Below are 144,179 nucleotides of genomic sequence, written 5' to 3'. Positions count from 1 at the left end.
CGCGGCTGATCATATTAAACTGAGTTAAAACCATAGCTCTTCTGGCTTGATTAAAAAGAGATGAACTGTCTTGCCCTAATGGAAGATCTAAAGATTATTATTTTTTTTGCATCTGTGAATTTGTGAATTGGCAGGCTATGTGCTTCCTGGTGCCTCTATATTCATGCACATGCATTGCCGTTAGAATAAATCATGGTTAATATCTATATGTAGTTTTACAGAACCGCATACATGAAACAATGGGATTTAATTTAATCATCACTAAAGCATCTCTTTTTCAGTGACACCACTGCCAAAAAATGTCTCAGATCAAGTCCAGCCTCACCCACCTTTCCCACATCCCCCGAGTTAATTCAGAAAGAAGATACATCCTAAAGCATAGTAAGTACAGCAAGTGGCTAGAAAACTACTCTCCAAATTACAAAGAAGAGCACTAATTAGCCAGCAATTATTACCATAAAATAGTAAGCATCCCTGATAAACAGGTGTTGTTGGAGCAAATATTGCTACAATAAACCAGAGAAATGCTACCGGAATCGGATGACTTCAATGTTCAAGGATGCCTTAAAGTATTAAATGATTCCAAAGAAATATATCGGAATTGATCTATTCAATTTCTGCAGGTTATGAAAAATAGACCTAGGAATGAAGTTGGCAAAATTATGAAGGAAAGAGGAACTAAGAGCTGTCTTTTCTTACATCATGTTTAGGTTGGTCTTGAAATACTAATTCAAAGTATTCATTGCTTGTAAGTAGATTCTAAATGTAACATGCATTTTTAGCAAGCAGCTACTAGATTATGTTTCAAATTTTATTTCAGTCTGGAGTTTTTATTTTCCTTAATGGAGTCTTAAATGGAAAGGGTGAAAACCCTTTTCATGAAGGCATGCTTAAAAACAAAAGAAGCCAATAATGTGGTTCTATATGGAATTATTGGACCTACTAAATGCTGTTGGATTTTGTGACAGTTGAAAAATCAACTTGTTTAACAGAAAATAAATTTTTAAAATGATCATATGCTTTTATGTGGTTTTAAAGAGATTCTTTCCAATGACAAACCTGATGCAAAAAAATTAAAAGAAAACATGAAAACAAGATGTACTGTTCCTTTGTAAAAAAATAAAAAGACTGAATTGGAAGCATTTGTTAAATGAAATCAATGTGCTGTTTCCAATGAATCCAGACAACAAGTGTAGTTATCTCTATTTGGGTTCACACAATACCTTAAATCATAAATTAACCTAATTGGATGGGTTCTCACCAGAGGTGGTTTTCTGCTGGTTCGTCCCGGATCGGGCGAACTGGTAGTGGCAGCAGCAGGAGGCTCTGTCCACCTGCCCAGATGCTTCTGTTCGTGTGCAGAAGCATTGCACGCACACGTGTGCATGAGCGAACCAGTAGTAAAATAAATTGAAACCCACCACTGGTTCTCACATCAGGGTAAGCTACAACAAAATCCTAATTGACACTAGATTTCACCAATAGACTAAGGATGTTGGTTCTTGGTCTCCTTGGTTTTCTTCTCCTGGAGATTCTGACTCAGACAAAAAAAGAAGCTATTGGATCCATCTTATAGTTCCTAAACGTGGAGGAAGTTTTAACAGGCTTTGATGTCCTGAAAACAATTGCTTCAACATGTACTGAATGGGTGTCAAAATAATTTCCACCACATTTCAGAGAACACCATTAATCATCTCCGGCATTCAGTCTGGAACAAATAACCATATGAGAGGAACACTATTAAAGTTGTATTCCTCCCCTACCCCTCCTTTACTGGAACATCAGAAGACAGATTTTCTTGTTCAAATGAATGTGTGTTGTTTAAAGGTGCAAGTTGCTGCTGTAACACTTCACTCCACACACACACATTTGTTCTATCAAGATCAAACATTTATAAAGGGCATCTATCTTCACCTTAGGTTCATCCATTTTTATTTCTCCTCTACAAAAAATGAAAAAAAAATATGTTTCATTTGAAATGAGCTATGGTTTCATATGGCAGGATCCTTGCTTGCCTGAAATTATTCTTTTTGTGCAGAACAGAAATATGTTTGGGCAGCTAAGATGGAAGGATTCACACCATTAACAACATCATGAGCAATACCTAGTTAAAAATGGACAATGCATTAAAAGCACCTCTTCAGTGACTTTCACAGTGAAACACACATCCTATTTTTATGAATATTTTGCTATATTGCCTCACTTTTTATATATGCATTTGCTAAAATACCAATATACCGCTCAAAAGACTCCATTCTCCTCATATTAATCAGAGAAATGTTCTGATTAATGTGCTATAATATAAATGCAGAGGTTTCAGTTGTCTAAAATAATCAAGGCTAACTTGAATCCACATCTGTTTGCAAATAAGATTCAAAGAATCTTACAGTCTTCTCCAAGGGGTATGCCATATTTGGCCTGAAGGGCAAACCAGAGACCAATTCAAGAAATGGTATGGATAGTGTGGAAGGAATAAAAATTAAATTAATATTTGATTACTATGAAACATAGTTAAGATTATTATTCTTTGGTACTAAACATAACTAAATGATTCATCTTTAAAATGAAGCTTCAGCTTAGATTTGTTGAGAGTAATGCGGGGATGAGGTTTTTTTCCTATCTAATCTTCCCTCCAATTTTCATGGAGGATCCATTTAAATTCAATTCCTCCTTTCCTAAAATATATACTTAAGACTGTTTCTCCCTTTTCTCACATGAGAAATGATAACCTGATAACAACTTTTTGAGTTCTTGGATAGCTGCATCCAAGTGTTTTGGTAGTGTGTCTTTGCCCTATACGGTGGGGCCAACCCACTCATGAGAATGTTTAATCCATTTCCACCTTAGTGATACTCCTTGATGTCTACTGTGCACAGAAAATGATTTATTGAGGAAGGAGATTGTTTTTGAAATTTCCTAATTCCAAGGGTCACTTAAAATTTCCTGGTGGAGCCATATTCACAACTTCTGTGGTTTGCTGCAACCAGAGTGGGATGTACTGCATGTCTATTTTAAGGGGGAAGGTTAGCAAGCAATTTTGTTTTACTTCTTCCCATTACTGATAAAAAATATTATCTGCACCAACTCCAGACTAGTGTAGTCTCAGTGGTTTTATTTATGTGTCTGGGGAACAATCAGATTTTGGAACTAGTGTTTGGATGTTACCATTCTTCTTTCGTCCTGAGGCTGAATATTACAGAGAAACATCCACATATTTGTATCAGTGCACTTCTGGCATAAAAGTATGGATCTCCCTGTCTATGCCATAGAGACAAGTATGCTCTTTGGTTGCCCTCCAAGTAACATATGATTGTTCCCCAGCACAAATATTCCTAATCAGTCTATAGTAAATTAATTGTTTTAAGTCTTCACAATTGATGGATTATAACTGTAATTCACCTCAATAAATTTATAAATTAGAAATTCTTCAGATTATAGAACATCATTAGTATTATTTGGTATTTGGTACAAATAAATATACAGAAGGTTAAGAACTATAGAAACATTGTTTAATTTTACCCTTTGATCAAAAATATTTCCTCTCCCAAGTATCCTATTTTTCTAATAATTTCCATGCCATATTGAATTGCAGTCTCTGAACTGAACTATCTGCAAGTAGAGCTGAAGGTTATTGAGCTTTGCCCATGCATCCAGCAGTTCTTCTGGGTACAAGAGGGAGGATTATTTTACACATTACTTAGGAGGGTAAGGAATTAGTGAGAAAAAAACAAGACATAATAGAAGCAGAAAAAATTTACAGTCTAGGAAAGTCATTTCCCTAATGCCTAAATAAAATAAAACTAAGTCTGCCAAATATGTGTGTATGGATGTGAGTACACACCCACATGCATCGTTCATGATTCTGTACATAACACTAGCATTTATCTTTAAATGGTTAGTTACCAGATCCTTTCATTGCAATAGTAATGCCAGTGAACATGGACATATTATTATTTCTGATCTGGAAGTTAGACACCTTTGTGCCTTTGGAACAATTTATTGTTCTTGTTAATGGCTAATTTATGAAAAGACAACTTCTTGAAAGTACTTTTACTTCAAACAACTCATTGATTCAAGTACTTTTCTTTCCAAATTGCTATTAATAAAACAGTTTTCACCAATTTTCCCATGGCTTAGGGGCATGAAATCTGGTACAGTTAGAAGACGACATTGGCATGACTGCTCCAGAATAAGGATTCCTTCACATGACCACACACTTGCCTTTCAGTTTCTCTTTCCTTTTCTGCTGCTTGCTTTTCTTGCCATCAATTTGTAAGCTCACAGTCCTACGTTTCTCCAAATTCAGCAGCTCTTGGAACAACTCTTTGACATTGTGGTTCGTTTTAGCTGAGGTCTCCATGAAGGCACACTTCCATTTTTTGGCCATGGCTTCACCATCAGTGGTTTGTACCTCTCGGTTGTGGTCCTCGTCGTTCTTGTTTCCCACCAGCATGATTGGAATGCTCTCTGTATCCCCTTTGATCTGACATATCTGCTCATAAATGGGTTTGAGTTCCTCCAAAGACTGCCGGCTGGTGACCGAAAAGACCAAAATAAATGCGTGTCCTTTGGAAATAGACAAGCGCTGCATGGCAGGAAATTGATGACTCCCTGTTGTGTCGGTAATCTGCAAAGTGCATATGCTCTTATCACAGCTGATCACCTGCCGGTAAGTGTCTTCAATTGTAGGGATGTAACTGTCTCTGAAGGTCCCTTTAACAAATCTCAGGACCAGTGAACTTTTGCCAACTCCTCCTGCTCCAAACACCACCACCCTGTAATCATTACTTTGCTCTGGCATGTTTTCTGATTTTTTTTCAACCAGGAAAGAAAGCCTGCAGTGATAAAAAATATATATTAAAAAAGTTATTAATAATCTATTTTTCAATAGTTCATCAGAAATCTCAATGCAAAGTCATGAAACTTCACGGTGTGAGAGTCTCTTTCATCTGACTTGGAACTTGCAATACAGATCAGATTAGTGAATGAATAGTAATCGATGCATTGAAATTGTTATGATTACTTGATTTCAGGATGCAAACAGAAATGTTCATTTATAATCAGATTCACATTAACTTCTGAATGTTAGGCATAATGATGAAAGATTTTATGGATCTACCAAAGCTAATCCATTGCTATGATTATACCAAGGGTAACAGCCATATTTCTAAATCTAATTATTTTCTTGGTTTCTGATTAAATGGAACTCATTAGGAGATGCTAAAAATGAAAGATTATTTGGATTTTGCCTTGCTAAAACAAGATTGCAAGATAAGACTTTCTTTAGCAGCCCCGTCTTAGAATCTTGTCTCTCTCCCAAAAGCAAGAAGAGGCTTCTTCACTTTGGTTATAGTATCCTGTTTCCCTGAAAATAAGCCTTTCCCGGATAATAAGCCCAATCAGGCTTTTGAGCGCATGTGCTAAAATAAGCCCTCCCCACAAAATAACCCATCCCTGAAAATATTGTAACATAGCAGCAGCCATGAGGTGACCATGCTCACTTTCTCCTGCACCTCAAAAATAATAACACGCAGAAGCTTCTCTCAAATTTGCAAATGATAGAGGAGATAAGAGGCTTGTGAAAGCTTCAAAATGCACCTAAATCAAATACATTAAATCAAAGTGATGCAAACTGCTTCATTGTCACAAATTACATTATCATTTTTTTCTTGATAAAGAGAATAATGTCACTGCCTTGAACAGGCTAAGCATTCATTACTCTTACCTTTGCTACTGTCTTAATTTCAAATGTATTTTATAATAAATGCTGGTAAATTCAACATGATTGCTGAAAGCCAAGAGTGATTACTGGTAGTTAAAATTAGCCTTGGAATTATGAACTTCACTGGCCTACTTTAGGGCAATTTTCTTTATAAGTAACTAATTTTATATAGTATATCAATTCAAAAAACTTGCAATGCAATATGGAGAGGATATGATATTATTTTAGATTTTAGAAAATTTCAAGAACTTTTCAAGAAGATTTTTTTAAAAAATTTTCTCAAATCGAGGGAAGTATGAATTTCTTGATTTTGAAGTGAAATTGGTACATCAATAATCCTATATAAATCTCTGTTTTATTTTTGATCTGCAGAAGGGGCAGCCCTATAAATTTTTAATATGTTCAGTCCCTAAATTTTCCTCCATACATTTCCATGTAAAACTCTGTGTTAAGAAACCATTGCAATCTTGTGGAGTCATGTGCATTCATGAAACAATGACAAGATTTGTGTTTGTATTGCTCTGGTAATCATAAAACTACATGTGAATGTCAGCAAAATATCACATTGAAAGGAAATAAATGGATAAATTGCACATATGTTTTTTAGAGTTTACACATGCATGTTCACACTGTTGGTTATACAAGACGAGGGTCTATCAAGGAGAAGAGGAAGCTGAAGAAATGGAATGCTGCATAGGATGCAAAACCTCCCAAGCAGTGAGAGCCAAAGTAAGTCAATGGACCATTAAAGAATAGAATAGAAGGAAATCCTTTCATATATATCCTTTCATTCGGATAAAGATAAGAACTTTCTGTCTCTGCACAGCCTTCCTTAGGGCACTTCCATGTGCTGATTTTCTTCTGTTATTTCTCTTTGGCAGCTGAGATGATTTATTACAACCCAGCTGAAGTACAAGAACCAACATTACAAGTTTCCAGCAGAAAATATTGGCGCTTTGTCCTCCATATGGCTTGGAGGGGGATCATTGTTTCCCCCCTTGAAATTGTACCTGAACTTCATTCACCTTAATAATCTTACAAGGGAAATGTTGGCTTTGAATCAATCTCCTAGTAGAGATGATGGCAATTATGAGTTGTTTACAAAATGTGTTTGATGGAGTGGAGAGTGAAAATAGCGATTATATTATGGAAGTGTTCTAAGGGGGGGGGACCCCAAAGCATTCTGAGGCTGATGCAAAACTGTAGTAAAAGTAATAAACTGCTTACTTGAGCCATTCAAATGGAAACTCTTAACCATTTTTGCTTCAATTGCATAATGCATTTACCACTCTAAAAACGCTGGGAAAGCATTTAGAGGAGTGCAGCATACATTTAGCTGTTATCCTAAAAGTTAGATGGGTATGTGATTGGGGCTACAAAGATCTTTCGAGAGACAGTGAACTGCCATTTTCAGTTTGCATAGTTTCTCTCATCAGCCTTTGAATGTGTGTAGGAATTGACATGAATTCACGTAACACTGCAGCTTCGTCATGTGGATGCAAATTGAAACTGGAAAAATGCATACACTTAAACCAATTTAACAAAATTCAAATTTAAGTTTTCTTTTTTAAAAAAATTGAAGCAAAAAACAAGCAAAGATTGCTCTGAGATGTGCAGATCACATTCTGTACATGCTGTCACATTTATTAGCACCGTATTTAAATTGCCTTTATGAGCTCTGATTCTGAAGCTTTTAGAGGCACTCTAATTGCTAAATATGGCTGGAAAAGATAAGTCTAATATTACAATTCTCATTAGTGAGCGCAAGTAATTATTAAAGAATCTCTCTAATGAACATTTTAATTACAGGCTCTAAACAGGCTGATTTCAGAAGATTTTTTTTATGCTCCTTTCCTGTGTTTGTGAGAAGAAGGAGTTCCACAGAATAGGAATAGGAATAGGAATAAGTTTATTTATAGGCCGCCCTTTTCCCTGAGGGCGGCTAACAACTTATAGGGAGGGGATACAAACAGTAACATATAGCATATACATAATTAAAAAATAAACAACATTCATTCAGCATTCGGATGGGGGCGAATCAAATCTTTACCCCCAGGCCTGACGGGATAGCCAGTTCTTGAGGGCTGCGCGGAAGGTCTGAAGGGTGGTGAGGGTACAAATCTCCACGGGGAGATCGTTCCAGAGGGTCGGAGCTGCTACTGAAAAGGCTCTCCTCCGCGTAGTGGCCAGCCGGCACTACACAGAATATATAAAGGGTGGTCCATTGAAGGGTTTTAATAAAATTAAAATCAGAATATTCTAAAAGGGCTGTTTCCATCATTATCATCCCAAACTGGTGTTCTCCAGATGTGTCTCACCACAGTTCTCATCATTCCAAGCAAATCCAATGGGAAACAAACCATCAAAAATAAAAATGTTTTCAACACAATATTTCTCAGGCAGGAGTGAAATTTAGCAGGTTCTGACAGGTTCTGGAGAACCGGTAGCAGAAATTTGGAGTAGTTCAGATAACTGGCATACACCACATCTGGCTGGCCCCAGAGTGGGGTGGGAATGGAGATTTTGCAGTATCCTTCCCCTGCCACTCCCACCAAGCCACACCCACAAAACTGGTAGTAAAAAAACTGAATTTCACCACTGTTTCTCAGGTAATAAATTTCTTGCTGCTTATTATTGTCGCATTTGTAGTTTTTTTCTACTATCTTTATGTTAATAGTAATATTATCAGTGAGTGTATTAATCAAGTTTACTATGTGTTGATAAATAGGAGGGCCCACACAGTTCATTCCAAGTGCAATAAATCTTCCCATATAGAAATTTTTCTCCTTCTGAATGAGCTTTACTTTTTAATTATTTTAATATGTAAACAATTTTGTATATACTGTTATGGTTATGCATTATTTTTTATAAACATGTTATACATATTTAATAAACAAAATAGTTAAAATTGCATATCATGCTAAGCCAAAATGGTTAAGATGAATAAATCCTGAATATGCCCACTTGATCCTTTTTTGAGATCTATGGGTACAAAACTCCCATATCATGCAACCATAAGGCATCAATTTGCCTTCAGCCATGAAATACATTTAATGAAGAGACAATCCTATCTTATGGTACCCATCATGTGAATGTAATCACAACATTATTTCAACATTCAAGATGTGTCTTTTAGCCACAGAAGAACTTCCACCCCTGACTGGGGATGTTGGTTTTGTAAGCATCTTAAATTGCTATTTGTTGTCTTCAACATCTGATATTGAAGAAATGCTTTTACTGTTTTGGGGTTTTAATTATTGTTGTAAACCATCCAGGTTTTTGTCTTGTAAGATAGACAGTCATGTGGGTTGAATGAATGGATGGATGGATGGATGGATGGATAAATTTCTTGGAAATTTAAGTTGATTTTCCAAATGTTACAAAATGCCAATAAGATTTCAATGCCATGTTTATAAATATAACAAAACCTGGGGAGGTGTTGTACATCAGTACATGTCTCAGTTGCCCATCTTGAGAGTAAGTGGCTTAGGCTGCAAGTGCATACTTACCTGAGATTAAACCCCACCAAACTGGAGTCTATCTTTGATTAGACAAAATAGGATTGCATCATTAGAAACCAATCAAAGCATAGCTTTTGTGCTGTGCATATGCAAAATCTCACTGGTGGGTCTGTTCCATTTTTACTGTCCTACAAAAGAACTGCTTTTTAAGCAGAATACTAATCAGAAGAATTAATGATTTCAAAAAAAAGTTTCCTGAATCAATTTAATATAGTTTATGAGACTAGCCAAGTCATACTAAATTTAGCTAAGAAGCAAAAATGTCAGATTTAATGAAATATAATTAGAATTCTTCAGAGTTTTTTTTTCCTGAGCAAACAAATATTGCAATACTGCAGGTTCTTTAATAAGATCCCTATAGTGCAATTCTTTTTGTCCTTGAATGCTGTCCCACAAAGATTAGAGCAGACTGAATTGCCTCTCCATTATATTAAAAAAAAGGTTATGATAGTTTGTACACAGCATGCCCCCAATTCCATGGGGATAAAATTAGAGGCTAGCAGCAATCACATTTATATCCACTGGGAGGGGGGAATGAGATAGAATGGGGTGGCTGTAAATTTGCCCTTCTATTCTTCCTGGAGCTCCAGAATCCTATTGTCTCAAAACCTGTATGGAAAATTGAATTCCAGTTGGAATGAATGACTGGAGAAACAGAGAAATGTTAGGAAAGAGAATCCAAAGGTTAAATCCCTCTTTCTACCTTGTCCCCACTCCCCGCCATATAGGGAAAAACTTCATTTCCAACTAATCTTCCCTGTTTAAACGTGCTCTGAATAAAACAACCAATACTCCAGAATCAGGAATATTATTTACATTAGGTAACAACTGATAACGAAGATAATGCTGACTGCACAGATTTCCGCAAGAGAAGGACCATGACATGTCAAGGAATAGGTTCCCAATTATTGCAAGCTAAAGCCAACTCTTGTTAATTTTCAAAGGTAGAACCAGACCAATTTAGGGATTGGACAAAATCAAGCAAAGTCAAATGACAGCAGTTATTACATCTATAATCTCAGTGCATATATCTTAAATATCAACTGCTAGGAAAAAAACAATTGAAGAGGCATATTTGCTTCCTATAAATGTTTGTAAACTTAGCTATCGATTTGCAGAATATCCTAGTCTGGTGTTCTCTAGATTGTAACTCCAAGAATTCTGAAAAGTGAAATTCTAAGCATTGCAATTCAATAATTTGGAAATTGCTAAATCAAAAATGTTAATTCAGAGCCAAAATGAGTTTATATCGTGTTTTTATACAGGAATATCTATAGTGACTTATCGGTCTTCAAAATACTGAATACAATAGAACAATAAAAAAAATCCCAACCTTTTAAACATGCATTGCATACATAGTCCATGTGTAAAAAGGGGCACAGTTTCAACCAGTCACACTTGCAGTTTTCAAGCTAGGGAATGTCTTGCCACTCTTGTCTCGATAAACATGTGGTGGGCATGTCTATCACTGATTGGCCACTAGGTGTAATTTCCAAATATACAAATTTATTCATTTTGCTCTTTTGAAAATAATCAAAATAATTTTTGGATTTCACTGAGCTTAGTTTAATTATAGAAAAAAAAAAGCATTTACATCTCCTATTTTAAAAACCATATTGAAATCATATATATTTCTCAAGGATATGTAATACCTTAGGCCAGAGGTAACAAAATCATGTCATCACAGTGGTGTCACATGACGTATCGTGACTTTCCCCCCTTCATTAAACCAGGTGTGGGCATGGCCAGCATGTGACATATCCGGCCCATGGACCACAAATTCAACAGCCTTAGGCTATTATCCAATATACATTTATTGGGGTACATTTCCAGGTAATAAAAATATAGGATTGTGCTCTTGGTAAATATGTAATTACAAGAAAACAGGAAGTTTTGAACCTTCAATATCAAAGAAAGCCTAGACAGTACTGCCTACCAGTGATGACTATACTAGAATGGAGGGATTAAAACTATGTTTCAAGTTAAAGCATTTTCCTTGTTTGCCACATTCAATCTTCTTAGCTTCCCTGCATTGAAATAGTTTAAAAAGGAAGCAGAGGCCAGCAAATCATTTCTATGTTGGTTTTTGTCCATTCCAGACATCTGAACTATCTTGAAATATATTAATAGCATTGGGAATAAGAATGGCAAATTATCATGCAAATTTCTTCCTTCATCATGAAAAACAACCTCAGGGAGTGACTGGAATCCACTGCAATTTATTTATTTATTCTTTCTTTCTTTCAATTTAAATAGCTGCCCATCTCACAAAAAAAAGTCACCCTGGGCATCTTACAATAAAAATATAAAATGGAGTTCACAATTTCCTTGTAAACCAGGAAGAAGTATTATTCTAACAGAAATGCCTTTGTGTAAATGTATATTCATGCATGAAAGGGGACTTTAATGCAGAAATATGAACCTAAAGAAAAGGAGACTAGGATAGCAGAGATATTTGTAATTTATAAAACTTGAGCTAAAAGGTAAGCTTAGTTAATATGGCATGTTGGTTTAATCTTTGATCCAATATTAAATTATTAGGGGCATAAGAAATGTGAGGGGGTCCAGAATACTTTCATAGAGAGATCAATTTGTGTTTAGAAAATACCATCTATATATGTCAAACACAGAAGTTGCTCATAGTTGGAAAATTACGGTATACAGCACTACTAATATTGACTATTGTCTGTTATATAAACTTAATGGCAACAAAGGAGACCAGAAAAATTTGTATCAGAAGCATGGATCTAGTCTTAGCAACAGAACCAGCAGTAGGCAGGGCAAACTGTATGTAGCTAATGCTACTAGTACAGTAGGAAGTATGCTTTGGGTTGAACGTACAGGGAAATTATCATAACATGGCTAAAGTGTCCAAACCTATATAAACAAGTCCTATTCATAAGTATCAAAGAGCATGAATCTGTGAAGGTAATTTCTTCATAGCCTAAACAAGGTAGACACAAAGAGATATAAAAGTGAAAATAGAATCTCCATAGCTTATAAAATGGATAGTGGTGTGTAATGGTTATCTAATTGCTGAAACTGCGTATAACAAATTAATCTTTAAACTAGACCCTTATTGAATATCCATTAGCCCCAAGTTATATGCCAGGGAATTTTGCTATTTTGCAAACTTATCATCTAGCACTGGATCTCTGCAAATGACAAGGACCCAACACTCTTTACATAGAATGTTGTGCAGCATCTGTTTCCCCCAAACCTAGTGTAATTGCCTGACTAATTCAGAATACTGAATATGCATATGAATAGCACAGAAAAGAGCCAATCTTGAACCATCACATATACCAAATTTAGGGTATGGTGGTAATTCATGTATTATAGGTAAAGGTTCCCCTCGCACATATGTGCTAGCTGTTCCTGACTCTAGGGGACGGTGCTCATCTCTGTTTCAAAGCTGAAGAGCCAGCACTGTCCGAAAATATCTCTGTGGTCATGTGGTCAGGCAAAGGCACATGGAACACTGTTACCTTCCCACCAAGGTGGTTCCTATTTTTCTACTTGCATTTTAACGTGCTTTTGAACTGCTAGATTAGCAGAAGCTGGGACAAATAACGGGAGCTCACTCCGTTACACGGCACAAGGGATTCAAACTGCCAAATTGCCAATCTTTTTGATCAACAAGCTCAGCATCTTAGCCACTGACCCACCGCGTCCCTTTATGTATTATATTATAGTCCAAAAATGGTTTCCAGTTTAAGTTGAATTCTGTATCAGGTTTACTTTTAAGGTATAAAGTTATCACTGGCACTTCAGTGGTATGACGTTAACTTGACTTTCAAACAAGGCAAAGATTTAATGAAGGCAGATGAGATTTTGAGCATACTATATTTCACAGATCAATTATCAAAAGGAACTATGATTATAAAATACAGGTGAATGGCACAGAAAAGAGCCGTTCTTCAACCATTACATAGGCCAACAAATAACAGAGGCCACTAAAGCAGATGACGTTCTTAAGGGATTTAAGGTAATCTTAGCATTTACACAGAAGCATGCAATAGGCATCTCTATGGTGGTTTTTTAATATATATTTGACGTTCAAATTCAGTATTTTAGGCGAAATTTTTCATTTGATTTATTTAATTTCACGTACAACTTTATAGAGCATATTGACTTTTGCCTAACTTTAAAATGTCTTTCTTATCCCAAACCTTGAAGGTGATGGTGATCAAGTTCCACAGGTAAAAAATATTTTTTTAAAAAAGATAGAATTTTAGTATATGCTAAATGTATTGTATTAATGTGACAGCTTCAACTTTGAAATTTATTTGATATGATTCCTAAATTACTATTATATGTAATCAGTTTATAGCCCACTATAAAAGCTGAAATAATACTTCCTTCCTCTTATTGTATAACCCAAAGGCAATGAGAAAGATAGCTGATTCTTAACTTTAAACCTGCTGATTGCCTTCTTCCTGAGATTGTTCTGCACTCAGTATCTGCTATCAAAAGTAGTTGCCTCAATTTGCCTCATGGAAATGTAGAGGATTACAGAGATGATGTTGAAGAACATATACAACAGCTTTTTTTAAAAAAAAAACATCAATTTAGTCTGGAAAGATAGGAGTGGGCAAGGAAGAAACTCAAAACCGACCCATCTTGATTCTTTTTTGTATAAGGGGGGAAGGGGGGGAAAGAAATTCTGTCTAACTTTCAAAATTCTGTTACTATGACATGTATCAATTAAGCAAAGTTCCTATGTTTCTTTATGTCCAATCTGGCTTGATAACAAGTATGGCTTCTTCTAGAGTGCCTTATGCAAAATTGCTAGGTGTATTTCTATTTTTATTAAATAGTTAATATGATTAACTATTTAAGAAAATATCTGCAATAATTTAATAATAAGTAAAGGTAAAATAATTATCTAATCATAATTTCTAGCTTTTTATTCTAGTAGTGATCATGCAATTCTACTTAAAGTCTACTCTAGTGTAGCATCAGATCAGTACTCATAAATTGATATAAACATGGACCATCTTCTTATGATCATTTCATTGCGTCTACCAGAGAAGAACATAAAAACATAAGAAGAGTTCTACTGAAAGAAACACAGGCCAATGCCATTATCTAATCTATCATTTTCTGATAACGTGATCAACCAAATAGATCTGAGGAAATTCACAAGCCAGACATGAAAGCAATCACTCTATCTAGTCACGCAAAGTGTTAATTTTTTTTTAAAAAAATTGAACTTCAAAGAAAATATATAAGCAAGAAAAAATGTTGGAAAAAGAATAAGACAATATAAGTGAATTAATCACAGATTTAAAAATGTTTTAGAGAATATATCCTTCTAACATGCTGCTAATTAGTTAAGTATATTTTATATAACATTTAAAATGCAAACAATTGCACTAAATTAAAAATGAATATCAAGAATCATGTTTAATGTAATAAGTTCAACAAATCATACATCATAATACATTCAATTCACATTAGTAAGAGTATAACGTCCCTTCTGAACTTGGAATATATAGATAAACACAAATTTAAGGTATGGTGGCAATCCATGTATTATATTAAGACTGGTTTCCAGTTTAAGTTGAATTTTGTGTCAGGTTTACTTTTAAAGTTCAAAGTTCTGAACATTGAACCATGCCGCCGCAACTTCTTAGTCATTCTTTCATTGAAGGGCCAGATATAACCCTCACAGCTTCAACCTTAAACTGTCTAGTGTGGACCTCACCCATTCCTAAGAGGTCCTTAAAGGGGGTGTGCATCAGCTTGCCTACCATCCTGTCTTACTGTCCTCATTTATCTGTATTGACTTACTTTGTTTATGCTTTCTTACTTATACTTGTTACCTTGTACATGTTTGACAAATAAATAAATAAAAGATAAATAAAAATAAATACCTTTCAGTAAGAAATATATGGTACCCCTGCAGTAGTTATCACATCTAAGATTAATTCAGGATCCCATGAAGGTTCGGTAAGGTTCAATAAGAATATTATAGGTGGAAGGGAGAATTCAGCTTGTAATATTTATTTCATTTTAACATGGTAGCATTTACAAAATTGCTACCAAAAACAAGTAATCCAACTTGGTCATAAAATGTCAGCAATTTACTTTGAACTTTAGATTGAAAGAAAATTGGTATAAGATGTTTTGATTGCTAAAATAACCATTTAAAATGCAAAGCTGCTAATAATTATAGAATACCACCTTAGATTCTGAGGACTAGTAACCATTCATAACCCATTCCTCTACAATGTTTTCCAATCCTCTTTTAGAACCAGCTATATTTACTGTCACATTTCCTAGCACCAAAGCCCATACTTAATCTGTCATGTAAACAAATGCTTCTACACTTTCGGAAAGTCTCTAATTTATAAACGTTAATTTTTAGAAAAATTTAAAATGGATTGAATTCATTCATATAACTTTTTTGACTTGCAATAATTTCACAATGGTTTACCAAACAATTTCAAAATTTAAAATTCTGTATTGAGCTTTGAATGTAATTCATATTTTAATAATTAATAAGTTGATGATTTAAAGCAGAACTTCGGGCACTTTGAAAAAAGAAAACAGATTATTAAAATAAATCATTTCAAAAGGATAAATATAAAAAATTATTTTAGGTCTGCAATATTAGGATCACTTGTGAAATGTAATAGTTTTGGTTATAGGGTTGGTTATGACGTCAATAATGGAAAGGACAGTATATTTTTAAAATAAAATCTGATGAGATCTTTTTTTAAAAAAATAATTGGAATGAGGGTAATTTTTTCAGGACCACTAGAAATCTACATTAAGGAGGAAAAATAAATAATTATGCAATCCCATTACTCCGCACTACTGATTTTTAGTGTGAGTTGTTGAGAATTTGAGGAAGGAACTTGAAGAAAACTGGAACTTTTATCTCAGTTCCTATGCTTTGGAAAACATTTTAGAAAGAGGAAAAGGTTCTAACATTGTAGTAGCAGCTAATCCACTCTATTTCAACAGTCTATGCAAAGTTTTTTTAATATACATTTTTATCGCTTTTTAAAATAATAAAAAAAGAAAAAAATGAAAGGTACAAGACACAAAATTATTTGTACTATATATTTTGCTTTTTTCTGTTTTATTTTGACACTTATTTTTAACAACTTATGTATTTTTTTCATTACAACCTTAATGCAAAGTTTACTCTATTAGGAAAAACCATAAAGAATACACTGACAAGCCTCTCAGAAAAGAAATTTAAAAAGAGTCAAGAAATTTAGTGGATGGTTCCTCGAATCTTTTCCCCACATTTTGGAAATGCTTGATATGCTTAGCTTTTCCCTTTGATCTAGATGCTGACTGCAGCAGAGATTGAAAAGATGAATTATCATTTTTTGTTTAATTTCAGATTGTAATAGCTATAGATATGGTTATAAATGCAATTATTTGTGTTTTTTAACAAGCTAGACAGACAGACAGACGGTAGATAGAGAGAACAATGGCTCAGTTTAGGATAATTATCCAGTAGTTTTTATGCATTGTTTATAACAATCAGGATAGAAGCATCACAGCTGCCTGATTATCTCCATAGGAAACCATATGGTAGCGCAAAGAAAAACCGAATATTAGTCTGAATCTTGAAAAATGAGAATTGCAAGATTCATTATGGAGCTGGCTGAATTTGTGGTTTTAAAAGTTTGAGCAGTAAAAGACATAGACTTGTCTACCAATACAGATAGTCCTTGATGTACATCAGTTCACTTAGTGATTGTTCAAAGTTACAATGGCACTTTTAAAAAAGTGATTTATGACCATTTTTAACGCAACCATTGGAGCATCTCCATGGTCACATGATCAAAATTCAAACACCTGGAAACTGACTCATATTTATGACAGTTGCAGGCTCCTGGGGCCTTGTGATTACTTGTATAACTCTCTGACAAGCAAAGTCAATATGGAAAACAGATTCATGTAATAGCTATGTTACTAATTTAATAACTACAGTGATTCTCTTAACAACTACGGGAGGAGACATCATAAAATGGGGCAAAATCCACTTAACAAATGTCTCATTTAGCAACAAAAATTTTGGGCTGGATTGTGGTCATAAATTGAGAACTACCTGTAATTGCTTTTCCCACTGGAGCTATTCTTCAACATCTGGCACATTTTATTAAGCACGTAACACTAATTTCTTTCAATGGATCTCCCAAAAGTCAACAAATATACTGTGGGCCCTCAGAAGCTTTTGGGCTGCAATTCTCCTCCATGCTGTTTAGGTTAGAGTATAATTTTTTTTTAAATTATTTTTATTTTTTATTACACAAACTACAATGGGAAAGGGAGAGGATGGGAAAAAAAAAGAAAAGGAAAGGAAAAAGGGGGGGGAGGGAAAACCCATCTTCACATATAATATGTCGTTTAATCACAGGTGCATCCCTACTAAGTTTATACATCCCGTATCTCTCTATTGTATATTCGATAAGCACCACAATAAGCTAGGGTTTAGAGTATAATTTGTAGTCCAATGTGTGTGGTACAAATATTATAATCTCCCTAAGCAGGTTTTTTTTTTCAGATTACTCATTGGGATTTTTAAAAAAATTAAATACTCCTGTAATGAAAATCCTCCAGTTTAAAACTGTTTCATTTTATACAATCCATAGTAACATTACAGATTTTAAAAAATGAGAGATTTTGATGATAGTAATACTTCACAACGCTAAAAGAGAGCTTCAGAATCAGCAGATTTGAGGAAGAATAAACCATATGAATAACTATAGTTTCTTGATTAAAAAAATTATGGAAGATTTGGTCACAGAGTAGCATATCCATACTAGATATTTCTTGCAGGCAATACTCTATGGCCATATTGTTTTAATAACCTAGTGTAGAGTTAAAAAGTCTTCCACAAGATTTTGACAGAAGATGCCAGTATGGCTAAATTCAAATGCTTCTGTGTATGCAGCTTTTCACTTGCTGGCTAGGATTAAAATTGAATATTTGTGCATCACTATTGAGCTGTAGTCCTTGCTTAAAAATGATCGGATATAGTAAAATAAAAGCTATATTTTGCAGAATTTCATCAACGGCTATGCCTATATTAATATTATGCTATGACATAGTAATACAGTTGAATATAGTGAAGCTTTCTTCTGAATATATAGATTTGTGTAAATAGTGAAAAATTATCCAGAATTCATATCAATATCAGTCAACATTCAATTTTTTATCAAAAAAGGATGTTTATTACTAAAACTTTTAAAAAGTATGATTATGTGGAACAGAAACATAAATAACTATCAAGATATGCACTTGCATTAAAACATGCAATGCCAGAAATTAAAGATATTATGATTTTTCACATATTCTTTTTGAAAGGGCAAAAATAATGAGGAACAACATAATGATAAAATGCTGATTTTCCATATCTCCTTGATTAAAATTAACTTCGGGAAAATGATTATCTGGATTATTAAGACATGCCTTGGCTTGTAAATAATAGAAAGGCATCTCTAAAGATTACTTGCTGTAAATATACTAGATTTCTTTTTGTTTAAAATAATATCTTGGTATCTGCTTCTTTCAGTTTGAATAAATTCAGACACATTTGCCAAGACATATAAGGCAAAATTCCTGAGCCCGTTGCTAAATATTCAGAACATTTTGAAAGATGCTGAGCTATATAAAGTTCCCTCTTGCAAAGCATCTTTTTGCCTTTCAAAATCTATCTATATATGAACAATCTCTCCCCATATCCTCTCCCCTTCCTTCAAAAAAAAAATCTCCCTTTTTTCCCTATCCTGTTTCTAATGCTTGGACAGAATTAAACATCCATTGCACATTTATTTCCTTGGATAAAAATCTGTAACATTCAGTGAGCATCGTTATGTGTTTCGTATAGAACAGAGATTTGCAAAAGGGTTAAATTTAAAGCAACAACAACAACATAGAAACTTACCTGAGGGAAATAAGTCTGACCTATACCATTCAGTTTTTGTCTGTCATAGTAGTAGAGAGATTTCAGAGAGGGGGAGAGAGGAAGAGAGAGAAATAGAGAGGATCAGATAGAATCTTTTTCTATGACAGATAGCTGGCTGATTTTCTTCTCTCCAGCTGAAATTCAATTCCCTTTTCCTCTTTTATGACCAATCAGCAACTGTTCTGGGGGGCTTTTTGCATTGCTTATGGGGCTTATGGTCTTACCTTCTGCCTTCCGATTTGGATGCTGAGGTTGTGGTTAATGCTACTGCTAGGGAGTGACAAGCTCCTTCCAGTCACACTCCTTCCTCTCGGCGGTGAACCAGCTGTAGCTTTAGCTGCTGCTTCAGCTGCTATTAGTACCTCAATGGCGACAGCAGATCTCATCTAAGCTTTTAACTGCCACCTACTGAATAAATAGGGGATGCACATCTTTTGCAAGGAGCTGCATTCTGCCTTTATATATTTATTTGGTGGCTGATTTCTGGTCACTCCTTTCTGCCATGCAGGGAGTCTTCCAGAGCTATTATTCCATGAACAAGTCTGGATTGGATTGGATTCTCTGGATTCAAATTGTGCCTGGAAAGTAGCTTTCTTCTTCCAACCTCAAAGCTCAGCTGGAAGAAATCGGGATGAGGAACAACAGAATTTCAGCACCAGAAAACCTAAAAAGTTGGCCAGATTCATCGCTTTGATTGGCATAGGGTGTAGACTTGTGGCAGTTTGGAGGTGCAGATCCAATCATAGATGAAAGTTCAGCCTCTGGCAATTTTTGGATGCTCTTCATGGGGAAATTCTATTATGCTAGACCAGGGGTGTCAAACTTGATTTCATTGTGGGCTGCATCAGGGTTGCATTTGAACTTGGGGGGCTGGGGCAGAGGTGGGTTCCTATCAGTTTGGACCAGTTCGGCCAAGTAGATAATAACTCAGCTACCCACACCCCCGAACCGGTTCTATTGGCGGTGCCTCTGCCATCTTGTTTTTTGCTTCTGCGCATGCGCGGAAACAATTTTTCACTACTAGCACATGCGTGCACAACATGCATCAAGCGTGCATGTGCATCAAGGGCACATACGCCTGAAGTGCATCCCTGAGTGAGCCAGCAGTAAAAGAATCCGGAACAAACCCTGGGCTGGGGGGGGCATGGTCAAGGTGGGTGTGGCCACTTTGACTTCTATTTTCGGATATGACAGCCTCCTGCACCCCTCTTCCAATGAAAACGGAGCTTGGTGGCTGCGTGCAGCCCTCCTGAGGTCTGTTTTCACTGGCAGAGACACTATGGGCCAATCTTTCACTGTTTCCATGGCAGCCCTGTGGGCCAGATCTAAGCACCCCACAGAGTTTGACACCCCTTTGCTAGACCCTAATTTCTTCTAAGTTGAGCTGTGGAGGGTTTGTTCGATAGCAGCTACCCATTTGCAAGCAGAGAAGCTTTCTTTCATTGTAATGGATGGGTGGAGCATTTGAGGCAGTAACTAGAGCAGTATAGTAACAATATAGTAACGTGACGACATCTGGTACTTCAACTCCCAGAATTCCCCAGCCACCACTGCTAATAATGCATAATTGGATTGAAAAAGGATGTAGACTAATACAGTAAAAGCAGATCAGCATCATCACAATTATCACAAGACTTCTGAGTATTCTTTTTTTAATAGAGGAAAAAGGGTTGGTTTTTTTTTTTCTCAGTGAGTTGGGCAGGACCAGACATTTTGGTTAGTAAGTAGATAAGGGTTCATTGATTGAGATCTCTCAGCAGGCATCTCTCGAACTTTTTATCGGTTAGCTCTTTACCAGCACTCCAGAACCTCAAACATATCCCTCTATGGTCCTGATATCGTAAAAGAGTCGAAAGAGCCTGATCTCACCTTGTGAAGTAAGAAGACATGGACTACTGGTAGTTCTCATTTTACAACAGCTCATTTAGTAACTGTTCAGAGTTACAACAACACTGAAAAAAGTGATTTATGACTTATTTACAATTACGATCTTTCCAGCATCCCCATGATCAGGTGATCAAAATTCAGATGTTTGGCAACCGGTTCATATTTATGACTGCTGTTGTGTCCCAAGATCATGTGATCGCCCTTTTGCGACCTTCTGGCAAGTAAAGTCAATGGGGAATCCATTACAACTAGGCTACTAATTTACCAACTGCGGTGATTCACTTAACATATGAGGCAAGAAAGGTCGTAAAATGGGGCAAAATTCACTTAACAAACGTCTCATTTAACAATAGAAATTTTGGGCTCAATTGTGGTCGCAAATTGAGGATTACTTGTGTAGAAAGCAGGGGTGGGTTCCAGATCCCGTTGCAACCAGTACGCTGCAATGGGGCCTGGCGTCCACCATGTGAACCTGTGCAGCACGCGCATGCATACTTACCACCCGCAATGCTCCAGCTGCTCGGCAGAGGACCGCGCAGGTGTCGTACACTCCATGTGCGTGCACAAAAGCCCTGATCGGCTCAAATAGTGGTAAGGAGAGTGGGCGGGCTGGTGGGCCCTCCAGAGCACTGTACCAGGACGGTACCTGGTGCTCCCAGCAGGCACCGGTATGCCAGTACCGGGGTGTACCGGTCGTATCTCACCACTGATAGAAAGGTTGCCAGAAAATAACCTGTGGTCAGTTTGGTGCTGAAGGAATTTTGATGTCAAGACTCATTTTCTGCACTTTAAAAAAAAGTGGAAGAAAAAAGGATGCAAATAAGAACAATGAATGTTCTGTGGGTAGAAAGATAAAGAGAAACAATAACAACACTGCCATTGCTATTATAATTTAGTTGCTCAGCTTTGGAAGATGTTGCGTGTAGATGCTGTAGCATTTGGATCTGGAAGTCCATTTTCTCAAATTTTCTCAATTTTTCTCAATCCTAGAAAAATTGAATCTTTGCTTGTTACTCTCAAGAATGTTCCTATTTTAGTTATATATTTTCTGGTATTCAGAATATATGAAAATGGTGCCAATGAATGTGCTATAGAGAGGTAGTGTATAATAACCTCTAAAGCAATGTTTCTTAATCTGGTAGCTTTAAGATATATGGACTTAACAAAATACCAGAGTTGGAAGGGACCTTGGAGGTATTCTAGTCCAATCCACAGTCAAGCAAGAGACTCTTGAAGATAGGTGTGTGTGGGGGGAGGAGTATTCAAACTTGTAACATTCAATTACCATAAATTTATCATAAAGTAGCCTTAGCATTCATAATTCTGCCATCCTTGTCTAGTCTTCTTTAAATGGCTCATAGTAATATATGTCCATCATGAAATGTTTGTCTCACAAAACTGAATTTACCATATTTTTCGGAGTATAAAACGCACCAGAGTATATGACGTGCCAAGATTTTGAATAGGCAAATTTAAAAAAAAGTTTTTGCACTCTGCAGACCTCCCAAAAACAGCCTGTTTTTTTGCAAAAACGGGCCTTTTTGTCAAAAAAAAGGGCATGTATAGCCTTTAGGAGGCTTATAGAGTGCTCCTGGGGACTGATGGGGGGGGGCAGAATTGAGCAAAGGATGGCCCATTTTCCGCTCATTTCTGCCCTCCCCAGTCCCCAGGAGCACCCTGAAAGCCTCCTAAAGGCTATGCACGGCCATCTTGGTGAAAAGGGCGGGGTTTCGGCAGGCTAAAAATGATGTATTCAGTATGTAAAACGCACCCAGATTTTCAGCCTCTTTTTTGAGGGAAAAAAGTGCGTCTTATACTCCGAAAAATATGGTGGTTTAAACATAATGGAAAAAAGTAACCATATCTATAAACAAATTGATTGTCTGTAACATTGGTACCATAACACGCTTGAAGAAAATTTGAAGTTTGAATGCAGTATTTTATAAGAGCTAAAGCAGTCTTGCCCCAGAAGACTAATTGGTTTACAGACATAATCCCTGATTTTCTATTTACCCTGGTCATTATTTAGAATTATGAGATATCAAGTCCATATAGTTGGAAGACTGTCCACTTTTGAAAAGACTAAACCAAGACGTAACTACATAATGCCATTTTAAAATGACTCTTTTGTCTTTGTACATACGATATGAATTGTGCACCTGTGCCAGATATCATGGTAGAATTACATAATTTGTTCAATAGTATCATAATACATGTCATTATCTTGATGCCATCATGGCTTGTTTTGGATACTGCTGCATCCCAGTTATTTTTCAGTCTAACTTCATTGGGATATTTACAAATAGTATACAGTACTTACCTTTTTCTTCATTTTCTTTCTAAGGTTGAATTCAGACAGTACACATCACCGAGTTAATTAAAAACACAGCAGCCTCATTTGCACAATATACTAAACACTCATTTTTAACATTTTTAGTGTATTGTATTCATAATTTAGCATGTTGTGCAAACCAAACATCTTTGGTTTATTTCTCATTCAATGCACTGTGTCGGCCTTGTATGTGGGTGAATTTATTAAATGAATCAAGTGGATTATGTAAACACCGTCTCAGAACGCTTGAGCAGCCTATATAGTCAGTTTGCAGAATGTCACTTCCTATTCATTCATTCTTTTAATTAAAAGAACCTAAGGAAAACAGTAACAGGTGGGACAAAGAGCCAGCAAGTCCCAAAAGAGCCGTCTACCGAGCTGTCGTTGCCTATCCCTGCAGTAAATCTATGACCAATTGCTTCAGAAATGAGAATGTGCTTTCTCTTCTTCAAACATCTGCCCTTTTGTAAAAACGGAGCCAAAAAAGATTTCATGGCGTACACAAATATTAATTCTCCAAGATTAGTTCAGCACCGGTGTAACTAACTAACTGTATTTCTGCCTAAGCTGACTCCTTGCTGACATCTAGACAAAGGATGAAAAATGCCCTCCTGCAATGGAATAAAGAGCTAGCTTCATTTATTTAAGCTTTACTTTAACATTTTGAGAACATTCAAAAATGAGGCAAGTAAGTGTATTCATAAATTAGCAAAACAAAAGGAAAAAAGGCTATTTTTCTGTTTATGGTGCTTTTAATTCAAGAACCCAGATATGAAACCCAACAGTTTAATTGGCTAACCAAGGTTTAAAAAAAATCCATTTACATCCCTGCAATGCTACCAAAGCAGCATCTGTATCCAGGCCCCCAAGGAAAGCTATTGAAAAACTAACGGCTTTATCAAATATAAGTTATGAAATCCACAAGTCCAGAAACACAGATTGAAAAATTATTGACTTTGAGTCCCCCCGGGCACAGCCATTGCCAGATGTATGTATCTCATAAGCGAATTGCTTCCAATTTGAAAATATTAGCTTGGGAGGATAGAAATGATTTTGCATAGGGGGATCACTTCTCCATAATTATCACATACCCCAGGAGCCTATGAGCAATCTCAGGAAAGAGCCTTAGTAAAATAAAAGGCCCAGCTCAGTTATTCGGTTCCAATAACAATAAAAGCCATCTTGGCAGCCAACATTAATGCACATTTCTGGAATCAGCTTGGCTCAAATATATCTTTTTTTTTCTTTTAACTGTTTGGATTTAAGAAGAATCAGATGGGAGGATTGCCATTGAATAATCATTTGGAATTGTAATAATCATTTGGCGCTATTATGGATTGGCCTTTTGGTTTTCCCCAAACATTATTCTTTAGCACAGAATTTAAAATGAGATTCTGTGCTAGTGTCTGACTAGCCAATCAGGTGCCTGCTATTTTCTAGATGCATATGCAGAGTTTCTCCAGTCCTAATTATTTGCTCACATATAACTCATGTTAAAAATGTTTATTTGACGGTTCTCTTTCCCATTTCAGTTAAAAATATTTTTATATATTTATTGTGTTTACTTCATCCTATTCATTACAATGGGTAAACTTTAGAATTTGACAGTGGGAGATGGAGGAAGGAGGGAGGAGGGAAAGGAGAAAGGGAAGAAGAGCAGGGGTGAAATGCTATCGGTTCGGACTGGTTCACCTGAACCGGTAGTAAAGCTGCCAGCTGTTTGCCCAAACCGGCAGTAAAAAAAAAATGCTACCGGTTCAGGCAAACTGGTTTTTCCAACAATCAGCTGTGCTGCGTGATTTATATTAGTTAGAAAGCAGGATTTCCTGCTTTCTAGCTAATCTAAATCGCATGGACAGTGAATTTTCCCCCTCGCTGTTCACTTACTCTACAGGCACTCTTGGTAGAAGGCTCCACCCACCTGTCCTGATGTCATTTTGACACTCTGTGCACGCGTGGAAAAATCCTGTGCATGTGTAGAAATGGTCTGTGAGAGTGAAGCGTGTGTGCAAGCAACGCATGCATGCAAGCAAAGTATGCATGCGAAGTGCGCATGTGCCCGTTCACATTGCTAGCAAACCAGTATCAAAGGTAAGTGGATTTCACCCCTGAAGAAAAGGGAAATGGGAACTTTTAGTCCCAGAATGTAAAGTATGGAATCTATTTTGAGTCACATTTTATTTGAACAAAAACTCACTGAGTCTACCGTCTGGCTTATATCATTTCAGACTTTATTTGGGGGCTCTAAAAAGTCTCCTCATGTAAAAAATTAACAAGTTGGAGGAAAAGATAAGCAGGAACCCAGTGAAAGCTGAACAATGCCACTATGGTTCTGCTTTTACATTTCCTACATACACAAAGTGCTAGAGGGCTGGGAGACCAAGGTTCAAATCCACTATCAATTATGGAAGCTTACGGAGGAGATTCAAATTGATTACTTTCTCTCACTTAACCCGTCTTCTAGCCATTGGGGTTGTGGGTTTAATATCAGAAGAAAGAGATTGCTGATGTACAAAGTGCCTTAAATCTTTAGAGAAAATACAGATTAAATAATAGCAAATAAATAACAAATAAAATAAACAAGATTAAAGTTGTGATTGAAATAGAAACTGTAGGATTAACAAAGACAGATAGACAACATGGTTAACTTTGGAGGGCAACTGGGTTAGGGGCGTTTTGAGCATTATCAGGAAGAGAAATGTAAGCATCCTCATCCCCCACACCTGTCCCCATCTGATTTCATTCCTCCGTTGGCTGAGTAAGCATTCACACCTCCACTCCTACCCTACTTGCAAATGTATGCAGGAACATATATATAAATACATACCCCTATAGATGGAGAAATGTCTCATCGTCACCTAGGCGTCAACATCAGCTGGGTAATCATACAATTCTGAGGGAATTTCAGTCTGGATTCAGTTGAAAATAAGAATCTTCCACACCCAAGTTCCCCCTCCCAACCAAAAAAAAATCCTTTACTATAAACCTAGCTGCTCTTATGAAAAGTAAGGATTCTAAGTTATATCTTGACTATTACATGTTCACTTTGTTAGGAAATGCTCTAATTCTCCTCCACATTATCTACGGGAATGATGTTGAACTGGTCTTTACATAGACTTGTCAGCGAAAAGACTACCTCTCTCTGACCTGACATACCTTCTGAAATGGTGCAGCCCACCCAATTGATAAATATTCTGAAGGGTTACAGTTCAATTGATCTATGACTTATGAGGATTAGATCTAAGACAACTGGGGGAAGGGGGGAGGCAGGGAAACCTGCATTGCTGCAGAGGCAACTTTTCAGATTAATGTCAGGCACTGCCTGTTAATCTTTCTGGCAAGTGCTTTTGGTTTCCTGTGATTGCACAGCTCTTGAAACAAACATCTGTCATATTTAAAAATTAGAGCTCTGTGTTTAAAAACTATCCTAAAAATAACACTGTCCTAGTTTCAAGGCTCATTCTAAAAGCTAAAAGGCAGCACACCCACTATCTGTGTGAAATCTTTAAACAGATTCCTATTCATGTCTTTATTTTAAAAGACAGCTTGGAATTGATAGCCTTGGTACCTGAGATGACTATTTGTGGCAAAAAGCCCAAAACATAAAGAAATATTCTGTTTTGTCAGCATTTTGCTAAAGTAAGAACCATATTTCCCTGAAGTAGAAGGAGAAGAGGCTCAGAATCCTACTTAATGCATTCTCCAAACGTCCATATTTATGTCCTCCTGCCTCACCTAGATAAACAACACAGTAGATATTTTTTCATCTTTTTGAATGCAAAAGGATCCTTAGTATACAATTCCTTCTATAGTCTTTTCACCCCAGAGGCCATGTTTTATCAAGGATGAATCTTCCAAGAGCGCATAGGCATTTGCAATATCAGACAAGGGGAGTCATGCAACAAAAATGTATTATGGTGCAGATTATTTTATAGTTGTTTATAATATATATAATAACAGAGTTGGAAGGGACCTTGGAGTCTTCTAGTCCAACCCCCTGCTTAGACAGGAAACTCTACACCACCTTCAGACAAATGGTTATCCAACATCCTCTTAAAAACTTCCAGTGTTGGAGCATTCACAACTTTTGGAGGCACGTTGTTCCACTGATTAATTATTCTAACTGTCAGGAAATTTCTCCTTAGTTCTAAGTTGCTTCCCTCCTTGATTAGTTTTCACCCATTGCTTATTGTCCTAACCTCAGGTGCTTTGGAGAATAGCTCCACTCCCTCTTGTTTATGGCAGCCCCTGAGATATTGGAACACAACACTGCTATCATGTCTCCCCTAGTTCTTCTTTTCATTAAACTAGACATATCCAGTTCCTGCAACTGTTCTTCATATGTTTTAGCCTCCAGTCCCCTAATCTCTGTTGCTCTTCTCTACACTCTTTCTAGAGTCTCCACATCCTTTTTACATTGTGGCAACCAAAACTGAATGCAGTTATAGGCATTACAAATTGGTGATCTTGATTCTATCCCTGTTTATGCAGCCTAGAACTATGTGGGATTTTTTGGCAGCTGCAGGTATTTAATGCAGGAATGAAAAGGTGAAGCTTTCATTAGGACATCACGGAGCATTCTTCAGTATATTATCATTGTCATGGTAAGGAAGCCTCTATAGGAACAATATGGCAGCAAAGACTGAAGCTAACAAGCTACAATTGCACACAGTTGTATATTGAATGATCTGTCATTCACACATGCAAACACACGTGCTCAACTTCAGTTCAACAACTTTGATTAATTCCACATCTAACTGCTACAAGAAGTTATCTGGAAATCAGGCCTGAGTTGACATTAATATGCAGATAATATTCAGACCTATTAATTCTTTTCTCCAAACCATTAATATTCTGAACCAATTCTTGAGTATAATAAGAACTAGAAGAGGGTCAGTAAATTTTGACTCTGTCAGGACAAAATGGCGAGACTGTCAGCATTAGGAGTGAAAATCTGCTATGGATTTCTATGGCAACAGATTGTAATATCCCCAAATGGATTCTGTAACAATTCAGAAGACTGTACTGAACAGGATATAGTAGCAATTGGCTTTTACTGGTCAATAGCTCACTTCCAAAACATCCAACAACCTGTTGTTTTTAACGAACTAAAGAGGCTGCTATGTTAACTATAAAGGAAAGTACACCTAGAAGAGTTATATTTTAAAACCCTGCACCAGAAAATTGATATAATAAGGAATGACAGTGAGAAATTTGCATTAAATGAAAATTTCAGAAAGAATTGTGTTAACTATGTTAATAATGTTAGGAATTATTATATGCCAAAGCTCCATATGCAAGGAAACATGCAAATATAAACTGACACAAATCTTTTTTTAAATCATTCGGAAAAAAATTAAACCAAAATGCTTCCATGCTAAGCTTTTTAGGAAAAAATGATTGTTATACTTATACTGATCTGCACATCCCAGATGAACAGAGACTAATGGAATTTCGCGGAAATCAGCTTAGCAGAATTCTTGGATACAGCATTAGCTCTAGGGATACAAAAGCCTTAAAGCATTTTTTTCATTTTAGATTGCTTTGCTATATGCAACCTGATTTTGATATAAATAGCCTGGTCATAGGAATTTCTTTGAGAATTTCAGTTGTCCATGACAATCTCTGCCATTATAGTGATTCCGTGATTACAAGGTTGCAGTTTCATTTAATTACAGGAGAGAATTATGCTATATACTTTTCTCACAACTGTATTGTACTACAAAAAAAAGAGGCCAGATGTAGAGATTTGGACAGTTCTTTCTTGTAAAAGAGGAACATATTTCTTTGGAAGTCTGCCTGCTATGACACTTTGAACCCAGATGTTGCAAGAAAGAAAAAGAAAAAGTGACACATTTTTTCCAGATAGAAAAAAAACCCTGAGGTTTAATAAACAGATGTGACCATTTCACATAAATAAACATTTGCTGCCTCAACATCATGTCTTTCCAATATATAAACATGTAATACTGTAATATATATAGAAGTTTGGTATCATGTTTATGTGTAAAATGTAATTTCTGGACAAAACTTAGTATTGCACTTCCATATTTCTGTTTCTATTAGGTCAAAGGCACTATTCCTGTTGACCTGCATTTTTATAATGTGCTTTGCTGAGAAAAGATACATTCTGAGGTGTAAAAATATTTTGTAAGAGCAGTGCTTGCCTAGAAAAATCTCCTTTTGCTTCAGAATCGAATCCCCACCCTATCTAACAAATACGTTTAGGCCACATTTTGGTTCAAACTGATTTTCTTTAAATGAAATGCAATCTGAAATAGCATGGTTTTCTTTTCACAGGAAGATAGCCTCTAAATTGCTCCCAACATTATGTGCTGCTTTTTTTGAGGAACGGGAATCACTTGGTTGTTTTCTTTAAAGCTGAATTTAGCCACCAGGGCTTGAATAATATGCTTTCCCTCCATCCATCTTTATTCAACTTCGGCCTAGTTTTGCATCAAAATGAGAAAGTCACAAGGAAATGTTTCTTTGAAAAATGGACGAAAACCGACCTGAAGGAAGAATTGGAGAGTCCTTCTGCAGAACATCATTTCAGACTTCTGGTAAGAGAACAAACTTTATTATGGCCAGTGCAACATCTGCTAGGAATGATCTGTGTTTCCCTTCCATTAGGCAAGAAAAGGGCAGAAATGAGGACATTGGCCTTTGGCCAATTTAACAATTCACGCATGACCAATACATGCTAAGCAAATGTGGAACTTGATAGGAAAAAACCTATCAACTAATTTAAGTTTTAAAATACATATTGCAAAGGAATGATTATTTTACTTAGGAAGCCTTAGGAAGAGGAAGGAACTATACTCTAGCTTTCTTTACAGCAGAGGTCAATGACACGATATATGCAAGTACTGGGGAATACACTACAATGAAAAGGATCCTTATGGCTCTCAATGAAATTAAAGTTAAAATAATTCTAATATTTTAAATTATTTTTTAAAAATTCTTGAATGCTTTAAAACCTCAGGAGGAGAATATCAACTCGCAAAAGCATTTCTAGTCTGCTCTCAAGTTGCCATGGGCAGCAGAGGGGGGGGGGGCATATGTCACACACACCTTCTTCCAGGGTCAGACCTCAGATTACCAAAGCCAGCTTGTGAGATGTGGACTTCTACAGCCCGAGGGAGTGCCTTGTTGGAGAATGTGATTTATGACACATAAATGTCACATAAATCAAATGAGGAGGGGGAAAACAGGGTCAATGTTGAACCATAAACTACATGAAACAGAGTTGACCTCACTCGAGTAGCTGCCGACATGCTGCTCCTAATAAATAACTGGTTTTTCTTTTGAAACTTGGCTTGAGACTCATGAGTTAATTAGGGAATCTGTCGAAACCTTGACAGAGAGAAGGCTCTAGACTTTTAGTAATATAACAGGGCCTGAAAATGTTGCTGTTTGTCAAAATCATATGTTTTCCCCTCAAAGTCTTCTGAAATGAGAGTGATTCTATTTCTGGGGGCAAAAGAGCCCACTCACCCCATCCTTCACTTAGGTCTATAAGTCTACAATGGTTATAGAAGAAAGCATATAGTTACTGCACTCTCTTTTGCCATTTCAGCCTTCATTGCAAAGCCAGAGAAGAAGTGCTAATGAGCTTTTTAAAAAATCTTCATGGAGAAAGGAGAAGACCAAATGTGTTAAAAGTAAGCTATTCCTGGCACTTCTAAGATATTTCCAGAGTGTTAAGAACATATAATTGTAAAAATGCTAATAAGGGATATGAAAACTGAAAACAAGAAAAAGTTGGCTTGCTTAGTTGTGATTAATGCAAGTTCTCAATTAACCAGCATCTTTGAACCTTCAGCACATTTCCGTGTAGAAAGGACTTCATAATTTCTCTTTGTTTATCTCTATAGATACAACCAGTTCCCTGCTAAGAAAACGTGGCTTACAAATTTCATGGCCAAAAGATGATTTGAAAATAGGCCCAGAAGATTCACCATTCAGTCTCTCTTCTCATTTGACAGCTCAATCCAGCTGCTCCAACCATATCTGAGTGTGGGAAGCCAGTGAACATAGGGTTCGTTATGGAAGAGGAGAAATTGTTGTCTCTGTTGAAAGGATGAGTGATGGTAGCACTATAGAGCTAATGTTACTTGGATAGCCAGAAGCAGTTAAGTTACAAACTGAGTTCATTTCCTTCCATTTGTCATTACTCAAAATGAGGGAAGGAAAGATTCATTTAATCTGGGATAATTTTTTACCAATTTAATCTAATACTTCGTTATACTTGCAATATTTTTTAAGCTCAGAACTGATCTCTGATTGGCAAATAATTCAGTAACAATTTTTCAATATGCATACATCATAATTCCAAGTTATAAATTATCACCATGATTCTTTTGAAGCAGGCAACACAGGAGGATTTATATGTTGCAACTTCATATATGTTGCAACTTTATATGAATTCTTGTGAACTTTAACATCTTCTTTAAATTGTTAAAAGTAACTTAAACAGGGGTGGTGCCCATAACTACACATGGGAGAGCAAGCAGATGTTTCTGGTTCAAGTAAGTTTACAACTTGCTGGTTAGTATGCATGGATGAAGCTTCCTTTTGCAGAAAAATATTTCAATGCTATTTATAACTATTTGTATTGAAGCTTCACATCGCTTGGGCTGCAGATGTAAAAAAGAGAGCTTGTTTTCTTAGAAAAAAACTAGAGGTATTATATACAGCACAATAACTTTAAATTAAATTATTATTGCAAATTCAAAATCATTTAATAATATTACATAAAAAACAATCTAATAACCTAAAAGGATCAGGTTACTAAGAGGGCACTTACACTTGATTTTGGTGGCACTAGAAGATAATTATTTCTTATTCTTCTTCATTTTCCTCCTCCTCCTCCTCTTCCTCCCCTACCACCTCATCCTCCCCTACCACCTCATCCAGTCCCAATTAGACTCATTAAGTGAGGACTACCTATATTCTATGCCCATTCCATCCAAGTTAGTTTAGTTTTCCTTTACATATACAATTAACTTCTATATAAAAAGTAGGCGGCATATTTTATACATAACATTTTACTTATTTTCATCAACATTTATTCCTTGCAACAGAATGCATATTACCCAATATATTTTGGCGCATATTAAACACTCTTCATATTTTCATCTTTTTCAACATTATATTAAGGCACACACATTCATCTATTTACAATAGCTTTTTCCTATTAATATACAACTGGTAATCTTTCACTCCATTTTCACTGTCAAACAAAATTTCTTTAATCTTTGTCACATTAATTTCCAGATCGATGCTCCGGATTGCATTAATCTATCTAACACTGACTGCAAATCATGTAGTTTTCAGGCAAACAGTAAACAGCTCTGCATACAAAAACACATTCAGGAAGTATATGAATGAAGTTCATGCCCATTTTCAGGTTTACACTGTAACAATAAGGAGGCAGAGAGTGCTTACTTCTTCTTAACAGAATAATAGAGTTGGAAGAGACCTTGGAGTTCTTCTAGTCCAACCCCCGTACTTGTTCTGGAGAACCAGCAGCAGAAATCTTGAGTAGCTTGGAGAACTGGCAAATGCCACTTCTGGCCCCAGAGTGGAGAGGTAATGGAAATTTTGCAATATTCTACCCCCAGGAGTGGGGAGGGAATGGAGATTTTGTAGTATCCTTCCCCTGCCATGCCCACCAAGCAGTGGTGGGTTACGGCCAGAACGCCCTGGTATGGGTATACCGGTGGCAACTGGGAGCTGCGACCACTGTACTGGAAGGGTATTTTGGTAGGCCAATACACCCGCCCGCGTTCCTTACCTGCTTTTAAGGCTACTGGGCCATTTGCACATGTGGACATAGCATACGCCACCTGTGCAATGTCTGCCGAGCAGCTGGAACATCGCAGGGCAGTGGGTGCACATGTGTGTACAGCGCGTGTGCCTGAGGTGGATGCCCAGTCCCGTCGTAGTGTATCAGTTACAATGGGATCCGGAACCCACCACTGCTACCAAGCCATGCCCACAGAACTGGTAGTAAAAAAATTGAATTTCACCACAGGGCACCAGGCTGGAAAGTGGAAGACCATGAGTTGTAACCCAGCTTTAGCCACGAAAACCACCTGAGTGACTTTGGACCAGTTACCATCTCTCACAGGGTTGTTGTTGTGGGGAAAATAGGAGGAGGAAGGCATGTTGGATATGTTTGTCACCTTGATCAATTTGTAAAAGAAAAAAGAATAATAGAAGCAGGGTATAAATAAATAAATGGTGTCACAATCATGAGAAGTTATTGTTTCTATAATCCTTACTGATACCTTACATGTGCATCGTATTTTAGGAAGAACATTGCCAAGTGGAATATTGTCAGAGGAGAACAACTGGTATGATGAAGAGCCTGGAAGGAAAGTCGGAAACGTTTATGAAAAATGGTTGTGTGTTTTTGGGGTTGTTTAGTCTAGAGCAGTGATGGCGAACATTTTTTGACTCAGGTGCCACAAGCATGTGTACATGGCCACACCCATAATTTAATGCCCCCCATGCCATGCCTCTGCGCATGCATGTGTGACACTCCCCACTGCCCCGCGCGTAAGTGCAGGCTTTTTTGGAGCCTGGGAAGGGCAAAAATGACTCTCCCACCTCCCCGGAGGCCCTCCAGAGGTCAGAAATGGTCCATGTCCCAACTTCCGGTGCACCTGATGAGCCAATTTTTCACCCTCCCCAGGCTCCAGAGGCTTTCTAGAAGCCTGGGGAGGGTGAAAATGGCTTCCACACTCCTCTGGAGGTCCTCTGGAAGCTGAAAACGCCATCCCAGAGCCTCCACGTGAGCTCTGTACTTACCTGGCAGTGGAGACTCCTGGGAAAGGAAGGGCAGTGTGGGCAGGACAGCCAAAAATCAGCTGGCCAGCGCGCACATGCACGCTGGAGTTGAGCTAGGACAACATCTCACGTGCTCACTGATATGGCTTCGCATGCCACATGTGACACATGTGCCATAGGTTCACTATCACGGGTCTAGAGAAAAGAAGACTTGTGGAGATATAATTTTCCATCTTTAAATGTTTGAAGTATTGTCATGCAGAATACTGTATTAGGCAGGATTGCTAAGGGTTATTTCATAAAACAGGACACAGAACATTACATATGTTTACATTAGTAGGAAGTAAAATTCTTTGGACACCAGGAACAATTTCCTAATGGTAAAAGCTCTTCAGGATAGCCTCAGGAGATGGTGATGCTGTTTAAATAGATGCCGGATGGCTATTGGCTTGGAATACAGAGCCAATATAGGAGCTTCTTGCGTTGGTCAGGGAGTTAGAATAGATTACCTCTGAAGTTTTCATTTTGTGATTCTGTAACTATTGCCTTCAACCCACCAACTAAAAGGTACATGCACTTTACTTGTAATACCTCCCACGTATTTGATAATTCCACATATTTGGTTGCCTCCAATTTCATTTCTACTTGGAAATGCTTCTAGCTCTTGTCTTGAAGCAGAAAAAAATATTAAATTCTAACTTTTGGACTTGCTGTTTAAATATGTTTGTAGTTATACAAATAGCTAGTATATATTAAGCATGCAAAAGTAAAAATCTGTCATGGCCCTTTTCTACTTGAACGTCCATTAGAAATAAAAGTTTTAGTTTTGATATTGATTGTTAAAATCCTTTGTATCACTGTAGAAGCTCCATCATCTTCTCATTTACTTCTTCAGTTTCTACATTCTCCAACTCAGAATCCATCCTGTCCTGTCTGTCATCTCCCATTAGTTTCTAGATTCATAACACTGCAGTACACAGCTGGTATTCATGAGATTCATAAGTCATGTAAAAAAGCTTGATGGAAACAATATAAACAGGATTTGCCTCATCATCTAGGTACCACTCAGTACATCTTAAAGTGGTGTTTCAAGCTATTTTATTTAACCCGTTCTTTGCTCATTCTAAATGACCACCATCTGAGTCCTGGAATTTTCTGGGTGAGCATATTGTACATAGAAGTTGCCCTAGCAACCAGTGGCCCCATGATTGACATGCCAGCTTTTCAAACACATTTCATCTTAATGAATCACCATTTTATATTCCTCCCATTTGTGCTTGTTTTAAATAATTCTTGTGTGTCCTACTCAATTTCAGAGCTGGTGAACATTTTGTAAGTTTGCTATCATTGGCTATTTTCAGTATAGGCCATGCACTTAGCCATAGACTTAAGATGTTGGTATTAGATTTTTCCATCCTAGCCTAGCAACAAGGATAAAGGCTAGAACATGCTGCCTGAATCAATTGTGTTGGCAGAGACATAAAGGCAAAAAGCAGTTTCATTAATTGCTGCCTCTTTCTCATCCTATGAGTAACATGATATCTCAAAATACAACAAATGTGCTGCCTCTTCTCCATTTGTTACAATTTCACAGATGTGTCTAACATGCCCAATCTATTTTGTTAGTGCTGTTATGTGCTTCCTTAAAATCCTTTTTGATATCTCTGAAAATTATGGTGAGATGCAAAAATGTGGGGTGGGGTGGATTTTTCTTGATCTAAAAGTAATGACTAGGAATTATTATTTCTGATTTGCCTAGAATATATTTCACAGGCTTTGCTGGAGGAATAAGGAAAATGTGCAATATCTATGAAATCATAGTTAACAATAAAAAGGGAGACATTGGCTTCAGGGATGGGTATTTTGATAAGATGTTCACTATTTGCTATTTTGACTGCCTTTTCCATCTGTTATATCTTTGGCCATCCATTCAGAAATGCAATAATACCAGAGCACTTTGGTATTGATAATCCTCCATCAGTTTTCAAAAGTAGTAGAAGATGTGAAGCCAAGAGAACACCATGATACCAAATACACCAAAACAAACAAGAAATTGAATAGAAAGCACAACTTAAATTGGAATGTTCCCAGAATGTTCTAGTAAAAAAAAATGCAATAAGAAAACAACAAAAAAGTATTTTCTGTAGGACTTTTTAAAAAGTATTTTATAAGGCAGAAAAAGAAATAAAATAATGAAATACAATTTAGAAATTATAAAAATTATTTAAGTCTTTAATAGAAAGAAGGCAAAAAACAACTCCATCAATTTTTCCCAAATAATACTGAATTAGAGCAAATACAAAGAAAATAATGTGTCAGTTCAGAACTTTACTATTAAAATTAAATCAGAAAAAACATCGCACTCAACACCCCTTCAAATTAATATGGTAGGAAATGGCAAGAATTTCTAAATAAATAAACTGAAGGAGTATTCTATGGCCAATCAGACATTTAAAACACTGGATACTGAATGTTATCTGATGTTATAATATATTGCAGAAAAAACACCTAGCCTTGAAGAATTATTCAGTTTTGACTTCTATATTGCTTCATTTTTTCATCTTCAGAAATTGGCGTATTAAATAATTCTTTTTGCTAATCTATACATTTTATTATGAAAATATTCTATACTCTTTTCCAAACCTGATATTTGTTTATATACTGTATATATTTGGGAATTAATAATAAACTGACTCTTCTTTCTTTTTTTGAAGTTGAAATATACTTTTTGCTGTCCCCAATGAAAGTTTTTTCTATCTCTTGTTCTATTCCCAGTTGATAGGCTCATCTGGTTTGATACCTTTTTTGAAATAATTTTTGCTTAACAAAATTCTAATTTATTTAGATTATTAGAATTAATCCCAAGAATTACATAATACATAAGAAAAAAATTGTATGTCTTCTTTTTTAACTTCATGGATTGAGATATTAATAACTGATTATAAAACTTCTTAAGCTTACTCAAAAGTTAATCACATTGACCAACCAACCTTCAAGGCTAACTGAACAGCCCAGAATGTTCCAAATCTTTGGAAATGCTTTGTCCATTCTGAAAGATCTGTGCAATGGTTGCCCAACTTACACCAACCAATAAAAACCAAGAACCACTTCAAAATGGAGATAAGCACCGCCCCCTCTAGTTGGCTTCTTTACCTTTTATATAACTTCAAAAACAGCCATTAAGTAATTGGAAATGTTTATTCTTCAGTGGAACAAAAGAAGCAACTAAGAAACTAGTAAGCCAGTTTTGGACACACCCACAAAATATATGAATTTGAGTTATTTGTTGGATATTTCTGCTAATAATAAGTCTGGATGGAAAAGAAAAAAAAACAGCATGTGAATGAAAGGTATCTTTAAAATATAATTATTGGGACAATATTTATTTATTTATTTGTTTATTTATTTATTTATTTATTTATTATTAAAATTTATATGCCGCCCAATCCCGAAGGACTCCAGGCAGCTTACAAAAAAGAAAGAAGAGAAAGAAAAAGAAAATAAGAAAAAGGCAGTTTAAAATCACACAACACATGCATTCGTTCTGATTGGGGCTGGACCTCAACAATGAGGTCAACAGCCCCAGGCTGTTTATTATGATTAGAATAAAGTTGGTTGGGGTAACATATTTTAAAAGTCAAATAGTAATTGTGGTAACATATATAATTCCAATGCAGGTGTGTTGCTCTGGGATTCATTGTTCACTTTTGGCACCACAATCACTGGAATATAGAGCCGAGGTGGCACAGTGGTTAGGCCCCTAAAATATGGGGTGCCGCAGGGTTCGGTCTTATCCCCCCTACTATTTAACATCTACATGAAACCGCTGGGAGAGATCATCCGCAGGCACGGGATCAGATACCATCAATACGCGGACGATACTCAATTGTATCTGTCCGCCCCGTGCCAAATCAATGAAGCGGTTGACGTGATGGACCGGGGGCTTGAAGCCGTCATGGACTGGATGAGGATTAACAAGCTTGTGCTCAACCCAAAAAAGACCGAGTGGCTGTTGTGTTTTCCTCCCAAAGATTTGGCCAATAATCCAACACTCAGGCTGGGGGGTCAAATTTTACACCCCTCAGAGAGGGTCCGCAACTTGGGAGTCCTCCTGGATCCACAGCTGTCATTCGACCATCATATAGCGGCTGTGACCAGGGGGGCGTTCGCCCAGGTACGCCTGGTGCGCCAGTTGCGACCCTACCTGAATCGGGAGGCCCTCACAACAGTCACTCGGGCCCTTGTGACCTCTAGGCTGGAATACTGCAACGTGCTCTACATGGGGCTGCCCTTGAGGAGCATCCGGCGACTTCAGCTAGTACAGAACGCAGCCGCGCGAGTGATTGCGGGTGCACCCCGATTCACCCGCATTACACCTATCCTCCGCGAGCTGCGCTGGCTACCTGTCGATCTCCGGATGCGCTTCAAGGTGCTATTGATCACCCATAAAGCCCTACATGGCAGTGGATCTGGATACTTGAGAGACCGCCTTCTGCCAATTACCTCCCTACGACCTATAAGATCCCATAGATTAGGCCTCCTCCGCATCCCATCGGCCAGCCAGTGTCGGCTGGCAACCACAAGGAGGAGGGCCTTCTCAGCAGTGGCCCCGACCCTTTGGAACGAGCTCCCCGTAGAGATTCGTACCCTCTCCACCGTCCAAGCCTTCCGCACAGCCTTGAAGAACTGGCTCGCCCGTCAGGCCTGGGGATAAGGATTCCTACCCCGCCCGAATGTTGTATGCATGTTGTTCATTATTTTATTATGTGTTGTTGTCTCAATGTTGTATTTCCCCCTTCCCTGGTTTTCTGTGAGCCGCCCTGAGTCCCCTCAGGGAAAAGGGCGGCCTACAAATGCAAATAAAACCAAACCAAAAAGTGCAGTACTGCAGCCACTTCAGCTGACTGTTAGCTGCAGTTCGGTGGTTCAAATCTCACCGGGTCAAGGTTGACTCAGCCTTCCATCCTTCCGAGGTGGGTAAAATGAGGACCCAGACTGTAGGGGCAATATGCTGACTCTGTAAACTGCTTAGAGAGGGCTGAAAGCCCTATGAAGCGGTATATAAGTCTAACTGCTATTGCTATTGCTATTGCTAATATAACACTTTCTTATACAAAGTGAGTAGAATATTTTTTATTTGCCAAGGATCGCAATGTTCATATCAACTTAAAGAAATACATTCTCTCTCTGTCAGTCACCAAAAAAAGCCTATTGCTGAAATTTTCTTAAATAAAATTGTTGTCTTCAGATTAATTTAAATTGCTTAATTGAATGCAATTGATGTCTTCAGAATAGCACTTAGCAATAACACTTAGACTTATATATCACTTATGTATCACTTCACAATGCTTTACAACCCTCTCTAAGCAATTTACAGAGTTGGCATATTGCCCACAACAATCTGGGTCCTCGTTTTACCCACCTTGGAAGGATGGAAGGCTGAGTCAACCTTGAGTCTAGTGACATTCGATCTGCCAAACTGCTGGCAGCTGGTGATTAGTAGAAGTAGCCTGCAGTACTGCATTCCAACCACTGCATCACCACAGCGCTTAAACAATAAAGTCAAATGCTTTGTAGATCCTGTATTATTATTGCTACTATTATTATTTCCCCAAATATATCCAGTGCAGCAAAAAAGCCTTTTCACTAAGCATTATGGACCATAATCTACTACACTGATCCAGTGTGAATTGACAGACATATGTCTATAAAGTGATATTAGTGGTCCCAGCATGAATCATCATTATGTTTTATATTTTTTTATAATTCAATCAATTGTAATATATCAGCAGCAGGCTAAATATTGAAAGCAAGCTCAGAAAAATAGCCATGTATACTTCATCTTCTTTAAAATCAACTTTCTGATGTGGGGTAATAGTAGTTCAGTAAGATCAATTTGTCATGGCCAGTTCTTGCGTCCAAAGGTGGATTTACATAAAATGAAATATTTTATTATGGATTTAGCAACTGCATTACCAATAGCGAGAAAACAAAAATGTGAAAATTGCAATTACTGTTTTTGTTAGTTAAATCATCTCTCAAAGACTGGATCTGATGGGCAAAGTGTCATCCTTGAATAGAATGACAAAGTGATGAATGCTAAATTTGGGGCATGAAAAATTAGCACTTTTATAAAGAGTGCCTTTTTTGGAAATGCATAGATATAGACAATGTACAGCTTCTGGCTGCCGAGGTGTCACTTGCAAATATAATAATATCAGCTGGTAAGTATTTCTCTCACAAACCACTTTGGGTTCTATTTTTACAAGAAGTTCAATAGTCATATGTTTTTTTTTAAACAATTTTTATGTTTTTAAACAAAGACAAACAAACAAAAATTAAAAAAAAACATATTCTATTACAAATTGTAGAAAGTGTGTCAGTTGGTTACAGTATTTCCATGCATCTCTTCCATAGTCATCACCTGCTTTTCATATCAAATCGCATATTTTAAATTCACCTATATTCATGTATATCACAATTATTATATCTCAACCTTAATTTGACTATAATTGTTTTTACGTCTTTTTATATATAATATTCAAAATCTAGAATAGGATTATATAATAACATTCCATTAAATCATCCTAAAATCATCCAATAACAATACATCTTTATAACATAGTCTAGATAAAGCTTTTAAACCGCCTCTCATAATCTCCATATATTGTTTATATAAAATTTCATATTATCAAACTGATATATCTATATGTACTGTTATCATTACTAATCATTATTTACCTAAAGCTATTGTCACTTAATTTTATACATATTACTAGTAAACTAAATTTAGCTTAATTTTTATTATACATTTTCATTGCATCAATCTGTATCCCTCCAGCAATAGTACAATCTTATATTTCTTGCCATTTGCAGCATTAATGTTCTAGTTACTTTCTTAATAAATCTTATATAAACCTCCCTGCATGTTCCTTTCGTATCCCACAAAAGCTTGAAACCCAATATCTGCTCTTTCCATCAGTTTATCTTTGGTTATCACTAGTGCTTCTATCAAGATTTCTCTCCTTATCTCTGTCAATTTTTCTCTCTTTTCTTTTTCTGTGCTTTGAAGTCTGGGTAGAGTTCCAATCCATCCATCTCCCCTTTCCATATTCCGTTCTTGCCATTACCAACCACGCTCACTTCGTTGTCAGTATTCACAGTTTTCTTATCTCTTTGTTCATTTTTTCCTTCCATCTTTTGAACTCTGTCCTCCACTTTCTTCATTTGGTAAAAATCCTCAGTTTCTCCATCCGATTTTTCTGTTTTGTATTCCATATTCTCCAAATTCTTTTCAATTCTCTCTGTCACAATTAATAGATTTTGAATTTCAAACATAATCATTTGCAATGTTACAGTTTCTTTTTCCTGCTGGACCATTCTTTCAATTTTGCAGAAACTGCCACTATAGGGTTCAAAGCTATTTAATAAACTTCAAACAGGTTCATTTATTATCTTTCAAGTCAAAATGTTGTCTTATCTCCAAAAGCTAGTGATAGAACTTCCAAAAGGCACCTGTATAAACAACTTGTGCACTTCCTACTATCACTGCCAGTAAACAAGCTGAAAGAACTTTGAATCTCAAGAGATCACAGAGAAAGAAGACAAAACAATGTATCCAGCCTCCAGCCTGTAAGTGGCAATGTAACTGTTTTTCTTCCTGTTGTTACAACCTTCTTTAATCCTTCTTATTTTCTTCTTTATATTCCAAGGTTAAGAAAGAAAAAGACACACCCTTAAATGGAGATCAAAAACAATCAAATCAATCAAATCAAGCATTATAAAAAAAGGAGAATTTTAATCCATAGGTATAAGCAAAAGTGAAAAAAGAAGAAAAAATTAATCTATTCAGTTTAAAAAATAGAGAGCCCGTGCAAAAGTTCCATCTGTGAAAAAAAATTAGAAATTGGATAACACACTAAGTTCAATGCAGATCAATCTTTGCCTTCAATCTTAACTTAACTTAATTTTTTTTCTTGGGTGGTCTCTTCCTCTAATAATAAAATTTCCTCACCAATTCGACACACTTTATCTTTCCTTTTTCTTCCCGTTCCGGAGCTGTCCCAACTTCAGCAGCTTCATTAGCTGCATTTCTGTCGCCGGAAAAGAAGGCTATTCCTGGATCTTTCAGGGACTTTGTGGTGTCCCTGAGCTCAGCACGAGGTGCCCTTCTCAATCACTGTCTCTGCATGATGGTTTAGGTCCAAATGGACCATCCAGTGGCAGGAATTCGACTGCAATCTCGGAGCACCAAGATCACACGTCGTGCCATCGCAACATCTGCTCTCTTCTCACTAGTCATATGTTTAAGTGTGAGAAAAAGGTAATTAGTTTCCCCTTCTTAAAAGCCATGAAAATAATGTTTGCAATGTATATGTGATAGGACAACTTCCCTTAGGACACTGCAACCATTGTAATATGAATTAGTTGCCAAGTGTCAGAATTTTGATCACATGACCATGGGAATGCTGCAGTGCTGGTAAGTGGGAAAATAGGTCATAAGTCACTTTCTTCAGTGCCGGTGTAACTTTGAACGGTCACTAAACAGTTTTAAGTTGAGGTCTACCTGTACATAAATGGGTAACACACTTGTACCTAATTTCCTTTCTTTGTTGTGCAGTGCAAAATAAATGTGTTAACATTGCCATTGGTATGTAGAATATGCTTGAAAAGTCATTGGTGATGCTGTTCAGTTCACATAGCTCTTTAAAGAAAGTAAGCATTTTGTTCCCAGTGCACTGAATTCTCTAGTCCTTTTCATCTATACTCCTATATATGCCTAGCATCAGCTATCCCATTCAGGTTTATTGTTGTTATCCACATCATGACCATATAAAATTTTAAATCAGCTTCTACTTTGAGTTGGAAGCATCTTCCTTTGCACTACTACTTGATAGATTTATTCAAAAATAATTATATTTATGTATTCATGCACAGCTTCAATATAATCCGAGCCATGATTATATCAGAATTGGCCCTTAAAGATCAATAATTAGTAATTACCATTGATAAATAGTGAGATATGGGAATAAGGGTGGTTACAATATAAAAATAAGTTATTTCTCTCTTAATTATATTTCATTTTCAGCATAAAAGATACCGTATTTCCCCGAAAATATGACAGGGTCTTATTTTCTTTTTATTTACAAAATATGGCCTTGGGCTTATTATAGGGGAGGGCTTATTGTTTTGGGGATGCCGGGTGACTGCTCCCTTGCGAACTGGCTCCCAAAAAACCAGCCTGAGGGGCGAAGCAGCCATGAGGTGACCAAGCTCATGAGTAACTGCCCGGAAAACCCCCTCTCCAGCAGGGCAGAGCACCATTCATTGACCTAGGGGGTATCCCTAAGGCCACGTGGTGCTCTGCCCGCTGCTCTGCCCGCTCCCCAGCTCCTGCAGCTTGGCACATTAGGGATAGCCCCTAGGTCAGTGCATGGAGCTCTGCTGGGCTGGAGAAGGGGGTTGCGCAAGTGTCTGTTCCACCCCCAGCAGGCATGCCTCCTACCCTCAACATGTCCGGGCCCAGAGCTCCCTGCAGCAGCTGCTGGGCGCTCCGAGCATAACGTCTTCTCCGGTTTCAAACTCCCAAACTCGGCTGCCGAGTCTTCCAGCAGCAGCTGCTCTAGGAGTGTGCTCTATTGTTGTGGGCTGGCTGCTGGAAGATTCTCTGTCCAGAAGACTCTCTTACACAGTCTTCCAGCAGCCAGCCCACAACCATAGAGTGCACTCCTAGAGCGGCCGCTGCTGGAGACTCGGCAGCCAAGTTTGGGAGTTTGGAACCAGAGAAGACGTTATGCTCAGAGCACGGTGGTGGCAACTGCTGCTGCAGGGAGAGCTGGGCAACTCCCCCCTCTGGCCAGGCAGAACGTCACTCCCCAACCTAGCGGTATCCCGAAGGCGGCAAGCAATGTGAGCGCCTTTCTTCCCGCCTGGCTCCTGGGGCTTGGCGCCTTCAGGATACCGCTATGATGGTGAGCGGTGCTCTTCCTGGCTGGAGGCGGGGGGGTTGTCCAGGGGGTTTATTTTCAGGGATGGGCTTATATTTTTGCCCACGTGAAAAATGTGGCAAGGCTTTAGTTTCAGGACAGGTTGTATTTTCGGGAAAACACGGTAGCACTTAGCAAAAACACTTAGACTTGTATATACTTATATATAAGAGCTGTAGTAGAGCAGTGTTTAGAATGTAGTGCTGCAGACTAACTCACTGCTCACTCCAGGAGTTCGATTCTGAATGGCTCAAGGTTGACCCAGCCTTATATCTTTCTATCCTTGGGGCAGAGGTAGGTCGCTCCCAGTTCAGCCCGGATAGGGGGAACCAGTAGTAGTGGCAGCGGGAGACTTTGCCCACCTGACTAAACACTTCATTGGCAACTCACCTCTGCCTTGGGGACAATATGTTGACTCTGTAAACCGCTTAGAGAGGATTGTAAAACACTATGAAGCCATATATAAGTCTAAATGCTGCTGCTATACTGCTCCACAGTGCTTTACAGCACTCTCCAAACAGTTTACAAAGTCAGAAAGTTGTCTCCAACAATCCACCTACTCATTTTATTGACCTTAGAAGGATGGTAGGCTGAGTCAATCTTGAGCCCATCAGGCTCAAACCCCAGGCTGTGGGCAGAGTTTTCCTGCAATACTTCATTCTAATTTCTGCACCAACAGGGCTGTGATGAAATTCTCTTAAAACTTCACTATTATAATTAGGATGTAATAAAGATACTACCACAGTGAAGTTGCTGTATTTTGCATTTATTTTTTTTTGGTTATTCTACAATATCATCTTCTCAGACAGTTTTATTTTTTACATAAATGATTTGGTGATCTATTTGAATGATTTGGACTTTGGACTCCAAGTTTGTCTAAAAACCTAGATTATTTGTGTTGATGACAGAGTTACCTTTTCTGAGATCCCTACTCTGAGAATGGAGGGTACAGCTATTTTAGGAAGAAGGTGCTGAAAAGAATAGAGTGAATAAAACTGTATGTGTCATAAGGCTTGTCTTTTGTCCCCCCCCCCCCAAAGTTAAGCTGCAATCCCCAAAGTGGGGATTGCAGAGCAATGCCAAGGATTGGAATAATTCTCAATCTGCTCAGATGATACTAAAGAGCCTGTATTAACAAGTCTGGTTTTTTCATCAATAGCAGAATTTGGATTGGATAGGAAGCTCAATAATCATTTGAGCAATCAAGTTAGCTTGAGGCTCATTTATGTAATTCAGCAGTTAAAAAACAGCAGCCTTTTTACTTTTTTGTGTGACTGTTGATAAAAATAGGATCACCAACATGATCGCCAACGTCTGATGACGGATATGAAACAACAACAAGAAGAAGCCTTTACTAATAAGTTATACACACGAATAGAATTTAGACCTTGCACAGCTGAATTTGGAAAAAACTGAGTGAAGTTTCTTTTCTCAAACTTCAGTATACCAACTTAGTACCCCCAACCAGTACATGTTACTGGTCCAGTGGGAATTAAAAATGGTTTCTTAGTCTATTAGAAACAATATAGGGAAATCAATCCTTCTTCTGTACGTGTGTACTCCACTTCCTATAGTATGTCTGTAAGCAGATTTTGAGTTTTAAATAATGTAATATCCTATTTAAATCAGTTCTGAATCACCTGGATTTTATCCAAAGTCACACAGGCTTACTTGTTAATGATTCTAAGCTTTAATTGCAAAGATAATAGTACAAATACCCACTAAAGTTACATAAAACAACTTTTAAAAAAAGCCAGCATTTGCAGCATTTTTTTAGTGCTGTCACAAAAGCCAGAATATTTTTTAATGCAAATAAAAAAGCAGACTTGTTCCTCTTAAAACCATTCAATATATTTTTTTTAAAAATGTAGCTATATTATTGTTCTAAATTCCTGCAATGTATTGTGCCATCTGCTGGAAACAAGAACAAATACAACAGAGAATTTCTGTATCCATTACAGCAGTGTTTTTCAACTTTTTTTGTGCAAAGGCACACTTTTTTCATGAAAAAAATCACGAGGCACACCACCATTAGAAAATGTTAAAAAAAATTAACTCTGTGCCTATATTGACGATATATAAAGTAATTTTCCCACGGCACACCTTACACTATGTCACGGCACACTAGTGTGCCGCGGCACAGTGGTTGAAAAACACTGCATTACAGGAATCCAAAAAATACACTGGAGTACAAATGCCTACAAATAATGTTAATTGTATATTTTCTAGCTATAGAAAAATGAGTATTTCTGTTGTGCACTAAAAAATCTGCATGGGTTCTTAATTGGCTTATGATATTTTTATCCCAGCTAATTATAATTTCCATAGATACATGATGATGAATAGCAGAATTCTAGATCTGGTATCAAACAGCTTTTCTTAAGATGATGCCTTCATCGTGTAACACTTCTACAGAATAGTACACCATTCACTATTCAGGGAGAAAATATAATGATCCTTTGCTAATTGCATGCAGTTCTTATAATTACTGGTGGATTATTCATGAAATAAAAAGTGATAATTAAGGACAAAGCTTCATTTTGCTTAAGGAAGCAAATATGATTTGTACTACATGTAAGTTTTTGAAGGAAGGAAGGCCCTATAAAAATGCAGGTTCAGAATCCAATCCATCCTCTGACAAGGAATTTGAATTTATCCTTGACCAGAGGAAAAATGCTCTTGTGATTTTAATAGCGGTGTGATCTGCAGGATAATAATCAAAACTGGCAACATTTGCAAACCAAGTCTTCTTTTTTTACCAACAACAAAAATAACCTCCAAACGCTATTTGAAAATTTGCAAGTACTTTTGGTCCTCTCTGCAGGTTCTTTAATGCTGCCAAAATCAAAAATACCATTGAATAACATCTTTTTTATATTTGGTAGCATTTTAAATTGACACATCTTACATTTTAAAAATATGTATTTAGCATTTGTTATACATTGACACATTAATGCAATTTAAATAAGATGGTGAGTATGGTACATATTGGCAATAAATAATATGATGGAATTCATTAGATCTTGTTTCCTGGGGGAATTTTTGGAATGATGCAACTCTACAATTTTCTTGACTGCAATAATAACCATATTCATTGAATAAAAATCGACTTTGTGAGACATTCCTCATTAGCGTTCAGTTCTTCAGTACAATAAGTGGAATGCATACCTTTGATTATAGGGGGAAGCTAGATTTATATTTAAGATGAAAATGACACCACTTTCAAATCAAGCCTATTGTTAAATGATTTCATGGCCTTATTCACTAGTTTTCTTGACAACAAGGTATGTTCTTTCACTGTTTTTTCAGCTTCACAATCTATACTACAGCACTGGGATTTTTTGCTAAGAACTACAGCCCTGCCAATCTTTTTGAAATGAGCTAAATGCCTAAATAATTAGAATATGTAACATTGATTTAAAATAATGTTCAGGTTCACAGCAGCTATTTCATTGTTAACATCATCTCTTTCTCTTAGTTTTGTTCCAAAGTTTTTACCTACAGCTGTTTCATTAATCTACTTTTATCTGGATGGTATTAAATATAGTCAGCAACTGGTTTGTCTAAAAATTACAACCTACAGGCATCACTGAATGCCATTCAAGGTGACATCATTTGCAATACTATCTTCAACCTTACAAAGCTTAGTTATGAACTTTTAGAATCTAAATTAACCAATTGACATACTTCCAGATACCCTCATTAACTTTAGGCATGGCTGTTGCTGGAACACCGGATCTCCCTTCAGAACACCTATCTTAGAGTAATAGTCACATTTTTACAGTTCAGGACATCTGGTAAGATAAATGCATTCAGAGAACTGCATGATATGAGTTAATAGATCAAAAAGTTGGAAAGGTACTAGTATCTCCATTATTTATTTTTATACATACACATACACACGTCCACACACATAATTTATATCCTCTTTATTATTGAAAAACATACTCAATTAAGTAACACAGAATGTTCATATAGTGACACTCTAAAACTAATGGAAATGTAGAATATAATTTTCCAAAGCATCCTGTTCTTCCTAACCTTATTGACTTTAGATAAGACAACTAGTTCACCTTTTCATATATCTGGCAAGACATCCATCACTCATTATAATTAGTGTCCTAAGTAGTGAAAGTAATGTAAATACTCTTCATATCATAGGCTACCAACTTGCATTTCCTATCTCAATTCTTCCTCTCACTGGTTGATGGGTAAATTTGGGCTATTTCGGCTCAGTTCTCATCAGGATGTCACAGAGAAGGGAGTAGATAAGTAAGTGAAAGAACGAGGTGGTTGTTCATCTGATAAAATTTTCTATAGGGCCCTGCCCATTTTATTTACAGGATGTAAATTTAACCTGGACATTCGGTAGCCCGCCCACCTTTTTAACCTTCCAAAAAGTGATCAAGATCCAGCCTTTCCCGTAAGTGCCATAATACCGTGAGATTGGTGAGATGAACTTGTTGTGGGCTGCACAAGGAACCAAGAACAACATGCAAAGTTACTCAGAGTAGTTTCTTTATTGCTTTTTGTCTATAACTGGGAATCTTTCCAGGCAAAAGCACAAATCTGCATAATTATTAGATATAACCCGTGAAGGTTTAGGGAAGATCCATCCTGGCTCTCTTCCCACATACTAAGAATTCCAGGCTAATCTGCTTGTTATCTCCTTGGCAAAGACCCTCACCCCCACCCGTTTGTGAGACTGAAACACATTCCACCTCAGTTTAATTAGTGTGCTAGGTCTTTTGTTTGTAATATTTGTGTTGTTAAATAGATGCTGTTTGTCTATACATATGATACTATTATATTCACTCCTTAATTTACAATCCTTCATATGTAGAGACAAAGAGAAATGAAAATAAGAGGGGGAGAAGACATTTACAATGTATGTATTGTATACCAAGGTTGAAATGTTGTACAGAAGGAAATTGCAAAAAAATTTTTTTTTCTTTTTGTCTTTTTTTTTAAACTGTCCAACAATTTTTAAAAAAAGATGTTTTATTTTTGGTGATGACTTACACAGGGTTTAGTACTGGGGTGGGTAGGTTACATAAATGTTTTAAATAAATGTCTCCACCTACCTCAGCTCATGAAACTCGTGAGGCCTCCCCACATCTTTCCCTGGTATCCATCAGGAAGGCAATTTTCTTACTTGAAGCCACCACCTTCATTGTAGACAATGCCCCCATCCTATTTGGGGCACTGAGCACTGGGGGAGAAATGTTCTCTCCCCTTCGGTCAGTGGTCACTGCTCTCCACAGCAATGCTGTCCTGGACAGTTGAGTTGCTGCCCACTTCTGAGGGGACATTGACTAAGACTTTTTCCTCCCCTTTATCAAATTCACTGACAGAACAGTGAAAGTTTAGGGTGCTTTTTTTTCCCTTTCCTTTTTTTAAAAAAAAAATATCCACCTCCAGATGCACCAAGTAGGACAAAGTCAAGTATGAGGAGGGGGCTCACACAAAAACCCTATCAATGGAAACCACGTTGTCAACTCCATCCCCATGGAAAAAAGGTGATGGGTGCTTGCTTTACCATTGCAGATGGGATGTGTAAATCAGTAGCAGAATTCCCCCCCTCAGCTAAACATGGTAAGCATGTTTAAACAAGCCATCCATCTTACTGAAGGCTGGGAAAAGGAATGGGAGCTTTCCATATGTGCACACTGCACACACATACTATTCTTCTGTAAATTAAAGGGATGTTTACTGTTACAATTTTTAGGTAAACAATCTCTTATTTCCAATGTAGATGTGTGGACTTAGCTTAGCAAACTATATATACTTTTATATATAAAGCTCTTTAACTGACCCTTCACTATCTTGCTCCTTTGGTTCCTGATCACACAGGTCTCTAATCACAAGCTGTTATGTTTATTTTGTTAGCTGCCTTTTCATTTCTACTTCTCCACTTACTTTTAGCACAGAAAGTAGAAAGACGGGAAAATAAATGCAATAAATTCAATTCAATTCAATTCAAAAGAATTCTTTCCTGAACGGTTAGGGATTCCATTATTTTCTAGCCTCACTGACAACTGATCTGTCCCTCCCAGCTATAGATTTATTTATTTATTTTGCCACCAGACCAATCTGTTATGCAGACCTCTTCCTCTGATTCCGCTTGCCCTTGCTGGCTGCTCTGCTGCAGATTCCTTCTCCATTTCTGCTCATGTAACACTTTCACAAATATATTTCCTCTGTTGCCTGTGAAGTCCGTCCTTTATATCTTTGCACTAAAACACAGAGGACCTGTTCATATAATATTAGGTAAGAAGCTTCTTTCTTGTGTTGGAAGAAATGTCCATCTGGGTTCAGTTCCAAGTGGTGGTGGGGAGACACTGGAAACATGGAGGCTGTTTAGAAAGATGGTTTAATGGTGGACAAGATCATGTGCCTTGGAACTCCTGGGTGAAAAGAGAAGAGATGCTGAGAGTCCCTGGGTTTTATGCCGTCTCTGAGCTTTGAACTTCCTGGGGCACAGGAAGAGTATCCTGACTGGTTGCTGTCAGAGGTCATAGCTTTGTAGGTTGTCTGTGTCCTAAGTTTGGGTGGTGCAATGAAGGGCAATGAAATGGCTCTGCCTGAAGGGGCTAGATCACCATTAAGAAAGGTGGAGGGGCTGGGTTTCTGCCTCTCTGAGTTTCTACTTCTCTTTTTAGGAGAAATATTCTGCCTTTTTAATATTTCCTAAAATATTTCATTTTCTCGGAGAGGGGTGGGTTTTAACTTCCTATACTTGGTTTCTGTGTGGCACTTTGCATGTCTTTGGCAGGTAGAAAAACAATTATGCTTGCGACCATTTTACAACATTGTCAACCTTGCCATGTTATCACCATGGCCAAAGAGAAGAAAAGAGTTAGAATCCAGAAAGGAATGTCCCAAACCAATTTAATTTCCAGACACTTTACAAATGGAAGACCAAGTAGTTTAAGGCTGCAATGAGGAAAGGCTGAAGTGTTGTTCAGCTGAGCCTTGGCACAGAAGTAATATTGAAGCCTGCAAAAAGAAAATGAGGAAATGAGTGTTCCACTCATTATTAACTAATTTCAGTAAAGGAAAGGGAGGGAGGGAGGGAGGGAGGGAGGGAGGGAGAGCCTTTGGACAAAAAATATGCAAATTTTAGACTGGACACGAAAGAGTCTGAATGATCGGGATTTCACCTTACTAGCAGGCCTTCCACAAATACTGAGACCTGTAAGGAAAGGCTTCTTAGAGGTTTCCTACTTTTTCACTCTCCCTCAAATAGAGGAATTAATATCCTGGACTGGAGGAGTGAGCAGGCTGATATAACTGAGGGAAGACATGTCCACTTCAATTTATGTCTCAAATGATTTAAAGCTTGGGAACTTTGGGAGAGGGAGTCATTAATATTAATCTGGAAATACAGGAATAGCAAAGGCTAATTTTGGAAAGAGGACGAAGCAACACACACAAGAAGCAAGTTGAAGGATTCAAGGAAAGAAATCCATATTATGTAGAGAACAGATTAAAAAAAGCAGCTTCATATTTGTGGCAGGGAGTGCCACTTTTAAAAGAATAGGTTAAAGAATTTCCATTGTGTTCTATTTACTGCTACAATCATTTTTCACCAAGATGTTTGTAGTTATAGGCCAACATAACTGGGGGTCACTAGGTTGGAAGGCTGATAAGTGTTTACTCCATCTGTGAATATTGGGGCAGTTGGTTTCTTCCAATTCCATTAATAGGTTGCCCTCTTGAGAACTGAGTGGGATTAAAATTAAACTATCCCTAATTAAAACAAACACAAGTATAAGAAAGCACAAAAATATCCATGGAGCAAAAACAATACATTTAATTCAAATTTATCCCTTATGTACTCATCCCTGATTATTCATTAAAGATTTATAGGAGTAGCTCTCTCCCCCAAGTTACAAGGAGATGAGCCACATATTTGACAGAAATCCACCTGTCAGAATCCCTTGTTACAGAAAATTGGCAAAATCTGCTAGAGAAGGCTCAATTGATCTGTTTTTAGTACTGTGACTATTGAATTCTACCTAAGGAAATTCTTGTTTAGCAGAATTATATCTTTAAGATTACTTTAAAACATTTGAAGAAACACAGAATTAAATGGTGTGATAGCAAATGGGATCCAAATGTCAGTAAAGGCAATACTCTATGCACATTGAAAGGAACTATTCTAGCAGCATAAGAATTCATCTACACAGAACTGCAGGTCCTCAACTTAGAACAGTTCATTTAGTGACTGTTGTAAATTATAACGGCAATGAAAAAAGTGACCATTTTCACAGTTACAACCTGTTTAGCATCCCCTTGATCACATGATCAAAATTCAGATCCTCAGTAACTGGTTCATACTTACAACCATTGTTGTGTCCTGGGGACATGTGATCCCCTTTTGCGACCTTCTGTCAAGCAAAGTCAATGGGGAAGCCAGATTCATTTACCAACCAGGTTACTAACTTATCAACTGCAGTGATTCACTTAACAACTGTAGCAAGAAAGGTTGTAAAAAGGGGCAAGACTCACTTAACAAATGTCTCACTTAACAACAGAAATTGTGGACTCAATTGTGGTCATAAGTCAAGGACTACATGAACAGAAAGGAATCATCAATATGTAATCAATAAAATATCTGGGTAACACAGAAGAAAGCAAATACTTGTTTTACAAATGATTTATTTTACATAAAGGCTAATACCTTTATTTAATTTAACTTAGCTGTTTAATATCAACATCTGGAACTATTTTTCACTCCAGAAACATGAAACAATAAAAGCAGTGTGTTTTTGTATCTATTTCCAATACATTTATTATCATTATTCCTCTTACTTCTGTTAATACAATATCATATCTGAAAGAAACTGACTTAACCAGCTGGTTGGGAAATTATGAAATGACAGTCATCCAGGTATTGCATAATGTATCTTAACATTTTCCCTATTCACACCTTTGCAAAGGAGTGGCTGCGAATGTCTTGGCATTCTGGGAATTCACTGCAGGCAAAATTAAAAAGAAATGTTCCTAAACACAATTTCAAAATAAACACAATATAAAGCTTTCAATGCACTATGATACTGCTGTATTTGTTAACTGGAATATATGGAATTGAGTGTCAAATATAGACAATACAGATAGTCCTCGACTTATGACTACAATTGAGTCCAACATTTCCATTGCTAACCTGGACAATGCTTAAGTGAGTTTTCTCCCATTTTACGAACTTTCTTGCCACAGGCGTTAAGTGACTCAATGCAGTTGTTAAATTAGTAACACAATTAGTAAGTGAATCTGACTTCTACATTAACTTTGCTTGTCAGAAAAGGGGATATCACATGACCCTGGGACACTGCAACCATCAAATTGCCAAGCATCCAAACATTTTGATCACGTGACCATGGGGAGATCCTGCAATGGTCATGAGTGAAAAATGGCCATAAGTTGCTTTTTTTTTTTTTTTTTTTACTACTGCTGTAACTTTGAACAATCATTAAACTAATGGTTGTAAGTGGAAGACTACCTGTAAAGGCTAAGGACTTTTTTTTAAAAGCCCTGATCTCCCCCCCCCCTCCCTGGGTTCATTTAACATAAACCTAAGCAATTTGATATAGATGGTTCAGGTTCTTTCCAAGATAATAGCTAAATATGTCTAAAATATATTACTGTGTATAATGCAGTAATACAGAACCTGATACAGAACCTCCTCTACCCAACAGTGAAGTTTAATAGACAGACAGTTTAACAGACTGTTGCCTGATTTTCTTTTGTGCCTTTTGTTTTTCTGAATGGCAAAGCAGACAATATTTGGCACATCAGTGTATTGCCTGGAGGAAAAATTCAGGTCTGCAGATGAAAAGGGTGTTTCCATGCTGAATGTACATGCTGAATAATCAAAGGAAAGATTGAGTAGCAAAAGCGTCATTATTATATTCTTTCTTACGCCTTGGAACAGTGCAAACTTTCAGTAAGAACTAAGGGCAGCAGTTGGTCTCTCTTCTTTAGCACACTTATCTACTCCATCCACAATCCCAAAAACAGTGAAAGGAAGCAGTAGCCGCTTCTTCTTTCCATGTTGTACTTTACCTGTCCTCCAAGGAGTAATGGTTGCCATTCACCTGTTTTCTCCTTTAACGTAAAGGTAAAGGTTCTCCTCGCACATATGTGCTAGTCGTTCCCGACTCTAGAGAGCGGTGCTCATCTCCATTTCAAAGCCAAAGAGCCAGCACTGTCCGAAGATGTCTCCGTGATCATGTGGCTGGTATGAGTAAACGCCAAAGGCGCACGGATCAGTTACCTTCCCATCAAAGTGGTCCCTATTTTTCTACTTGCACTTTTACATGTTTTCAAACTGCAGAAGCTGAGACAAGTAACGGGAGCTCACTCGGTTACGCAGCACTAGGGATTCGAACCTCCAAACTGCCGATCTTTCTTCAACAAGCTCAATGTCTTAGCCACTGAGCCACTGCATCCCCGTTTTCTCCTTTACAAAGGTCTATATCAGGAGTAGTCAACCTTTTTATACCTACCACCCACTTTTGTATCTCTGTTAGTAGTAAAAATTTCTAACCGCCCACCAGTTCCACCTTAATGGTGATTTATAAAGTAGGGAAGTAACTTTACTTTATAAAATTTATAAAGCACAGTTACAGCAAACCCCTACCGCCCACCATGAAAGCTGGAACACCCACTAGTGGGTGGTAGCGACCAGGTTGACTATCACTGGTCTATATTCTTGCACTTGCTGTTTCAATTCTCTCATTGGTTGATATGTAAATATGGGCTATTTTGGCTCAGTTCTCATTAGGATGCCATGGAGAGGGAAGAGCACCAGCAAGTGAGTGAATGAGGTGGTTTCTCATCTCTTGATCCATTTTCTAACCCCCCATGGAGTAAGATGAACTGTTTGCGCTCATGTCTCTAGTTAACAATGTGGGCCCTATGATCTGACAATCTTGTCTGAGAGAATAAGCAAGGTGGTACCTTTTCTTGCTTTCTTGCATCTTACAAAATTGTGACAGAAGCAAAAGGAACCCTAGCAGCTGCTTATCTGGGAAGTCTACCCTTAAAACCTTCTTCCTGTACATTAAGTTATGTTGAAAAAGTAAAAGAACAAAGAAGAGTTAGTTTTCCTGTTAGATCACTTGGCATGTCAGATTTTTCTTCTTCATCAGAGTCAGCATAGCAGGCAATCTGAGGAACGAAATCGAACAAATCTTATCAAATCAAGTACCCCCTATTTGTGGTTTTAGGTATCTTGTTTTCAGTTTAAGGGTCTACTGAACAGAACGCTCACATTTATCATCCAGTTAATAAACCTAATAAAACAAGTGGAAGTAATCTACAAAGTCCATGCCAAGCCACATTGGTATTAAAAGAAACCTACAATCAGTCTGTTGTTTTTGTAGTGGCAGACTAACACAGCTACCCTTCTGGAAAGTTTTAAACATAAGCCAAGGTCCTGCGGGTCACCAGTCTTAGAAGCAGGCGGTGGACTGTGACAGCCAATGTTAATTCTGCAAACTTTTCTGCCAGACTCGCAGGCCAAAGCTTGGCGTTTGAAGTCCTGGAAGCGCCCGTTGCCCGATTTGAACAGGTTACTTGCCCATAGCTGGCTCTTTTCCGCTCCTTCCCTAATCCGCCCGAAAGGCTCTTAAGGAAATGAAGACAGCTGCGTTCTTCGTCCGACGAGGAAGTGTTGCTCAGCTGAGCCTCCGCGCTGAGGAAATAGCTGGGGCTGCGAGGGAGAAAATGAGGAAGCGAGCGCTCCACTCATCCTGAACCGACCCGGGGCTTCGGCAGAAGCGCCCAGCAGGCGTGGGCAGAAAAGAGCAGAGGCGTCGGGGGAGAAGCACGCCCATTTGGGAACTGGAGCTGAGGGTGGGAAGTGGGGGGCGAAGCCTCGCCGCCGAGATCCTGAAGGTGCGAACCGACGAGGATTTCACTTGCGAGGGCGTCTCTCCGCAAATTCCCTCCCGTCGCTGCAGAGGCAGGGACTGGTGAGGAGAGGCCCCTGCCGGAGTTTTTCGCCACCGGTCGGTTTCTCAAGTAAGAGGCGTTCCTTCCTTCCCGAATTTCCAGACACGGAGGCGGAGGTGGTGGTGACAAAAAGGGGCTTTGGGATTTCCCCTCTTTTAGATTAATGTCAGCCAAGATATGGAGTTGGGTTACTGCGGGAGACGGACGGATGGACGGAGGAGAAAAAGGGATACCGAGGTCCGACATGAGGTTTCCCTACTTCTTTCAAGGTTAGGGGAGATGAGGGTAACCGGAGGACAATGCCCTCTAAAGCAAGAAATATACCAAAAATAAAAAAGGTCGTTTGGAAGGTAGGACGTGGGGATGCGAGGTCGGCCTCGGCAGAAACAAGGCAGGGAATGATTCATTTCGGGGAAAGAGGCGTGTCCAGTGTGAAAGAGGAGGATGACAAGACAGCAGGTTCGTCGGGGCGAACTCCTTGAAAAACTCTTTGAAAAATCGCGGCTGCGTTAGTTTACAGCAGAGGTCTTCACAAACTTGACAACTTCAAGACTTGTGGACTTCAACTCCCAGAATTCTCCAGCCAGCTATGAATTCTGGGAGTTGAAGTCCATAAGTCTTAAAGTTTGGGGACCCCTGGTTTACAGTTCTCGCTTCTCTTTCAAAATGGTTGGTTCAATGCAACTGGACAAAACGGGTCTAAATGGTTGGTGGTCCAACAAAACTGGAGTTTCACTAGGTTGTGACAGGCTGATGTATGTCTATGGGTAGTTATGGATAATAGTTACCTGGATACACAGATAAACATAATCGGGTTTTGAAGAATTTATTTTTGTTGTTTCATACAAGCATTGACAGAACTGAAGTGAAAGCTGCATTGCTCCTGAAGTCAACTCAAAATTGCTTTTCTTTGTGAAGGATTTCATAACATACAGACTACAAGTGGAAGTAGCTGGTTTTTGACAGGCACACTTTTGTTTCTTGTTGCTTTTTCTTGTCTCGTTATATTAGCGGGCAGATCAATTTGACAAAAGTTGCCCTTATAGGCGTGATTTTATCTGCTTGGCGGAGGAATCTTAACACAGCGAGTTTTGTTGTGCTTCAACAAAAATAAAACCCAATAAAAATGCCTTCAGGTCTACACAAGATAGGGAAGTAAAAGAAGCTGTTTAACAATAAGTGTAAAAATAGGGTGGCTTGATGGAGATTGCAGGAAGGGAAACAAGGACTCAGAATAATGTGTACAGAATTGTTGATAATAAGCCATCTGCCTACAGGAGGAGGGAATGAAATGGGATTGGAAGTTAAGATCCTAACTTCTTAGGATGTGTTTTGGATGTTTTGTGCCTGTGAGTCAGTGTTGACTCCTGGTAACTGCCTGGCTCAGTCCCTGCAGTTTTCTTTGCCACTGCCTCCTTCCTACAATCCAAGGCAGGACTAGAATTCCCGGTTTCTAGCCTGATGTCTTAACTACTACGCCATACTGGCCCTCATATCAACTTAGGAGAAACCTTCCATTTCTATTGCAGTCTGTATATCACTGTTACTTAAGAACAGTTCTTTTTTTTGGTGGTGGGGGGTGTTCTTTGTTTTATGCCCTAAGATTGTTCTGCAGAGAAACACCCTCATGACTTTGAATGGGTACTGCTGACAAATTCTGAAAGTGTGGAACTGGTAGGCTAAGTTACAGGCTAATTTCACTTCTGCATAACTCAGAGATCTGTAGGCCCTATCAAAGTAGGATACAAGATAGAGTTGCCATCTTCACAGGGGGGAGGCAGTACTTCCTGATGCTGCCATGAGGGGAGTGAGTAAAGAGAGAGTATCTTTCTGTCTGTGCCCCCCCCTCCAAACAAGTCCATATCTTTCCCCTTTTCTATAAACTGTCCCCTTTCGCTCTGCAATTGGTGGGCAGCATGTCACCACTGGACCTAAACAAAGGTTGCAAATTCTTCAATTTAGCTGCTGCATTTGAGAGCAGTAATGGTCCTTTCCAAGGACAGGCAGGTAAGAAAAAGAATGAACAGATATGGTAAGGGAGGCTAGGTAGAAAGAATATTAGGGTAGATGTTACTAATGAAAATAGTGACCTTGTACAATGCATTCCAAGTCAATACAGTGTCCTGTTGCCCATAGGGAAAACAAACAACTGGGGTTTTGATCTCTTGGACAGATGGAGGGGAAATATAAACACACAGCCCCATGGCTAGATGGAAGCCATTTATTGATTCAATTACCAATATTTGCCCATCTTAAATATACAATTCTGGGGAGCTCACAACAATGAAAAAAGCAGAACTAAAAACAATAAAAATACAGTATAAAACCACATAAAAGATATAAGACCATATTTTATGCATTAAAATGATTAAATAAAATCAACAGCAGTGTTCCAGAAACATTTCAGCAAAATTCAGTATAGCCATTGGCAGTTTCTGCCACACATCTGGATCCCCAAGTCCAGAGGCAAAGCTGCTTCTTCAAAGCCTTGCAGTCTAATCTCTGGGGGATCCCAAAAACCAGGTGCCACCATAAAGAAGTTCTCTTCCTGGGCCTGAACAGCTTAGTAAATGAGACCTGGAGCATGCCTCTCCTACTGGGCGAAATGGGATAGATAGATACAGTATAACTAGACAGAGGTAATTCATCCATTAATCTGATTTAACTATAACACTGCAGGTTGCTGACCTTCCTTAGAGTTTATTCTGGGGAAAGACTGATTGAATATTAAGGGAGAAAAAAATACAACAGTCCTGAGAAAGTATGAAAAAGAAATTCAAAATAACCCTGCCTTACTATAGGTAACCAGGCAACATGAATGCAGACCATAAATAACCAGGGTTGATTACATGCAAATATTTTGATTACTTCAAATATGCCCGTGTAATGAACATGTTATGGACAATTCTTTTCCATCCCCTTAATATATCCTTTAAACATGATGTTTTTAAATTAATTTAACAACTCTGTTGACACAATTTTGCTGCAAAATGACAAAAGTGTACATTTTTTCCTCAAACTAATTTTATTGAATTTCATAAGACTATCTAATCTTAGTGTGTGAAAACATTGTGTGTGTGTGTGCACCTGCATGCTTTTCAGTCCATCTTGGCTCCTGGAAATTGTCTGGACAAGTCCCTACAGTTTTCTTGCTACCATTTTTGCAAGTGGTTTGCCATTGCTTTTGCCAAAGTCAACCAGCTGGCTTTGTGCTTGACAACAATACTGTATGCAAGTACCTTGGTTATACTGAGATCCAATAATGGGTCTCAAAACAGATATCTATGACTTTTTCAGTAAACAGTGAGAAGAGGGAAGGAGCTTGGACCTAATTCCCAATTCTGCTAATGGGATATAAGACTTCCCCTCCATTTTTCTGTGAGGCCTGAGTTTCAGGCTCCAATCAATGTTTTTCAGGTAATAGTCATGTGGCAAACCTCCTTATCTGGTCTACTCTAAACCCTATAAATATTCATTCATTATATGTTTGGTTGTTTTTCAGACCAGTACAAGAATACATAAGGATGAGAGAACATTTTGTTTAGTTAAGATCTTTCAATGAAAAGTTAGCAAAAATTACAGATTTATTTATATATGTGAGGGACCAAATCTGAGATAAAAAGACTAGCGAAGAAATCAAAACTAACTATCTTATTTATTGGTTTTATTTATTTTGAATCAGTGTGGATTGCATTTTATTGGTCATTACTTGTATGAGCACAGTTTTAAATTACAAACGTTGCTGCTTTGAGCCGCTGCCCGCTACCAGAACTTCTCGCTGATCCTACCCCTGAGACGCCAGTTCTTCTCATTGACTGCTTAGAGACTGGTCCTGTCTCATCTAGTGACGTTTGCCCACCACTCTGCAAAAAACTCCACCATCAAGCAAATTTTGAACTGGGTGTGGAGGGGGTGGCCCAAGGGGCCTATTGGGTCTGAATTCAAAATGTACCAATGTAAGTGTGACGAATTGTCTGTTGTTAATGGCTGTTTGCTGTGGGGGGACTGGGTCGTTGTTCCACCCAAACTGCACATTGCAGTATTAGAGGCATTACACGTAGGGCATCCTGGAATTGTCAAGATGAAGTCTTTGGCCAGGAGTTATGTGTGGTGGCCTAACATGGACAGAGAGATCGAAGAATGGGTGGCTACCTGTACACCATGCCAGGAGTCCAGACCAGCTCCCCCAGAGGTGCCCGCTAAGGAGTGGGAGCGACCTCAAACACCTTGGTCTAGGGTGCACATTGATTTTGCTGGCCCAGTTCATAGCCAGACTTTCCTCATAGTTGTGGACGCCTACTTGAAATGGCTAGAGGTAGTCCTGATGACCTCCACTACGGCAGAAGCGGTCATCAAGATACTACGGAGACTTTTCTCCATGCATGGCCTGCCCGACATCCTGGTTTCTGACAACGGGCCCCAATTCACGGTCATGCAATTCGAGACCTTCTTAGCAGCACAGGGAATCAGACATGCCCTGGTTGCGCCATTCCATCCAGCCTCCAATGGTCAGGCGGAGAGAATCGTGAGATCTGCAAAAGAGGCCCTATCTAGGATGGGACCGGGAGATTGGCAAACACGGGTTGACCACTATTTGCTAATTCAGCACATCACACCCAGTGCCACTACAGGGAGAAGCCCCTCCAAGCTTCTCATGGGTCACCAGCTAAGGTCCCACTTAGACCGGCTACACCCAAACTATTCTGCCGCATCACCCCCTGACTCCACAAGCAAAATTCGGAACTTTAGCATAGTTTATGCCCACAACTATGTCGGGGGAACTCTGTGGATTCCTGCCACAGTGATAGGCATCACCGGGCTTCGCTCTTATCATGTAGAGCTCAAGGACAGCTCTACATTGGAGAGGCACGTTGACCAACTCCGTGGCCGCCTCTCCAACTCCACTCTTAGACAACCAGAGGTAACTCCTGCACGAGTTAGCCAAAGCCCTACCCAAATGGAGCAAGAACTCATTCGATCCACATGCAGCTCAAATCCAAGGGTACCAAGGAACTTATCTGGTTGTGTTGCAGGTCGCAGCGAGCTCCGAGCGAACTGGCTCTAGAAGCAAACAGGTCCGTCTGACATGTCCAAAGAACACCCCTTGACTGAACTGCGCAGGACAGGCAGAGCTACCAAAAAGCCCACCTACCTGCGTGACTAAGTAACCAGTAGGATTACTCCATCTAAGAGGGGAGAGGTGTTAGATATTAGCTTTAGCTAGAATGGTTTCCACCAAGGTCCTCTGTTCCAGCGAGAACAGAGTTTAATCGCATTGATCGAAGGGTCTGACAGCTCCATATAAAAGGGCTGCTGTCAGACTCAACCTTCGCTGGATTGTACATAGTTGCTATTGAGTTAATAAAGAGCTTTTGTTACCGTTAGCCTGTGTGTGCCTTTCCATTACCTGAACAAACACATTGGATATTATGTTGAAAGAAGCCTAAGATGCACTGAAGGACCTCCCCCAAAGTAGTTTGTAATCTATTCCAGTAAAAGTATTAACCCAAAATGAAACCAGACGAAGGGGAAGTATTCAGAAAATATTTGTTTAGGAAGAATTTAAAAAAAAGAAATAAACACTTACTCCTTCCTCAATTTACCCTGCCATCTGGAGACTCTGTACCCTTTAAATTCAGTAATTTTAATTTTCAACCACAGAGATAGTTAAAAATACTGTTCTTGAGAATTATTTATGTGCATAGCCTCAGTTCTAGAGGTGTAGATGGTTCTTGTCCTCAGTCCATGGGTCAGCAAAAATAGATACCCAAGTTATCCAATTGATGAACAGCTTTTAATTTGAAGTTGCAAAATATTTATTATTATTATTATTCTGCATAAACACACACACATGTAGACTGTATAGTAATTCTGTGATAAAATCTCTTCTATTTTTTTTTAACATTGTCTTTCAATTTGGTTTGTTTAACTTTTTTTAAATTGATGTAATATTTTTTGGTGACATTCATTTTGAGTAGAATGCCAGGATTTTGCAACTAATTAGGAGGAGGAAGTATTTGTTAATGTAGCTTGTCTCTTTTTGTAGATTTCTTCATGTGTCCTCTTTGATCTTTTATGTTTGATCAATTCCATGGGAATGTTTCTGAAGGAAACATATGGGTTTTTCAGACCAAGAAATGTGGGAGATTTCAGAGCAATAGAGTGATGCGTAACAAGAATAAATCAAATCCTCTGCAACTTTGCAACATTAAAGTAAGCTCAAAATTCATCATGTGTTGTTGCTGTACATCCATGATTGTGGAGGTTGAAGTGGGTGGACTTTAACTGTTGTGCTATAGTGACTATAGTGACTATATATTGTGCTGTTGTGCTATAGTGACATCCTTAATAGGAATATTTTCACTTACATTGAGGAACATTCAGATCATTACATACATAATTTTAAGATCACTTTGTTCCACTTGATTTTCTTTATTTTCATGGGTAAAGTTTTATTTTTGCTTATTGCTCTATTGGCTCTGACATTAGATATACCTTTTAATGGTCGTGTATTGATTCCCTAGGGTGCTGGCCCTACATTTTTAAATATATGCAAATTATTACACTTTTCTTTCCTTATGCTATGCTTGATGAGTTTTGTTGCTTTTTATCAGTTTGTTCACAGAATTGTCAGATAATTGATATTGTATGTATTGTAAAATTAAAAAGTCCATGTTTTAAGGTTAAGGCTTCACAAAAAATAAAGTCAGTCAGAACCCACCACCCATAATCCCATTTAATTAATGTATATGTCTATGTTGTGTGAATATGACAAATCTGTCATTTGATTACCTTTGAAATCATTATATGAGAACCAGTTAAGGCACCCAGCTAGAAACTAGGAACCCATGAGTTCTAGTTCCAACTTAGACACAAAATCAACTGATTTTCACAGGATGTGTTCAAGCAGAGCCTGGGCAGCCATCTGTCTCTCTCCCCCTTCTCACTCTGCATTCTGCTTTATACATTAAGATATTTGGTAGGCCATTGCTACCTCTCCTCTGCTATACTGTAAAATTCATAAATAACATCTTATTTTCAATATTAAGCATTATCTTCAGGAGAATGAAATGTAGCTAACACGTTTGGGAAAGTATTGCTTTTTCATGTAGTGTTGGATTGCTAGCATTACCAAATTACTTATAAAAATAGATGAAGGCAGATGGGCTATTAAAATTCTCAGGGGATTTTTCTTTTATTTTACTGGTTGACATATTTTGCTAATTGTAACTATAATCCTGACTCTTCAGTCGCTAAAATACTTCTGGTTTTTGTCTGAAAACACTTCTTCCTTTCTAAATTTTCATCTTAAAAAATATTTTAAAAATAGAGGTTTCTTTCTCCTAAAAAAATTAACTGGCTTTCTTAATTTGGTACTTGAAATTTGGCCTCTCTTATTGATGCCAACTTCTATTAAATGTGCATAACTCCCAGTAATTTAAAAAGCGTTATTTATTATTAACAATTATGCATTATTTTAGCTTGTGCAAGATAGGATATTATGTCTATGCAAGAATTTTAATGTAATCATATTTACTTTCAAATGATATGCAATTATTTGCTGAAGAATATTGTCATGTTGCATATTTTCTTTCTCCTTGTATATATCTGGAAATACTTCCAAAACCTGCAGGTAAATTTTTTGAGGAAGATGAAATACATATAGCTGGACTTTAGTACAAAATTGCTAACTGCTCATCTATTCTTCTTGAAAAGATAACATATAGCTTTTAATTAAAAAGGCATACCAGATTTTTGTTGCATTCACCTAAGGATTGATGCATTGTATTAGTTTGGGGAAGTGGTTAAAAATTATAAGAATTGTGGAAAAAATTGTACTAATTGCCTAATTTAGGACAAATCTGTTCCCTGATGTTCACATTTTTAAAAGCACATTTTCATTCTGTCCCATTTCAACTTCAGTTTGTAATTGTCTGCTCATAATTTTGCCTTTTTATACAGTAAATACATTTATAAAATATATCTATAGATTATTTTATTCTATATATATAAAAGCAAAATACCTCTCATGCATCATCACAAAATCTTCAGAACTGTAAAACCTACAAACTTGAAATTTAGCACGTATTTTACTCTTGGCATCTAGGTTGCTAAGAAAGGATTTTTCAAAATGACCATCAGATCATTAGTATTTCTTATATTATTATTAACATGCTTTGATGCTAAGCAGTTAGACGTTCTACTCCCCCTCCCCACCTGAAAAGAACTCTGTTCCAACTGCCACTTGGGCATGGGTATGGCCAGCGTGTGATTCATCAGGCCTGTGGGCTGGAAGTTTAGACATTCTATTCCCCCTCCCCACCTGAAAAATGCTCTGATGCTAAGGAGTTAGATAGGAGAGGATCAATGGGGCCAGCCTGAGAGGGAGAAGGGGAGAGAAGAGGCTGATAGTAACTACTCATTAATTTTCAAGCTGTAAGTGTTGATTTATCTAGCCCGATCACATAGTTTCTTAGCAGAGCATGGGTATCCAGCTAGTGTGTATTTGTATAATTCCTCCCACTCCGTCCTACATCATCCTATCCATGTATACATTTTTATCTTATTTTTCGCTCTCCTCCACCCTACTGCAAATCTCTTAAGAATCATTTTAAAATAATGCTCATCAGTTATTAATATTGTCAGATCACCAGTTAATTTAGAAACTATGAATTTTTAATTTAAAATGAAATTAAACTGAGTAAGGCTGAAATAATTTTAAAAGGATACTCCAGGAGCACTCAGCCCATCTTAGGAAGATGTTTGGCATACAAATTTGATAAAATAAAATAAAAATATATAAGTTTCTAAGGAATAGTCCAAAGATGCAGTCATAACTGCAGAATTCTAAGCAAGCATAGTTTTCTATCATTCAGCAGCTCTTAGAATAAAAGAGCAATTGGTTTTTTAGAATGCTTAGTACATCAATGGTATATATGTCTGAGTTATATGCACCAGTATAGACAAACTGTTTGCTTGTATTCATATGCAAACAATTCACACTTCAGTGAATAAAGCTAAGCTAGGAAATTCTTGATTCAGAACAGATGTGCAGATGTGTACATGTACTTATAAACTTTTAAGGAAGGTGCACTTTTTGACTGTGTATGCAATAGAAGGATGGTGAATTATCTAAATTATTAACATAATTCTCAATAGATAATCATTTTAGCTCAAATGCTTTTTTCACATGAGTTAACTTAGGGTAAGACGAAAATTATTAGGGAAAAATTATTTTTGGATTTTCACTTTATTGGGAATTAATTTGATGATCCATAACATGTCAATAATTTTTAAATTTATTTCCAGTTCAATGGAATGTTGAAAAGAAAAAAACATAAAGGGCTTCATGAAACTTTCAGCTAAATAAATATTTTAAAAAATTGAAGTAAATTACGTGGGCAAAGAAGTTGGCAGAAGAAACATTGAGATAAGAAGTGGGCCAAGGCTAGCCAATAATTTCAGTTAAAAACGAAATTTAGTAATATTTTCTCAGATGCTTTTCCTGAGGAGATAGAAGAGCTGAAGGAAACTTTATGTTATATATTTGAATATATAGTCTAGATACAGCCATTTGAATGATAAGCAAATGATGGAAAAATAATTCAACACACAAATGTTGCAATGTTGCATATTTTTCATCGACTTGACAAAAGTGGAATTCAGTGGGACACTTAAGAATGGAAAAGGTTGTCCTATCTCCTAACCTCCTGTCAGGTTATCCTTAAGTGCTGGAATCAGTTTTTGCTCTTATGTGGGTACTTGTTCTACTATTAGTCCCTTCCCTCTTTTGACCAAGAGTGAAGGTATTATTAAAGGGTTGGAAGGCATTTCAGAAGCCACAGAATCAGTAATGGTTTTCTCTTACCTTCGCTACCGGTTCAGAATACACAGAGCATCCGTGATGACATCTGGGTGGTTGGGCGGAGCCTCCCACCACCATTGCGGTTTGCCCGAACAAGGGCAAACCAGCAGAATACCATCTCTGCACAGAATGCTTTCTCTTTCATGTTCATTTTCTGGCACTACATTGCTTACTCCTGTACCAGAGCTTTATGTTGGCAGTAAAAATATTGTTTCCTTTTGATTTTTATGATTGATTCGTTGATTATCTCTCATCTCATGATCGCATTGTATATATTTCCATCTCCTGGTTTCAATAAGATCATTGAGGTAGCATACAAAATAACATACATCCATACAAAAGTGTCATTAACTTGTTTTTTTTAAAACATCCTTCTAGGTGTAATATAGCCTCAAAAGCAGACAAGCAAAGAGAAGTAGTGGGAGAAAAATGGCAAGTTATGATGCTGTTAGCCACCTATCCTATTTTTTTGGCAACATCACACGTGAAGAAGCTGAAGATTATCTGTTGCAAGGAGGACTAAACAATGGACTGTACTTACTGCGACAGAGCCGAAACTATCTGGGTGGTTTTGCTTTGTCTCTGGCAAACAATGGAAAGGTTTATCATTATACCATTGAGAGGGAAATTAATGGCACTTATGCTATTACTGGAGGGAAATCCCACCGGAGTCCTGTGGAACTCATTGATTACCACTCAGATGAAGTCGATGGTCTCGTGTGTTTACTCAGGAAACCATGTAATCGGCCACCAGGAGTGGGACCAAAAACAAGCCAATTTGAGGACTTGAAGGAAAATCTAATCAAAGAATACGTTAAACAAACCTGGAATTTATATGTAAGAATTTTTTTTTTGTCCTTTTCTGTACATCTATGGAGATTCTCAGTCATGGCTGTCCCAAAGGTGCTTTTTCAAGAGGCAACTGGCATTTCTGGGTTTTCTTTGAAGATGTTTCGCTTCTCATCCAAGAAGTTTCTTTAGCTCTTGGAAGCTTCTTCTTCCTCAGAGCTGAAGAAGCTTCTTGGATGAGAAGTGAAACATCTTCAAAGAAAAAAACAGAAACACCAGTTGCCTCTTGAAAAAGCACCTTTGGGATTCCTTTTCTGTAGTTTTTCCTCTTTTGCTTTTGGGAGGATAGTGGCTATAGTTGGTCAAGTAGCCAAGACCATGTCATATATGTGGACAAAGCTAGGATTTCCAATTTTTCTTCAGTTTTGGAATGGAAATTGAAGTTGGTCCCTATACTGTATTTGTTCAGTATAGACATTCTCAAGTTAAAATCATCCATTTAGCAACCTTTCAAAGTTACAACAGCACTGAAAAAAAGTGACATGACCAATCCTCACAGTAATGACTGTCACAGTATCCCATAATCACATGATCAAAATCCGGACACTTGACAACCAGCATATATTTATGACAATTACAGCATTCCAAGGTCATGTACCGTAATAATCATTTGTGACATTCCTACCCAACTTCTGACAAGCAAGTCATTGATGGACACTGGAGTATTTTAATGATTAAAACCACAACTTGCAATAGCATGCTTGTTGTACTCCCTAATTAACATACTACCATTGCTGGGTGGGATATTTTTTCTTTTAATTTCAGAATGGATTTCAGAATACCTGGAATGTTCCAGTTATACATATATGTAATTCAATTTGTCATTTTGGAAGCATTGACCATGTTATTTCTAGGCAACATTTTTTCATATATTTTTCACTTTCAGCTATATTGTATTATTTTCCATGTTTCAAATTTGTTCTCATAAAAACATTCCTGTTGGAGCCGACTAAGATCCATCTTAGTCCAGCATTTCCTTTTTCACGGTGTCCAACCAAATGCGTCTGGGCTCCTCACAAGATGGAGCCATACTCCTGTCTTACTGGTGTTTCTGTGCAGCTGGTATTTGGGACATGCTAAAATTTGTAACCCTTGTTAGACTCTAATCTTCAGGATGTGCTAGAACATCTTCTGATAATACAGTGTGCTTTGGATGTCCCAATTTCTATCCTGGGAAAGTCAATACAGGTTCAGGTATCAGTCCAACAAGTAGTTCTCAACTTATGACCCCAGTGAGGACCAGAACATTCATCGCTAAGTGATGCAGTTCTTAAGTAAGTCACACCCAATTTTAGAACTTTTTTTGCTGCAGTCTTTAACTGTATCACCACAGTTGTTAAGTGAATCCAAATTCTCCCATTGACTTTGCTTGTTGGATGCCCCCTATGAAGGTTGCAAATGGCGATCATGTGACAATGGGAAATTGCAACTTTCATAAATATATGTCAGTTGCCAAGTGCCTGAATTTTAATCATGTAATTACAGAGGTGCTGCAATGTGATAAATATGAGGACTGGCTGTAATTCAGTTTTTTTCAGCCCATCATAACTTTAAATGATCAATAAATGAATGGTTGTAAATCAAAGAGTATATATCTTCTACAACAGAGTTGTCAAACTTGTGGCATCACATCACCATGTGACTTCCCCCCCCTTTGCTAAACCAGGGGTGGGTGTTGCCAGCCCGGGACACATCCGGCCCTTGGGCCACGAGTTTGACACCCTTGTTCTACAGCAAAGGCAGGTACAAAGTATTAATTCAGTTTTTCTGCAAACTCATATTCTCTAGCATTTATTTCATTGTTTTGCCACCATTGTTTAGGTGATTACCTAAACTGGTAAAGTTGGCTGATATGCAACTTTAAATATGAATTTCAAAATTCTTGTTTAATGATTTTGTAATTCATTTCTCAGTTATTTTAAATTTTATTTGTATTATTTATTATCACTTTACACCATCTCTGTCAGGGTTTATAATATCACAATCATTTCACAGTGCTGCTTGTGCAGGCAGAAGTTAGAAAACAACACTTTTATTAAGGGACAAGAAAAAAAATGGACAGACTGCCCTTGCAGTGAGCCAATGATGGTTGAGAGCAATATCATATTTTCAACTCCTCAGAGAAGGATTAGTGAGCTAAATTTCTCTCAGGGCAAGCCAGACATTCAGATGATCTCTAAAAGTTATGCTAAAAGTTCTACACTCGGAATGTTTATACTTTAAAATCTTAGTAAATTGCTCTGTTTATGTCAAAACCATTTCTACATCAACTTCCCTAATTAACTATATTGTATTCTTACATTCTTTGCCCTCCTGTCAACTATAAAGGGACATGCCCTTGAGCAAGCAATTATTAGTCAGAAACCACAACTGGAGAAACTGATTGCTACAACTGCACACTTGAAAATGCCCTGGTTCCATGGGATGATATCTCGGGGGGATTCAGAGCAACGCCTACTTCTGGGTACAAAGACCAATGGGAAATTTTTGTAAGTATACATTTTTTCCTACATGTTCCATGACAATGCTAAAAAAACAGAAGAAGAGTAGGAAAAATAATCAAAACAATGTTTTTAACCATTCCAACATTTCTTTTTAATGTCAGTCATTGCAGTTCCAATGTTTACTTAAAACAGCATTCATGATTTCTTTACAGTGGCATGATCAGCTCTTTACAGTATAAAGAATGTCATGTCCACTGATTGTGGAGCTGAATTTTTTTTTCATACACTATCACCGTCTCTAAAAATAAAATGGACAAATTAAGGGTAGGTGGTGGTTATAATCTCTGTAGCTAAATAGAAGGTCCATATTTAAGTTAGTTCATAGTTCATTTGGTCATTTAAGTCAGAACCTGGATGAATAACTAGAGAACTAGTTCATGTTCTCCTTTTGTGCATCCAGAGGATTGGTTTGAAAAAGTAGATCCTGAAATAAGTAGACTATGGCCTGCCTTTATTTTTGCATGAAAATTTTGCATTCTTCATTCTGTTCAATGGAAGAAAACATTGTGACATCAAAACTCTTAACAATATTATTTATTGCTGTTAAGAGAAATAAAAATAATAATACTATTTCTCCCTCTGTCACTCATTTTACATTGAAAGATATTGAATTTCACAGATATTTCCATATTCTTTTCTCTAAAACTATAGTTAGTTTGCTATGCTTTCTGACCATGTTTATACCATTTATACAATTTTTAAAAGTAGGTATTGTCCCATACGTTATGATGTACTCTTTAATCTTCTTTTGTTCTGCAGTATTATTTTTAGATTAGCATTACATACTTTGAACTCATATCTAAAAGCATTGTCTTTCTTTTTGCTGCACTGTTTACAAAGTTACTCTAAGCTTGACCTAAGAAAAGTCCTTCTGTGACTAGAATTCTACACTGTTGTTAAAAACTCTTGAAGTCCACAGACATAGAAGCTACCCAGGTTGAAGAAAACGAAAATAGAACCGTTTTCAGGAAAAGAAGAATGAAGACTTGACCCAAAATGCTATAGCACGATCTCCCTTATTAATTATTACCAGTATTCCGGCTTGAAAGAAAAAATAATGAATTACCTAATAACCCTGAAACAAATCTTACTTGCTGAGGATAATCAAGGGAAAAGTTACAGTTCATAGGTTTCATCTACCATTTAGATTGCAGATTGCAGTAGCCCCAAGAGATAGGCAAATACCTACTGTGATCTTAATAAAAGATCTCTAATAATTTACTAAACAAGTAACAGACCAATATAATAAATCAGATGAGCTGCATAATATGTGGTTTTATTACAAAACTCTTTTCTAGTATCATGAAAACCAAACCTGAATTGTGTGAAAGTCTAAATTGTGTAAATACAGAAAAATGCTGTAATTTGCAGATAAAAATATTCTGATCTATTTGTATTTCCTGTCTTTTTTATGAGAACTAATCTATTAATAGGTCAATCAAAAAATACACAGAATGATAATAAATCAGGAACTGGAATATATCAGTCATTCATGGAAGCTTGGAAACAATGTATTAAGATCACATGTTATATTTTTTTACAGATTGTGATCACAGAATGAATATAAATCCGTAGGATTTTTTTTTTTTAAGTAGCCTTCATTTTTCCTTATTTTACAACTTTTAGAACTTTTAACCTTCTCAGAACATGTTTTGGTAATAAGTAAAAATGAATAAGTAAATAAGTAATAAGTAAAAATGAATAAGTAAAAATGAAACCAATTTGGATGGTAGTCCTCCTTATTTGGTGTCATTCGGGTATATTAAAGTGCAATTTTTTCCCAAAGCATTTAGAAGGCATTAGATCGAGGTACAGTGGATTGCTATAAAACATCATGGTGTTACAGTCAGGATAAGACACTTTGTAGATATTAATATCTTTTCTTACGGATATTGTAAAGCTAAATAGATTCATCTTGATAGATATATTCCCTACTGTTTGCCACTTACTCTCTTGTAATCCCTTCTTTTCCAATCTCTCCATTCTGCAAGATGGGGAGAGAGGAACAGATCAGATATGGGAGAGATTGCCTAGAAAAATTATTTGTTATTTTTCCTATTTTATTTTCCCACTCCAAAATAAAACTTTTCATGGTTTCAGTATCTACAAATGAGCAATATAGTCTAGTCATGGAAGACAAACATCAAATTTACTATAAATCATAATACACTAAGAGAAAAATGATATTTTTTATATTAGTTGTGATTTCTAAAATAGGCATACATATTCAGAAAAAATTTGAAAATGTTGGAATGTTTTATTATATCTGATGGTCAATTTTTGTGGGAAATGATCAACTGCAGGATGAACCAAATTATAAATACTGACTTTTGTTTGCTACCAGTTATTTTCCTGTTAGGTATTGCTAAATTTTACATAAACATATAAAATAGATTGAACTGTCTTTATATATGATATTTGCTGCCAGGATATTTTGTAAATCACATTTCATTCTGTTGATAGCTTGCTGCCATATCTGAGATTTGGGTTCTCTTAAAATAAGTGTTCTTTAAAGCAAGATGAGGGACGTGGTGGCTCAGTGGCTAAGACACTGAGCTTGTCAATCAGAAAGGTTGCCAATTTGGCGGTTCGAATCCCTAGTGCTGCGTAATGGAGTGAGCTTCTGTTACTTGTCCCAGCTTCTGCCAACCTAGCAATTCGAAAGCATGTAAAAATGCAAGTAGAAAAATAGGAACCACCTTTGGTGGGAAGATAACAGTGTTCTGTGCGCCTTTGGCATTTAGTCATGCCAGCCACATGACCACGGAGATGTCTTTAGACAGCGCTGGCTCTTCAGCTTTGAAACAGAGATGAGCGCTGCCCCCTAGAGTCTAACCCTAACCTTTATCTTAAACCGATGGTTTATTTTCAGTAGGTAAATCTTTAAAATTTATTTTAAAATTATTTTTAATAATAATTAAACATAACAGTATTAAAACTGCTAAAGTATTAAAATGTCATGAGGATAACATTTGAGATGTTTCTTTCAGTGGAATAAGTTCTGCTTTAATTTTAATTTTATCTCAACATTATTCTACAAACTTTTCCATGTAATTTGCAATTTCCATTTTTTTCTCCTTTTCCTTTTAAAATAAACTATTCATTCTTTTTTTAAAAACCTCAGTCTGAACCACATAATAATAATCATCCTTGTTTACCTACTGATGGCTAGAGCAGTTGTAGTTTGGGCAATGTATTCCAACATGTTTTCCCATGAATATTAAGTTAGATTTTCATAGCCCTTCTCTTTAAATAGATTATAATTTATCTTATTATTATTATTTTACTTTTTAGGATTAGGGAAAGAGATAACAGTGGATCCTATGCACTTTGTTTACTCAATGAAGGCAAGGTAGCACATTATCGCATAGATAAAGACAAGAAAGGAAAACTTTCAATACCAGATGGAAAGAAATTTGATACTTTATGTCAGGTATGTTGACTGGTATTCACTTAACTATTTTACTTGTTTGCTGGTTATATACATATTTATGTTGCTGTAAGTGTCCACAGTTTTAAACAATTTCTGTAATTATTTACAAACTTAGATTTATTTAAGCCTTATATGTGTGTGTTGTGCAGTTGTGTGTATAAAATATGCCATGTTTAATATTGATTAAATTAACCTATCAAATTAGGATAATCCAGCAAGTTTTATGGCAGAGCAAATTCAGAAAGATATTTGTAATAATAGATCTACTACAGAGCTATTATATTTAGATCTATAATGTATCTATTATATTTAGATCTTCATTTACACCTACATGAAAATAGCTATTGAAAAAAATCTAGAAATTCTTTTCAGAATATTTCAAATATTTTAGGTATCTTGAGTGAGATTCTCAAAATGTCTCAAAAGGGAGACTACCTTGGGAAATCGTAATCTTGGAAAAGAGGCAAACTATTGTAATAAACAGATAATTATTTTTCAAAAAAAATTATTTGAAAAATTAGACACGACTACACACAAAACCATGCATAGAAGGAAAAAAACAAAACAAATATATTTAAATTGTCATCCCTCGTAGAATAGTGATAAATGTATTTGAAAGGTAATAATTCTTGCCTTTATCTATTTTTAAGTGTTTTAATTGTTGTGACATTATTTTAATTGTTGGTTGAACTTCACTCATTCAATGAGATGGACATCCCTATCTTATACCCCCTATGTAACGTTGTAGAGCAGGAGTGTCAAACTCAATTTCATTGAGGGCCACATCAGGGTTGTGTTTGACCTTGGAGGGCCAGAGGTAGGCTTGGCCATGAGTGGGCATGCCATGCTAGGCGTGGCCAGCTCAACATCACTCATGTCAGGACATCTGTAGTGGCTAAGTGCTAAGGTAAGACTTCCCTGAGACCCTACCTCACACTCATTATAATCTCCCTTCCTTCCTTCCTTCCTTCCTTCCTTCCTTCCTTCCTTCCTTCCTTCCTTTTCTTCTTTTTCTTCCTTCTCCCTTCTCCTTTCTTCTCCCTTCCCCTCTTTCTTTATTTTTCCTTCCTTGCTCTCTTCCCATCTTTTTCTTTCCTCTTTCCCTTTTCCCTTTCCTGTCCCTTCTTGCATGCTCAAATGCAAAACGGGAAACATTTGGTTTTAGTTTGTTTTGATAGTCCTCTGCCAGCGAAAACGTAGTCCGGGGGGGCATGGGCACTCCACGCACCCAATTTTTGGCCACAACAATCTCCTGCGGTCCTCTGTCAGCAAAAACAGAGCTCCATTTTCATTGGCAGAGGCACTGCAGACTGGTCCTTTGCTGTTTCTAAGCCAACCCTGCAGGCCAGATCTAAGTACCCCGGGGAGACCTTGAGTTTGACAATCCTGTTGTAGAGTGAATTCCTTTTAGTTTGTATACTAAAACTTTACTCCTATTTCTTTTTGATGGAAAAGGACAGTTAAAATTGTTAAAATAAATAAATTGTGCATTGTGACATCACAACACAAACTATGTAGCTTACATACTTGTGCCTAATTTCAGGAAATGTTTGAAAAGTGAGGATTTGTATTCCGACATGATGGACTATTAATCAGTTTTGCATCAACAAAAGTTGTACTGGATTTTTATGAATAATTTTAGAAGTGAGATGAACTATTAATTTTACTGTATTTTGACTGTATGAAAATGAGAATCCTTAATACAGATTTCTCAAATTTTATTTATGACTTTTAATGTTATTTATATACTGATTAAAAAAATCTCTCATACCACCTATATAACATATTTGAATGAATTCCTTTTAGTTTGTATACTAAAACTTTACTCATATTTCTTGTTGATGGAAAAGGACAGTTAAAAAGAGAGAGGCAATTACTTCTAATTGTGCCATAAATGTTGTACAAGTAGTCCTCAACTTATGATCACAACTGAGCCCAAAATTTATGTTGCTAAGTGACAAATTTGTTAAGTGAATTTTGCCCCTAGTACGACTTTTCTTGCCACCTTTGTTAACTGAATCACTGCAGTTGCTAAATTAGTAACATGGCTATTAAGTGAATCAGGTTTCCTCACTGACTTGGCTTATCAGACGGTCGCAAAAAAATGATCACATGACCCAGAACACTGCAACGGTCATAAATGTGAGTCAGTTGTTAAGCAGCTGAATGTAAATCACATGAGCATGGGGATGCTGCAACAGTCATAAGTGTGAAAATGGTCATAAGTCATTTTTTTCAATGTTGTTGTAACTTTGAATGGTCACTAAAGGAACTGTTGTAAGTTGAGGACTACCTGTACTATTATTCTGTCTGCAGAAAACTGGGTTAAAAGAGTAGTAAACAAGCCAAATTGTTACTTTCTCTGGGTGGTTTGTTTTTAAATACATAGTTATTTAATGAGATCAGAAGTTTATTTTGATCGAACATGAAAAATGTACAGCAGTTGGGTCCATACAATCTAATTTTCTAATGCTTATATACTTATATTCTTTTCCCATATGAGATAGTTTGCATATTAGCAAATGAATATGATGTTGCCTCATCATATTTCTAATCTTGGGGTGTACAAGTTTAATGTCTACAGAAATCTATTCAACTCAATGGTTGGAGGAAAAGAGAGACGTATATGTAGCTCAGCAAGGCTATTTAAGTTTTATTATGAGTGTAAATCTCACATACTTTAGAAGAAAACAATCTGATTATCACATAGTTATCAAAACAAGATTGTGGAAATTAGACCTCCTGCTCCAAGAAGAAGCCAAAAAGAATGAACAATATAACATAATACAAAAAAATGGAATAGTTATTCTATAAACGGCCCTTGTACTTGAAATGCTGCAATTTTTTTCATGATAGCTTTCTAATTTTAATAAAATTACTTATCAGAAGTTCTCACCTTTTTATAAAATTGCCAAGTTATTTCCAGTCCTGCTTGTTCCTGCTTGTTATTTATGTGCAGTATTAAGTAGAAATTATAATCCAAAATTTTAGTTGTGGGCTGAAACAAAACATTTAATAGCTTGTACATGCATTTGTTTTTGTTTAATTGCTGCTACTGGTATTTCATTTTATCCAAATGACAGCTAGTGGAACATTATTCCTATAAAGCAGATGGACTTCTAAGAATAATCACAGAGCCCGTTAAAGATCCAGATTTTCAATCAAGAAATAGTAAGTGACTTATATTTTTAAAATATGGAAGTCAAATCCATACACTGTGTGCGTTACTAACATCTGATTGTGCCAAGAAGATGAAAAAAATTCCTAGTAGTGAAATTTAAAGTAGCCTAACAGTGTCATTATTGGCATTATTAACTTAATTTTTCTGAAATACAGTTTCTTAAAAAAACCATAATAAGTATCTCTTGCAGGGGTGTCAAACTATTGCAGAATTTCATTGAGAGCCGCATCAGGGCTGTGGTTGACCTCGCGGGGTGCATGCGTAGCTGACTGGGTGGATGTGGCTGACTGGGTTGGTGTGACCAGCTTGACACCGCTCATTGGGTAGGCATGGACAACTGAGTGGATGTGGCCAGCTTGACCTCATTCACTGCTCATGGCCAACTGGATCGGCGTGACCAACTGGGTGAGTGTGACTAGCTTGACGCCGCTCACTGGGCATGGCTGACTTGGGACGGCTGGGTCAGGACAGAACAAGTCATACCAGGTAACTTGATGTGGGGACAATTTGGCACCCCACAAGTTCCTTGCCTCCCCAAATTGCTAGCAGCCAAGTGCTTGCGCACACATACATACATTCCAAGTTTGGGGACCTTCATCAACATAGGAAGGAGAGGACCTCCCTAAGCCCAGGCATGATTGGCAGTTTATAAGCTCAGATGTGGATAAAAGTCTCCAAGCTTGAAATGATATGTGTGTGTGTGTGTGTATGCGCGCATGCGCACGTGCTTATGCACAGCATGCCAACGGAGATGTTCTTCTCCCAATCCCAGACATCATTGACATTTCCCTGTCTAGTGTACTCTCCCAGCAAAAGAGGAGTCAGAGGATGGTCCTGTTGTGTGTGGAAACATGGAGGATAAACTTTGCAGGAGGCAGTTTCCTCTGAGTCCAACTTCTGCCATGACAGATCTCTGGACAGCAAGAGGCAGCGGCAGGGGAACAGTGCTCCCTGGTCCTGCATGAGGGAGGCTGGCCCTTCCCAAAAGGGAAATCCTGTTTCCAATTTTGTGTAGTAAGGATGCTAGCTTGTTGGGGCAGCCTTCCCTCATGCTGCTTCCCCACCAGCCCCTCCTCCTCTCCAGAGATCTCTCAGGATAGAGTGGAGGTATGCATCAGTGAGAACCATTCTCTGTACGGAGAAAAGTTGCTGACACAGGTATGTAGTTTCAAATATGCATAGCATACGAGCAGCTTTTAGGTGGAGTTGAGAAATCATTTCAGGGATGAACCTGGTGAATTGTGGATAGAGGAAAAAATAAGCAATCCACCATCACTCCAAAGCTGGTCTAATAGCCACAAAGCTACTTAATATCTCTAGTTAAGCTATCTCCATTTCTGATCAGGTTCTGATATTTTCAGGGCTGCCTTTCAGTCTCTCCAATTGTAGGGGGGGGGAACGAAGACACAATCCAGCTTTCCCAAATAAGAAACAAGGAACCACGGTTTCCCATCTTTTCCCAACAACTCTCCAATATCCAAGAATCCAAATATCCATCCAAAATTTAGCTTTCTTAGGCTTTTTCAGGCAGTGCTAGTTAATCCCTCACAGCCTTGTCTTTTTGTGGGGGACCCAAAGCAATCCATCCATTGACTTCCAGACATTTTCCACAAAGCCTTGTATGCTTTGGGGGCCCAGGGGATGGGGGCTCATGGAAGAGGATCAGAGGTGGGTTCCAATGGGTTCAGACTGGTTCAGCCGAGTAGATAGTAACTTGGCCACCCATGCACCCAAACTGGTTCTATTGTCAGCGCCATCTTGATTTTTGGTTCTGCTCATGCATGGAACAATCTCCATTGCAGAAATGTAATTTTTCCCCTTTTCTAACGTTCTGCACATGCACAGATCTTTTTTGATATAAATGTGCATGCGCGCAAAGCATACATTCGGCATGCACACAAAATTCTTTTTGCACTGAACCGGCAGTAATGGCGGTAGCAACCCACCCCTGGAAAAGATGCCAATCAGATGTTGGGTGCCAGTGGTTTAACATGTGTGGTGTGCCAATAAAGGGTTTTGAGTCTCTGGGCAGTGTCTCATGTGTCACCCACATTTTCCCCAAGTGATATCAGGGTACCTCATCACCTTTGAGTGATATCCTCCACTTTAAGTACCTTTAAAATGGTAGGCAAATTCACAATGGATAATAGAGTTTAGCATGAAGGTACTATCTGGATCAGAATACATATTGTAGTAACTTTTATTTCTGTTATAAGGTCTATTGCTGTATTTTATGTGTAATATAAAATTACGATACATACAATTCAAATCACATTATTCTTTACCACAATGGTGTACTGCATCTAATTTTGTGAATTAAAATCTAACAGGCCTAAAAATTTCAACACACTAAATATCATGTAATACTTGACTAAAAACTGTAATACCCTTACAATTTCCAGGATGGCCCCGCAGGTCGGATCCAACCACCTCGCAGGCTGGATCCAACCTGCGGGCCTTGAGTGTGACACCCCTGATCTATTACATTAATTAGAGAAACATACTTTTCTCTCAGTTTGGAGTGGTAAGATATGGTGGAGGGCTGTATGAGGGTGGACAGACATTTATGTAGCAATATGTGATCCATTCCATCTCCAAAATGAAATTGGATCAGATATGAATGGCATATTCTTGGAAACGAGGAGTGTGCAAATATTTTAAAGAATTTTTTGCCTAGCACATTGCACAAATGAAGTGTGACTCCCATAAACATTGTCGTTAAAGGGATTTTAGCACAGGTGGGTTCTTACCTGTTCGCAACTATTCGGTAGAACCGGTTCGTCAAATCTACCGAACTGGTTAGAAGAGGTTCCACCAGTGGACCTGTAAAGCAGGCCACACCTACAGAAGAGGTTTCAAATTTTTTTGAAACCCACCAATGGACCTTAGCTAACTTGGCTGCTTTCAGATTGTAGATCCATGTCACTAAAACCAAACTTCTACTGCGAGTGCTGGTAAAACAGAGCTTCACTATCATACGAAACTACATTTTTCTTGATTTATAATAATCTGTAGTTAGTTTACACATCGGGAAAATCTGACATGATAAGGGTTCTATCCACCTGGAGCCAATTTTGGGGAAAGTTAGCACATTTTGCTCCCAATTTGATCTTTTGCTGATGATGAACTAGTAATGAGGCTCTTCTACTTTCCAGCTTGTTGAAAAACCCTCTAGTAAATTGCAAAAGTACAAGATCATCTTGAGCAGTAGACAAAAGTTTATACATAAACTTTTCTATTCCAGAAAAATCTGTTCCAGGATCAATTCACATGTGCTCATTTGTTTACTTTCATTTTTTTTAAAATGGGAACTGAATTTGTCTTTGCATGGAGATAAAGCCTATCTTTGCTCCTTGATGCTGATCTTAATAATAAGTCACAACTGATATTTTTAGAGTAATTGATATATCTTTTTACCTTAGATTCCTTACCCCCAAAAGTTTCTAAGCCTCGCAACTCCACGGTAAGAAAATATACTGATGAAAACGAGTAATATTTTAAATAATACAAAGTCTGGCAATATTTCAGTGTTTTGCATGGTTTATGTATTTGTTCTTGCTGAATAGTGAATTAAAATAAGTTTCAAAAATAAGTTGCAAATTACCTTTTTATGCATTTTCATAAATATGCTTGCTGTTGTTTTTAAATTTTACATAATATTAATTTATTAAAAGGCAACTATAGCACCAGTGATTACTGAATATTCATATATGGGTTTTTATCTGGTACAAATAAAATATTAGCTATCATTTTTCAAACTTTGAAACACTAATTCTGTTTTCAGAATAGCTAAAGAAATAAGTAGTTTTAGATTAATTTGTTTGCTCTGTAAGCAAGTGCATATAGGATTTGAATGCATTACAAACAGAAAGTATAATTGAAGAACATGAAATAAAATAATGAGAATAAATACTGTATGTGACAAAGTTGCAGAGATTCATATAAAATATTTGAATAAGTAGAGAAAATAATAAGCACACTCCGATAAGGCTCTTGGTCCCAAACATTAAACATTATTGGAAATTCCTGCCCTAGTCTGTGAGACTGGATTTTATCCTTTTCATTCACTTCATGCTATAACAAGCATGTAAGTGAAAGTGATTGTTTTAAACTTGTTTGCACTAGTTAAAATACTTTTATCTCTTCTTATGTTAGACATAATGTATTAATTGTGATAAGCCGATAATGTGACCAGTTGATAGAGCTGATCATTGTGCCTTATAAATTGGTGCTTTATGCTTATCTGCAAACATGTTTAAACAAACTAGGCCTTAAATTTCAGTATAGATGGCTACTTGTGGTAGATTTGTGAAGCAGTTACCCAAGAGCCCATATCTGGAAATGAATTAATATGTATCATAAATTCCTCTAGAACAGTGGTTCTCAACCTGTGGGCCACAACCCCTTTGGGGGTCGAACGACCTTTTCACAGGGGGTCACTAAGACCATCGGAACTCTAAGCTTTAAACTCCACCTCATGTTCCTTGAAACCCCCTGCGGATGGGCTCCGGAGTCATCGCCAGCCGCGCAGAGCATCACTGCGGCTCCACGCCATAGAAAACATGGGTGCACATGTACACCCTGTACAATTACAGCCTCGGACACTTCGTAATGGCGGGAAAGTGTTCTCACTCTGACAAGCACTGCCTTGTCTTTCACAGCCACCTCGTTTCTAATTGGGGGGGGGAAGAAATCCTCTGCATGGATCCCCCCAATTGGAAACGGGGCAGCTGTGAAAGATGTGTGGGGTCTGGAGTCCATCCGTGTTGCCGAGAATAGGGTGCTGGGAGTTGGGCTGTGCGCAGAGCCGCCGGCGGCCAGGGCGCTCTGAAGCAGCACCAGCCAGCATGTCCTGCAAGAAAAGCCCCAGAGGCAAGGGCAGCAGCGCTGCGTCATCCTCTGTCCTGCCCATCATCCAGCAACTCGCTGCCGCCACCGCTTTATCGGGCAAGCTGGACTGGGGTTGGGGGCAGCCTCGTTTCCAATTGGGGTGAAGAAATCCTCTGCATGGATCCCCCCCAATTGGAAACGAGACGGCTGTGAAAGCAGTGTGGGGTCCGGAGCCCATCCACAGGGGAAGGGGTCCCCCTCTCGTCTTCCCAGATGGGCTCCGGAGTCATCGCCAGCTGCGCAAAGCCTCTCTGTGGCTCCACGCCATTGAAAACATAGGCACATGGCTTGCACACACCCAGTAAATTACAGCCTCGTAGACTTTCCCCCAGGGAAAAACACCACTCTCAGGTACTTTTAACCTGTAATTAAAGGTGACCACAATATCTGTGTCTGTGTGTGTGAGTGAGAGAGACAGACAGACAGACATACACACACACACAGAGTGACAGAGATGGGGGAGGGAGGGGAGAGACACAGAGACAGACAGACAAACAGACAGAGGCACAGAGAGAGAGAGACAAACAGAGAGAGACACACACACAGAAAATAAGTGAGAGACAGACACATACACACACAGAGTGACAGATGGGGAGGGAGGGAGGGAAAAAAAGACAGAGAGAGACACACAGAGAGAGACACAGAGAGTGAGTGATTAAGTGAGTGAGTTAGTGAGAGACAGAGATGGGGGAGGGAGGAGAGAGACAGAGATACAGAGAGAGAAGACAGAGAGGGGAGGGGGGAGACAAAGAGACAGAGAGAGAGAGAGAGAGAGAGAGAGAGAGAGAGAGAGAGAGAGAGAGAGAGAGATTTTCTTCATAGATATATTAAGAAATATTTCACAATATATAATTACATATTGTTTTTGTGATTAATCACTATGCTTTAATTATGTTCAATTTATAACAATACAAATACATCCTGCATATCAGATATTTACATTACGATTCATAACAGTAGCAAAATTACAGTTATATAGTTATAAAGTAGCAACGAAAATCATTTTATGGTTGGGGGTTATCACAACATGAGGAACTGTATTAAAGGGTTGCAGCATTAGGAAGGTTGAGAACTAATGCTCTAGAAAGAATCTCCAAAAACTTTGGTTTCACAGAAGCTATTTATAGTTATATTTCCATAAATATATTAATTAGGCCAAAATGATAAAACATTTTCTTAATGGATTGCATGAGGATGGTGTATGTTATCAATAAATTAAATTCCATTTCCAATATTCAAATATACATAAAATAAATTATACCATTGGGGGAAATAAATAAAAAATTGAAGTTTTCCAACCAACAAAATTTCTTAATATCTCCTATATTATTGCTAAATATATAATCATAAGGCTGCATGTCCCAGTTATGACCTTTAAAACTAATAACAGAGCAAGCTAACTATAAAGCCAAAAGTTCTAATTAAAAATACCGTGACCTGACAATTGCGCGATAGACATATGCACACTGACAAAATAGCACCAATTAAAATGTGACGTCAAAATCGCGACGACAAATGTGCAACGACAAAATCGCGATGACAAAAGCGGGATGACAAGCACAATAAAATCGAAAAAATTACTGTTGGGGTTACGGTTGGGGTTATAGTTTGTCTATAGTTTGTTGATGACGTGATTTTGTCATCGCGCATTTGTCGGTGCCTATTGTCAAAAATCAATTAGCAATTTTGATGGCGCTCATTTGTCTGTCGCGGTTTTGTCGGCGCACATATGTCTATCGCACATTTATCAGTGAACCAAAAACACAACTATTGTCATGAAATCCAGAATTGTTTCTACTTATAATAGATCATTGTAATCAATAAACCTGCAAATGAATAATTTAAGATCTATTGATTTTAGTGGATTTCTTTTAAAATAAAAGAATTTAGTTTGAATTTAGCCAGTGTTTGGATGGAAGCAAACATCCACTTAACTTTAAAAAACACTGATTATAATGTACATCATAAAATATGCTATACTTAGAACAGATCTATTGTAAATGACGGAAAAAAATAGATATGGATTTTTTTTTCATATTTTCTTCATACATTTATTTATTCTTTTGATATCTTTTATGGTTTCTAGACTTGGTCAACAGGTGGAATTATCACCAGAATCAAATCATACACTTTCCCAAAGCCAGGAAGTCAAAAGGTGCAATTAAACAGAGTTTTGTTAAATCCTACCATAAATTTAAAAATTACCTTCATTTTGCTGACTTAAAAACCTTTTTGTAGTTTATTCTGCTTCTTGTTGCTAATCTCCTCTGAGCATCTAGCACCTTTCTTCAGCTTTTACTTCTTAATTTATATAATTAACCCATGGCTATTTTATACTTGGGCATGCATTTTCTTTGTTTTGAAATACAACAATTATTTGTTTTATAATAATTATATTGGTTAGAAAGAAAATAAATATTTTACAAGCAGGTCTAATTTCTGAAACATCAGGCAGCCTAAGTTTACTGGGCTCCCATTGCAATGCATTGTCCTTCTCTGAATAGTAATTTTAGCTTGACTGGAGTGAGTGTGAGTGCAGGGCTTAATAGACCAACTCCCTTAGAGATGCCCAAGAAGAGAACATCTCAACCACTTAGAGATGCCAAAAAGAAGAACAAAGAGGAATTTGGATAAGAGCGTTGTGATCTTGGCTAGGTTGCTTGGGTGGCCATCGGGAGTAGAAACAGTAGCAGAGAAGGTCATTGAATAAGTGCTCAAGCCTAAGCTACCAGTCAGATAGGCTGCATCCTCCAGATTCAGTAGGAGAAATGCAACTTCCTTCAAAGCTATTTGTGGCTCCACCAGGAGATCATGACCCAGACTTTATGAATCCCTTGCCTACATAATTCAAAGCATTACACTAATGTCTGCTACTTACCTCTCAAACTATAACTGTGTTGGTGCTCTTGAGTGTTTTGATTGCCATTTTGTAATCGCTTTCAAGGCCTTCCAGCTTCCTAGTCCAATGCAAATTCCTATATGATATACAATAAACAAAATGGTTCATGGATCTCATTGTGCTATGGAAACTCTTATAATAGAAAAGATTTAGAAATATTTTATTAGAATATTAACTATGTTGATGATACCGGTAAATATTGTATTTATTCACAGCCTACTATGAGAAATGAGTTTTAGGCATGTACATAAATGTTATATGTAAAGGAGAGGCCTGATTTATAAAACAGATTTATAAATGCTTGTTTCTTTTCCCATCACATGGGTCATACTCACCTCTTCATAACTAAATCAGGGAAAGTTAATTAATTTTGCCTCTCTTCTTAATTGTGTTAAAGTCTCATCCGAATGAGTTTCATATTTAAATGTAATTCTCCAATGTTATCAATCAGTTTAGTTCTGTTTTTAGCAATGTGGAATTGAGAGTGTTGAAACTGACGAAACTAAATTAATTAATAACATTGGAGAATTACTTTGTGCTTTGGAGAAGACAGGAACATTAAGTGATCAGTTATCTTACCTATCTCTGTTTTTTCCTGTTTCATTCAAAGTAGGGCTCTTACACTTTTCTAACACAGGGGTGTCAAAATTGATTTCATTAAGGGCTACATCAGGGCTGTGTTTGACCTTGGGGGGCTGAGAGGTTGTGACCAGGGGGCATGGCCAGCTTGATGTCACTCATGTCAGGGGCAACTGTGGTGGCCCGAGCACTGTGCCAGCGAAAATGGAGCTCAGGAAGGCCATGCACAGCTCTCCTGAGCTCCATTTTTGCTAGCCGAGGGCTGCAGGAGACAGTCACAGCTGAAAATGGAGTTGGCCCTCCAAAGCTCTGTTTTCACTGGCAGAAGCACTACAGGCTGGTCCTTCACTGTTTCTAGGGTGGCCCCACAGGCCAAATCTAAATACCCCTATTCTAGCAGATATAGGTACTTACATAGTGTATGTACCAGAATTGGGTGTGCTTCCGGATCAGCCCAGATCAGGCAAACCGGTAGTAGCAGCTGTGCGATGCTCTGCCCACCCATCCAGATGCTTCTGCACATGCGCAGAAGCATCACACATGCCCAAACCGGTAGTAAAAAAAATTGGCAACCCACTACTGGTATGTACTGTGAAATTCATATGCATCTATTAATTACTACTAATTTCCTTTAAAAGGTTCAGTACCAGTAACAATCATTTTCCTTTTCTGTGGCATATATAACAAATAAAACTATTTACAAGTGATTTAGTAGCAGCAGATTTTATGTTAAAAGCATTTGTAACTGATTTCCATTTTTCCTTGAAAAGTGATGCCCAAATAGTACTCAGGATTCCAATTGCCATCATAGAGCCAGCTCTAAATATATGTTAGTTTGTAAATATTTATGAAGTAATATATTTTATTTATAAACAAACATATCAGGTTGCTAGTTGTTTTAAAAGATACTTAAATTGTTTTGCTAGCAATATAATTTCTTTGTAGCTTGGCTTTTAAAATCAAATTTATCTCAAAACCTTCAACTTTGTTGGGATATCAGTTTTTGTGAAACTTCTACAATTTAACTGGAAGCATGTTATCTATGTAGACATTGTTTTGATTCAAATAGATATTTGTCTGCAAAAATATGGAAGGGAGGGAGGGCGGAAGAAAGGATGGATGGATGGATGGATTTTATGGTCAACACAACTATCTATTGCATCATGTTTACCTCTTACATCTATATTTGTCAGTTTTCTAGTGTTCCAAGAAGCTTAATATGTTATCCAGCTTTCCATTTTTATTCACCTGCATTAAAAAAAAGCATAGATCAATGGTTGGGAAAAGTAATAAGAGTTATTTAGAGATAAGTTCATCCAATTGGCCTAAGTTATCCATATCAGTTTCAAATAATACTAGACCAGTAGATTATATTTATTTTCCAAATTACTGCTTTAAAATCCATGCACCTTTGAAGAATGGTTTATAAAATGAAAAGTAGTGAAAATATAAAATATATTAGAAGAAAAATACTGAGCAGTTCTTATTTCAGTGGACATGGGATTCCAAAATAGGATCTATAGTTGTTTAATTTAAATATAAATCGATTATTTAATTCCTTCTTTAGGAAATTATTTAAAATATTTGCAGAAATCTTTATGCTTTTGCATTGTAAGTCTTTCTTTACTGCTAAATATAAGCAACAAATAACTTTTCAAAAATTTAGGTAAGATTTGCTCTCTTTCTTTAACTCTGCTTGCACATTGTTTTTGCTTAATGTTTGTGATGTAATTTTGTTCTTAATGTTGTCCCTCTCTTTGACCCTAAATGATTGAAATAAAAAAAATATCTTTTTATCATAGCCCTCTTTCTCTGTTCGTGGCCAGAGAGATGATACTGCACTACTTTCAATGTTTAACAATTATGTGCCCTCGTGGGCAAGACGAGGTACGTAATGATATTGTGTCATTTCTGATAATGTCTAAAAAATAGCAGTGAAGAAAGTTAACTATTCACAAGTTCAAAGTGCCTGTTTATTTCACTACAAGTGAAGTCCCTTCTTCAGGTCTCACATTGGCCTAAGCCATACATACTGATTGGGATATATTGCTGCTTTGTAAAACTGTGGACCAGACTTCTCCAATGTTTCTGCAACCTGGTGCCCAGAAAAATACTGGACTTCAGTTTGTTTATTTATCCAGTTTTATACGGTCATCCAGCTATCCAATAAACTCTGGGAAGTGGACCAGATAAAAGCAAAGAATTCCATTATAGTCCAAAAAACATATAAACTGTATAAACCCACTAACTACATATATCCATGGCATAGCTCCAATGCTGACAATTGTGCTATCCTGCACCCGCACATCAGTGGTGGGTTTCAAAAAAATTTGGAACCTCTTCTGTAGGTGTGGCCTGCTTTCCAGGTCCACTGGTGGAACCTCTTCTAACCGGTTCAGTAGATTTGACGAACCGGTTCTACCGAATAGGTGCAAACTGGTAGAACCAACCTCTGCCGCACATACACAAATGTGGTTTAGTGGATTTATTAATATTCCCCAGCAGCTGTCTTCACCAAAACCCAGAACTGCCCTAAATAAGTCCAGCCCCAAGCAGACCAATACTAGTCTACAGAGCAATGGCCAATGAGTCCAAAAGGCACTTGAAAGTTTCTCAATCAAAATAAACCCAATTTAAAATTAAATCCACAATAGAAGAGGGTTAACGGGCAAGAAAAGTCCAGAGTTCACAAGGCATGATCCAAGTTAAGGTATGGTGTCAATCCAAAACAAGGCAAGAATCACAGCGACAAGAAAACACACAGCTAGATGAACATGTTGTTCCCAGCATCACTTCCATCTGTCTGCTGTGCTAAAAAGCTAACTTCTGGTGCAACCCATCAAGAAGAGTGAGGCATTCTTCTCGAGAGTTATCTGGCTGACCTTCTCTGCTCCTGCCTATTCTCTACCCTACATGTTCTTGAATCAAGCGCAGAAGGCAGTTCCTTTTCCTGGCTGCAGCTGCATGTTTTCTCCAACTGAAGCCTCAAGGCTCTCCTGCTGCAGTTGTCGTTGAGCTAAATCTGTCTCAGACAACTGCTTGGAGCCATTAACCAACTGCCCTCCAGAAGTGCCTGGAACTGGTTCATCTTCCTCCAAACTGACATCTGGAGAGATATCTGGGGAAGAATCCAGAGACTCATCACAACAACCCAACCCCAGTGCCTACGGAAAGAACCAGGTCTACACGACCTACACGGTCTCGCTCCTGCTAGAAGGGTCGCCCTGCACTATGGACGTCAACTCTGGGTCCTCCCGCTCCCTCCTTTGGGCTCCCGACTCTGCCCTGGCATATCATGTGACCAGCTGTCACCACCAGACACCACATTGAAAGACTACCAGGAGACTCAAATTCCCACCCTGGGCTGTTATGTTATAAGGGTGGAGTACGGAGGGTTCAAAGGCTGCCTCCCTGTCCTGGTGGTTGAGGAACCGCTGCTGGCCCTGTTGGGCCTGGATTGGTTCCCTCACTGGGCCTGTCACTGGTGGGGGTGCATCACACTGCAGACACACCCCCTGGCATTGAAGATGTCTTTGCGGAGTACGCTGATGTTTTCAATGGTAAGCCAGGGGAGTATAAGGGGACCCCTATCTCCCTGAACCTAGACCCCCAGGTTGCCCCTATTAAGCTGAAGGCCCGCAGGGTGCCTTTTGCCTTGAGGCCAAAGGTTGATGCGGAACTCAACAAATTGTTGACGCAGGGCGTCCTAGAGCCTGTCGACCACTCTAAATGGGAGACCCCCATCGTGGTCCCTGTCAAGGCTGATGGGTCTATCAGGATGGGTCTATCAGGATCTGCGCCAACTATAAGTCGACCATCAACCTTGGCCTCCAGGCAAACTCCTATCCAGTCCCTGTGGTGCAGCACCTGCTCCATTCCTTGGGGCAGGGCTGCATCTTCACCAAACTGGAGACATCAGGCCTACCAGGAGCTCCTGGTGGATGACAATGCGGCAGCAGCCCAGACCATCGTCACCCACCATGGGGCTTTTCGTTGTCACTGCCTCCAATTCGGCGTTTCCGTTGCCCCAGGGATCTTCCAGAGGCTCATGGAGCAGCTGCTCCATGGGTTCCCTGGCGTAATCCCCTACTATGATGTCGTCCTGATCACAGCAAACAGCCGCTCAGGGCTCATTGAAGTGTTAGGGAAAGTCCTTGACCGTTTCAGGGGCGCGGGTTTAAAGTTAAAGCGCAGCAAATGCTCATTTGCTGTGCCTAGGGTGGAATTCCTGGGTTTCTTAATAGATGCCCAGGGCATCCACCCTACCCCTCCAAAGATGCGGCCATAAGGAATGCCCCAATGCCTGCCTCTAAGGTGGAGCTACAGGCATTCCTTGGCCTTTTAAACTTTTACGCGCCATTCTTGCCACACAAGTGTCACTAGCCGAGCCGCTGCATCGGTTGCTCAACTGATCCACGGCCTGGCGCTGGGGCAGCCATGAAGTGCATGCATTCGCGGCTGTCAAAGCCATGCTTATGTCAGCGGCTGTCCTAGTCCAATATAGTGACAGGCTACTGCTGACGCTGGCAGGTGACGCCTCCCCCATTGGTCTGGGGGTTGTCCTGAGCTATGTCCTTCCCAATGGCTCTGAAAACCCCATAGCTTTTTATTCCTGGACACTCTCTCCAGTGGAGAGGAACTACAGCCAGATTGACAAGGAGGCTCTGGCTGCCGTGTCCAGGATTAAAAAGTTCCATGATTATCTATATGGACAGCATTTCACTGTTCACCGATCACAAGCCTCTCGTTGGACTTCTGGCCAGTGACCATCCAACCCCTCCCATTCTCTCTCCTCGGATGACCCAATGGACCGAGTTCCTAGCAGTGTACTCATATATGCTGAGGTACCATCCAGGCAAATAGCTGGGACATGCTGATGCCCTCAGCTGCTGCCCCTTCCCCTGCACTGACCCACAGCCAGTTCCTTGCCTCTCAGTCCTGTCTATTGCTTCCCTGGACCTGCCATTGGCAGCCACTGATGTGGCAACCCACACCAGAGCCAACCCTTTCCTATCCCAGGTCATGGCTTGGGTCCTGAGGGGCTGGCCTATGGGTGGGGTTTCGGAAGACTTCCGCCCTTTCAAGACCCATCAGTTGGAGCTGTCACTCCACTGTGGGTGCTTTCTGTGGGGGGACAGGGTCATTATTCCCCTGGCCCTCAGCCATCAGGTGCTTACTCGCCTCCATGAAGACCACCCGGGTGTGGCGCACATGAAGGCACTTGCCCGGAGCTAGGCCAGGTGCCCCCATTTGGACAACGAGATAGCTACCTGGGTGGCCCGGTGCTCCCCGTGCCAGCCCTGCTCTACCTGCTGCCCCCCCCCTGGGAGTGGAAGGTGCCTAGGGGACCCTGGTTGTGGCTGCACCTAGACTTTGTGGGCCCATTCCACAGCCAGGTGTTCCTGGTGGTTGTGGATGCTTACTCTCGCTGGGTGGAACTCGTCCTAATGTCATCCACCACAGCGGAAAGCATTGTGCGGGCCTTGCGGTGCCTGTTCGCCACCCATGGCTTGCCAGACATTGTTGTGTCCGACAACGGCCCGCAATACACATCCACGACTTTCCAGGAGTTCCTGGCTGCATAGGGCATCCACCATGCGCCTGTCACCTCTTACTATCTGGCCAGCAATGGCCAGGCGGAGCGAGCGGTCCGCTCGGCCAAAGAGGCCTTGGGCCAGATGGACCGGGTCGACTGGCCGGCAAGGGTGGCTGCTTACCTCTTGGGTCAGCATTCTACCCCTTGCGCAAAAGCCCTGCTGAGCTGCTGATGGGCCGCGCATGCAGACTACCCTGGATAGATTGCACCCTCTCTATTCTGGGGAACAGCCTGGCCCTTTCCCACACTTTCAGGGTTGGGGACCTTGTATGGGCCAGAAGTTATTCTGGGGATCCAAGGTGTGTGCCTGCCACCATCATCACAATAACTGGTGCCTGTTCTTACAAGGTCCACCTTCCAGATGGCACTGAGTGGCAGTGCCGTGTGGATCAATTGAGGCGCCGCCTACCACCTGAGGCCTCCTCTCAAACCGGCCCGTCGAGCCCAGCCACCGTTGCCCAACAGCCGGCCTCCATACCACCACAGCCCGCAGTTAGAACCCCTTGTGAGGCCTTCCCCCAGTCAGGCCTCTCCTGCCCTGCTACCGCCTTCTGGCAGCCATTCCATTTTGCCAACTCCTTCCAGTCTCGCCCCTCCTGGTTTACCCAATCCAGAGGCCTTCCCCCAGTCAGGCCTTGCCTACCCAGACCCTGCCTACTGGCAATTGTACTCAAATCCACCTCCAACGGACGCACCCCCTCGCCCCGTCCTACCTGTGCCTTGGGATCCGCCCTCTGGAGCAGGCCTGGATGATGTCACCTGGAGCTGCACTCCCTTTGGGGAGGAGATGCAACAGGGACATCTTACTTCTCTGCCGCCACCTCCTGCACTGAGGCGCTCAGGGCATGTCCACCGCTGACCCGCCTACTTCAACGAGTACGCATGCACAACATTTCCACATGTGCCCTCGCTAGGGGGGAAGAAGTGCTAAGTCCTCAACCTGCAGCTGGTCCTAAAGTCCTCAACTTATGATTGGCCGCAGGTCTTCGACTTATGACTGACAGCTGGCAACAGCCAAGCCACGCCTGTTTGGCTAAAGCGCGGCTGGCTGAGCGCAGGCTGCCAGGAGCACTCCCATTGATCACCCTGCTTGACAGCTCCATATAAATAGCTGTCAAGCAGGGCGAGGTGCTGAATTCCTGCTTGTATATAGTTCTTGCTTTGTTTTAAATAAACCACTGTTCTAACTTACCTCAGACATCTCACGTCTCGTCCATCCTTTGATCCTTTACACTCCTATATAACATATATGATCTCAAATGCATCAAAGAGGGCTGCGGGCACTTGCTTTCTCTCCATAGATGCTGTGATGTTGCTATACCTGCTCAAAACATCCAGACTCATAGTGTCCTACTGAATCTCAAGAGCGCTCGCAACTGCTCACCTCAACCTGCACCTAGGACTTTGAGCTTTCTGCGCAGTCTCATACCCATATAAACAAATCTGCTGTGAATACCTGTATGCTGATATTTAAACCTACAAAAATGGCCAAACGGAAAGTGGACTTTGAAAATGGTTGACATTGAAATAAGGCCGTGTGCCTTGTTTGCGGAGCTATTGTGGCTGTACTTAAAGAATATAATGTGAGACGGTACTATGAGACAAAACATCAGGACAAGTACAAAAACTTGGACATACACCAGAAGCTAAAGAAGGTGGAAGAGTTGAAAAAGAGTCCGATGTCATTGCAGCACCTTTCACAAAAGCAAAGTCACAACGTGAAGCTGCTATGAAAGCTAGTTTTATAGTGGCACTGCACTAAACCTTCAGCTTCAGGGACAGGACCGTGTGATCACGGACATGTATGATGCAGTAAAAGCCTTTCAAGTAAAGCTGCAACTGTGGAAGGCTCAGCAAACAAACTTGTAGCAAACAAACTTGAGTCACTTTCCCTGTTGCCAAACACTCATCAGCCAAGTCACCACCGCTGTATTCTCAGATGCTCATTTTGTTGATAAACTGAGCACACTTCAAATGGAGTTTACCTGTCACTTTGTTGATCTTGAAGCACAGACATTCAATTTTGGAGAGCTCAGCAATCCATTTGCAGTTGACATGGAGAATTCACCTGTAAGCATGCAGATGGAGCTGATAGAACTCCAATGTAACAGCACACTTAAGACAACATATGATTCTGTAGGACCCCGCACTAGGGGTAGGTTCCAGGTGCTGCTACTGCCAGTTCGTTCAGGGATGCACATGCACAGTACTAAAAAAATTGCTTCTGCACAGGTGCAGAAGGAAAAAACAAGATGGTGGCACCTATGGCACTGCCAAGAGAACTGGGACGTGGCAGGCTGAGTTACTACCTACTCGTCCGAACCGGTCTGAACTGGTAGGAACCCACCTCTGGCCCACACAATTCACAAGGTTCATCCTTGAAACGATTCCCCAACTCTACCTACAAGCTGCTCAAATATTGTGCATGTTTGGAAGTACATACCTGTGTGAGCAACTTTTCTCTGTGATGAAAAAGGGCACACAGAAGGGTTCTCGCTGATGCACACCTCTGCTCTATCCTAAGAGTTTCCACAGCTCAGAACCTAACTCCAAACAGGGATGAACTTGTAGCCAATAAAAGATGCCAAGTATCTGGCTCGGACAAAACAACATGAGAGAGAGAACGAACATTAAAAAGCTTATGTTTGTTCTTTGTTTTAAATTTGTTTCTGCAAATTTATTTGAAATATTTGTTCATATTTGAAATGTTAATCCTATTCAGCCCACGTTAATACAAACCTGAACTAAAATGATATAATAGTCCTACATGCAACAGGCCCTTTGAGGGCAACCATATTGCTGATCCAGTGAAAGTTTGTAGGAAGTGGTTTTCACCAAGTCCAACTTCTGTCTTGAAAGGTAGCTGGAGACGAGGAGGGGAGGGTGGGAGCGCAGCATGAGGGAAGGCTTCCCCAACAAGCTAGCATCCTTACCACTCATAATTGGAAACAGGGATTCCCTTTCGAGAAGGGCCAGCCTCCCTCGTGCAGGACCACTGTTCCCCTGTCGCCTCCTCTTGTTCTCCAGAGATCTGTTGAGGCAGAAGTTGGACTCAGTGGAAACTGCTTCCTACAAAGTTTCTCCTCCATGTTTCCACACACAGCAGCTGTGTCCTCCGCCTCCTCTCTTGCTACGAGGGTGCATCAGACAGGGAAATGCCAACGATGTCTGGGATTGGGAGAAGAATGTCTCCTTTGGTGTGCTGTGTACATGCAGGCGTGCGTGCGTGCACGCACACACACACACACACACACACAACCCATTCCAAGCTTGGAGACTTTTATCCATATCTGAGCTTACAACCTGCCACTCATGCCTGGACTTGGAAAGAAAGCCCTCTCATTCCTATGTGGATAAAAGTCCCCAAACCTGGAATGTGTGTATGTATGTGCGTGCATGCAATTCACTGCCAGCAGTTTGGGGATGCGATGAACTTGTAGGGCACCAAATTGTCCCCACATCATAGCCAGTATGGCTTGTTCCGTCCCAACCCAGCCATCGTGAGTCAGCCACACCCAGTGAGCAGCATCAAGCTGGCCATGTCCACCCAGTCAGCCACGCCCACCCATCAGCCATGCCCACCCAGTCAGCCACACCCAATGAGCAGCGTCAAGATGGCCACGCCCACCCAATCAGCCATGGGCAGTGAGCAGTATCAAGCTGGCCATGCCCACCCAGTCAATCGCGCCTGCCCAGCCCCCTGAAATCAACCACAGCCCTTATGCAGCCCTCAATAAAATTGAGTTTGACACCCCTGCTGTACGTGATTCATTAAGATGTAGAAAAGCAAATGAGAACCATATGCATAAAATAGCATAGTAATAAAACCTTTATAGTTCAATACTGATGTTCAAACTAAAATATAATTATGATTGTTTGAAATGATGGGTCTCATTTTGAGCTAATATTGTAAAATTAATATTTTAAATTCAATCAATAAGGACAGATTACAAAGGAGAGTTGTAATAAAATAAGTTCTGCTGTTCATTTAACAGGTGAACACAGGGAACCTTTGCCTATGGATACAGAAGTTTATGAAAGTCCATATGCAGATCCAGAAGAAGTAAAAGCTAAAAATGTCACCCTTGACCGAAATTTACTGACTTTGGAAGAAAAAGAACTTGGTTCTGGTAATTTTGGTACAGTAAAAAAAGGCACTTATGAAATGAAAAAGTAAGTTATTGTTCCCCATCTTTATGCTTTTAGTATCCTCTTCTTTATTGGTTTTGATACTGTTATTGCAGTAATTATTAGAAAAAAATGTATGAGACTCTTTATCTAACATAGAATTAAAAATTAACTAGGTTCAGTTAAATGAATATTGTTCATTTGCTATAGCCTTCCAAAGCACTTAGTAATTTAAAAGGAATAGAGAGCTGTCCCATAAAACAATAGTACATTGCTTTAACTACATTAACTCTCAAGTCACAAATATTTGCACTGGATTCCAGTTATATAACAAAAATCTAGCATGTTACTTTTAAACGAAAGATGCTGGCAGTTTTATTATTTCCTAGCTCAGTCAGAATTCCCCTTAAGTTCAATAATAACCTACCGAATATCAGCTGAATCTTCCTTATGAATATGGATATAATTGAATCTTTAAAATTCAGTTTTGTGTACATTTACACAGAAATGTCAATTAACCTAGAAAGAATGGTTTGAATTGCAGCCTAGCATAACAATATTTTTATTTGAAATTATTTGTTATAATTTGTTCATTTTGTTAGCATTTTGATGTTTAGTGCCATAGCAGTAAACTATATAATTAAAAAAAAATTCTATATATCTTTGCTGTTCCTGTTGGGAAAAAATATGCAATTTATATTTTATTTTATTATTTATTTACTTTTGGTAACAAAGCAATCTAATTTGGAAAAAAAATAAAAGTACAAACTAAGAAAGAGAAAAAGAAAAATCTAATATTTTATACTTATAAATAGTCACTAATTTACCAATAAATTCACTACTATAACATGAATAGTACAAAATATTATTGTAACATATCACAGTTGCATCCTTTGATTGGTAGAAAATAATCTGTTTTGCATCTTTCAAAACAGATTGGTCACACATTTCTGACAATCATTCTTCAACAGATTCCAATTTTTTAACATAATTGTTTTGCAATCCTTCACCACCCCTATCCTCAATACAAACACAATTGTTGATAAACAGCCAAGTTTCAAAGTTTCAACATTATATTAACATATTTTTAACATTTAAAGATATTCCCATAAAACTATTAATATGTATTAATTCACTATCCCACAAAAGATACTAAATGATCACATTACCATGTAATATGAGTCAATATGGGTCAAATACTATATCATATGGGTCAAAAATAGCATTGGGACAAGATTTTTATTAGCCACCTCTTGGTAAAATGAAAATATAGTCAAATATTATAAGTTTGGCAATTATTATCTATTTCCTTTGTGCTATTTTTCATGACAAGTTCTTGAAACATATGGTAGGATAAGTTTATAGGAGAACTAGTGATGAGAAATCTATGAGCCATTTTAGGATGTAAATTCAGTTGTGATAGGAACTCAAGAATATCTAACTCTTTGGAAAATTCTATTTTGGTAAATTATTTAATTGGAAAGCTAAGATACAAGCTTGGTCATGATTTTAAATCATCTATGATATAAAGACTAGTTTAAGGATTTTCTCCAACTTCAAATTGAATTTTGGCTTTTCAGTTTGTAATAGTGGAAATGTCTTCAGCTTAAGTATGTTTTAAGGGATCACTAGGGACCGGATGCTTTGGTTGCCTCAAAGGCACCTGAGTTGCTTACGCTTAGTTGTGGATTTCAAATCCTGTTCCAACCGGTACAGTTGGAATGGGGCCGACAGCATCCTCATGGACACATGTAGCGTGCGCACATACACGTGCAGTGCACGCATGCATCTTAGCACCCCCGCGATGCTCCAGCTGCTCTACAGAGTGTCGAGCAGGTGCTGTATGTGCCATACACCTGCAAGAAAGCACAGAAGCCTTTAAACGAGCTCGGGCGGGCGAGTGGGCCCTCCGGAGCACCATACTAGAACGGTATCTGGTGCTCCGGGCTGGCTCTGGTACGTGCCTACCGGGGCATACCACCTGCAACCCACCACTGATTACACTATAACATATTGTATCTCTATCAAAAGCGCATGAAAAATTTGGATGTGGACTCTTCTGTGATATTTCAAACATAGACTAAAGAATTGGAACTTCTGATAAAGCCACAGTAATGGCTTCATGAACTTAAAATTTTTAAATGTTATCTACAGATTTGAAATTAAGGCTAATTCTGCTTGAAAAATGTCAGCAGAGCAAAGCAAGCAAAATTTATTTTAGGACAGAAAGAGACCACCTCATTTCCAGCCATCTACCCTTCATAATTATGTTTTCCTGGAATTTCTGTTACAGAGGAAAGAAAATTGTGGCTGTGAAAATTCTCAAAAATGAAAGTAATGATCCAGCAATAAAAGATGAACTCCTAAGAGAAGCAAATGTAATGCAACAACTTGATAACCCATATATTGTCCGAATGATTGGCATATGTGAAGCTGAATCTTGGATGTTGGTAATGGAAATGGCTGAGCTTGGCCCTTTGAATAAATATCTGCTAAAACACGGGTGAGTTTGACAGTAAGTTGGCAAATTTTGATCAATAATGGATAGAACCTAAATTGATAATTAAAATGACCACTGCTCACTGGAAAGTTCAGGTTATATGAAAATAACAGCTTTTGTAATATCCAATGAATTGTCAAAATTGGTGTTTCTTTGAATACTTCAAAAGCAAACATTTTCATAACAGTGGCATTTTCAAAATTAACATTTTCTTCTTCAATTTACTTTGAAGGCATATATGCAGGTTTGTGACATACCACTTTTTTCACTACAAGTGAATTTACTGAATACAAATATATATAGCTATGCCGTATTCATATAAAGGATGATATATTTTGACTTGCCATCCCTGCTTACCTGAATGCATGGCTACAATTTTTCTGGATTTAGTATTCCAGAGCCAAGGTGGCACAGTGGTTAGAGTGCAGCTACTGCAGCTGACTGCTAGCTGCAGTTCGGCAGTTCAAATCTCACCGGCTCACGATTGACTAGCCATCCATCCTTCCGAGGTGGGTAAAATGAGGACCCAGATTGTTGGAGGCAATATGCTGACTCTGTAAACTGCTTAGAGAGGGTTGTAAAAGCACTATGAAGTGGTATATAAGTCTAAGTGCTATTGCTATTCCACAGGTACATTCACAGAGCATGGAAGTCACTGCAATGTAGAAAAGTCACAAATGTAAATGATTGAGTCTCTTTAGGTCAGAGATGGGGAACGGTGGGCTCTTTATGACTTGTGGATTTCAATTCCCAAAATTGAGCCAGTTGAAGTTCATAGGTCATAAAAGAGCCATAGTTCCACACACCTGGTCTATGCCATCATCATGCTTCTTAATTATCTCATATTAATTGTGATATTGATCCAGTATGTACTGTATTCTTGCTAGGACAAGCCAGTGTAATTCTGGGAGTTGAAGTCCACAAGTCATAAAAGGGCCTTCGTTCCCTAACACCTGTTTAGATGAATCTTTGATTTCTGCAAAGTCTATTTTCCAGAAAATCTCTATTTAATGGTTGGCATTTGCTTGTAAATCAATCTAGCTCAAGCTTTTTAGGGCACATTCCAAACATTTGCTAGGATCAGGACAAAGAATAAGCAAAGAGCAAGAAAATATTAATTTTATTCTAATTCAGATGTAGTTTAGATTAATTCAACTAGTGTATTTATTTCCTGTATATTTAATAATGATATGTCAAATTATAATCATGTCATTAAAATTTATAATCCATTGACAATTTCTAAAGGTTTCTAAGACTGTAGAAGATGGGGGGGAATACTCTACCTCTATTTGGATTTTACATGGAAAAAATAAAAATTGAGCAATAATGTATGGAAAAAAATGAACGCATAAGGACTGTGTTCTCTAATCAATAAAGTTGGAATATTTCTTCAATGTATCATTAGCATCCTCTCTCTACTGGGTGGGAGTGAGAAATTAAGAATGTAAAAAGAAATAGGTTTCTAAAAGTCTGGTTTGTTTTTGCAGAGATATCACAGAAAAGAACCTAATAGAGTTGGTGCATCAAGTTTCCATGGGAATGAAATATTTGGAAGAAAATAATTTTGTACATAGAGATTTAGCTGCAAGAAATGTGCTTCTGGTTACACAACATTATGCCAAAATCAGTGACTTTGGACTTTCAAAAGCTCTTGGCTCTAATGATTATTACAAGGTATTTTTTCTATCCTTTAACATGTTTAAAAACTTTTACCATCAAATGTCAATGTGAATTGTAGTGTCATTATATATAATTCAGCTTTTGCTCAACCTTATGCCTTGCACAAATTTGCAACAAATAATTATGGTTCATTGAACAATTACAATGGAACATGTTTTCTGATTCGTTTATAGATTGTGGTTAATAGATATAACCAATTATTTTTTATTGATTTTTTTAATTTTGGGTGCCATTACAGGCAGAACATCATGGCAAATGGCCAGTTAAATGGTATGCTCCAGAATGCATGAACTTCTTCAAATTTTCTAGCAAGAGTGATGTTTGGAGTTTTGGTGTGTTAATGTGGGAGACATTTTCCTATGGGCAAAAGCCATATAAGGTAAATAAACTTTGTTTACTATTAAACTTTCCTTTTTAATTCCAAATCATAGATTTAAAAAATAAACCAAGATGGAGATGCTATTCAAATGTCCATTGTGACACACCTTTGTGAGAAAATATTTCAGAAATTGTGATAGTCTTATTTCAGTCCAAGCCAACATTATCTCAGTTTTCTCTGTCACTCGATTGTAGGGTATGAAAGGAATTGACGTTGCTCAGATGATTGAAAGAGGAGAACGATTAGAATGTCCAGTCGGTTGCTCATCTGATATCTATGAACTAATGAAATTGTGTTGGACATATAAGTAAGTATTCTCATATCAATAGTTTATTGAAGCTTATCAGGCTCATTGACCATAGTTAAATGTTCCATTGAAACCAGCATATAGGGCAGTGGTGAGTTTCGGATCCCGTTGCAACCGATATGGTTGCAACGGGGCCCAGTGTCCACTACATGAACATGTGCAGCACGCACGCACACGAGCGCAGTGCACGCAGGCATCCTTACCTCTTGTGACACCTCCGTGAGGCTCCGTAACACTCCAGCTATTCGGTGGAGCGTTGCACAGGTGCTGTGCATTCTGTGCACATGTACAGAAGCGACAAAGAGCTCAAATACAGGTAAGGAGCTCAGGCAGACAGGTGGACCCTCCAGAGCATTGTACCGTAATGGTACCCGGTGCTCCGGGCAGGCACCGCTACACCCATACTGGGGCATATTGCCTGCAACCCACCACTGATATAGGGTCATTCTCTACCCCTTCTTTGTAAACAAAGTGTTATCCAGGTTTTCCCCTCTTTACATATTCCAATTATACAAAATACATTTTACATCTTTTTTCCATTTTCCATTTCAGTCATCTTATCTTCATTCCATAATCTCCCACTTAATTTGAATTTCTTCTTAATATATTGACAATATCATTATTTGCCTCTCCAAGTTAATCACATTTAATATATCATTTCTATCTATTATTCTGTTTTACTGTTTATAACATATATCCTCAAATTTAATTTTGTATATTAAACATTTCATTTGATTAGTTTATCCACACATTTTAATCTATTTCCCACACATGGTATTAAACATAAACCTTTGGCTATATTCACTAAATTTCATTCTATTCTATTAACAAATATTTTTCTTTCTTTCCTCCTTTTAACCATTTTCTCTTGGTCTCTCAGGAACTTCATTTCTCTTATGGTCTTTTCTCTCCATCCATTTATTTGGCTTTTTCTTGATCTTGAAATTTTTATATTTTTTTTCTTTCGGATTCTTTCCTTTTTAATTCTATTGTTCTGGTACCTCTCCCCAATTTTTCCCTCCAACTTTCCCCACTATTCCCATCTTTGCCATTTAACCTTCCTTTTTGGGGGGCCTCTTCCCCCTTTTCTCCTTTGGGCATGTAACTATTAATTCCAATTTAATCATCAAAGTATTTTTCTTTTTCAATATTTTTTTATATTTCTATAATACTGTCCTGTTTAGTTTGGAATTCTTTAGCAAATGAAAAGAGATACATCTCATTTTTCATGTGTCACAACATATCGGTAAATACCATGATTTGATCTCTTGGTTCTGCCCCCCATCCTTTTTTACCTATTCTCTGTTTCCACCTCCAGCCTGTAGATATCCTTCTTTTGGAACTATCTGATAGTATTTATAAGTAAGAAGATGAAAGAAAAAAAAATACAGATCATGACTTTGCCTAGATTTGTGGTCCTTTCCAGGGTTTCCAAAATGTCATTTCATCATGCAGTATTCTGTTGGCTGCTTCTTGCTAACTCCTGAGAAACCACAATTAAGTTATCTGATAAGGATAGCAATTACACAATAAGCTGTTCTGAAGCAAGAGAAAGTACTGGTAAATGTTGTAGTTAAAGAGATAATATATTGACTGGAAATTGCCAGACAAATAATAAAGCACCTGTTTGTCTACAAAAATATTTTTTTCTTTTTCTTCCAGAGTTGATGATCGGCCATCATTTTTTACTGTTGAATTAAAGCTACGCAACTACTACTATGACATTGCTCAATAAGTATGCTGTGGTATTGCAATGAAGACATCCCAAGAGGCAGATACAAAAGTTGACTTTTCAAATAAGTTGTCCTCCAGAAAATACTCAAAATGCTCTCTAGAAGAATCATTGTGAAAAGACCATTGCTGTAGAATTACCTTGCTACTTTTAAAAACTTGCTAGTATCTACAGTAATATTTTTAAACTGAGCTTATTTGATGTTCAAGGATCTGGCATTAGTTATACTTGCTTAGTCTATTTTAAGTCAGTTTGGTTAGGTTGCGTTCTGTCTTGCTGTTCAAATGAACCATCTTTTGTGATATCAAAAGAACATTTGTATTTCCATCATTATTGCTGTCAAGAGAATCGGATAATTTCACTTTTGAAAATTCAAAGCAGAGATTGGTTTTAAACTAGAAATGAGCCAATAAAGTTAGAAATAACAGATCATAGATTTAAAACATATGGCATATATGTGCAAAACAAAACCTATATCCCCACTTCTTTCTTGGTAGTTATTATTTGGAAAAATCTAAACATCTATAAACAAAATTGGCAAATTGTTTCATATAGTAACAACATATCTCTATTATTGTTTTAATCTTTAAATTAAATAATAAAAGTTTAAAAAATAAGAAATACAGATAAACTAACAGCGCTTCACCTCGGTCTGTTGTATCATATAGTCAAAACACTGATAGGCTCTGGGAACCCCATTTATTTAGGTATACTCTATATTAAAAGCTAATTGTTTAGCTAGGTGTCATTGAGTTAGGCTTATTTCTTGGGGTGCTGCTCAGTATTTCAGTTTATTTCCAACAATAACCCATAACTCTTCCTAAGACAATCATGCAAAATTTTCTTTTATCCTGTCCTTCTACCTTAACCTATATCCACTCTTTCTTCCATTTCTCCATCTTGATAAAGAAAGTTTGTATGTTTTATTCTATGAACACCTCCCATGTTCCAAGTTTGTGAATTTCACCTTACTAATTGTTGCCTCAAAAGACAGTGGGCCTTTATTTGGCTGAGGATTGAACAACCATTTTTGCCTGGTATTCTTATTGTCTTTAAATCCATCTTCTGAATGTTATTCTCTCATTCTTTCTCAGTATCAATATACAGTATACATTACTGTATACTGTGCATTATTGCAAAGATCATTGCTTTAACTATTCTGATCATTGTTGTCATCAAATATTATCTTGTAAAATATCCTTCAGTGAGGGTATTTGCACTTGCATCTAACAATAATACAAACATATTCTAGCAACTTCTTTATACTATTTGTTCCCATAATGTCTTCATCTTGTTCCCAGCCCACTGATGAGACAAGCTTACGGTAAGTTGTTCTAATCCATTATCAAAGCAATGCTTTCTCTCTTATAGGGAGAGGAATCCCTTAGTTATCCCAAAGTGTGTAAAATCTTAGATGCTTCTTGAACTATTCTGTCAGCAGCACAGTCAGGTGACTTCTAGAGGGTAGGATCAGCTTCAAGTTACTGCAGTTACACATTTCCCTTCAGTACCTACTGTCGCCATTCTCTTTTCTTAGCCTTTGGCAGAAAGCACTGGGCATAGTTGTTCCAGACCCAGCAAATTCATCAAGAACTTAACAAATTGTGAAGGTTGTCCAGATCCAGGAATTGTCCAGCGATGGGACAATACATTTTATGCCAATATTGATTTCTGCTGACTCAAACATAGTTAGCCACTTGAATTAGGCCTTGGGGAAGGGCCATCCTTGTCACAGCATTTATTTCCTAAGATGAATGTCTTCTTTACTCATTATTTTTACTTTACTTTGTGAGCCAAAAGCTGACTTACCATCTACCATCTTCATGACCAACTGTAAGCTCATGATATTAGCTTGTGATCATGAGGTGATGTTATTATAAGGTGACTAGAAATCCTTCCATGGCTAATGATCAAGATGCTTTGATAACAAACATTTGCAAGTAACCAAAACTTTCTCAGCTTAGGCATGGAGAAACCTTTACTGAACTGATTCATATAATAAGAGTTTCTAATACTGCATTATTGAGCAATAGTACTATTCTTTGTGCTTTTTGTATTTTCTGTAATATAGAACTATCAGGAAAAGAACTGGAATGTTCATGCCTTAGCATCTGAATTTAAATTTCTTGAAATGTTTCTACTAAACAGCCATCTTGCCTTATTCTCAGAACAATATCAAGTATTCAGACAGTAGGGTATATCCAACTATGCACGCTTCCCCTGTTAGCTTAACATCTCCCAGTAAAATATATTCTTCTCCCAGCATTCTATCCAAGGATGCTGCAGAAGAGTTCAGCCACTTATGGGTATTACAAGGAGAATAAAACAAATTCTTTTGCATGTGGTTACAGAATATAAGTGTAATTTTAGACGTCTCCTATTATCTTATTTAGAGAGCCAGTTTGGTGTAATAGTTAAGGCACCTGGCTAGAAAAGAGGAGACAATATGCATGAAGCCAGCTGCCTTACCATGGGCCAATCACTATATCTCAATCCTAGGAAGAAAGGAAGAACAAAAACCTTGCCAAGAAAACTGCAGGGACTTCTCCAAGTAATCTTTGAGAATCAGACAGGATCAAATGGAAGAAAAAAAAATGCACACCTTAGTTTGTAACTATCTTACATTTATGTAATCCTGCATTTTTTTCTCACCACAGAAAGCCCACTAAAAAGGAAGAGTTTGGCTAACATGCCAAAACATCTTAGTATTAGCAAACTTATTTTTACATTATTATTGGCTGAAAAATTAATGATTTCTGTATTGCTTATGATGAATAAGTTCCTTAACAACTCTTGATCAATTATATTTTCTGTATGTTTTAAAAAATGTTATTAGTTTTTAATTTTATCCTTGAAGACATCTGGTATATGTAGCCATACATTCTATCATGATTTAAGAACTATGATAATATAAAGTAAATTAGGCAATAGAAATGTATATTATTTTAAATAACTGGATACAAAACATTTTCACTTTAATTTATTTTTAAATCTCTTTAGGCATATAGAAAAATATTCTGTAATAATAGAATTGAATAGCTAATACTTAGTTATCATTTGTTAATTTTATATACATTCACAAGATCTTATTTTATCTGTTTCTATGGCAAATATATTTGTAATGAGGCAGATGAATTCAAACCCACCTGCGTATAACAGATATCGTCATAGTAATAAGATGAATGTACTGTATCTATTTAAAAATCCCGATGCATTTCCTGAATGAGAAATAGTACGTGTAGCTTAGAAAAAGAGTTCCCATCTCTGATTATACCTCCATTGTCACAATCTATCAACAACAGATTGTCACAATCATCACCCACAGACTTTAAAAGCTGATGTATCTTCAAATTGAAGGTGAGGCCTTTGAATATCTTTCTTACCTATTTTAAAACACCTTAAAAGATTGTTTTTCTTGTTTGTAATAAATCATTGGAACAGAAGTGGTATTCAGCAGGTTCTGACCAGTTCTGGAGAACTGGTAGCAGAAATTTTGAGTACTTTGGAGAACCAGCAAATAGGCTGCCCCTGGCCCTGCTGCTTCCCAGCTGATCTTCTTTTGTTGCCCTGAACAGAACAGAGCTGGAAAGCAGGTTAATGGGGTGGGGAGGGAATGTGGATTTTGCATTACCTTTCCCCAGGAGTGAGGAGGGAATGGGGATTTTGCAGTTTCCTTCTCCTGCCCTCTCACAAAGCCCCTCCCACAAAGCCACGCCTCTGACTGGCTTCACCCCCATCTATTCTCTGCCTCCCGAGTCCCAGCTGATTAGGGGATTTTGCAGTATCCTTCCCCTGGAGTGGGGAGGGAATTGAGATTTTACAGTATCCTTCCCCTGCCATACTCACCAAGCCATGCTCACAGAATTGATAGTTTAAAAAAATTGAATCCCACCACTGCATTGGAGATAAATGTGTGGCTAAGAAGGGTGACTGAAACCACAAAAAGACAATTTACTGACTATACACAGTTTATACAAAACGAAACTTTATTTAAGCCTATACACCTTGAATTCCATGGAGCTTCCAAACATACTTACAATGGTTGCTTTTTAATTGCCTCTTTAGACCTCTTTGTGGATTGAAGGAAAAATGAGCTTCTATTTCCAGAAATGATTCAATAGGGAAACAATACAACTCCCTTTATTTTGACTTTATTGCCAGAGGGGGGAAAAGAAAAACAGCAAATAAACATTCAGAATCTCATCACCAACTACTTACTGGAATGCTTTCTGAGAGGCTTTCAATGTAAATGTGTACAAAAGAGAGAGCTGCTATAATCTTTCCCTCATCTCACTTGAATGTAGAGGATTAGTTCTTTCGACACATAAAACTTTTGTATAAAGAATGTCTGTGAAATGTGAGAAAATAAAAAAAATACCAGCCAAAATAAAGGATATATCAAAATGCAATTTAATACATTCAGACATTTAAACCTTGATATTCTAAATAAAAGGTGCCATTGTATGAATTTTTAAAATACGATTATTTAAATTATGTTCAGTTTTTATCATTCACAAAGGAATAGAATATGTTTTTGTCACCTTATTTCCACTGTCTGTAGTTTTGAAAATTAAATTTGTATTTGCCTAGGGTTTTTTTTCTAAATAGCGGCCTTTCTCTATCTACAATTTCAGTTTCTGTATGAAGTGCATTGTACATTAAAATATATTTTACAGATGGCAATGGACTTCTTTTTCAAACATTCAACATTTGTATGGTGATTACAACTCAGCCTGTAGCTTATGTTTGTTGCTCTCTAGGACTAGCATGGCAAACTTCTGTTTCATTGTTATAAATATTGATTGTCAGAGATCTCCAAAGGAGGTGTTTTTCTTTTTAATTCCAACCTTACTTCAGATTTCAGAGAAATTAAGGAATTTCTGCAACTAAGAAATATACTAAGATATATTTGAATGAGGAGTCCTTGATGCTTGTTTTCTTGCAGATGTTTAATTACCCTAACTAGGTAACAACATCAGTGCTAGAAAATCTGGATGTTCTGCTTCGGATACCATTTAGCCTCATCCCAGAAGGGAACAAGGATAACAGGTCATGAAGAGGATGCATAGTGTCCCAGACAATCCTGCGAATCCTGGTCAAGCATCATTTACATGCTATGTCCTGGTTAGACGGAAGTGAACTGCCAATAATCTCTGCCGTCCATTCAGTTTAAGTAACTAAACTGTTTGCTGTCAGTTTATATTCTGTCTGTCTTGCCTGTCTGTTGGTGTGGGTGGGTGGGGGCGGTCATAGAGATTATTTGGTTTGGCTGTTTACTGATGGCTCTTTGGCAGTTTCTTGATTGGGGTATTCCTTACTTAAATGTTGAAGTTATCATATTAAAAATTACTTTGTAATAATAACTAACAGTAATAATTACTTATTAATACAAAAGTAATATTATTCATATTACTTATGAAGTTCACCTTGGAATTAATCTAGGCTGATCTGAGTGCTGATTACTGGGGGAGAGGTGCTGGAGACTTGGGCTGGTTGATTGTCTCTTTTCCATAGTCTATATTTGTTGTTGATATCTAGACAGACAGACAAGACACCAGGAATCAGCACTCAGATCAGCATAGATTAACTCATAAGGTTAACTTCATACCAACAATCAAGTAAGCAATATCCCAATCAAGAAACCAAAGAATTTCTATGATCGCCCCCCCCACACACACACAGACAGAATATAAACTGACAACAAACAACACTCCTTACTAGCACTGATGGTGTTACCTAGTTAGGGTGATGAAACGTGTGCAAGAAAGCAATATATCAATAAAGGAGAATATTTGTAGCTTCTCCTTTACTGGTATATTTCTATCTCAATTCCAATGACTGCTAACAGTGTTTCAAGATTCTGGTGAACTATTTGTCTCTCGTAGTTCATGCAGTTCTCTCAAATAGCTCATTGGGTGATATGCAGACTCTATCTCTTTCAACTCACTTATTTTCAGAAGGAATAGGGAAACTTCTACTATGCAGAACCTTCAGGAGTGAACCTTGTATATACTCTATACAACCAACCTAATGTTTACCATGTCCTTCCCATATCAGCCAAAGAAAGCAAGACATGCCTTTAACCAGCAGGTGTCAGTATTTGAATAGATTTTGCTCATTTTTTGTTCTAGCTTTTATTTTAGTGAGTAATATGAAGTCCCTTCAATAGTATCATTATTCTGAAATCATGAAAAGTAAATTGTATGTGTTTAGTGGGTAGAAAATGTATGCATGTCTCAGTGAAAAGTATATCCTGCCTGAATTGAAATATTTTTAAATTTTGCCTGGCTCAGTTTTAGATAGATAAAGGTAAAGGTTTCCTCTCCCACATACGTGCTAATAGTTCCCAACTCTAGGGGGCAGTGCTCATCTATGTTTCAAAGCCGAAGAGCCAGCACTGTCTGAAGACGTATCCCTGGTCATGTGGCTGGCATGACTAAATGCCAAAGGCACATAGAATGCTGTTACCTTCCCACCAAAGGTGGTTCCTATTTTTCTACTTGCATTTTTACATGCTTTCAAACTGCTAGGTTGGTAGTAGCTGGGACAAATAACAGGAACTCACTCCGTTAGCGGCACTAGGGATTTGAACCACTGAACTGCCGACCTTCCTGATCAACAAGTTCAGCATCTTAGCCACTGAGCCACCGTGTCCCTTTAGATAGATGACCTTTATTGTCATTTTTTATTGTAGGCACACTGACACACATTAAAAATAAATTTCTGTTGCCTGCTATCAAAAGTCTACGCATACATAACACACATATACATGTGCTATATACATCTATATACACACGCTTACACCCATACCTATAAATATACTGTCTGTGTGTGTGTGTACATATTGGAAAGGCGAAGCTTGAGAGCTCACAAGGTTGATACTATATGGAACAAAACAAAATCAAATCTGGATGTTCTGCTTCGGATATCATTTATCCTCCTCTCAGAAGGGAACAAAGATAACAGGTCATGAAGAGGATGCATAGTGTCCCAGACAATCCTGCGGATCCTGGTCAAGCATCACTTACATGCTATGTCCTGGTTAGGCGGAAGTGAATTGCCAATAATCTCTGCCATCCATTCAGTTTAAATAACTGAATGTTTCCTTACAGATAAACCAAGAAAATAAATCTAAAGCAATCTACATATAGTTTTAACATTAAGCCATAAGGTATTTTCATTTGGTTTTCACTTTTCTTGTATGAACTCAACATGTTTTTTTAATGTTTTAATATGATGCACACATCTAACCAATTGGGTTCTATATAACACATACCATTCATTTAATGGAAAATTCAAAGCCAGTTGAATTCAAATTCAGATAAATACATGCACTTCCCAAATACTGTGCCTTTCAGGCCAGTTCAGCCATGTCAGTGGGAAAGAGCCTGACTGGCATAAGAAAAGCAGCACTTCGCTTAAGTTCTTTATGCTTTTCTAGACTATTAGAAAAATAGGATTCAGTTCTAGTAACTCATCATTTGGTTTGTTTGTTTGTTTGTTTGTTTGTTTGTTTTGGGGGGGGGGGGTATTCAACTTGTATGTCGCCCTATTCCCAAAGGGACTCCGGGCGGCTAACAAACCAGGAGGGAAGGGGCACAAATACAAAAAGAGTAAAAACAGAAACAAACAGCAATACAAAACAATTTAAAAAGTCACACAAGCACAACCAATTCGAGTGGGGGTGGAACTCAACAGCCCCAGGCTTGCTGGAACAGCCAGGTCTTAACGGCTTTACGGAAAGCCTGAAGGGTGGCGAGGGTCCTAATCTCCATGGGGAGATCGTTCCAGAGGGCCAGAGCAGCCACAGAGAAGGCCCTCCTCCGGGTGGTTGACAGCCGGCATTGGCCGGCAGATGGAATTCAAAGGAGGCCTAATCTGTGGGATCTAATGGGTCTATGGGAGGTGATTGGCAGAAGGCGGTCTCTCAAGTACCCAGGTCCAATACCATGTAGGGCTTTATAAGTGACGACTAGCACCTTGAAGCGTATCCGGAGACCAACAGGCAGCCAGTGCAGCTCACGGAGGATAGATGTAACATGGGTGTACCGAGGCGCACCCACGATCGTTCACGCAGCTGCATTCTGGACAAGCTGAAGTCTCCGAACACTCTTCAAGGGCTGCCCCATGTAGAGCGCATTGCAGTAGTCCAGCCTTGAGGTCACAAGGGCATGAGTGACTGTTGTAAGATCCTCCCGGTTCAGGTAGGGACGCAATTGGTGCACCAGGTGGACCTGGGTAAATGCCCCCCTGGTCACAGCCGACAAATGGTGATCTAAAGTCAGCTGTGGGTTTAGGAGGACTCCCAAATTGCGAACCCTGTCTAAGGAGCGTATAATTTCACCCCCCAGCCTGAGAGTTGGAATACATGGCCAATTTTGGGGAGGGAAAAACACAAGCCACTTGGTCTTGTCAGGATTGAGAGCCAGTTTGTTTACCCCCATCCAGACCCTAACATCCTCCAGGCACTGAATTTAACCTATTCCTCTTATCTTCATCTTGCTGTTTATATTGCTTGATCCTTTACAGGTGTGGGTTGCTGCCAGCATTGCTGCCAGTTCACTTCATGTGCGCTTCACTGCGTGTGTGCGTACAGTTGCCTGTAAATTGTTCTGTGCATGCACAAAACATTAAAAAATGACTGAAAAACAAGTTGGCAATGGCAGCAGCAACAAGGGGGCATGGCCAGCCTGCTGGGGGCATGGCCAGCCTGCTGGGGGCATGGTCAGCCTGCTGTCCCTACCAATTCGGCGACCCAGTCCCAATTTCTACTACCGGTTCGCCTGAACCGGTGCGAACCAATAGCAACCCACTTCTGGTGCTTTATTTTTTAACAACTTTTATGAATTTGTCATTAATTTCTACATCATGCATCTCACTACCCAAAGTGATTCTGTGCAGCTTACAATACAATAAAACACAATTATATAAAAACCCATTCAAATTAGAAGAGTTAAATAAAAACCAAAGCCACCACCACTTCCAGCATAAAAAGCTTCATCAGAGCCAAGTTTTGAGGCTGTTCTGGAAGGCCAGAAGGGTGGGGATGGATCTCATTCTCCCAAAAAGATGTTGCAAAAGGCAGGAGCCATGGCAGCAAAGGCTCTTCTCCTAGACCATCCTGCTGGGAAACAGGGTCTGTAGCAAGCCACTTCTGCCAGAACGACTGGGGCAGATCAATCCCATTGGGGCTGATATTTATTATGTATCAACAGTGGGAGAGCAGGAATACCAAAATGCCTGGCAGGCATAAGAGAAGCCTTGTCAATGTATTAATTTATTAAAATACTATCATTTACTCTTCCTTATAAAAGGTCTTTAAAGAAGCAACGAGATAATTATACAATGGGAAATACGCCCTGAAAGATGTATGAAAAAGGGTCCAGAAGATCTGTTTTCTGCTGAGTTCAGCTTATCTTAAGAATCTTTTCCCAAAAGGGGAAGTTGGAGAATGGGAAATAGCTGTCCAAAATTGCAAGGAAGAATGATGGTTCCTTGAGGAGCAAGTGTACTGCTGCCTCTTTCAAGGCAGGTGATAGCTGCACTCCTAAGGATGTTATCACTATTGCCCTGATCCAGCCTCCTGTTACCTCTCTAGAGCCTTCACCACCCAAGAAGACCAAGGATCCAGGTTGCTGGGGGAAGAACTGATATTTCAGATAATGTTTTTCATGTCTTTGGAGGTTCTCATTCATCCAGGACATGGTTGTCCCAAAGGTGCTTTTTCAAAAGGCAAGTGGACTTCCTTTGTTTTTCTTTGAAGATGTTTCACTCCACATCCAAGAAGCTCCTTCAGTTCTGAAGTTCAGTTCAGAACTGAAGAAGCTTCTTTGATGAGAAATGAAACATCTTCAAGAAAAAACAAAGAAAGACCACTTGCCTTTTGAAAAAGCACCTTTGGGATAATGTTCTTCACTCCCTCTGGATCAACAGCCAAATTTTCCCCCAAATAACCTCATGAGATTGTGACATCTCCATAAGACTTGTCTAGATGCATCCAATTCAAAATGAACCTGAGCAATTTTATCCTAAACTACCAAGCAATTGCTTTCAGAGAGTTTTATGTACATATTTTTCAATCTCACTATTGCAGAACTATCTCTTCAACTGCTTCCATTTACATATGATTCACACATGGATACACTGAGTGTATAGCTCAGGATTGGCCACTATTAACCATTATACATTAACCATAGAACTCAAAAATCTTAGGCAAGAAAGACAAGACGACTAGGACCTCCACTTAGGAATGCACTCTAAGATCTTTGATAAATTTCAGCAATGGAATGCAGACATCAGTCTTAATGATGTAAGCACAATGTAGGAAAATGCAATTTGTAGGAAACAAAAGGAAAAATCCATAGCCACTAGCAAGCATCAAACATATTTGTTCAGTGTTGACTCAATAAACAAAATATTCATTTGTTACCTAAAACAGAATTCTCAAGTTGTCTCATGTGCTTTGAGAAACCCATCCTTCTTTCTTTCATCCCTCCCTCCCTCCCTCCCTCCCTCCCTCCGTCCCTCCCTCCCTCCCTTCCTCATAACATCCATGTTCTTTAATTGAAGCATTGAACAAATAGGACATAATGCAGAAAATCAAGCAGCTATGAGAATAGCTATCCTGCATTCCTTAGTCATGGAGTTCACGCAAACCAAATCTCATTCTCTTAAATGCTCTTAAATGCCCTGTATTCTTGTTTCTTCCTTTATGCTACTCTGCATCATTTAAATTTGCCCTGTTATATATTTCCCAGTAAAAATAATCAATGACAGACTTTTACAGGCCACCAAATGAATGGGAATGAAAGATGGAGAGGATATATGAGAATGAGCATTGTTTCCAGAACAGTAAGTTGATTGATTATTAGCTTAATCAGCCAACAAAGAACACATGCTCAAATGCTGCTGGATTCAACTACTTCAGATAATTTATATTGACTGCAGCTCATTCCTGGTCAGAAGCCAATTAGGATTTTGCCCAATAATGGTGAATAATAGTCATTTTCCAAAGAGTTTACAAGATCAAACTTGCTTTGTTTCTGCCAAGCCACCCTTCGGTCCAGAACTAAGCCTACAAAGTGGAGAATGGACATGGAGGTGGCACACAAACCATCCAAATCTTAAGGATGATTAAGAAAGATACATCCTAAGAAAGATACATCCTCACATTTTATTTTTTTCCCCAAGCAGAAGTCATTTAGCCAAACCATAAAACAATATCTAGTGGACACCCATCCACCCTCCATCAATTGGGCAGGTTCTGTAAAAGCACAGCTAAGTTTAAATCAGTTCCATTGACAGATTAGAACAAACATATTTTACAGAACTGTTTTTTTGTGGTGGAATACCAGAGGCTCGCCTCTGGGACATCTGCCGGAAACAAGGCACCAGTTGTGGGAGCTAACACAACTCAAATGCCTTCCGAAAGCTGACAAAGCCACAACCAGGTATAGCTAATGAGGAAAAGACACCCATACCCAAGCCATATGAAGCTGATATAAATCAACTTGTCTGTTTTCTTCGGATGTGCCTTTAGTGATAAACAGAAAATATGAGCCACCCATTCCCCCTCAAGGAAAAAAACAAAGGAAGAACCAAAACTGACTTTGTGTGAGAAATGTGAGTACAGCCTTATCCTCGCAGAACAAACTACCAGAACCACAAAATGTGCTTTGACTAATGATAGGAAAAATTTGATTTTATAAGCAGGTGTCCATGTTCCTTTGTGACACAAATAGAGATACAAAGCCATAAAGAAGCAGAACATGAACACATTATTAAAAACGCTTGAAGAATAGGAGGCCTCAGTGGTTCAACTGCCAAAATGTAACTGTTAGAATCACTGTCTGTAACTGCAAGAGGCTTCATTTGGATGTTTAATTTATTAGCATGCCTTGTAATTGCTATAAGTGTGTGTGGGGGGGGGGGAATAGCCCAAAATCCAAGTCTATTCTTAGTTCAACTCAGTCCACTAAGGTTCCTGCCAGTTCTAACCTCTTCTATCGAAGAGGTTCCACAAATCTACAGTGCCGTTTAGAACCGGTTCCAGCTCCCTCCACTCGCCCATCTGCATATCATCAAGCTGAAGAGCGAGCGGAGGAATTCTGGGAGTTGAAGTCCACAAGTCTTAAAGCTGTCAAGTTTGAACACCCCTGGGGTTTTTTTCCTAAAGGGTTAGGGGTGCAAGGGTCTTGTAACTTGACAGCTTTAAGACTTGCACACTTCAATGCCAGAGTTTGATGCGAAAATGAGCCAACATTTTGATTGCTAAGCAAGAGTGTTGTTAAGTGAGTTTCACCACGTTTTACAAGTTGGCCATGCCCACCCAGTCACATGACTGCCAAGCCACTCCCACTCAGTCATATGGCCAGCAAGCCACTCCCACAAAGCAGGCCACACCTACAGAAGAGGTTCTAAAAAATTTTGAAACCCACCACTGAGTCCACTGATGTCTTCCTTACTAGCCTATCCCAACCTGTGCCCTCCAGATACAACACTGATCAATCTCAGTCAATATAGTTGCAAAATATCTGGAAAAATAACTTGGCTTCAAGACATAGAAAGCAAAGAAGCATATTGTTGCAAACATGGAACATGCCAGTGGAAGGAAAGAGAGCACCTGGAGGGTTTTAGGAAAGCCCTTTGGTGATATTAGTAAAATGAAAAGGGAAAAAAGGATCTCTTGGGAATGGAGGAAAAGAATTTGAAAGAGAAATATAATTTGATCTGAGGAGAGTGAGCAGTTGAATTTTGCCTTTAAAGATCAAAGTGTATGAAAAAATCTTAGGAAACATTAAGAGATGAAAAGTAATTCATCCCCATGGAGTTTTTGAACAGGACTACTCTAACTGATGAAGGAAAACATTGAAGGAAAGGCCTGACTAACTTACAAATAACGAGGGAGGTTGGAGCATTTGAAATGAAGGAAACTAAGAGCAATTCTAAATGGCATCCTTATGAGCACCCTTCCCCTTCCCACACTGCTGTACTAAAGAAAGGAGCTAAAGAATGACAGTATCTAGCAGGAAAATGTGCTATATAAACAAGATAGTCAGAAGAGTTTCAGCAATGAGAAAGAAAAAAAGAAAAAAGGCTTAATCATAAAGTGGGGGAGGATTTTCTCTGCTCTCTGTTGGAGTCACTGTTTCATCCAAAACTTGCCTCTCTTCAGTAGCCAGTTCTTTCTTATTGCTTGCAAAAATAATATACTTCATTCAATTTTGGGCAGAAAGATGTAGATTTGGCTTCTGATATTCAATCCTCTACAATAGATAAAGCACAGTCATATTCTGGCACCACCTATGTTTTGGCTGATCTTCCAGTTTTGTTAGGAATTTAAGAAAGGTGCCCTTTCCTTTCCTTACCTTTCCTTTCCTTTCCTTTCCTTTTCTATCCTATCCTATCCTTTCTTCCTTCTTTGTATTTCTCAACTTTACCCATATAATTTTCTACCCCAGACAATTTGTGTTTATTTTTGCAGACATATTCCTCTTATTTATTGTGAATCATAATATTTTTAATGACATCATTATCCATTGTTGTCATATGGCAACAATTCTGCAAAAATTATATTAACCTTCAAGCTGGCGCACTGGCACAAAAATACACTATTTTTCCTTTTCCAAATGCAATATAATTTAAATGAGGCCAAGAGTCACAGGATTTGCCTACCCAGTATCTTCCTATCAGTACAGTGTATTGCTTTGATAAAATTATCAGCTTCCTGGGGATCATAATTGTAATAGTAATTTATGGCTTGCATCATGTGGTTAGTATGCATTGTTCAATATCACTCTAATGACTTTTTGTTTGACCTTTTGTTGAACAGAGAGAAGTCATTCTAAAGCAATGAAGAAAGATGATTAAAATTTATACTCATATTGTATAATTTAAGAATTGTTTCAATTTTGGCACCCCCTAGAATTTTGTGCCCTAGAGTACCTAGACTTAGAACCAACCATGAGCAGGAAATAAAAATTTTGGAAAATGCTTTTAAGTTCAGTCTGCATCTTCATCATTTTATCAAACAAACTGAAAAATAGCTTATGCAAAAAAAAAAAAAAAAAGAAGTAACAGAAAAAGTTACAAAAAATTCTACCATAAATTGTGATCATCAATTTAATGCATTCAAACAGAGGAAGTAAAATAATTCAGTATAAGCAAGAAGACTAAAATGTGATCCTCATTAAAAACTGGCCAAAATAAAATGTTTTGAGTTGCTTGCCTGAAGTTTTTTTGCCTACTCTGTATCACTTGATTATGCCTGGAAGGATAATAAATAAATAATATTTATATGTCTTGAATCATAATGTCAGAAAAAATAATTGAAAGTCTCCGAAGGAATATAAATAATATGTTTTCATTCCAAAACAATGAGAAAACAGCTAACTTTTTAAAGCTACAGCTGTCCGGAGAAAATTATAAGGAACCATTTACTGCCATAGTTATGGCTTTTTAACCTATTAAAATCTTTACAAAAATGCCAGGGAGTGAATTTAACATTTTCTACAGTTTACCTGCTGGCAATAGAATTAGGTGAATTATAATAGAATTATTATTCTAATTAGAATTAGAATAAGGTGGAGTCCAGGACTGAAGGGCTGCCCCCCCCCTTTTTTTAATGTAAAAAGGAGGCAGGGCTTCAATTGCACACTTGCCACGTTGACCTTTTGGTTCCCCTGCCGCAGGTATCCCTTATGGGAATCAGTTCTCTTGCATTAGTGGATTTATCACTCCAATCTTCAGGTTGCAATGGCAGTTGGGACTGGTATTTCTATCACTAAGCAATGCAGTTGCAAAATGCAATGTCACATGATGGCATCGCTTAGCAATGACACTCCTGGCGATCCCAGTTCCCATCGAAACTCCAGGTCTGTGTGAGTATTTAAGCAGGAAGAGATCAGAGCCTTAAGCAAGTAGGCTGGTGGATAAATGCATGAGATGCTGGGAAGAGGTCGATGGTCAGATGCTAAGGAATATGGGCAGGTGGAAAATGCAGCAGGACCAAGATCAAGTTCCAAATTCCTCCTTGTGAGAAGTTGTCAGGGAACATTAGCAATCACAATCACATGACCATAGCTCATTGCGTCATCATAACTATGAGGTAGGTATTTGCGTGCCTAGATTGCAATCATGTGACTAAGTGATGATACGACAAGCAGAACTCTGAGAATCAGGTATACATCACCTTGTTCAATGCTGTTTTAATTTGAATGGTCACTAAACAAGTGGTCATAACCTAAGGATTACCTGTAAGCATGCATGAAGCAATGCAGCATAATCCTATAAAATAGTTTACAGAGAAGCACATTAATTTGCACAAAGACACCTTAGCATTTTAGGCTGTCTTAAACCTCCCCATTAGAGGTGAAAGATAAATCTGATTCTAGCAGGTATGGACTGAATTCACAGATACTGTTCTGACCTAGGCTTCCCAAGAGCAAGAAGCAAACTCCTTGTCCCGATAAAAAAAAACCCTTTTATTAATTTACTATGAATTCTGCTCATACACTTCCAGCAAAATCTTTCAAGGAAGAATTTAAAGTCACGGACCTTATCTGCAAGACTTGGCAAGGAATTTCTAAGAGTCACAAACCAATTAAGCAAACTAATGGTCTCCTGTAAACTCCACTTTTATTTCTTCTGGGATGAGCCATTCATCAGCCACCTCTGGCCTTACTCCCAAATTGACCCCTGTTCTTTAGCTGTTCCCTTTGTCTGGGAACTGCTGGGAACAGGCTCCAACTGTTCATCTGCCTCACTGATGTCTGACTCTGAAGGTAGCTGATAACTGGCATATGGCTCTGGCCCCCTCTCTGCCTCCAACCCAGAATCCTCATGAGAGTCTTCCCCAGACTCCAGGACTGGCCCATGTTCCTCCCAAACCTCCTTACTTTCTGAATCTGCTGCCAACTCCGCTGACCACTGCCAGGCCACCACAGATACAAGGAATTTTGAATCTTGATTACATTTCGTTATCATGCTATGCCGAAATCTGCCTCACAGTTTCTCAGAACTTATTTCTCCCTGAAATAAGTCTCTCTTTTTATACTTTTAGTAATTTTTCTCAAGATGCTTTAGAACTGTGATGGCAAACTTATGGCACGCATGCCACAGGTGGCATGTGGAGCCATATCTGCCTGCATGCGAGCAGTGTGCATGTGCATGCCAGCCAGCTGATTTTCAGCCTTCTGGAGGGCTGAGGAAGGCTGTTTTCGCCCTTCCCAGGCTTTAGGAAAGCCTCCAGAGCCTAGGGAGGACGCAAGAGGCCTAACGGGCCTAACGGAAGTTCAGAAACTATCTGTTTCCAGCTTCCAGAGGGCCTCTGGGGGGCCAGAGGAGGCTATTTTCATTATGGGTGCTGGCACGCACGCACACTATTACACGCGCACTTGCATTTTTGGCACTCAACAACAAAAAGGTTAGCCCTCACTACTTTAGAACTTCTCTTGCTGGTGATTTCGGCTTTACATGTAGATAATGGCAGCTATTACTGCTGGTGTTGCTTTCTATTAAATATCCACCGTTATTGTCATTTTAATGTGTACATAACTGATTCTAATTTAAAAAAAACCAATTGCTTGCCAGCATTAATGCATTAGCAAAAGGTGATTTTGCAATTGAAAGTGACCTTGGGATGAGTTACCTTTATTTAGCAGTCAATACTATAATTGTTTCCAGAAATAATGAGCTTCTCCATTTAGAGTCAGCAAAATTAATTAAACTCACCATTTGTTTAATATGCTTTCTAATTAATTTCATATGGAAAACAGGAAAACATTTTCTAAATTTCACTCTGCTACAATTGGCCACAGAGCCTTCCGAGAGTTTTGCATCAGGGAAAAGAGGCACAGAAGTCTCCTCATAATTAGTTTGCTTGGAAGGTTTTAATGAAGGAAGCTTTGATAACAGTGTTAGTTGCAGCACTTTAAGTATCACAACAATAAAACTCCAAGGGAGGACAGGCATCAAATCTGAAAGCCAGATAGGCTGTTCGTTTTACCAAATAGATGGCTATTGTTATATGTTTACTTTATAAGGCATGAAGTATATGTGCTTTATGATTTTACATTCTGATCCTAAATTCTTATGCCTGCAGATTAGTCTTCTCAACTAAGGTAGCCACTCAAATATTTATGGTTTCTATATATTATTTTTATTTTCATTTTAACAATTTCTGTTCATATATATATATGCATTTAGTAGTTATAATTCTTTTCCTTTTTGTCATGTTTGGAGAAGCTAGTGTTCTCATTTCTTACAATATTTTAATGTTAGTCTAGTACAATGTAACCTACTATGCCGAGATTTGAATGAAAAAATTGGAAAAGCATGTGCAATGTCTTGAGAGAAATATAAATCTACCAAATATACCATTTACAAAAGGAAAGCCACATACATCATTATTTTAAAATCTATTTTAAAAAAAATGGTTGTATTGTTCCTAGAAATAAAACTCTAACAATATATTTCTTTAGTTCTTTACCAAGAAGTGACTAAAATGGCAACCTAAACCCAGGGGTGAAATTCAGCAGGCTCTGACAGGTTCTGGAGAACCAGTAGCAGAAATTTGAGAAGTTCAGAGAACTAGCAAATACCACCTCTGGCTGGCCCCAGAGTGGGGTGGGAATGGAGATTTTCCAGTATCCTTCCCCTGCCACACCCACCAAGCCACACCCACAGAAGCGATAGTGAAAAAATGAATTTCACCACTGCCTCAACCTCATTAAATTTAGACCCTGATAGAGTGATTAAAATTGCACTGAGCTTTTAACCTGAGGTGGGCAATATGTAGGGTTCCCCTTCTCTCTTTGAAAAGTCCTCCACAAGAAATCAGATCAAACATCTGTTGTTGTTTGTTTTTGTGCCTTTGAGTCTGCATTGACTAGTCCCTACAGTTTTTTGGGTGGCAAGATTTCAGAAGTAGCTTATCATTGCCTGTTTCTGAGAGCTGAGAGAAAGTGACTGGCCCAAGATCATCCTGCAGGCCTGGTACCTAAGCCAGAACTAAAACTCATGAGCTATATCAAACTATATAGTATCTTTAACAACTATATCAATTTTATCTGTGTGTGTCTGTGTGTGTGTGTGTGTGTGTGTGTGTGTGTGTGTGTGTGTGTGTCAGAGGTGGGTTCCTACCAATTCGCACCTATTCAGTAGAACCGGTTCGTCAAATCTACCGAACCGGTTAGAAGAGTTTCCACCAGTGGACCCGGAAAGCAGGCCATACCTACAGAAGAGGTTCCAAAAATTTTTGAAACCCACCACTAGTGTGTGTGTGTGTGTGTGTCAGGGGTGGGTTCCTCCCGGTTCGCACCGGTTCGCACGAACCGGTTCATCGGTGAACCCGGAAGTAATTAACTTCCGGGAACACCGGTACCGGTCCTGGCCCCTGTCGCTGCAAAGCGCCCTTTTGCCGGCGTGTCGTAGCTCACTTGCTCATTCCCCTGCCCATCCGCAGCTCGCTCCCTCGCTCCCCCGCCCGTCCGCACTAAGCCCAGCCTGTTCACTGATTGGCTGGAATCCAGCCAATCACTGAGCGGGCTGGAGGCGAAGCAAAGCTTTTTTCACGCTTGACCTCCATTTGAAAATTCCCTTCGGCCTTCGCTTGCTGCTTCCCCCTCAGGTAAGCAACAAAGCCCCAGCAGCAGGACTCGGGAGGCTTCGGGTGGGTGGTGGCGGCACAGCTTTCGTGAGGGAAGGCCTCCAGGCCTTCGCTCACGAAAGCTGCGGGCTCACATGCACTATGCGGCCGAAGCTGGGGGGGCGGCAGTAGCGGCGGTAGCGGCTGAAGTTGGGGAGGGCGGAGGCCTAGCTTTTGCAAGCTAGGCTCGCGTGCACTACGCGGCCGAAGCTGGGTGGGGGGGCAGCGTTAGCGGCGGCCTTGGCGGCGGCGGCGTTACCAGCAGCGGTAGTAGTGGCGGCGGCGGTAGCGGCTGAAGTGGGGGGGCGGTGGCCTAGCTTTCGTGAGGGAAGGCCTCCAGGCCTTCCCTTGCAAAAGCCACGGGCTCGCGTGCACTACGCGGCTGAAGGCGGGTGGGGGGGCGCTGTTAGCAGCGGCGGCATTAGCAAGCCACTCCCATCCGGTCACATGGGTGGCCAGCCACGCCCACGAAGGAGGCCACGCCCACTGAGTAGGTTCGAACAAATTTTGAAACCCACCCCTGATGTGTGTGTGTGTGTGTGTGTGTGTGTGTGTTAGTTTGCTCATCAGGAATATGTGCAGTGGTGGGATTCAAATAATTTAACAACCAGTTCTCTGCCCTAATGATTTCTTCCAACAACCCATTGACCAAACTGCCCAGAATGTTAACAACCGGTTCTCCTGAAGTGGTGCGAACTGGCTGAATCCCACCACTGAATATGGGGCTCTCTTTTTCCCCCTCAACATTCAGAGAACTCCCTGCACTATTTTGGCCTTTTTAGTTATTAGCAAAAGGCAAAAGAGAGAGGGAGGAAGGAGAGAGGGAGAAGGAGAGGGAGGGAGAGGGGGAGAGAGAGAGAGAGAGAGAGAGAATTCTTTTCCAAGCCCTGTACAGAAATTAAATAATCATATCCCTTAAAAGCAATTAAATGTACCATTGAGTAATTTGCAAATCTAAATAGCAAATGTACAAAAATAATTAGCGTGGCTGAAAATCTGCTATTTCTCTGATAAGCTCATAAGCCCTTTTAATTAAAATCACAATATTTTTTAATTGCCAAAGGGAATATTTTGTTTATAACAGAGGAACATTTCTAAATTTTAATTTAAGTTTCACACTAATATTCTTGTAATTGAGAAACACTCTCTGGGGCCATGTGTATCCATCTAACCAAATAATATGTCTCCCGTTAACACTAAGAAATTGTATACATAAAAATAAGGACAATCTTGAAAATACAAAAGTTACCACAAAGGGATTCAGGAGCCTTCTCACTTACATATTATTTCTATATGTAAGTCATGTGAGACTTACATATAGAAACAATGCCTATCTCAAGCTATGCCTTTTCAGTGTATTGGTTTCTGTTATAATATATGTTATGGAATAACATAACTATGGGTCCATTTATTTATTTTTATAAACTTAAGCTAGTTAACAGTACTTTTTGCTCTAAATCCTCTTTTGTATCTCTGTATTATTTATCAACATGAACATCATTAAGCTCTGTAGTTACTTCAGTTTTATTTATTTTGTCAAACAATGCAGTATAGAAGCACAGCATTTTTGTTCTAGTAATGAAATCAAAGCTGTGGTTTCTAGTCTGAGAACTGTTTGTGCATACACACACAGAATGAGAGATGTGTAGACATACCAATGCACACAACACACAGACACACATATAAACAAACCAATGCACACACAAACCCAAACACACACATACACAAGTTTGTGTGTGTGTGTGTGTGTGTGTGTGTGTGTGTGTGTGTTCAGATCTGTTACTTGATTATCTTTTCCAGGATCTTCCCAGGTATTGAAATCAGGCTAATTGGTAGTTTCCTAGAGCCATTTTCCCCTCTTTTTTGAAAAGAACCATATCAGGTTTTTTTCCAGTCTTCTGGTAGTTTCTTGGTCTCCAAGATCTTTGAAATAAATGTTCAGTGGCTCAGAGATCACATTTGGCATCTCCTTCAACACTCTGGGATGCAATCCATCTGGTGATTTAAACTCATCTAGGATGGACAGGTGTTCTCTAACCATTTCCTTGCCTATTTTAATTTATATTCCTAGGCGATCTTTTACAGGTCTGCTTTAGGTAGGTTGGGCTATTTTTTCCTTTTGTGTGAAGAATTAAGCAGTTTTTCTTTCTCCCTGCTGCCCATCATTTCCTTGACATCTTCTTCCATTAGTGGACCAATTGTTTCCTTGACTTTTTTCTTGTTTTTTTTTTTTTTTACATATAGAAATAAACTTTTTAAAATTATTTTTTACATTTGTTGCAAGTCCTAGTTCATTTTGAGCCTTAGCTTTTCTGAATATATATACATGCATCCTTTTTATCTTTAAGTTCAGGAAATTCAATTAAGGAAATTCAGTTCAGGAAATTTCAATTCAGGAAATAAAATGCTAGTGTGGTAGATCTTTTTTTCTGATCTAGTGGAGATCTTCTCAAAATCTTGAGAAATTGCCTAATAGGTTATTAAGAAATGACTGTGCATATGAGAAATGTCTCTTAGGCTAGCACCCAATAACTCTCACTAGGAAAAATACAGTACCGGTATGTTTCCAGTCTAAAACAAATAGCCCGTGCACTGTTTGAGAACAAATGTTGAACTAGAAACTGGAAAAAAGCAAAGGCTAATTTTCTGGACAGACATATCCCGAAATATTACAGGATATACAGAAAGAAATAGATGAGGGGAAGGGTAAAAACTTTGCATGCTTATCAGTCTTAAGTGATCTGCCTTATGGGATAATAATATATCTGATAAGATAACCATTTTTTCCCCTACCCATTGAGATATTATCATCAGATATTTATAGAGACCTTGACACTCTCTAAGAAACACTTGGTGGCAGTCATACAACACCATTTTTCTTTAGCTGTTGTAAGCTTTTGCTCTGTATAAAGGAATTCTGGATAGGTCCAAAAGTCAGTCTTTCCCACCACAATCTTCTTTAGGGATATTAAAAATGGCTGGCAATTGTGGAAGCTTGAGTTCCGATATACGAAAGGTGAAAGCTTGAGAGTGGCTAATAGTTATACAAACAATTTAGGTGCAAATAATTCTTAAATTCAATTGCATTACATTCATCTCAGTACACTGCAGACAATGTTACATAGAACCTGTTCCTTTAAAAAATCTATCTCTTTTCCAGGGATTGCACAGGTGCTTCCCTCAACTCCAGTGCAATCCCAGGAAGCGATATTTGGTTGAAGAAGTTACTGATAGGGTCTACCCACACACTGAATACTCACTGATTCTTTTCCTCTTTGGGTCTAGATTGTGGCACAGTCCTATTATGTATTAAAAAGAACTGACTGCACTAATGGCAACAATTTATCTCATGTGAAATGAAAAGTAGATGTTTGATTAGCAGTGACATCACATTATTATTTTTCTCTATCCATTTGTAGAGGGTCTCCATTAATAAATAAATGTCTAAAAGCTTGATATAAAAACTTGAATAAAATCTATTATTACATCAATGGAGTAATATTCTGCTCATTTTAGAAAGAGCATTTAAAACCATTAAAAACATATGAAGATTCTCTCCTAGATGCATCTTCTGTTCCATGAAAGAAAAAGAAGTAAATGTATTATATAAAGAAGAAATAAGAGAAAAGTGTACAATAATTTACAAAGATACATTTTCTGTGAATTTTTGCAAGCATTTCTGGATACACCACTAAGTGTACTTCATTAAATTTACACGAGACAACTGCCCAGATTACCCAAAATATTTTTTTAAAAGAAGATAGGATAGATTTTATTGGCATGACTTAATTTACAAAAAGATTGGCATTTAGGAAGTAATTACTTGTGTGGTAACTGGACTGTGAACTGTTTCTATCCCAGGGCTATTGAATGGTCTGGATTAAAATTAAAACTTTCACCCACTCAAGAGTTAAATTAGTTTATCTATGTGTCACTCCCTTGATTCCTTGAATGTATTTAATTATTCTGATTTGTGGCAGATTACAGTTCCAGTCACTGATCCTATTTTAGCGCTGATGTAAAGTGGATTGAATATTGTGTACAGGGGGCACCTGCCTATCTGGTCTGATAGTTTCCTGGGCAGCATCTCTTCCCGCTTTTCCTCAAAGTAATCCACATATTCCACTACAATATCTATTCAAAAGGAAAATCATAGGAAAATCAACCTGGGATGTGGATTCAGATAGACTTTGGTGTGAACATATGGAGTTTGTTTGGTTGTTTTTTTTTACTTAGATAAATGCTCTAGCAATTTGGAGTCTAAATCAGAGTCCGTCAGAAAACCCAGAACTGCTTTGCATCTGAGTCTGGGTTTGCCTATAATAAACTTATGGAAGTTGGGGATATCTTAAAACACCTCTGTGCATAACTGAAAGACGTATTGGAGACATGCTTATATTTCAGTCTTACATGGGTGCCACCTTTCAAACAGAACTCTCCAAGTGTTTACAGTTCAAAAGTGCAAGTTTCAATTAAAATAGACTTGGATTATTTGTACCCCTCTCCAACTGCCCACAAGAAATAAAGTACTGATCAGTCAGCTAGGCTAAATTATGGTTAGCTAGTTATTCACTGTGTTGTGCAAATGTAGCTCATGTATGATACAATATGAACATAGATAGTAGATCATATTTTTACTTTCCTATTCACTGTGTTATCAGAAGTCTGAAGAAATTCTTCTAAAATAATAACAGAAGAGGGAACAAACAAATGTGCCACAACGAGTCTAAGTTCTGGCTTCTTGAGTTCTTTTCCAGAACTTCACAAGAGAGCTATTTATGATACACAAAGACATCTGTCTTTCACCAGTTTCCAGGGCTGCTGGTATATGGAAGGAGGTGCAATTACTAAGAGGAAGGGTTTTATTTTGGCAATTTAGTGAGTGAAAAGTTTAAAAGTTTAAAACTGTGCCTCAAACCATTTGTCCTAGAGCAGGGGTGTCAAACTTGCGGCCTGGAGACCAAATGCATCACACGCTGGCCATGCCCACTCCCAGTTTAGTGAAGGAGAAAAAAGTTGCGAAATGTAATGTGACGATGTATAATTATGAGTTTGACACCCCTATCCTAGATTATTCTTGTTTTGATGTTGTTGTTTTTAGCAAAAACTAGCCTAATTTTTTTAATTTTCCAGTAGTCCCCACCCAAGTAACTAAAAACATCTCTCCTCCTATATTTTAAACTTTAATAACCAAATCAAAATATTGATTCATAACAAACCTTGGGGGTAGGAGTGTCCATAAATTCACTTCAATGCTTGATTTCTATTGGATTTGCCATGAATTTACCTCTTTGTGGTCAAAGAAATAGAAAAAAAATGTAGGTTTAAAATAATCTTCTGACAAAGTGCTAGAGGAATTGGCTAAATAACCCAAATTAAAGAGTCATTTAGTTGATGTAAATGTGTGTGCTTTGTCTGTTTAATCACATGAATATTATCAGTACACTATCAATTCTTTTACCAGAAAACTCAGTGTAATACAAATGAAGGTCTCCACTAATTTTATTTTTATCACAACCACTCTGGAAAGTTGTTCTAAGATAGAATAAATGTCTCCAAGGACCCAGTGACCCTTCCTCTTGAAACAATGTCTTGAAACTGGTTCTCCCTGGTCCAAGTCGACAACAGTTCATTCATGAGATATGATTTTGCCAAATTGCCCAGGTGAAAACAGTGGGAAACTTTTCAAAGACTTTTCAAAGAGATTTGGAGAGATGTAGTATATTTCATATAACTTGTAGTATGTTATACTACAAAATTACAGTTTTGGTGAAGAAATAGAGAGAACATACATATAAAAGTCCCACCATGTATATTCCGAACACAGGTGTTATTTTCTCATTTTCTACGCCAGACAACTGGAAATAAGAGCTAATAGCAATTAAGAGTGGATGTGAATGTGCTAGACCTCATTCTTACTTCAGAATAGCAGAAAAATGTTTTTGAATTGGAGGGCATTATTACAGAAATCCCTCTGACATGGTCAGATAATTTATTGGTGTAGATTACATTGATTGTCATTGTAGACCTTCATGAGAGGAATAGACCTATTAGCATAGGAGTCTAGAAGATCCTTGGGATATCTCTCAATTTGGCCGGCAGTTATATCAATTGCTTGGATTGGCCTCTGACAATGACAGATGGACCAGGTCTCAATGGGATTGTTTGTGGGCAGCCTCTCTCTTCAGTAGTCACACATTCCAACTAATTTACTGAAAAGCCTGAAGTTACTGGTAGAGGAAGACAACAGTAATCTGACTGAGAATGAGTACACACTCTAGTCTGAGCCTACACCTAACCATATTGGACAAGTATGCTACAGCTAAGCATCACTGCTTCTCCTCCATTACTGTATTGATGTACTGTTAAGCAGTAGCCTTGTTTACAACAGACAACTTCCTTATAGTAAGAATGAGTATGTAGTTCTTCTACCTGGCTATTGTAACCATTTTACTGATGAAGTTGTTAACATTGGCCAAAGTCTTGACACTACATTGATAGAATCCATCATGGTAACTAGGGGGATGTGTCAACATATTAACTGGGATTCTTTATGGCCTATTGATTCCAAAGAAGTAGATAAGGTATTCTCCAGCTTCACCTATGGGATAGATACATGTTCTTCCTGGTTTCTGCATGGCATTTGAGAGCAGATCACGATGAAATGGATGTGGGAGATCATGAATGCTTGCTGAAGGAAAGGATAATGTCTACAGTTTTGCTTCCTCCTCAAAAGGCCCTTCCTTGATCCATATTGGACCCATATTGGCCCTTCCTTGAACCATATTGGACAAGAATTACCCAATCTTCAACCTTCCTTTCCTCTAAGGTTTTGAAAAGGATGGTGAGAATTAACTGCAAAATGCACTATAGGAAGTGATTTATCACATGCCTCTCACTAAGGATTCAGATCAAAATAGTATTGATTGTAGTGGTGGGTGACATTTGTTGAGTCTTGAATGAAATGCACCTCCCCAAGTGCTTTTGGATCTCTCAGTTGCATTTGATTAAATCAATAAGGTTTTGGATTGTTACCATGAATTTCTTCAGTTTGTGATGGTGAGTCTTCGCAGCTGGCCCAGTCTTCTCCCCTGAATGGCAGCTTCAGGCTTCTGACAATAAGGTTCCTTTTGGTACTGAAATATCTACATTCTCATTAACTTAAATAACATTACAGTGCTAAATAGTATAGAACAGCAATGGCAAACTTTTGGCTCATGTGCCATAAGCGGGGGGAACACAGGGGGGGGGTCGTGTATGGGCATGCCACACCCGTAATGCAATGTGCGACACACACACCAGTGTGCATGAGCACATGACAGGTGCTCCCCACATTTTTGGAATGCTTTTTTCACCTGAAGCTGGAGCTCCCTAGGCTCCAGAGGTTTTATAGGAGCCTGGGGAGGGTGGAAAAAACCTCCCCCCCCCCCCGGGAGGCCCTCCGGAGCCTTCAGGGACCTTCAAGAGGCTTCCCTGAAGGCTCCGGAGGACTAAAATTGACCCTACGAGCAAACCGAAAGTGACTTCCAGTTTGCTCGTAAGGCCGTTTTTAGTCCTCCGGAGCCTTCAAGGACTTTCAGGAGGCTTCCCTGAAGGCTCCGGAGGACTAAAAACGACTCTGCAAGCAAACCAGAAGTCCATTCCCGAACTTCCAGTTTGCCCATAGGGCCAGATTTTTGTGCTCTGGAGGCTTCAGGGAAGCTCCTGAAGCCTCCAGAGGGCCTCCGGGGAGTGGAGGAGACTATTTTTGGCCTCCCCAGGCTCCTATAAAGCATCTGGAGCCAGGGGAGGGCAAAAAATGGCTTTAAAAAAGGCTGGACTCAGCTGGCCAGCATGCGCATGCACCCTGGCCAGCTGATAGGGCAACGCCTCGCATGCCCTGACAAATGGCTCTGTGTGCTACCTGTGGCACGCGTGCCATAGGTTCGCCATCCTGCGTATAGAACATCTCAAGTATATCATATGAAAATAAAGTAAATTGCTTAGCAATTGATATGTTGTCTGTAGTAGCAAAATATCAACAAGATCACAGGTGTTTTCAAGTATCTAAAGTGCCAGAAGCAGTGGTGGGTTTCCAAAATTTTTACTACTGGCTTGCTCTTGCGTTCTTGTGCGCTTGCACGTGTGTCACTTCTGCACTTGCACAGAAGTGTTGGGGTGGGTGGGCAGAGCCTCCTGCCACCGCTACAACTGGTTCACCCAGTCCTGGCTGAACCAGGAGCAACCCACCTCTCTCCAGAAGTAAAAGATTTATATTTTAAACTATTGTTTCTCAATAACCATGGTGTAATGGCAGGCATAAAAATGTTCTGTTCAAGGCATGTATGATGTCAGTAAGATACTGATGAAACAAATGACTACAACCATTAAAATAAATTGAAATAAAATGTTCATAGATTGGGAAAGGTTTATGTATTTTTAACTTTGTTTCCTGGACAATATCACAATTTATCTAAGCAAGAAAAGTTCAAATACACAGATAAGGTACATATTCATATATATCTGTCATGGATAGCTCAAATTCTTTGCAGCTGTTAAAACATTATCTTGCTTCCTATTACTCAACTCATGTTTGATCTGATCATCACAACCAGAACATGAAGATAGTGGTTCAAAACTTCTTTTTGTACATTCTTGCAAAATCCAAGGTTGACAGTAATAGGCTGATATTGGATGATATATGAGGAATGTGTTGATATAGATCTAGTAAGTAATTTTAGTAAGTTCAAAAAATACATTGTCTATTCTCTCCCTATATCCATTGGGAGAGAATATGAGAATCTAAGATGCATATATCATTCCTAACCACTTTTGCTCTTTATATCACAATACGTCGCATACAAGATGATTATACTTTGCTCTTTTTCCATTTGTTACATAGCATCATTTGATGATTCTGCTATACTCATTTAAAGAATATGCAATTGAAATGGCAGGTAAATGAGATGCAAAATCCTTCCATCAAGGACTAAACCATCATTCATTTCAACAAAGTCCTAATAAAAAACCCTATCCTATTTGGTGTCAGAAAGAGACAGAATGCATTACCCAATAATAGATCCCAACATAATGAATTCTCAAATACATTGCAAAATATCAGACTTTGTTCAAGATGTGTATTAGTGTACAGGATTTCATTCAACAACTAACAAGATATGACTTTGACCACAGATAATTTGACAGTTGCAGACTTAAGAGGTTAAGGAAGGGAAGAATGGTATACTGGAACTGAAATCTAAGATTATTTCTACACATCATTCATTCCTTCATTTATTCCTTCATTCATATTTTCAGAGAACAGAGGGAATACCAGTACTTCGCATGCATTCCATGTAAGTACTTTTCATGTTCACCTATTTGTAGTTTTAATTAATTTGAATACAGTATTATCAGTCTGTTAAGTAGAGATTGGCAAAGTACAAATGTAATTCATAAAACTGACCCTTTAATTTGAGTGAAAAACAATACTTTTCAACCTTTTAAAAATTACTATAGAATATCAGGGGTGTCAAACTGGTAGCCTGTTGGCCAGCTGCACCACACACAGGCCACACCCACCCTAACTCCGCAAAGGCAAACAAAGGCATAATATGTCACATGACATCATGTGATGTGATCGAGTTTGACACCCATGCCATATTTGCCAGCACTGCAGCCTTGGTAGCCCTCAGCTCTGGTGTACATGTGCACGATGGCCAGCTGATTTTGGCCTTTCGGAGGGCCGGGGGAGGCCGTTTTCACCCTCCCCAGGCTTTAGCAAAGCCTCTGGAGCCTAGAGAGGGCGAAAAACAGGCCCAACGGGCCAACCAGAAGTTTCGGCAATGGATGTCTTTTGTCTGGCACAACAATGTTCTGTAGGGTGGCAGTGTGGAAGTATCAATCAATAAAATTCAGTCCTATAGTAATAGGGTCATTATTACCTCAACAATTGGTGAATGAATGCTGTACATGAGAAAAATAGCGAAGAAACACTTGAGAGAGGTAGGCTGAGGGAAGAAAAATAATTGCAATAAAAATGATTCGTGTTTCCATGCAGGATTTTTTCCCCTTCGGGCTCTATGGCTCTTGCCAAACATTGGTGATGTGCTGTTATCCAGGTCTTTAAATAGCTAGCTGGAGATCAAAGGGTGTGAAAAGATTTGACGTGGAAAATGTGTTTATAATTAATGATGGAGATACTGGAGGAAGCCCAACAATGAAAGCAATTCTTGTTTCCTAACTAAGGGAACAAGCCTCATATAAACACACAGAGAAAGAAGATTACCATAGTAATGAGGCAGTGCACTGAAGTGAAACAAGATACACATATTGTACTCAAAAAGGTTTCAGAGTTGTAACTATTCACCATACAGATGGTAGTCCTCTGAAATACATGGACCCAAAACGTGTGACTTTGATGGATATTTGTAAAGGCGGGTAGGCTAGTGGCACTGTTGTGTTGTAACCTTGTCCTAATGCCAGAGGTTCTGCTCTTTCTAACAGTGTATTCTTGAAACAAGACTTTTTTCCTATGAGTTGGATATACAGAGGGCGGCTTTATCAGAATGTAAAGGCTCTTACTAGAAATAAAAGAAAATATCAAGGTTAATATATTAATATTTATTTATTTATTTATTTATTTATTCATTCATTCATTCATTCATTCATTCATTCATTCATTCATTTATTTATTTATTTATTTATTTATTTATTTATTTATTTATTTAAAATCCTCTAAGTTCTAACTCAGTGATGGCAAACCTTTTCAGCACCAAATGCCAAAAAGGGAGCATGTGCGTGCTCATCTGGGCCGCAACCCAGAAGAGAAACTGTCCAGGGTGAATGGGCGTGCCTGAAAATGAACTTCCAGTTTCTGGGCATGCATATGCACGCCGGCCAGCTAGTCTTCCAGGTTTCTGGCATGCATGCATGTGCGATGATCAACTGGCCAGCGCACATGCTCACACAGGAAAACGGAAGACCAGCTCTTCCAGTTTCCGGCACTGCCGCACAGAAGATGGAGGGAGAGGGGAGAGGGAGAGGGAGGGGGGGGGAGGAATCCATGCATCCATCTGTGGCTATCTCTGTTGTAAGAGGTAGGCTGGAAAAATAATAGCTAGAAAGGAGAAAACTCTTTGCCTGTCTTAGCTATACACAAAAACTACAATCCCTTTCTTTGTGTCCATCATAGAGACCTAGATTGCATCACTCTAATATGGGAAGGGAAATTCTGCTTTATCTCATTATTTATGTTTAAGAAAATGCAACAAGCATAGTTTTCTTAATGTTAAAGTCTAGCAACTTTATCACAGCTTATAAAAAATATTTTTACTGGTCATTCTGGTTCCATTAATTCCTGCAGGTTTTTTATGATGTCATCAGACTTTGGAACAGCTGTCATAATTTTTTAATTGTTTTATACTTTCATTATAATTTAGTATATTGCTATATTTTTAGCATAAGGTGGGAGCAAAAACCTCAAACTTGATTTTCAGCATCAAACATTATATCATATTTGCCATAAAAAAGCCCTGTAACTCTAACATTTCCCCATTAATAAGGTTCTTATGTATAGCAGAGGAAATATGTTATTGAGTGATAAAATACTGGTAGTCTCATTTTAAATGCTGTTCAGCCCTGATGTTAACAAGCTAGCCTTGGAAAGGTCAAAGATTATTGCTATATGACAGCAAAGAGTTATATTTTCTGTATCTTTTTTGCTGGCAACTGGCAATGATTTGAATCTTCATAGCCAGATTTATTAGTTCTTGTTGTTCGTAAACCACCCAGAGTCACTTAGATGAGATGAGCAATTTAGAAATTTAATAAATAAAATAAAATAAATTTGAACCTAAGGTATCACTACCTTTCAGCAAAAGCTGCTTCTCAAGCATATCATGAAAAGAAATAGAAGGGACATTTTCAAGTTTTGCAGTCATCCTATTCATAGAGAGATATTATGAAGGTTGATATGGTTCGGAACATATACTAATCACATAATTGGGCCATACTCATCATATCCTTCTGACATCTAGACTGTAATCAAATTAAATATGGCAAGAAACTGAACAATTCAGTTAGTATTGATATGCTATTAAAAGCATGAATATCAAATCTATATATAGTGAGGCCCTGATTTTCATTGATTGACGATAGAGTTATCAATTGAACATACAGTGCTGGAGTCAATTAATCATCCTTAAGAAGGAGGCAAATACTCCTGTGAGCATGAATAGGGGGAACATTATTTCAAAATAAAAGAAACAAAAAAATTTAAAAAGTAATTTCATTGTCTATCTCTATAGGTAATATGACTCCCTCCCTCCCTCTCTCCCTCCCATTCTCCCTCCTTCCCTCCCTTCCTGACTCTTGTTCTCTATGAAAGAAATAATAAAAAGCAATGTTCTTTTTTACAACAACTCATAAACCAACAAAAAGCATGGACTAGGATTCAAGCCACTTTTAGTGGAACTCCAGTCAGAGTGAGCAACGCCAATCTTGATAGAAAATCTAAATGGAACACTCATACATTTAATGTTTCCTGATGATAAGAGAGGACAAAAATCTAAAAATAACAGTGGAGACCAAACTAGGGAATTCTGTATATGGTTTCCTTTAGAGTTATGTCCCTTTTTCCTCATCACATGGAAACATCTATTTACTTGTTAATCAATAAAAGTATTCATTATTTGAAACTCTTCAATGAACAGCGGTGGATGAAAATTTCATTTAATTTTGTTGGGTTCATTTTGAATCTATTCCAGTGATGCTATAAGCAAAATAGTCTATTTCTCTTCAGTGGCACAATTTCTGTTGCCAAACTATGTAATTTCAAACAGTGTCAGCTTTCTAAGTTGGCAGTAGAACTATCAGGCCCTTTCTTCATTTATTTATATTGACAATGGAAATATTTCTTTTAACTTACCTCAGTGCAGCAGTTCTTTCTACAGCATATTTATAAACAGTAGATATATTTATAGCAAAGACTTTAAATAGAATATATTTTGGTGTGTTTGTTTTTAATAAGAGAACCCAAATTTATATAACAGAACTATAATTTGTTCATTTGCCCAGATTTATTATCTGAAGTTGAAAATGCAAAATGTGTAGAGCTGTAGGAGTGAGAGAAAGAGAGAGAGCTTTGAAACTTTTGTAAAGTTTGTCTTAATCTCTTTTTTACTGGTCTAGGAAGGAAATAGAAGCAGGGAAATCCACTCAGATCAATATGGGCCACTCAGAAATTCAGATCATCTTTTCCTCTGTCAACATAAGTCATGATGTCTTTGGCTGGTTGATTATATTTAGAGAGACTTCCTGTGAATTCTTACGAATTCCTGTGACTATAAGTGCACTTTGCAGACTAATTCACAGAAATGGTCTGAGAGCTTTTAAATTAATCTGTAGATCTAGATACCACGTCATTGTATTAAAAGTTATTGCTGTTATATTCAGGGTTACAAGCTGCATCTAGGTTACCAAATTACTCTTGCTGATCTATTACAGAAATCTGCCAAACAAGTTGGTTAGTTATGTTGCCTAGCAGCACATTGCACAGATTAGACTCACTGCATCACAGAACTCTTCCTTTTCTCTAAATTTGTGTGCATGTAATATATAAATACTCATCTAGCAACCCACTGGTAACATTTAAAAGAATTTTAAAAAAATCCACAGGGCTTAGTCATTTTAGGAATTAATGAGCTTGCATGAGGCAGATGTAATCCAGAATCTTGAACTAGGGCAACCAGACTTCCAAAATAAAAACTGCGACTCAGAATTGGTATAAATTTATAGTTATTAATATCTGTAAGCATAATTTCCTAAGCAAATGTTTAGAAAAAAATAAGTTCATGTTTATCAAGGCTTCTCTGTAATAAGACAGCTCTGTAATGAAATCCTCGGGGGGGGGATGAGTCTGCCTATCTAGATGAGGTGGACTGGTTGCTTTCGTGGTGTAGAGGCAATAACTTGGTCCTTAACACCAATGACCAAGGAACGTATAGTGGACTATAGAAGGAATAGATCAGACATCCAGCCCTTGCTTATCAATGGAGTCAGAGTAGAGAAAGTGGCCAGTTTCTGGGTGTTATCTTAAAAGTGGACCTGACCTGGGCACTCACATTGCAGCACAGGTCAAAAGGGCCCAGCAGGGAATATACTACCCGAGACTCGCAGGAAACAACAGCTGAATGAAAAACTGCTGGTGACTTTCTACCGCTGCACCATAGAGAGTATTTTAATTTACTGTACCTTTGTACGGTTTGCCAATTGCATAGTGGCAGGTAGGGCAGCACTACAGAGGGTTAATGTCATTCCCAAAGGATCATTGATCTTTGGAAGAGCTTTATAGCTCCTGCTGCCTTAAGAAAGTTCAAAACATTCTTAAAGATCCATCTCATTCTGAGCACCCCTTTTTTGAACTATTACATCTGGCAGACAATACAGGATAATAAAAACAAGGACAAATAGGGTGAAAAACAGCTTCTATCCCAGGGCAGTAACTATTGAATTCTATTGTATAGTGCAATATTAATGCAATATCGGGTTTTCAATTCAACTGTATAGAATGTGAAGGATGTGTGTTTGTGTTTTATTTTTATAATTATAATGTACACTGAAGATGACATTTAATTTCATGGTACGATGTGCAATGACAATAAAGTAAATTAAATTAAATGGTAAGTGCTAACAAGCTATGTATTCATCTATATGTTAGGAGATGGAAAAACTTGAGATGATCTAGTCTCATCCATCTTTCCACCAGGAAACACACTCCAAAGCAGGTAATTTTTTAAAAAAAAACAAGCACTGTGATGAAAGTGTGATTGTCCAATGCCATTTATGTAACGTGTGCACTGATACCTAAAATCCTTCCCTTTACTGGGACTGACAAAATTCCACATGTGGCCACCCCTCGCTTGAGCTCAGATTTAAAAAACTCAAGTAACTCTTTCTCAGATGAACGAACACCATCAAATATACCCAGCTATTCAATTAAGATTGTTATATAAATGGTTAACAGAATCAGGAAGCAGAGCCTATAAAAATCAAAGAGACCTGGCAGCTTGCAACTGAATCACTTAATGGAAACTTCTACTTGGAGCCAATTTTAATAGTGTGCAAAACTGCACTGCAACTAAAACATGATAATCTGATCATTAAAATGGGACTTTCTGTCACCAACACTCTGTAGATTTTTAGTATTAGCCCGATTAGGCATCTTAATAGGAATGTGGGTTCAGTTTGGAACAAAAGAAGTGTTATTGGAGACAGGTCCCATTTGGTTCCAATCTCTTTATTCCTGAATACTATTCAATAATAAATTAGCATACAATTCCTTATGCCATTTACTACTCATTCAAAATAGGATTTATAGGCATTACTGATGGGGAGAGGGAGAGTTTGCTAGTAAAGATCACCTTCAGTTTTCACCAAACACTCTAGACCAGCAGTAGCAAGTATCAAAAAATGTCTACAATAATTATGGGGGGTGGGGGGGGTGAGATGGAAAGTCAAGTTCTACCAAAATAATGAAAATTGCATAATGAGGTACAGCAAAATATGGATGTTACAAATAACAAAACCAAAAATGTATTTGATAATGTGAACGAATGGGTTATCCAAATGTAAAATGACTCATATATGCACCCACATCTTAAACCAGCTGTCAGAACCTGACTGATTTAGCTGTATTTATATCTTGCCATTCTGTTAAAGGACTTAAGATGGCATATGGGAAAAATATTTTTTCCTCACAATCATTCTATAAAATAAATTAAACTGCTATTGGTTGAGTGATTGAGCATATGCCCCAATTTCCTGTCCAGTCAAGCCATGTAAGTAACTTTACAACTAATGGCTGGTTTTTCAAAAGGCCTGCATAAGTTCCTGTTATGACATGTCTTATGGGAGCAATGTAAATGCAATTACAAGGAGACAATTGTAACTCAGGCCCTGAGCGTGACACAGAGAAGGTGAAAGAAGATAGCTGAATTTACATGACCTTCCGTTCCCTCATGGTGCTATAATTCTGTCATTCTTAGATGACATGACTAATGTATGGGCACTTCCATATGGTACAACATCTACTTTCATTCATGCCACCTCAGACAATAAGAAGCCAATTGGTGCTGTCTTTCCTCCTGACCAATGGGAGAGTCCAAAACACAAAATTTATTCAGTGTCCCTTGCAAGATACTGCTAGCTCTGGAATAACAATGTATTTCTTCACATCTAATTCTTACAAAATGGAAATGAAATAAATTGTTAGTATTTCCTCTTCCATTCAGTATAGTGATATTTATATCCAAATATAAATATAAGTCGGGTTACAAGCTGCGTTAAAAGCTTTACTGGTAATTATGGCATTATTTCATGCCACTGGTTTTGCAACCAATTGCTATTCTCATTCCCTCAAACTGTTTTTCAAATTGGCAATTTTAAGATGTATGGACTTCAACACCCAGAACCCCACAGCCAGCATGGGGAATTCTGGGAGTTGAAGACCACACATTGTTTAAGTCTCCAAGTTTGGTGGGGAGAAACCTTTTCTAATGCAGTGATGGCAGAAATAAGGAAGGAGATATGATATTTTTTAGTTTGCAGTTGCTGAAACATTTTGAATGAGCATTCAAATGGAGTTGAATGGAGTTACAACAAACTTCCAATCCACATATTGAGTACAGTTTTGGAAATAACACAATTTGGCTCAGTTAGAGAAATCTGTCAACCTCATGATATCATGAGGTCTAAGGTACTTTTGAATCAGTGATACAAAATCACTGTACCTTGGATACAAAATAGTTTATAACAGAAAAAGAGTTCACAGGGTGAGTCACAATCATGCTCATGTTAGTTAGATGATAATAACTAGTAACTTCCAGGGATTGTGAATACTGAACTACAGCTGGATCTGAGAAAAAATTATGACTCAAGTTGATTTCAGCCTTGTATCCCTCTTTTATATAAAGTTGTTCATAATGTTTAAAAAATAGGGCACCAGTCTCCTCCTCATTCGACATGATTAACAAAGGATGGCAAGTAGAGTAAGGAACAAATGTAAAGCAGTCAGCCACATGCTCAATAGCGCAATTGTGTCCCAGATGGTTTTATGGAGAAGCCAAAAAGAGAATAAACAAAGGGGAGGGGGGACAAACCAGGAAAAGGAAACAAAAGACATCACAAAAAGAAACATTGAAACCCCTACTTTCTTTCCTTTCTTGTTGATGTCAACTAATTTGCAAATAAACAGAAATAATAGTCCAATGAAATGCCTATGATTTGGTTGGAAAACATTTATTATAGGCATTCTGTAATTATCATTACTACTTGGCAGTAGTTAAATCCCCCAACATGCAGGTGTTTGTCAGGTGAAAACAAAGACATTGTTTAGAAAAGAAGAGAAAATTAACATGCAATGGATAAAATATGTGTTTGGCAACATGAATGGTGCATGTGGCCAGCTGTGTGGACACGTGTGACCATGTGTAGAGATATTTTATTGTACACGTGATTAATTGAATCTTTTCTTTAGTTTTTTTCTTCCACTTCTCTTTTGGTTTGAATTATACAGTGCAGCTTGGCTGGGCAGCCAGCCAAAAGATTCACATTAAATTCTAGCTATATTCAGCACAAAAGTCATCTAGCATCAGAGGATCAGAGTTACATCAACCAATAAGCACTAAGGAATTGATAAGCTGCTAAAATTAGGTAATCTCCTAGCAGCTGCTTTTGATAGATGAAGTGGAATTTAGCCTCAGGTTTTCTATTTAAAGATGTATTACAACATCTTTTCCTGCAGCCACAAGAAGAACCTAGCAACATATAATGCTGCTGATTAAAGGTTTAATCGCTACTTGTTTGCTCTTCAGATCATTTCATCCGTGCCATGAATGTATAGCATATCAGGTTTGCAGATATTTTAGCTACTTTGAACTCAAACAAATATGTTCTGAAATAATTTAAATCCCTAAGATCTAAGCCCTTCAGATTATTTTGGGGTATTGGTGTTTTTTTTTTAATGTGCTATTAACCTACATTTTGAAGAATGGGTATGTATGCACACTAATGTCAAACGCTAATCTGAATATCTTTTATAATTGCATTTTCTGTATTATTTTCAACTACAAAACAAACAGACAAAAATCACAATCATTCCTAGGAATGTCAATTGTTTCATGAAGACTAGAATGAAGAAAATTCTCTAAGCCTATCACCCCTACTGAAAACAAAACTGTTCAAATACTTACACAGATTAATAAATGAAGTCTAATTATTTATAAGCAAAAATAATTTGTGTAGGGTAAGGTTTTACTGTATATAGTTCACAGAGAAGAAATGAAATATATTAAATCACCATTAGAATAAGGTAAAATTGCTTAAATTGACCTATCTTCCTATCTATGCCAATGCTGGGTTTTTTGCAACAGTGCTGGAATGATTTTTCACTGCTTTCTTCTTACAGTTTTTTTTTTCTTTTAACTTTCCAGTCCAATATACAAGCATTTTCTTATTGATCCTTGACAAAATACTAATCAGACCTTCTTCTGTTTAAGGGTTCAATATCAATCTATATATTGCACTGATTCCTGAGTATATAAGGGATAAGTATTTTTTTTTCTTAAAAAATCTTCAATACAATACTTTACTCTGTTAATAGCTTAGTTTGGTGATGAGTAGTGATAGCCGACTGGCCACATCCCTGAACTGGTCCCCCACTTGCTCGTCCTGTCCACCCAGTCACGACTTCCCCACCCCAAAGCTTTGCAAAGTGGCTGTCAGAGGGGAGATGGCTGGCTGCAAGCCGCCAAAAAGTCCTCCCATTGGCGAAAAAGCTGCTGCTGCATGTTCTTTGCGCATGTGTATCCCATTGTCTTGCATTACTGTACATACATACCCATTCTTCAAAATGTAGGTTAATAGCACTTTTTTTAAAAAAAAAACCCAACACAAAATAATCTGAAACACTTAGATCTTAGGAATTTAAATTATTTCAGAATGTATTTGTTTGAGTTCAAAGTAACTTGGCAAAATGATGAAACATAACATTGTTGTACTTAAGTTTAAATACATTTAAATAAACCACTGAAAGATAGGTAGCTTTCAGTGCTTTGGGGGGGTGGGACAGCATTGAAATCATTTTTGCCAACTCTCAAACTAGCAATATTCTACATGCTATGCAAATCCTATTACAAAACTCCTTCCAGTATTAGGCACAGGAAGGGATTTGTTTTATTTTAAAACTTGTTGGTGTGCCACTCTGTGTATTTTGATGCATTTTAACTGTGTGTTTAATACAATGTATTGTAATGATGATCAAGATGTAAGATTCAGACAGTGAAAGACCCAGACCTAAGTCTACTCTTAGTCATAAAACCTCATTGGGTGATTTTAGACTGTTAATGGTCACACAGCTCACACAAACACACACACACACGGACGGACGGACGGACAGACGGAGGGAGGGAGGGAGAGAAGGAGGGAGGGAGGGAGAGGGAGAGAGAGAGAGACTTCAGAAAGACCCATCACAGGAAGGAAAAAGATTGTTAATTTCCTTTTGGAAAATAAATGTGAGAAGGCATGGCAGCAGAGAATTTCTCCATGAGAGGATATAGTAGCCTCCAGTCTGGACTGATTTATTTTTGCAAAATTTCTCAATCCAGAAATGATTTTTTTAAACCCAGTTTAGAATTGAGCTGGCATGAGTAAAAGATGGGGAATTTAAAGGATGCTGTGTGGCTAGGCCTTAATGAATAAAATTAAGTATTTATCAAAATAATTGTGTTAAGAAGAGAATAAAGTGTTTTTCAAATAACTGGTTAAAAGTACTTAAATATCCTTGAGCTTGTTTACCTTTCTTAGTATTTAGCTGAAACTTCCTTGGCTACTAAATACTCTATAACTTTTCCTCAGAACAGATTTTCCCAAATTCTTTCCAGTCCTCCTAATAAGAAACAGATGCTTTATTGCCATTTTCACTGCTTCCAGTTCTTTGTGTAGCTTATGTATGCCAGGCAGCTTACTCGGTACTCTTTCCTTCAATTTCTACAACAGCAGCTATTCAGACTATTTATTTTATTTATATCCTGTCCTTAAGGAAGGATGTGTGTGTGTGTGTGTGTGCGTGCGCGCGTGTGTGTGCGCACACGTACATACATACATACATACATACATATATATATATATATATATATATATATATATATATATATATATATGTTTTCTGAGGTTTTCGCAGGTGTTAGTATGTAGGTTTTTGGTTATTCGGGTTTTCTCCCGCGTAAAATTGGAGGTGTCTTGGCGACGTTTCGACGAAGTCTCATTCGTCATCTTCGTGCTTCGTGCACGAAGCCTGAAGATGACGAATGAGACTTCGTCGAAACGTCGCCAAGACACCTCCAATTTTACACGGGAGAAAACCCGAATAACCAAAGTTCTACATATATATATGTTGTATTTGTGCTGATAAATAAATAAAGGGAGACTTTATTTATCAGCACAAATACAACACAAATGTAACAAAGGCAACAGTAAAAATATTGGGTTTCTGTCTGGATGGTCTCTTGTGACGAGCCGATAGACAGAGAATGGAAGCAGTGAGCTTCCTCCCATATTTGGGCATACCAGGGTTTGTGACACTAAATATGTGTGTGTGTGTGTGTGTGTGTGTGTTTTATTTGTGCTGATAAATAAATAAAGGGAGACTAATATAGATCTATTTCAAGCTATTTAGCTCTCATCATACCCTATGTATATATATATAGCACTATAGCTATGATTTCTTGCGAAATGATTTCTAAGTAATATTTTAGACTTGTAGCACAAAGACAACATTTCTCTGCTATTTACTAAAGCAGCCTGTCTTTTTTCAGGCTTCTGTGGGAGCCTGTCATAAAATAAATAAATATGCCACAGGGGCATATTTTTTTACAGGATTGAATGGAAATCTAAAAGAAAAAGTTTGGACAGATTAAGTATAGTGTTATGCTCATGTTAGCTCTGAGGCTTTTCATATAAGAATTTTTAAAGCATGCAGAGTCCTATTTAGCATTGTTTCTCAACCTTAACAACTTTAAAATATGTGGGTTTTAACTCCCAGAATTCCCCAGCCAGCAAGCTAAACACGGTTTGCCCGAGAGATCATGACTAGTCTAAATCACCCAGTGAGTTTCCTATGACTGAAAGTGGACTTGGACCTGGGCTTCATAATCATAATCCTACAACGGTTACAACCTCTCCACTACAACATACTAGTTCATGAAACTATCCTTAAAGATCTCCAATGATGAAGTGTCTTTTCAAAGCTTACCCACCTCTTCTGGCATTGTGTTCTGTTCTCAACCAATCTCATTGTACATATGTTGTGCACTGACAATAAATTACTGTCGTCGTCGTCATCATCATCATCATCATCATCATCTTTTCAGGCATTCACTGAGGACTCCAGATCTTCCCACAGGAGTCTTACAATATGTACTAATGGCTTATTTCTCTATATAGACCTTTCCTTGGGTTGACTTTCGGAGACCAAACCCCCACTGTAGGGAGGAGGAACCGGTTAGGTGGTTCCACCCCAGGCGTCTTATGGACCCTTTGGGCTTTCAGACGGAGCTTGGCGTTATTCCTGATACCGTCGCCCGCAGTCCGGTGGAGACTCTGGTTGCTGTCTGGAATTCAGCAGCGTCAGAGGCTCTCAACCGGATTGCGCCTTTACGGCCGATCCGAGGCAGTGGATCCAGGAGGGCTCCTTGGTTTACTGAGGAACTCCGGGAGATGAAGTGCCAAAAGAGACGCCTAGAGCAACGATGGAGATCCAGTAAGTCTGAGTCAGACCGAGCACTATTAAGATCCAGCATCAGAGTCTACCTTCGGGCAATTAGGACGTCAAAAAGAACACATATTGCCTCTCTGATAGCTTCCGCTGAGTCGCGCCCAGCCGCCTTGTTCAGAATAACCCATTCCCTCCTGAACAGGAGGGATACGGGTGATCCTTTGCAAGGCTGAGGAATACGTCCAATTTCTCGCGGATAAAGTTGCTCGGCTTCGGACAGACCTGGACTCCAATTGCGCAGAGCCAGCCGAGGCACCAGGGGAGAATCTGGAGTGACATCTCTGGATTGATTTTCAAATTGTTACCCCTGAGGAAGTGGACAAGGCCATGGGAGCTGTAAGTGCCTCCACATGTGTGCTGGACCCGTGCCCCTCCTGGCTGGTTGCTAACAGCAGGGAGGTGACATGGGGCTGGATCCAGGCAGTTGTTATCGCCTCCCTTCGGGAGGGGTTCTTTCCCCCCGCTTTAAAGGTGGCGGTGGTGAGACTCCTCCTGAAGAAGCCATCTTTGGATCCAGCCGTTTTAAATAACTATCGTCCAGTCTCCAACCTCCCCTTTGTGGGGAAGGTTGTTGAGAAAGTGGTGGCCTCTCAGCTCCGGCAGTCCTTGGAGGAAACCGATTAAAGAGCCAAGGTGGCGCAGTGGTTAAATGCAGCACTGCAGGCTACTGCTAGATCAGCAGGTCAGCGGTTCAAATCTCACCGGCTCAGGGTTGACTCAGCCTTCCATCCTTCCGAGGTGGGTAAAATGAGGACCCAGATTGTTGGGGGCAATATGCTGACTCTCTGTAAACCGCTTAGAGAGACCTGAAAGGCCTATGAAGCGGTATATAAGTCTACTGCTATTGCTATTGCTATTGCTATTATCTAGATCCCTTTCAGTTGGGATTTAGGCCTGGCTACAGCACGGAAACCGGTTTGGTCGTGCTGACCAATGATCTCTGGAGAGCCAGGGATGGGGGTCATGCCTCCGTCCTAGTGCTCCTTGGCCTCTCAGCAGCCTTCGATACCATCGACCATGGTATTCTTCTGCGACGACTGCGGGAGGTGGGGGTGGGAGGCACTGTTCTACGGTGGTTCTCCTCTTACCTCTCGGACAGGCCGCAGTCGGTGTTGGTTGGAGGGCAGAGATTGACCCATAGGCCTCTGAATTATGGGGTGCTGCAGGGTTCGGTCCTGTCCCCCCTCCTGTTTAATATCTACATGAAGCCGCTGGGTGAAATCATTCGACGGCACGGGATAAAATACCATCAGTATGCGGACAATACACAGCTGTATCTGTCCGCCCCATGCCAACTCAGTGAAGCGGTTGACGTGATGTGTCAGTGCCTCGAGGCTGTTAGGGTCTGGATGGGGGTTAACAAGCTTGCACTCAATCCGGATAAGACCGAGTGGCTGGTGTGTTTCCCTCCCACTAATTGGCCAAGTTTTCCATCTCTCAGGCTGGGGGGTCAAACAGTACGCCCTCAGACAGGGTTCGCAATTTGGGACTCCTCCTGGACCCACAGCTGACTTTTGAACACCACTTGTCGGCTGTGACCAGGGGGGCATTTGCCCAGGTTTGCCTGGTGCACCAGTTGTGTCCCTACCTGAACCGGGAGGCCCTCACAACAGTCACTCGTGCCCTTGTGACCTCAAGACTGGACTACTGCAACATGCTCTACATGGGGCAGCCCTTGAAGAGCATTTGGAGACTTCAGCTTGTCCAGAATGCAGCCGCGTGAGCGATTGTAGGTGTACCTCGGTACACCCACGTTACACCTATCCTCCACGAGCTGCACTGGCTGCCTATTGGTCTTCGGATACGCTTCAAGGTGCTAGTCGTCACTTATAAAGCCCTTCATGGTATTGGACCTGGGTACTTGAGAGACCGCCTGCTGCCAATTACCTCCAATAGACCGATTAGATCCCACAGATTAGGCCTCCTCCAAATTCCATCCACTGGCCAATGCCGACTGGCGACCACCCAGAGGAGGGCCTTCTCTGTGGCTGCTCCGACCCTCTGGAACGAGCTCCCCGTGGAGATTCGAACCCTCACCACCCTCCAGGCCTTCTGCAAAGCCCTTAAAACATGGCTGTTCCGACAGGCCTGGGGCTAATGAGCTTTTGTCCCCCCTCGAATGGTATGGTTGTTGTGTGTTTTTAAATTGTGGTATTGTTTTGTCCGTCTTTTTTCCTTATTTGTATCCCCCCCCCCCTTGACTTCGGTTGTGAGCCGCCCTGAGTCCCCTTCGGGGAAAAGGACGGCATAGAAATATAATAAATTCAATTCAATTCAATTCAATTGTCTCCCTACAACTAAATCATATATCATCTAAGCCACATACAAATCAAACTATGTTTTTGTCATATAGTAAACCCCCTCAGAGTTTTTATAGGCCTTCTAATTATCAGTCAGATGTGTTCATTCTTTGCCTAATCACAAATTGTAGTTTACACCTTAATCATTTTAATAAACAAGTTAACACATTGTGCCTAAAGTCTTGGTATATTTTGTTTCTTATCAGTGAAGCCAGATTTCTCCCTTACTCTGAAGTTACTGAAGAGTTACATGATAAGAGCTGTATGACAAGCAGCAATACCACAAGTTTGTCTCGTCCTAGCTTTAGGCACTGATAGGATTCAAGCATTGCACCAAGCCATAATGTGATTTGTTTGGTTTTGGCATAGTGTAAATCCAACTACTAAATTCTGTAAATATTATTTATGACCCAACATAATATGTAAAGCCAATCAGCTTAGTCTAGCCTATTAACCATGATAAAACAAACCCTAGCTTAGTTTGAGCTATGAATCCAATAACACTGATGGGGAAAGCTTTATATATTTACATTCTAGCTGCTGCCAGCTGTTAAAGATTCACCTAACCACATATCGTAGAAACATTTGCTAGAATCCAAGAAAAATGGTTCTTCGTTAAACTAAATATGTTGCAAATTAAAGCATAGGGTGAAAAAATTGAACTCCTGGGGAGATGCCTAAATACTATTTATTTACCTACTTTTGGTAGGAAACAGAAGTGTCTGCAGAAATGTATGAGAGAAGTAGGACTGCAACAGCT

General features: G+C 38.5%; 2 protein-coding genes and 1 long non-coding RNA gene across 8 annotated transcripts; 1 reads left to right on the top strand and 2 right to left on the bottom strand.

Annotated features, from left to right (window-relative positions):
- Positions 1-3,811: 3,811 nt before the first annotated feature.
- DIRAS2 (DIRAS family GTPase 2) lies at positions 3,812-19,536 on the bottom strand. Of its 2 annotated transcripts, XM_014065033.2 has the most exons (3): positions 19,405-19,528; positions 19,160-19,199; positions 3,812-4,835 (listed from the first exon to the last, which is right to left on the bottom strand). In XM_014065033.2, the coding sequence occupies exon 3, from the start codon at positions 4,799-4,801 to the stop codon at positions 4,202-4,204; it is 600 nt and encodes a 199-aa protein (XP_013920508.1). In that variant the 5' UTR covers positions 4,802-4,835; positions 19,160-19,199; positions 19,405-19,528; the 3' UTR covers positions 3,812-4,201. The 2 variants fall into 2 exon arrangements, with proteins under 2 accessions (XP_013920508.1, XP_013920516.1); XM_014065041.2 differs by lacking the exon at positions 19,160-19,199 and having other exon boundaries at positions 19,405-19,536.
- Positions 19,537-51,056: 31,520 nt separating this feature from the next.
- LOC148045394 (uncharacterized) lies at positions 51,057-55,722 on the bottom strand. Its single transcript, XR_015696702.1, has 2 exons — positions 54,251-55,722; positions 51,057-51,181 (listed from the first exon to the last, which is right to left on the bottom strand). It is a non-coding gene; the product is annotated as an uncharacterized LOC148045394 (long non-coding RNA).
- Positions 55,723-55,951: 229 nt separating this feature from the next.
- On the top strand, positions 55,952-105,340 carry SYK (spleen associated tyrosine kinase). 5 transcript variants are annotated; one of them, XR_015696701.1, is made up of 15 exons: positions 55,952-56,212; positions 66,387-66,845; positions 69,186-69,346; positions 72,656-72,794; positions 75,878-75,965; positions 79,398-79,438; positions 82,952-83,020; positions 86,146-86,230; positions 93,935-94,112; positions 96,361-96,570; positions 98,055-98,241; positions 98,486-98,626; positions 98,821-98,933; positions 100,596-104,022; positions 104,731-105,340. XR_015696701.1 is itself a non-coding variant. In XM_087715889.1 (14 exons), the coding sequence occupies exons 2-14, from the start codon at positions 66,438-66,440 to the stop codon at positions 100,666-100,668; spliced, it is 1,893 nt and encodes a 630-aa protein (XP_087572015.1). In that variant the 5' UTR covers positions 55,952-56,212; positions 66,387-66,437; the 3' UTR covers positions 100,669-105,340. The 5 variants fall into 5 exon arrangements, 4 of the variants coding, with proteins under 4 accessions (XP_087572015.1, XP_087572017.1, XP_087572016.1 ...); XM_087715889.1 differs by having other exon boundaries at positions 100,596-105,340; XM_087715890.1 differs by lacking the exon at positions 55,952-56,212 and adding an exon at positions 56,357-56,493 and having other exon boundaries at positions 100,596-105,340.
- Positions 105,341-144,179: the final 38,839 nt, after the last annotated feature.

The sequence above is a fragment of the Thamnophis sirtalis genome, unplaced genomic scaffold, assembly GCF_051295495.1.
Source record: "Thamnophis sirtalis isolate CommonGarterSnake01/CBP01778 unplaced genomic scaffold, rThaSir2_p1.2 scaffold_5, whole genome shotgun sequence".
In the NCBI taxonomy this organism is placed as follows: domain Eukaryota; kingdom Metazoa; phylum Chordata; class Lepidosauria; order Squamata; family Natricidae; genus Thamnophis; species Thamnophis sirtalis.
This window is presented reverse-complemented; position numbering and strand designations above follow the sequence as displayed.

Excerpts from the sequence above, each read along its gene's own strand:
- DIRAS2 (XM_014065041.2), bottom strand. The coding sequence starts at position 4,801 with ATGCCAGAGCAAAGTAATGATTACAGGGTGGTGGTGTTTGGAGCAGGA.
- SYK (XM_087715889.1), top strand. The coding sequence starts at position 66,438 with ATGGCAAGTTATGATGCTGTTAGCCACCTATCCTATTTTTTTGGCAAC. Across the intron at positions 72,795-75,877 it reads AATTTGATACTTTATGTCAG|CTAGTGGAACATTATTCCTA; the intron begins GTATGTTGACTG and ends TCCAAATGACAG. Across the intron at positions 79,439-82,951 it reads CTAAGCCTCGCAACTCCACG|ACTTGGTCAACAGGTGGAAT; the intron begins GTAAGAAAATAT and ends TATGGTTTCTAG.